The 121586-nt window shown below is 43.5% G+C and overlaps 3 protein-coding genes across 3 annotated transcripts in view; 1 reads left to right on the top strand and 2 right to left on the bottom strand.

Moving 5' to 3' along the window:
- Positions 1–20713: 20713 nt before the first annotated feature.
- Positions 20714–76375, bottom strand: LAS1L (LAS1 like ribosome biogenesis factor). The gene is made up of 13 exons (XM_040323951.1): positions 76171–76375; positions 65398–65523; positions 60686–60755; positions 55986–56067; positions 50603–50761; positions 48404–48450; positions 35022–35128; positions 27412–27500; positions 26702–26914; positions 25207–25354; positions 23608–23963; positions 23077–23227; positions 20714–21087 (listed from the first exon to the last, which is right to left on the bottom strand). The coding sequence occupies exons 1-13, from the start codon at positions 76299–76301 to the stop codon at positions 21003–21005; spliced, it is 1764 nt and encodes a 587-aa protein (XP_040179885.1). The 5' UTR covers positions 76302–76375; the 3' UTR covers positions 20714–21002.
- A 5169-nt stretch (positions 76376–81544) lies between these two features.
- Positions 81545–96909, top strand: C1GALT1C1 (C1GALT1 specific chaperone 1). The gene is made up of 2 exons (XM_040323950.1): positions 81545–81628; positions 95665–96909. Exon 2 carries the CDS (start codon positions 95670–95672, stop codon positions 96621–96623), a length of 954 nt encoding a protein of 317 aa, XP_040179884.1. The 5' UTR covers positions 81545–81628; positions 95665–95669; the 3' UTR covers positions 96624–96909.
- Positions 96910–120413: 23504 nt separating this feature from the next.
- The window catches only part of MCTS1 (MCTS1 re-initiation and release factor), a 17754-nt gene continuing 16581 nt past the window's right edge, over positions 120414–121586 (bottom strand). The window contains exon 6 of the mRNA XM_040323949.1: positions 120414–120617. Within this exon, the coding sequence (XP_040179883.1) occupies positions 120536–120617 (82 nt within the window). The 3' untranslated portion in view covers positions 120414–120535. The remainder of the gene's footprint in view (positions 120618–121586) is intronic.

The following is a 121586-nucleotide window of genomic DNA, read 5'->3' as shown; positions in this document are numbered from 1 at the left end:
TGACTTTTTTACATTTTAATTTATTTTTGTAACAGGGGAACCTGTGGTACATATATTGAGCCTCCTGGGTCGGTGTTTGTGAGACTTGTGTTGCCTATAGCCACACGTAATCTCCCTTTCATGTCTGTGAAACACGGCAAAAAAGGAACTGAGAAATGTATTGTGGGTAAGCACCATTTTTTCAGATGCTTTCAATCATGAGGCTCATTGAGAAGTGAAAGTGTCATTGATGTACTATACTGTTTGTGCATGAGCTTTGAACTTGCATACCTCTTATGAAAACTAATATTGAGCATTAAGGTGAACCTTTCAGAATGGCTCTAATGTCACAACTAACCTCCAATTTATTGTTTTGGCTTGGAAGCATATAGCTCAGGTTTGTGCCATCATGAAAATGGAACTACTACTAGGAGCAAGGCAGTGGCACCTTCAGTTCTAGATAGGAGCCGTGTTTGTGACATATAGAAGATGTTCTGAAATGTTCACTTTAACATGCTGAGGATTTGTATTGCTCCTCAGTGTTGTGCATCATACTTTTCATTTTCGCTTCTCTATTTATTTATGCAAGCTACCATTCCTGGGTAATGGTCACAAATCTTCAGTTAGCCATGGGCTGTGTTTCCACAAGCCTGTGTGGAGAAATCCGATCGTGAGAAACCATACTGGACAGTTGGACACAAGTGGTAAACTGCAATGAAAAGTTAGGCCAGATCCTATTGGATTTGTTCCTCTATTCATATCCAACTATGTTTTGCTGTTCTTTGATGGGAATAAAAATGTTTACACATTCAGAGCATGAAAAGATTTAAATCTAAAATCTCAAATATAAAATTACCAAACTATTCTTATGTAAAACACTCGATCCTATCTTTTAAGTTTAATGAAGCGTTTTAAAACTAATCAGTCATGCCTTTTCTTTAATGCTTCATGTACACTAGCAACTCTTAAACTTGATTTTTTGCCAAAGGTGAGCTTCAACCTCCCTCTACTGAACGTGGAGGAATCGTGTTTAGGATAGAAATGTTTTGTCTACCGGCTGTGGGAAAATAAAAACGGTGGCAAAATTGTGCCACGTTTTGTGTTTCCCCACAGCTGCGCTAAGGCTGGGTTCACACTAGTGCGATGCCAGACATCGCATGTGATTCACACTGCATTGCTGTTCACATCACCTGACATGTCTGTGCAATGTGATTTCAGTCATACAAACTGTATGGCTGAAATTGCATCTCATTCGCACCAAAATGGTGCAGGACCCTTTTTTTTTGGTCCACACTGGAATCGGATCGCATGGGTGTTCACACTTTTATGCGATCCAATTCTTGCACCATTTTACAGTTCGTACTGAAATCTGCAAACCAATCTGGGGGTGTCGTTAACTATACATTAACACCCACAGCGGTTCGCAGATCTCAGTGTGAACCACTGTGCGATTCAGGTGCGATGCGGGAACCCGGATTCGCAGGGTTCTCGCACTAGTGTGAACCGGGCCTTAAAGTGGTTATAAACCCCCCAAAAAAATCTGCAAGATGACTAGCATATTATGAATTGCTTACTTAGATCGAAGCCATCCTCGTGTCCCCCCTCCGGCCGCAGACATCTCTCCCGGTGGTTACTTCCGGGTATCGCCGCTCCGGCGCTGTGATTGTCCAGAGTGGCGATGACGTGACTACGTGCATGCGCGCGGGAGCCTTCCAAGCCAGCATTATCCATTCTAAAAACCGCCATTCTCAGTGCGCCTGCGGCGTAGACATTGGTGCATTTTTCTCTGCAAATATCTCCTTAACCGTGTAGGTTTAGGAGATATTTCTTGTACCTACAGGCAAGCCTAGATTAAGACTTACCTGTAGGTGCAAGTGATCAGAGAGGGGTTTACAACCACTTTAATGTAGGCCAAGTGTACATGAAGCCTAATGCCGCATACACACGATCGTTATTCATGTCATGAAAAAAAATATATATATATTTCTCGACGTGATTTGCCGTGATTGCTCTCAAGCCTGCCTTGCATACACACGTTCATGAAAAAAAATGCTCGAGCAAAGCGCGGTGACGTACAACACGTACGACGGCACTATAAAGGGGAAGTGCCATTCGAATGGCGCCACCCTTTGGGCTGCTTTTGCTAATTTCCCCATCTCGTAACTTGCTTCTGAGGATGCATGTTTTTTTTCCCCCTCGTTAAAGCGTACACACGACCATTTTTCACGACGTGAAAAACTACGAGAAAAAATAGAGCAGGTTCTTTGGAGCATACACACGACCGTTTTTCACAACCAATTTAAATTGGTATTTTTCTCGTCATGAAAAACGGTCGTGTGTACATGGCATTAGACTCTGTGGATTCTGAGCTTTACTATGAGAGAAAAGAGGAACTTCTTTGTAACCGCGTTGAATTATGAAAATATCCTAATGGATGATGAATATGAACTAAAGACCCAATTCTATCCTAAACTACTTCAGTAGAGACGGTAGAATATGTGGATATTTTTATTTTTTTTGCCCTCTGTGTTGGGAGGGGGGGGGGAGTTTGGGTTGTGATGGACTACATTTTTTAAATAAAGTTACTTTTTCTATAAAGTAACAATGAATGTTAAGATTTGTTGTACCACTTTTATCCAGGATTGGCCAAGGGCAGCCGAAATAACCATCTTGCATAGCCAGAATTGACCTTTTGTTTGTTGATACAAATTGTATCTTTTTTTCTTGATTGTATAAAAAAAACTGCGGACAATGTGTATGTAAATAAATAAATGTATATATTTATCCTTATTTAAAAAAAGAAAAAAAAGAAGTATACACAGACAAAAAAAGTGTAGAATAGTTACAGCAATGCATTTTCACTGCTATGTTTGTGACACTATGTGTCACTTTGTTGTAGTCCATGGTGTGGAAGCCACTTCACTGCCATTGTACCTGCAGCTCTCTGCCTGAAGTACAGAAGTGCAGGACTAGGCCTCAGTGAGGAGGTTAAATAATTCCTTAATGACTTTGGCAATGTAGTTTATAAAGAAACGAGACCTTTTTCGAATTCACTTTATTATATAAATATATATATAAATGTGTATATTAATGACTCAGATTATGTACAGATAATGCACAGGTAACCTGGGCATACATTACATAACTTGTCTTTTGGTATTTATTAAAGTGGACCCATCTCCTCCATACAGTGGAAGCAGCCATATTGCGGGTGTAGCCCTTAAATGTATTAATTACTTTAACATGCAGCTTCAGTCAGGTATAAAGTAGCCCTTTCACCTTGTTGAAACTTGCAATGCTAATTCAGAATGTAAAGCAAAAAGTGATGTAGCCAGTAGCAGCCAGTATGATTTCAGTTTACTCAAGGTGAATCTGAAAAATTAAGTGTGATTGGTTGCTGCGGGCTAAAGAGTTTGTGCTTTTCCTTTTTATTTATTTGCTTTTTCTTTATTGGGAAGTCCATTGGTACATCCCAGAAATGGCAGTCTCTACAGTTTACAGGTGACAGGTACACTTTTTATTGAATTTATGTTCCTAAATAGGAATTTTGGTACAGGCACTTGGAGTTTTTGTAGTATTTTTTTGTAAAATGTGCACTGCAGAAAAAAAAAAAGCATTATTAAATTCCACTTGAGTGCTTATGTAGAAGTATTTTGCAATTGTTTGTACTGTGATCTGTGCTGTGTGCGTTTATTTTATATTTTTTGATTTTGTTGCATGGAATCAACTTTAAAGTACAGTAAGTTACTGGGTTTTGTGTTAGCTCTGCATTGTCTATTTGCACAGAGCGAGTGAAAAGTGGGCAGTATACTTTCTGCCACATATATGTATGCCTATTGGTTCGACATTTCATACTAGTTTGGCCTGCGTTTGCTTTGTTGTGATTTCTCACTTGAGAATATTAGCATGTCTTAAAGTTTTGTTACTGTAACACAGTTCCCTTATTTTGTGGATTATAAGATATTATTCAGGTATATGATAAGTGGGTTTTCCCCTGGGGACAAATTATAAACACAGAATTATTCTTTAACTACTTCCCACCCAGCCACTGTACATATACTTTCAGGTGGCATCTCGGATCGGCAGGAGGGCTCTGTGATTGGCCCTCCTGATTACATGGCGGTCGTGTCCAATCACAGCCGTCATGTGATATAAACAGAGAGCCAGTTGCTAGGTGATCGGCTCTCCTCTCCTCACACAGAAGTTGTCGGTGAGGAGAGCGGATCACTGCAGATTTTACAGCTTTTTACTCACTGATCACCAGTCTAATGTCCCCACAATGTAAAACACACAAAGTAAACACACATGTCCCCATATATAACAGTAAAATCGCATGTACCAGTGATCATTTGCACACGTATGTCCGTGAACACCTGCGCACATCTGTACATGATCATCTGCGTACATATGTCTGTGATCACACAAACCAATTATTATACACGTAACAGGATTTATTTTTTTATTTTTTTACCAAAAACATGTAGCAAAATACATTTGGCTTAAATTTATGACATTTGATTGGATTTCTCTTAAAATAGAAAGAAGAAAATATTATTTTTCAAAATTTCCGCTCTTTTTTCGATTTATATCATAAAAAACAAAGCCGTGAATAAATATCACCAAAAGAAAGTTCTATTTGTGTGAACAAAATGATAAAAATGTCATTTGGGTACATCGTTACATGACCGCTTAATTGTCATTGAAAGTGCGAGAGCGCTGAAAGCTGAATATTGGCCTAAGAAGGAAAGGGGTGAAAGGAAAAAAACACATTCTTCATACATCTCTGAAATAAATGCATAAAAAATAACGGTTGATTTGCTACAAAAGATAGTATTCTTTTACCATCCTCTTTTTAAAATGATGGCAGAGTATGTTTGGCTTCCACAGCATTTGTTGTCAGGCCTGCATACTTAATTTCTAGTGCATTACAAAGAACACCGACCTCCTCTCATCCCTATAACTCCTCCTTGTGCACTGGCATAATTAACAAGGATTTCTTGCACTTGGTGAAAAGTTATGCCTCGTACACATGATCAGTTCTTCCGTTGGGAAAACTGCGATGACCGCTTTTGGCCGAGAAAACTGGCCGTGTGTATGCTCCATTGCAGTTTTCCCAACAGGAAAACCACCGGGAATGGCGGCAGGAAAAATGAGAACATGTTCTCTTTTTTTTTTTTTTTTTTCTGCCGTAATTCCCGGCAATCTTTTTCCCAGCAGTTTCCCTATGGCAAACACTGCGGTGGGGCATACACACAGCCGGGATTCCCGGCCAAAGCTCTCACCGCAGTTTTCCAGACGGGAAAACCTCTGGTGTGTACAGGGGGAAAGTTACCGAGCAGGTTCTCCGTTTTCCCCCCGAGATTCCCGGCGGACTTTTTACCACTGGGAATCCTGATCGTGTACGGGGCATTAGGATAAAAACACTCAATGGTAGGTTTGGCAGACCATCTAATAGAGGATGTAGGTTCTATCTGCAGTTCTGCATTCAGTGGTATATTTGGCTGACCAAAAAGGAGGAAATGGAGAAAGCTTCAATTGTTGGATTTACATGCACTTTAACTATAACTTTGTCCAACCCTTTCTTTCCTTATCCCACATAACACTGTAGGCAGACATAAAGGGAGATGTAGGCTCTAGCTGCAGTTCTCTTTTTTTTAGGCTTTTTACATGCTTCACCATGTATCCCAATGCAAGTGTGTTTTGCAACTGTGCCAAAGGTTCAGCAGGCAATTTTTTATCTAACACCCTAAAACACAGAGATGTAAAGGCACTCTTTGGATCTGGGGAATGCAGTGCAGCATTGATATACAGTGGGGCAAAAAAGTATTTAGTCAGCCACCAATTGTGCAAGTTCTCCCACTTAAAAAGATGAGAGAGGCCTGTAACTGTCATCATAGGTATACCTCAACGGTGAGAGACAAAATGTGGAAACAAATCCAGACAATCGCATGATTTGGAAAGAATTTATTTGCAAATTATGGTGGAAAATAAGTATTTGGTCAATATCAAAAGTTCATCTCAATACTTTGTTATATATCCTTTGTTGGCAATGGCAGAGGTCAAATGTTTTCTGTAAGTCCTCACAAGGTTGTCACACACTGGTGCTGGCATGTTGGCCCATTCCTCAATGCAGATCTCCTCTAGAGCAGTGATGTTCTGGGGCTGTCACTGGGCAACACAGACTTTCAACTCCCTCCAATGTTTTTTTATGGGGTTGAGATCTGGAGACTGGCTAGGCCACTCCAGGACCTTGAAATGCTTCTTAAGAAGCCACTCTTTCGTTGCCTGGGCGGTGTGTTTGGGATCATTGTCATGCACTCAAAATCTCACGATACATGGCCCCATTTGTTCTTTCATGTACACGGATCAGTCGTCCTGTTCCCTTTGCAGAGAAACAGCCCCAAAGCATGATCTTGCCAACCCAATGCTTCACAGTAGGTATGGAGTTCTTTGGTTGCAACTCGGCATTCTCTCTCTTCCAAACATGACGAATTGTGTTTCTACCAAACAGTTCTACTTTGGTTTCATCTGACCGTATGACATTCTCCCAGTCCTCTTCTGTCTCATCCAAATGCTCTCTAGCAAACCTCAGACGGGCCCAGACATGTACTGGCTTAAGCAGGGGGACACGTCTGGCACTGCAGGATCTGAGTCCCTGTCGGCATAGTGTGTTACTGATGGTAGCCTTTGTTACGTTGGTGCCAGCTCTCTGCAGGTCATTCACTAGGCCCCCCCGTATGGTTCTGGGATTTTTGCTCATGGTGATCATTTTGACCCCACGGGGTGAGATCTTGCATGGAGCCCCAGATCGAGGGAGATTATCAGTGGTCTTGTATGTCTTCCATTTTTTAATTATTGCTCCCACAGTTGATTTCTTCACACCAAGCTCCTTGCCTATTGAACATTCAGTCTTCCCAGCCTGGTGTAGGTCTACAATTTTGTTTTTGGTGTCCTTAATACAGGTAATGAGTGGAGGACATAGGAGCCTCTTAAAAAAGAAGATACAGGTCTGTGAGAGCCAAAAATCTTGCTTGTTTGTAGGTGACCAAATACTTATTTTCCACCATAATTTGCAAATAAATTCTTTCCGAATCAGACAATGTGATTATCTGTCTGGATTTGTTTCCACATTTTGTCTCTCATAGTTGGGGTATACCTATTGTAAGGGATTAGCTCGGTAGCGGGGTGTGTGACACCCTGGATGGGTTCACTACACACTGATTTATACAGAGAAACAGCCGAAGATGGTAGAAAGCAAAGATTTTGGTTTATTCTTCCATCTTGCTGGAAACAAGTGCAAACATCCAAACAGCATAAACAAAATCGAACATAAAATAAACCATGGCCACTTGGGGCGTCTATTATCTATGGAGTCTGGCACAGCCTACTGCTGGGCAGACACTGCTGGTCCTACAGAAAACAATAGTCTTTTTGATTTTTATCACACAGAAAAATCAACAGCACCTCACTTCTTCAGGAGTATTTCCGCTCACTGCTCTCCTTCACTCAGAAAGCCTCAGGATGCAGCAATCTGTAGTAATCCTCTGGATTACTTATAGAGGCCTTAATTGCCTCATTCTGAACAGCTGAAGTTTTCCAACGCCCTTAAATGTTTCTGGCTACTTCTGCAGCCGACACCTGATAATAATTGGTATATTGTTGTCTAAACAAGGCAGAAATGTATCTCCCGTCTGTGACAACACCCACAGATTTACCTGACTTCCTGTCACACTATGATGACAATTACAGGCCTCTCATCTTTTTAAGTGGGAGAACTTGCACAATTGGGGGCTGACTAAATACTTGTTTGCCCCACCGTAACTGGGTCAGTTATCTCAATACACTCATTGTTACACAGAGATTTGGGGAGCATGCTGTGCGCACATCACACATGCTAAGCTCTCTTTTGGAAACTTACAATTATGAAATCTTAAAGCTCAACTCCAAACAAATGTAAAAACACCAATCGTATCCAACTGTTCCTAAAAATATTACATGTATTTTATATGCAACTTGATAAGCACCTGAATTTCTTGATATCACTTTTTATGGTTCCCTGTACAGCAGTAATGAGAGCCAGTCAGGCTGCACTACAGGCACATGTGCTGACCAGGAGAGCACAGAGAAAACCAAGTGATGACCTTATCAGCTTCTGTTTATTGTTTAGTCAGCAAGCTGAGGGTAGGAAGGGGATACAACTCCCATGCATATGCAGGAGTTCAGTCACCCCAGCATAGGGGCACTGTGTTGAATGTCAACTGAGCTGCACATGCACAGCTCAGTGTACATTTTAAACAAGTCTGAGAGCAGACAGATACATTTAATTTATTGCAAAAGGGGCATTGCATGTCTCTTCTGCAATGCAGAGCCTGCCTGCTCACTTTTTTTTTTTTTTGCATTACAAAGTCTATTTTCTGACAGATTGGACAGCAGTTGCTTGTCTGTGGGCAGCATGGTATTTACAAATTACAGAAATGCACAAATTTACTTATTTTAATGGGAAACTACTATATTTTCCAGCGTATAAGACGACCCCCCCCCCCCTATTTTTTTAATAAAAACATTGTTTTGGGCTATACTCGCCGTATAAGACTACCCCCTACCTTACACAGGGATGCAGTCTCGTAGCTCCGATCCAAGCCCAATCTCTGAAGGCAGCTCTGGAAGACTTAGATGCAGGTCCATCCTCTCTTCATGGTAGAGGTGAGCAGGCACTGCAGCAGATCCTCTTAGCTTCTCTTCTGATGGCTCTGGTCCCGGCAGGCTGAGAGCTCAGACCCCATCTATAGGTCTGCACTCTCCTGGCTCAGTTTGCCCAGAAAACGGTGACCCTTCCTCCTCCTAGGTGCAGCCATGTTTGGTATTAATTGAAGTCAACAGTCTACTAGCCTCCATTGGCAAGTACAGTCTTGAAAACGGTGGCACTAATTGCAGTATACAGCACTGAGCCAATCACGGCAAGCGTTGTATTCTATGTAATGAATACAAAGCCTGCTCGGATTGGCAGAGGCTATGACTTCATCAGCCCGCCCTGCTCCAATCCGATCAGGCTTAACAAGCTCTGTATTCAGCAACAGAGTGCACCGCCCACCGGGATTGGCTGAGCAGCGCATACTGTATGTAACAGTATTGCCGAGCACCCGGTGGGCTTCACATCCATCTTGGTGGCCTCTGCACCCGGTGTATAAGGCCCCATACACACTATTAGCTAGATTCAAGTAGCTGGGCGCATCTTTGAGGCGGCGTAGCGTATCGTATTTACGCTACGCCGCCATAAGTCAGAGAGGCAAGGGCTGTATTCACAAAGCACTTGCCTCCTAAGTTACGGCGGCGTAGCGTGAATGGCCTGGCGTTAGCGCGCCTAATTCAAATGAGGATGAGGGGGGAGTGTTTTATGTAAATTACTCGTGACCCGACGTGATTGATGTTTTTTACGAACGGCGCATGCGCCGTCCGTGGACATATCCCAGTATGCATTGCTCCAAAGTACGCCGCAAGGACGTATTGGTTTCGACGTGAACGTAAATTACGTTCAGCTCCATTCACGGACGACTTAGGCAAACGACGTTAATTTTTCAAATTTCAACGCGGGAACGACAACCATACTTAACATTGACTAGTCCAGCTATTTGTTGGACTAACTTTACGCCAGGAATCGCCTTACGTAAACGGCGTATCTTTACTGCGACTGGCAAGTGTACGTTCGTGAATTGGCGTATCTTGCTGATTTTCGCATTCTAGGCGTAAATCAGCGTTCACGCCCCTAGCGGCCGGCGGAACTAGACAGCTAAGATACGACGGCGCAGGCCGTCGTATCTTAGCTAGGTTTAAGTGTTTCTCAGTTTGAGCATACACTTAAACATACGACGGCTTAGGTTCCGAGTTACGACGGCGTATCTACTGATACGAAGGCGTAACTCTTTGTGAATCTGGCTATATCGGTTTTCCTGCAGGTTTTTCTCTTCAGATTTACCAAAACAACATAGTGTAAGGGCCTACCTGATTGCATACAAATTGAAACTCTTAAGGTTTGACCTCATATTAGATGGCTTTGGTAAACCGGAAGAGAAAAACCTGCAGGAAAACTGATAGTGTGTATGGGGCTTCAGACGACCCCTGCTCTTTGCCAGTGTAATTAAGGTGTAAAAAGTCGTCTTGTACGTCGGAAAATACAGTATATTTTTTTCAGGGAGCACATATTTGACTTGCATCGGTTATTTACCTAAAGATTTTGATGTCCCTTCTCCCTGTTGTCCTAAACCTTTTTCCCTTAACAAGGCCACCATGGTGGTCAGAGTGCCAATCTGCTTTAACTTTTTTGATAGGTCAGTGCAAAGGAAGAAGGCGTTGACTGTTTTCACTTCTAGCCTTTTATACATTGCTGTTTGCATTATTAAAAAATAAATAAAAATTTAGGCCAGGAAAAAAACATGTTGTATACAGTATTCTACACATAGCAAATAATTACACCCAACATAAGGTTGGCATATTAGGCCAATTTTGTATGACTACCCTTTTGTTGATGAAGTAAGGGTATATACATTTTGACAATATGTAATAACCATAAGATAACATGTGGAGACTATTACATTGGAAAATATTGTGGCAAAATAATTTCACTTTTTATTTTCTAACCTTAGACATGCTTTTATTTTCAGCAATCCAAGTGAGCATGTGAGGTCAGGATGTTTCATTATTTTGACCACTGGGCACTTGAACCCCCTTAATAACCAGACCAATTTTCAGCTTTTGGTGCTCACATTTTGAATGACCATTACTCAGACATACAACACTGTATCCAAATGAAATTTGTCCCTTTTCCCCACAAATGGAGCTTTCTTTTGGTGGTATTTAATCACTGTTGGTTTTTTTTATTTTTTGCGCTATAAAAGAAAAAAGACTGAAAATTCTGTAAAAAAAATAATGAATTTTTCTTTGTTTCTGTTATAAAATTTAGCAAATTTTGTAATTTTTCTTCATAAATTTTGGCCAAAATTTATACTGCTACATATCTTTGGTAAAAATAAGTACAAATTGGTGAATATTATTTGGTCTTTGTGAAAGTTATAGCGTCCACAAGCTATGGTGCCAATATCTGAAAATTGTTCGGGGGTATTGTAGAGTACTGCGCGGGGGGTATTGTAGAGTACTGCGTGGGGGGGGGGTATTGCAGGGATGGCTGGATCTGTGACTACAATAGTCACAGATCCAGCCCACAGTGCTGCTGACACCCGCTCTCTCCTCTCACACCGATCGGTACAGAGAGAGGAGGGAGGAACCGGCGTCATCGACGCCGGTTTGTTTACATGTGATCGCTTCGTCATTGGATGGAGCGATCACATGGTAAACAGCCGCTATCAGCGGCAATTCACTGCGATCCGTGATGCGCCTGGTCCTCTGGACCCGGCGGTCACGGACATTCCCGTGTGTGCGCCCCAGGGGGCGCACGGGAGCGCGATTCTGGGAGGACGTCCATGGACGTCCTCCCAGAGTTAAGGAACCGCCTTGTAGCCGTAATTCGGCTATGAGGCGGTGATTAAGTGGTTAAATCTGTTAGGAGTTGTTTACATTTAGATTGTGTAAAGCAGTGGCGCACCACACGATGGCCAGATATGAGAATCAATTTTACCTTTTTGGTATAATGTGGTGCTCCCAAATTTTTGCTCTTGCGTTACATGCAGTGTTATTCAGATTGACCATTCAGTTTTCACTGCTCAGATGTGCTCATGCCCTGATGCACAAAATAATCACAACATAACTTTTGTGAGTGCAATTCATTGTTTATTATTATCATTATTAATAAATTGTTTTACCTGCACTATACAGCACGCTTCGTTTGTTCTTTTTGTTTTGTAGTCACATATTTGTAATCCAGCTTGGGAGAAAAACATGGCCTCCCTTCATAGATACAGCGGTGTGAGTGAGCTTTAGCCACCCCACCCATGCACACTGGGTATGTTGTTTACAGGATTACCAGGTAAAAGAAAAACTGCAAAAAAATAAATAAAAATAAAACGAATGCAGGAACCCGTTCTAAGAACTAGTAGGCTGCAATATAATATAATTGTTGTTTTGGTTTAGATTTGATTTAAAGCGGAACTAAACACAAATTGTTAGCGGCAAACGCTTTTATTGCAGCAGTGACATGCTGAGACTGATTTACTAAAACTGGAAAGTGCAAAATCTGGTGCAGCTCTGCATAGAAGCCAATCGGCTTCCAGTGCTTCTTTTTTTTTTCAATATTTAATTGAACAAGCTGAAGTTGGAAGCTGATTGGCTACCATGTACAGCTGCACCAGATGTTACACTCTACAGTTTTAGTAAATAACCCCGGTTGTGTCTGCTGCTGCAAAAAAAGCTAGTCTTCCAATGTGCATGCGCAACTCAGTGAACATTCTCTGCACAGCTTGGCTTAAGGAGTGAAACTACCTTGCACAAGCATGGAAGTGGCGTAATTTTCTGCTGGCCAATCAAGACTGCCAAAGACTTGGCAGAAGCCGAGAAAATGTCAGCGCCAGCAAGGCGATGAGTATTTACAGACTTTAAAGTGAATGTAAATCATTGGAGGAGACCAGGCTGAGTTCCTAGCATACCTAGAGAACTGACCACGCTGTGCTCTCCTGTTTAGTGTGGTCAGCTTATAATAGGAAAGCAGAGGGACTGGTAGGATCACCAGGAATTTTAAATAAAAGGAGGTGCAATACAAAGAGAACAGGATACTTTCTCGTACAAGTACATGGTACAGCAGGCATATATCAGGAACCTGACGTGTTGGGGTAACAAACGCTTAAAGTTACGCTTTGTCTTGAATCGCAATGATACTGGGTCCTAATGCCCTGCATAAATGTCGTATGGTTCCACTGTCTGTTTTGGCTTCAGTGGATTACCAAAAAATCAAATTTTGTGAAGAAGCTGGAGAGCAATATGCACTAACTGTTTATCTTGGTGTCTTTGTGGGTTGGCAAACCATATTCTGTAGTTTATCTAAAATTATAATAATGGTCACGGTTGTGTATCTCTCAACTTTTGGGTTTAGGGAACAAATGCTGACATTTTGAGCAACATATTTAAATAGTGTCACATAAACTAAATCACACAATTAAAAAATCATGTATTCATGTACACATTATTTATTTTTAGCCTATTCATATTAATCTGAATGATCTTGAAGTTTGTAAACTTTGAGAACATCCCCACATACAGTGGAACCTCGGATTACGAGCATAATTTGTTCCAGGAGAATGCTCGTAATCCAAAGTACTCTTGTATCAAATCGAGTTTCCCCATTGACGGTAATGGAAACGAAAATAATTTGTTTCGCATTAGCTTCAATGGGTTGCAATACCGCATGTGGCCAGAGGCGGGGGCGCCGGAGAGCCTCGGAAACGGCCGAAAAGACCCGAGGTCAGTCGTGCTGTCCTCAGGCCTTTGCGTGCATTTCCGAACGGCGTTGATCGGCGACGTTCGGCTATGCTCGGTTCCGGTGTCCCCCAACCTCAGGCCAAATGTGGTACTGCACATCGCTTTTGCCATGAATCGTGCTCGTTTTGCGAGGCAAACGAAGTCGATGTTTTAAAATGCAGTGCTCGTACTGCGAAACGCTCGTTAACCACGTTACTCGCAATCCGAGGTTCCGCTGTATTTACTGCCTTGAATTTTGTGACCTGTATTCGCCATGCCCTGTTGATAGGTATTGCTGTGTCATAGAATTCACAGAGCCTGCCTTCTGAACTACAGCAACTACAAAGGTGCTGAGAGGCAGAGTTTCAGGAGGCACAGTCACTGCTTGCAGGCAGCAAGGTACTATGTAGTCCTTAAAAATTCTAAGTTAAAGCAGAAGAGAAGCTGAAAAGCATGCAAGGAATCCAGGAAGGAAGACGTGGAAAGATGGCCAGCAGACTCGCCACATGAAAGGAGATTTTTCAAGTAAGTTTATATTGCATTGTTAACACAAAATATTGTTTGTATTTTTATTACACTGCTGATGTTCTAAAATGAAAGGGGATGGCTGTGACCATAGATTTCCTTTTTAGGTTTTTGGAACTAGAAGAATGTTTACAATGTTGTATTAGCACATTAATTATTCAGTGTTTTGGTTGCATGTTTCTGTGTTCACTCTTAAAATGTCTTTAGAGGATGACCTCAAGTCTTACATCAGTATGAACAGCAACTCGGTAACGGAATCATCCCTTGTTATTGTAATGGGAAGTTGCCTAAATATATTAAGCTTTGCCTTACATTTTAAAGTATTTCACTGTGGGTCTGCTTTAAGTAAACTGTAAGCGTGCCAATACTATTTCCATAAGGTATGCCAAATTTTTTTTTTTTCATGTATTTATTCTACCTGTAATTGATTATATTGAACAGGCTTGTTGCAGGGCACTGCTATCTTCTGTGTGACAGCAACAGCTACAGGGCTGTCATTAAAAGAGAAGTCTGTTTTTTTCATACTTGCCTCGGTGGATGGCCCATCAGACTGATGCTGCATCTGCCCCCCGGCGTCTCTGCACTGAGATCTGAGCCACCAAACACCGCCGATGGCTCAGTTCTCACTCCTCCCCAAGCAGAGACATGCTGTCTGTCGATCAGCATCGCTTCTGCTCTACTTCTCACTGCTTATTGGATCGCTGAGCAGTGGAGGGGCAGGGAGTGGCCATCTTAGCAGCTCGCTGAGACAGCCATCAATCAGGACAGTTGGCGGATCCAGACTTAGTAGTCGGGATGACACGCTGCCTCGACTGAAGGCAGAGAGCGGACTTTCCCCAATCGTGTGTGGTTTTTTTTTTGGTTTTTTTTTATCTCATTTTTACAGAGGACAAGCTATCCAAAATTGTGACCCAGTGCAACCTATATGCCTAACAATTTGGAACAATCCTACATCATAATATGCCTGTCCCTACGAGTGGAGAGACCCAACAGTGGAGGAGTTGAAGGTTTTTTTTAGGACTCACATTTTGTATGGGACTCAACCAAAAAAACACTTTGCGTTCCTTTTGGTCAAAATGCCCCATCTACCACATGCCAATATGCTCCAACGTAATGCCCAGAACCAGATACTTCATGATCATGAGATTCCTACATTTTAAAGATAATACCCAGTGCCATCCCTGAAATCACCCAAATTATGACAGGGAAAAGAAAGAAAGAAAGAAAGTTTACCGCTCAGAGGTCCCAGAGAACTGCAAAGTGGAGTCCAAACACTTGGGTTCAGGCACTGCAATAATATGCAAAAATGTATAAGAAGGAACCGGGACGGCCGCACTCCAAAAATAAAAATTTGTTCCTTTTAATAAAAACTAGTCACAACATGGATGTCACAGCAAAAAATCCGGAAAAAGGGCCAACGCGTTTCACACTCTCACACAGTGCTTATTCATAGCTGGTTATGTATAGCAAAAGAAGAAATTTATACTCTATTCAACATAGAAAGCAATTGTGTAAACGCCCTCAAAGCTAATTGTTTAATTGGCTAATCAGGGAAAAGGATAATCACAGGTGTATCACACAGATAGGGCTGAAAGTGTTTTCCACATGTCCACAAACGTGCATCCTATCCTCCATTAGCCATAAAAAAAGTCCTAGAAATGCAGAACTATAACATATAAAATGAATGAGTGAATGAATAGGTTAATACATGATTATTATGCAGACGAATGTAAATGCAAATGAGACCCAAAACTGAAGACACATGGAAAGGATGTGTAGACTGATTTGGGAAAATGAAAAAAAGTGATAGATTAGATGTGTGTGTGAAAGGGGTGAAAGGAGCAGAAAAATAAGAAAAGAAAGGAAAAGAAAAAATATATGTGAGTGAAAAAGCATATGAACTGAAGGTCCTATGGAAACGTATGTGAGACAAGAGTGTGGAGGAGTGAATAGTTGTGTGTGTGAAAGGAGTGAATGGAGCGGGGGGATGTATGTGAGACAAGAGAGTGTGGAGGAGATAAATTAGATGTGTGTGAAAGGGGTGACTGGGTGAAAGGAGCAGAAAGATGAGAAAAGTTTTTTACAGGCAGAATGTTATTATAACCAATTCAGGTGGCCTGAATTGGTTATAACATTCTGCCTGTAAAAAACTGTTAACTCCAGTTGGGTTCCATTCAGGCGCACATCCTAAATATTTGAAAACCCTCTTTTTATCCCTTCCAAGTCTCTGGTTATGATTCTTCATTCCAGCGTCTGTATGGGTTAATTTATAGCCGTATGCGATGGTCATATATGGTGTTGTGTATTCACTTCACCTTTAGTAACATTGCGGTTGTTGGTATTATCCCTGCGCTTTGTGCCATCCAATAAGGTGCATTGTTCTTTTTATATTGGTTGCCGTTAGTTCGGCACTGAATAATGGTAATAATAGTGTATTTTCCTTGTTTATTTTGTTTGCCCTTACTCCGCATGTTTTTATTAAAGTAGTTTGGCTTTTCCAGAAGCCAAGATGGCGGATGTGTGGCTGCTTTGGATCCATCTCGAGGCTAGCCCCTCCTCCATTATGTTCTTATGCGGTGACTCGGAGCGCCCCCTCATCCCGTGATCAAGTCCCTTTTGTGACGAAGCGTCGCTCTGACGTCACCGCGTTTACGCGCGAGGACCCGGAAGAAAGACGGGCACACGCTCCTACAGGCCGGCCGGCTGTTATACTTTTATGCTGTTTACTGCGAGATTGATGTAAGTGCACAATCTGTTTTATTTCATTAAAATCCCATACGTTTTTACACTATGAGTTCTCCCTGATTCCTTTGCATATTCTGGAGTATCCATACCTGGTGACCATTGGGATATTGTTTAACCACTTATTCTGACCTACTGGATGGAGGCTTGAATACGTTCCAGCTGTGGATATTGGATGTCTTTACATTTATGCTGTTTCTGATCTCGGAGATCTTAGACTCTGCTAAGGGTCAGTGTTTCTTGTTGGTGGAGGTCTTCTGTTCGTCAACAATCACAATGCATGTGGATTTGTTTCACACTTGGGACTCACTATTTCTTGTTGTGTCTATCAATGAACTGTTTATTTTTCACTTTTTTTCCAATCATTATATTTTGTGTTGATTCTCGACAGTTTTTACATGCTGAATAGATATCTCCATTAATATTGTGTCCACATCATATAGTGGGTAATATGCACCTTTTTTGTATTATTCAGCGCGACTCCTCTTTTTTATCTGTATGTTTGATGTTGTATGACATTTTTGAGATGCAGCTCTGTTTTATTTTCACATATGGTATGTGCAATATTATTTTCTGCATACTTAAGTAGTGCCTGCATATGAAAACGGTGTTCAAACCGCACAAGTGAGATATCGCCGCAAGCGTTAGAGCGAGAGCAATAATTCTAGCCCTAGACCTCATCTGTAACTTAAAACATGCAACCTGTAGCATTTTTTTTTAAACGTCACCTATGGAGATTAAGGGTATAAGTTTGATGCCATTCCACGTGCGGGCACAATTTTTAAGCGTGACATGTTGGGTATTATTTTACTCAGTGTACCATTATCTTTCACAATATAAAACAAATTGGGCTAACTTTACTGTTGTCTTATTTTATTTTTTTTTATTCAAAAGTGAATTTTTTCCTAAAAAAAAAAAAAAAAATTAAAAATTTTGCTTGTAAGACCGTGTGACAAAGTATTGCAATGACCGGCATTTTATTCTCAAAGGTGTTAGGGAAAAAAAAAGATAGAAAATTACTTGGAACCCCTAAACATTATTTGTCTGAAAAACAGGCTCAGTCCTTAAAGCGGAGATTGACGTTTTTTTTTTTTTTAAAGCCAGCAGCTACAAATACTGCAGCTGCTGACTTTAAAAAAAACAAACAAAAAAAAAAAAAACACACACTTACCTGTCCAGCGCGCCCGCGATGTCAGCAGCCGAGGCTGAGCAATCGCTCGGTCCTCGGCTGCTTCACTGCCCGATTCCTTACTGCGCATGTGCGAGGATCATGGCGCGCCATTACTGGTCCCTGCTCTCTCCTGGGAACAGCATTTCCCAGAAGACAGCGGGGGGGGGGGGGCGTGAAGGGGCTAGATTCCCTGCAGGAGTCAGAACCCGGAAGTGGTGCAAATAGCTGTCTCAGACAGGTATCTGCACCCCCCCCCTCCCCCCTGAAAGGTGCCAAATGTGACACTGGAGGGGAGAGGATCCAAAAAGTGGGGAGGCTCACTTTGTGTAAACCTCCGTTTTAAGTGGAGGAAAACTATGACCAGATGCACCACCAAACAGGGGCACTATTAACCACTTAAGGACTAAGCCTATTTCTAACATTTGTTGTTGTTTTTTTTGCTAAAAGTTTACTTGGAATCCCCAAATATATATATTTATTTTTTATATAAAATTGAGATTGTTGCATTTATTAATATAACACTGTTTGCACAGTGGTCTTAAAAACAATCTTTGTGAGTAAAATAAAGAAATAAATAAAGTTATACCAATTTTTTTCTACAATGTGAAAAATGTTACACAGAGTAAATTGATAGCTAACCTGTCAGGTTTTAAAATTACGCACGCACATGGCATAGCGTCAAACTTTGGTACGTAAAAATCTCCATAGACATCTTTTTTTTCCTTTTTACAGTGTTTAGAGTTAGGCGATTAGTGTGAGAATTATTGCTCTCGCTCTAATGATCGTGGTGATACTTACGTGTGTGGTATGAACACCGTTTACATATGTGGGGGTGACTTGCGTATGCTTTTGCACAAGCTCGGAGGGACAGGGCGCTTTAAAAAAAAAAAATTGTATTTAACTTTTTTTTTCCACTGTCCCTTTAACCAGTTGCTGTCAGTGCGGTTTTCCTGGGCAAATTGCTGTAGGTGTATGGGTGCGTGGCTGCCTAGGGGGCAGCCTCCATAACGTACACCACTTCAACCAACAACTCGCAGCCTTGTTTACTTCCCATCACGTTGTCCCTGATTTTTTTGACCACCTATCTTTTAAACAGTTTCTCCCCAACAAGCATGCCAAAAAATAGCATATATACCAGAAGTGGATTGCCCCTATTTTTATTGTATGCCCATCATTAGAAGTGGGTGGATGCAGGGTGGTATTCTAATGGTGGGCATACCACTGATCAATCGATTTGAATGGTGAAATATTAAGTTCTCCTTTTTCGTTTAGCCCACAGGCTGCATGAAAAAAAAAAAAAAAAAAAATTACAATATATGCCCAACAAGACACAGATTATATTAAACAAATCTCCCTACATAAGTTTAACGTGCATAGCTGCAGTCTTTAGCTTTCTACACGCTTTAGAAAGTGCAGCTCGTGTTACAAATCTAGTTTCCTCTTCCAACAGTGGGTGTGCAGTCTGGGCTTATATCGTCTGAGCTGAATGAGTTTCTTTGTTCCTCTGCCTTCACATAGGAACAAAGAAACTCACATAGCTGTAGTCTGAATAGACAAGCACTCTGCTTTTGTCCATCCCTAAGCTCCCCAACACAAATTTCCAGCTGCTTTCATCTCATGTGTCGGCAAGCGTGTCAGAAATTATCATGCTGGTAGAGGAATGAAGCAGCAGAAAGACACAGCACTTAGGGCTTTGGAGAGAGATAAGTAAACACTACAGATATGTGCCCAATTCAAATTTCATAAATGGGATTTACAAACCACCAAGTAGGGAGTGTACTGTAAATGTTTTTATGGTCTGACCATATCTCATGTTACACCTAAATTTATGGTGTAACAAAACATGGTTTTACAGTACATAAAGAATAAATGTTAGCGTGTAATTTGGGTGAAATATATCTTGTGCTGGGTGTATTGAACTCAGGTACAGCATTTCAGAGTGGGATGTCATCTACCATAGCTCCCAGGCCAGGAAGAGCGTTCCCAGCCACAGAGGAAGGTGAGCTGGAGCTTTGCGGTCACATGACCGCATCAAAAAAAAAAAAAAAAAAAGTATTCAGGAGCAAAATTATTACAAAATGTAAAATATAAAAACACAAGATATAAATTAGTAAAGCCATAAACTCAGTGTAATGTACGTGCATTCTGTAGAGGCTGACCTGTGTCCTGCAGGAGCTTAATTTTTTTTATAAAATGAATTCTTAACCACTTCATCCCCGGACCATTTGGCTGCCCAAAGACCAGAGCACTTTTTGCGATTCAGCACTGTCACTTTAACTGACAATTGTGTGGTCATGCAACGTGGCTCCCAAACAAAATTGACGTTCATTTTTCCCCCACAAATCACATTGGAAACTTGACGGTGCTATAAAAATGCACCGATTACTGTAAAAATTCCACTGGCAGTGAATGGGGTTAAGTGTGGGGATGTGTTCTACCTGGGGGGGGGCGGGGCTACGTGTGACACGACACTGATCCCGATTATAGGGAGCTGTGATGGGTCCTGTCACTAGGAAGAATGGGGAAATGCTTGTTTACATTAGCATTTCCCCGTTCTTCGTCTCCATGAGACGATCATGGGTGTCCCCGTGGACAGAGTCCGCGGGACCCACAATGCTGCATTTTAAAGGGGGACGTATGCCCAGCCGAGCCATTGTGACATATATCGTCGTGCACTGGTCAGCATGCAGTTAAAGTGCTGCAATATTTAAAATTCCACAATTTCTAACTATATTCCATTTAGCTACAGTTAAAACAATAGTAATCTATAAATTTGTTCTCATGTTTGTTACAGAATCAACACTGCTGTAGTTTACATTCCTAATTTTTATACTTAAAAACATAGAAAAACTACAGATCCCTCCCCCAAATACAGATAAAACCAACACAAGCACGGACTATTTATACATCGTATGTATTTAACAAAGTTTTAGAGCACAAACAAAAAACACAAGGTTTCACAGACATTTTCGTGAATAAGAATTAAGAAACCTATACAACTAAATTGCCATATTTATAAAAAAAAAAAAAAAAAAAAAAAAAAGGAAGAGCTTTAAACATAGTTCATGAAAGAAATTCTTCTTGCTGCTCATCCGTCAGCCAGCCAATGCCCAGGTTCATCTGCATTGAAAGGTCAGGCTATAAAAAGGATCTGGTTAGAAGCAGCAGGTCTGAATAAAAACCTTCAGAAGAGTCGAAGTCCAGCTTTGATATGATTCAATTCATTCTGAGTCCAGAATATATTTTCAGATGATGGCATATTCTGGGTGCTGCAAATAAACAATGTCATTTACATTTCTCTTAACAGAGTTAAAATAACACAACAATCTGCATAAAATCTGATATAGTTAATGCATTCGCACCACCTCTCGCAAGTGTCCTTTAGCTGGGCTTTAATGCCAGGAGGTAGAACAGCTATCTTGTGACCCCCTGGGACTGAATTCCACAGCGGTCACACGATGGGGAACCCATCTCATTGGCTCGTAAGACGAACATTTGACAGAGAACGATCATGAGCTAGGAGCACACAGTGACAACCTCAGCCGTGGGTGCAAATGTGTGGTGGCTGGGCTTTAAAGTGCTTGTTAAGCCACTATCTCATCTTTATATTATCCCTGTCAGATAAAAAAAGCAGTATCCTAGTGCATGTGCTTTAAAAAAAAAGATTTCTACCTGTTTTCACAGCATCTCCCAGCGATCGCATTACTCCAGGCTCTGTTCTCCCGGTCTGATAGTTTCAGCGGGCTGGGCCAAGATTTAGGGGTGATGATATAAGGGTCAGACAGTTTTGAAGCAGCAGGGAGAGAAGCGCTAGCGAGAGCCGACAGGTGGGGAGGGAGACAAAGTAGAGCTGCAGATAGCAGCGGAAGACTGAGGCTTGTACTCGGACCACAGTTTCAGGGCTCATCAGCCTGGATATATCATAGTCAGCAGAGGGCATAGCCAGGTATTTCAGGTGTCACAGGGAGCCAAATTACACAGCATAAGCACTGTGCTGTAGAAAATGCTAAAGGAGCAGGATCCATGTTTATTTTTAATTTTTTTGGGGGGGGGGGGGTTAACAAAGGCTTCAACTTTCCCTGCTGTTGCATACAAGGGTTAAGCATTGACACTCAATGCGAAACGCATCAGCTGTTTATCCCACTGTGTGCTGATACCTGTAGTGTATTTTTTCCTGTACCCAATAAAGGGCACGTCTTTTTCAAGTTACTGGAGTGCGGCTTTCCATATCCTTGTCGTTTTTTGTGCATACAAGGGTTACATGGACAGCAAGAAGTTAAAGGGGTTGTAAACCTTACCGTTTTTTTTCACCTCAATGCATCCTATGCTTTGAGGTGAAAAAACATCCAATAGTTACTGGCCCCACAGCCCCCCCACCATTTACTTGCCCACGAAAGTCCCGCGTCGAGAACGCACTGTTTTTTTGGCTATTCATTAGATAGATTGATAGCAGCGCAGCCATTGGCTCCCTCTGCCGTCAATCAAATCCAATGACGCAGGAGTGCACACGTCAGATAACGCCCTCTGGGAGGGGGTTATCTGATGCAGGGAGGAAACTAGCTTTGGAGCCACTCTGTGCAAAACGAGCTGCACAGCGGAGGCAAATACAACATGTTTGTTATTTTAACATAATTTTCGAACCTTTGCAATCACTTTAAGACCACATGCTGCTGATCAACAAGAAAAAACATCTATATACTAGCGATGGGCTAAGTATTTTAGCGACCCTTTTTTTCTGTGCACTCGTTGACCCGATTCAGCACAGCTTTTATTCTCAGTGGAAAACATAATCCCATCCATATTTATAAACTCACTTACAAAGCACTTTAGGAGGTAATGATGTACTACATACAGCACAGGGTATTGTTATCTGTCTCCATAAAGATACATAATGTAGTTTTATTTTACACATCAATTTTCTTTATTTTTAGAATCAACATGTACCCAAGGTGTCACAAAAAAAAATCAAATAGTGGTGTTGTGCTCCTCGTGAAATAACACCACTATTTGATTTTTTTTTTGCGATTCTTTCGTGGATAACGTTTGACTCTTACAGTGTTTGCGGCACCCTTGAGCAACTCTATTTACCCATAATAGCGCAGGAATACCCCAGTTTTACATATGTACCCAAGGTGAATTTGGGAGAAGTGGAGGGAAAAAAAAAAAAAATCGGGCAGGAGGAACAGCAAATGCATACAGATGGACAAGGGATGTCCAGAGTGCAAAAAAAATAAAATGGAAGCATGTTGGCTCCTTACCACATTGTAATGCTCTGTCCATTCTTCCTGGCCTCCGACTCCTGTTGTTCCAGGACAGACATCATAGAGTAGCTCTCAATCAGAAGGCAGCTGGGGTCCTGCATCTGCCCTGGCACCAGTCCTAGTGGGTACTCACTCCACTTAACAAATTCTGCAAAAAAGAAAAATAGCAATGCGCTCAGTCATATTTCCCATCCAGTGTCAAAGTGGTTTAACAATAAATCAAATCACAGTTCTCCATTTAAAAAAAAAAATAGATGACATTCGTTAAGTATGCAAACTTTAATTTTTAATTAAAGGGCAAGGAACAGATTTTCATTGGGTCTTGGTTAGCTGGTGGGGCCAATGTTAGGGAATTTTGTATTGTGCAAGCCAGTTTCTCTCCTAACAACCACTCAATGTCCCTCTTTCCTGTAGCGTGTGCCTTATACATCCAAGCAAGAGATAGATTGGTTGCTAGGGGGCAAAGACTATCCACAAGAACATGCGTGTCAGATTCTAGTTTTAGTTAAGGAACCAATGAATGAATACCTGAGCTGACACTCCACGCTGAACCCTCCAATGCAGCTCTTCTCTCGGGTGCAGTTTTGACATTGATCATCTCTACATATTCTTCCTCATACGATTCTGTGATCATATCCTCATCCTCCATGGGCTCACTCATATCTTCGTCTTCATCCTCAGGCGATGATCGATCCCAATGGTTGGAAACTTTGACCTTTGACTCCTGCTTTATCCTCCACTGCAGGCTCTCTACTGTGTATATAGGCTGGTTGCTGTAGTCTACAGAGACGTCTGTGTCTTCGTTCTGGGTGTATATGGAGCAGAGGCACAGAAGCTTCTCTTGGGTGGTTGAAGGCAAGCGAGGCTTCATATACAAAAAGATTCTGGTAGAGAGGAATAAAAAACACCACGTGTAAATTCCAAACAAACATGTTTTCCCTTTTATGCATAGAACGTGTCCCCACTGCTAGACTTTTTACCCAGGTATCATTTTTTGACATGCCTCTTCTCATCTGCTTAATGCAGCCAAAGATATGGGGCTTTTGCCATCACCTGCATCAAAGGAACCAATTCGAGCAACACAGCAATCAGGCTGGTAAACAAAACTGCCTTTTCTCAAAGTGGAGGTTCACCCGGAAATAAAATTTTTTACCTTAGATTCCTGCTCATTTTGTCTAGGGGAATCGGCTAGCTTTTTTTAAATCGAAGCTGTACTTACCGTTTTAGAGATGCATCTTCTCCGCCGCTTCCGGGTATGGGCTGCGGGACTGGGCGTTCCTATTTTGATTGACAGTCTTCCGACGGTCTAATCCAATGCGCCACAATTTTCCGAAAGTAGCCTAACGTCGGTGCGCAGGCGCAGTATAGAGCCGCACCGACGTTTGGCTTCTTTCGGCTACTCGTGACGCGATAGATGCGACCATCGGAAGACTGTCAATCAAAATAGGAACGCCCAGTCCCGAAGACCATACCCGGAAGCGGCGGAGAAGATCGCTCTCTAAAACGGTAAGTACAGCTTCGATTTTAAAACAACTAGCCGATTCCCCTAGACAAAATGAGCAGGAATCTAAGGGTAAAAAATTTTTATGGGTGAACTCCCGCTTTAAGCCCTGTACACACGATCGGTTTGCCCGATGAAAACAGACCGATGGACTGTTTTCATTGGACAAACCGATCTCGTGTGTGGACCCCATCGGTTTGTTTTCCATCGGTCATAGTGTTGTACGTCACCACGTTTTGGCACGGTTGGATTTTTGACTGATGGTGTGTAGGCAAGACCGATGAAGGTCAGCTTCAACGGATATCCGACGAAAAAATCCATCGGATTAGATTCCATCAGATATCCGATCGTGTGTAAGAGGCTTTAGAATGGCATTGCTGTTGTATACTCCAGCAATGGCTAAAACAGGAAGATCCTGGTTCAGGGAGGCTGCTTTATATTAGGTCTCACAGCAAGCAATCCAAATACATTTAGTTCTACAGTGGATATTAGAGGTTTCGGAAGGGAAAAAAAAACTAAAACAAACACAGAAAACCAGAAGTGGAATGATATGAAGCAATAGACGGTATTAGTTTCACATTTCACTAAACAGAAGCTCTACTACTATACATAACCAGCTCACTTACAGCCTCAGCAGCTGTGGGGTTGTCTGGCATGGAAACTCCAGGCACTTCTGCATCAGCTGTTTCCACTGTAAAAACACTCTGTGGTTAAAGAGCTTCCATTTGCTTTTCACGGTTGCCTGGGTGCGGGAAGGGACTGTGGTTTTTCCGTCTTTAAAAAAAAAAAAAAAAAAAGTTATGTGCAGGAATTCCATGTTCACAAAGGTTTCCAAAGCAAAAACAAAATGCTTAGGTTTTTATACATTACATGGACAGAGGTGTGTAAAAAAAATGTACATTTTGAAATGTGCAGCTAAGCATTTTTAACCACTTCCATACAGGGCACTTATACACCTTCCCGCCCAGACCAATTTTTTAGCTTTCAGCGCTGTTGTACTTTGAATGACAATTACGCAGTCATGCTACACTGTAGCCAAACAAAATGTTTTATCATTTTGTTCCCACAAATAGAGCCTTATTTTGGTGGTATTTGATCACCTCTGGGATTTTTATTTTCTAGAAATTTAGAAAAAACGTTTTTTTTTTTGTTTCAGTTATAAAACATTTTAATAAGTACGTTTTTCCCTTCACGGATGGGCACTGATGGTACTGCACTGAGGGGCACTGATGTGGTGGCATTGATGGGCACTAATATGCGGCACGGATAGGCGGCATAGACGGGCACCAACGTACTAATGGATGTGTTGTACTAATGGATGCCAAACAATAATGCCTGCCAATCAGTGATGCCCATTGTGGGCACTGATTGGCATCCATTTGTGATCTAGAGTGGCATACCTGTGGTGGGCATCCTCAGGGGGGGCTGTGCTAATAATCGATCAGCACAAACCCCCCGTCAGAGGAGCAGCCGATTGGCTCTACTCGCGTCTGACAGACGCAAGTGAGGAAAAGCCGATTACCGGCTTTTCCTGTTTACATCTTGATCAGCCATGATTGGACACAGCTGATCATGTGGTAAAGAGTCTCTATGGTCCTGCCGTGATTGTGGGCAATCGCGGGTGCCCGGCAGACATCGTGGCCGCCAGGCACGCACACCGGGTCCCAAGCAATGCGCTGGCGGCGCGTGCACCCCCTAGCCGCCTGGGAAGGCAAGGATGTCATATGACGTCCATCCGGAGGGTTCCCGCCAACGTCATTTTACAATGACTCGGTAGGAAAAGTGTTAAGGGTGTGCACACTTGCAACCATATACATTTTATTTTCTATTCTGTATACCTAAAAAAAGATTTCAGTTTGTTCAACCGAGTTGTACAGTTTATTAGGTCACACACATTAAAAGGTGGAAAAAGTTTTGAAATTATTTAGCCGTCTCATTTTTTTACATCACAGAAACCTGACATTTTAACAGGGGCGCGTACACTTATTTTTGTAGATCTTATAGTGTTTATATTAGTTAGCAGGGATACGGTGCAGTAAAAATCTGTCCATGGTAAAACAGAAACCAAAAAAAACACACACACACACACACACACACACACACACACTACTGTTCACTTACCTGCCCCTGCTCTATGGTTGGCAGTCAGAATTTCAGAGATCCAGCAGCTTAGGTAGTGAGCCTTGGCCTGTGCATTATTCTCCTTGCACCTGCTCAACTCAGAAAACATTTTTTCCAACATCACCTGCGTGAAAAGGTGGCTGTGCAAGACCTTCAGAAGTGGCTGCCAGAAACGAAGAAGTGTGCGAGGCAGGTATAGGTTGTCATCTGGGTCTGAAAGTAGCAATATATAATAAATTAGCGATATGTATATACAGATAAGTCCTAAAGCGGAGCTCCAATGAAAAAAAAATAAAAATATTAAAAGCCAGCAGCTACACAACACATGACATCACTTCCAAATTTTTTTTTCTGTCGTACGAGAATTTTTGTGACTTTAGTAACCCATTCAATTTCTACATGCGACTATTAAGCGAAAAAAACTGGACGGTCTGTCGTCCGATTTTCGGATCGTATGTATGGGGCATTAGACACAATCTGTCTGTATCCAGGGCCGGTCAACTGGCCTTAGCTGCAGGTAACCTCTAAATGTGCAGATATATGCGAAGATCGTCAGACCGCTGCAGCTCCTGTCAGTCTGACATTGCTTTGTACAACCTGAGAAGCCACAGCTGTCAGGAACCACCTGCAATTTTATCAACAAGAATCTGCAGGAATCCTATGCAAGACCTAATATCACAGTCATACTACCTTCAAGTCCCACTACCTACCTTCTTGTTCGATCCTCAGTGTCATCAGCTGCTTTGCAGTAGGTATCATTAAGCCATCATCCACAAGAATATCAACTGCTGTATGACAGCTAAAACAAAGAAGAACATGTTTGAGCAGAAATAAATCACACTGCCTTTTAGAAGATTTAACCATTAAGGCAAACTGCATTGGTTCAGTTACCCCAATATTCCCCCTGCAGCAACGAATTCTAGATTGGTTCCATCACCCCGACAATAAACAATTGGAAACTGGTTCTTCCCCATTGAATCCCAAAGCTGCTTTGTGGCCCTGTGTTAAAGATATAGGCTCACGGTTCTCTTGACCTTAGCTTACTTATATGGTTTTGGAGTGTTGGCATAATTTAAAATTATTGCTTCTATTCCAGCTCTACTGGCTCCTTTAATAGATAATCCTTCTCTATCTATTGGTGTTCACTCAAATACTATGCTAACCAAATTTTATTGGCTCCAGATTAGGCATACGATTTTGGAAGGAACCTTTATGCCATTTGTAAATTTTCAAGCCCTACATGATCAGAAAAAAGGTATTTGGTTTGTTTATTTGCAATTGCAGAGTTTTTACTCCTCTTTGACCCTGAAATATTCCATACATCGACTGCTTACAGATTTTGAGCAGCTATGTATATCTTTGGAACCAACACACACTATATCTAAGATGAGATTATATATTTTCAATAGTTTGTGACACACAAGAGCGCAATTTTAAACCACTATCTAGATGGTATCGTATCATGATTGAATAGGTTGTGGTTGGACAAAAAAATGTCAGGAGTACAGGACACTTCATCATTAGACCATAGAATATATGACATCATCTTTAGGTGACTGGACACATGTAAAAGCTTTTCTGAGAAAACCCCCAGTGCTACCTCATAACCCCACCCACTCGGAGATTACAGTTTTGTACCAAAAAGTTTAAAAAAAAGTCAAGGCACACCAACACTATAAGAAAAGTCCAATGAAGTATATTACCTTTCCTGGGCTTATCTCTATTATTTATATCTGTATATTGCTGTATTTCCAGAAGCGGATCCTTCTGGTCTCAGCATCTTCAACAGTAGAGTCAATGAAGCCGATATGCCCGCCTCTCCCATACTCCTGCCCAATCACAGAAGCCTAAGTATTATGTAAACCCATTCACAAAATACAAAGGCTTCTGTGAACAGGTAGCAGAGGGTAGGGACAGGCATCACAGCTGCAGTAACTCTACTGTTGAAGATCCTGGAGTGTCTCTTTGGCAGAGCTATAAACATGTCAGATGTAAATAAAAGAGAAGACAGGTCATGCATACTGTTGGTCTTACAGTACAGGACACAGCCAGACCATGGAATGTTACCAAGCAATAAACTGGTGGGCAACAACATAGCAAAACAGCAGCAAACAGGCCCATAGAAAACAAGGTTTAACAGATTCAAAGCATTCATAGGACAGCTTAATTCAGCATGTGGGCAAAGCCAACATTAGCAAGGCCTAGAGATCCACCCAGCAAAAAACTTTGGAGAACGTATGAATAGCGGACCATGTGGTGACTTACAAATTTGCAAAAACGGATGCTTAATGCTGAAAAGCCCGGGAGCCAAAAACACATCTGGTGAAATGGACCACGATAGTGAAAGGAGGAACCTTTTCCTTGAGGGCATAAGCACTGGAAATAAGGTGTTTGAGCCACCAAGCTATGGGTCCGGGGGCGGGGCGAGTCACACATTGAGTGACTATGAACGCTGAATGAATGACTCTGTAGTGCACCCGCAAGGTAACCCCCCCGGGAGAGCACTTCTTCTAGGGGGGTTATCTGATGCGAGGAGGAGCCGCAGAGGGACCCCAGAAGATGGTGTTCTGCAAAACGAACTGCACAGTGGAGGCAAGTATGACCCGTTTGTTTTTTTGATCAAAGGCTTACAACCCCTTTAAGGACACAGAGATGTCCGTTTGAGTAATTTCAAAATTAGGTGACTGCTTCGATTCGGATTTGGAACTGTGAATAGGTTTTGGTAAAACCGTTTAAACCTTTCCTCAACAGGATCTGGGATTAGCATGCATTGTGCCTGAGGATAATTTAAGGCTGCCCACAAACTTGCCTTTGGAGGTGAAGCTGGCAGGTTGGAGGCTATGAATCAAGGAGGGGCAGAGGATAAAGTCTTGCATGTCTGACTCCTACTGTCACAAATGTCAACTATGTCCACCACCTCCAGAGTGAGGATTTCCTTCCACTGTGAAGAGGGCTTCTGGGTAGGTGTGAAGAGTTTTGGGGTCCAAGCCTTGCAATTAAACATTTTGACTTTTGAATAGGGATTCCCTTAAAGAGGCCTAAACCATCAAAAAGGCATGCAGTGTCACCCTAGAGAGCTGGGGAATTACATTCTCCAGGGGCATCAACAGTACATACTACTACTGTACTACTTTCTGCAATTTCGGGCACACGATTTACATCTGTGCAGAATACTTTCCCAACGTCTCTGTAATCGCAGCCGAAATCGGGACTGCCAGCGGAAAGTGAAATCGCACAGCTTCATTCCCACAGCTCAAAATGGGTTTCTAAGCTTTAATCAGCAGAATCCTTAACCACTTACATACCACAGGACGCCATATATGACATCCCGGCCTCAGTCGTAATATCCAAATGATGCCTGCAGCAACAGGCATCATACATATATTGTTTCAATCATAGTGGCTGTTAAGCTGCTTGATTGTTCTTGTCAGCGAAGGGAGGAGATGCCCCTCCCCCCCTCCCGCCGGTGCTTCTCCGGGCTCTCCCGTGCGATCGGAGATCCAGAGAAGGAATCCAACGGCGCTGAAAGGAGGTCAGAGATTTCCGAGGGTCAGATGGCCCCAGGCAATCTCTATAACTCTGAGGCCTGAGCGTGACATTATGATGTCACGTCCAGGCCAACTGAAGTAAACAAAGCTGTTCACTTATCTGGAAAGCATCAGATCTGTCATTTTTTTTTTTTATCTGATACTTTCCAGCCTGGGAGGAGAGATGCAAGGTCTTATAGACCCCACGTCTCTCCATAAAGAGGATCACGCACTATCCTTCCAGGCTGAAGTGGTTAAAGGAGGAGCCATCCTTCGCAGAACGTTTGCCGAGAACAGAAATGGCAGGATCCAATACCAGGACAGACTATTGATAAATTCCTTTTCCTGGGATTCAACTCAGTTTTGGAGGAAGAAATGCCTTTAAAGATCTGGCCAATCCCCATGCAAAGCACAATTAACGCGCGTGCAAGTCAAAAGTTTCTAGATTTCGACAGCTATTTTATGCTCATAGGAGCTTGTCTGGGCTGAGTAAATTCCAGTGCTACTATGCAAAGGCTAGTATGCACCACATAAGTGAATACACATTAGAACAGTAGTAAAGAAAAATTAAGATTTGTGTAGAAACTTGATATAAAAGACAATCAGCACGCACAAAAATAAGTGAAAAAATGCAAGCTGAACACCAAAAGGCAAATCATAGAAAAAAACTCAAAATGCAAAAATTGATAAGAAGAAAAAGGTGCAGCGCAATGAATAAATACCACATACTGTGGTAAACAATGAAACAGTGATGGAACACCCCGTGATGTAGAAAATCCTCAAACGGTAATCTCAAGACAACAGGTCCTACACCGATAGAAGTGAACACTCTTACCAGATGAGATGGACCACTGAATTAAATGGTCAAAAACGCTTGTTCCCACAGAAGGGGTGAAGATGGTGATGATTCAGTCCAAAGAGGTAGCAAACAGGCATCAATCGGTGGTAAAACCGTATACAGGAATAAAAATATGGAAGCAAGCCAAGTGTAGACTGGTATTTTATTCCAAAGTGAAAAAGCTTGAATACCAGTAACAAGCCAAAGAGGCACAACAGCCTAGTATAAAACAGCGTGTAGAATAACAGTAAAAAAAAAAAAAAATGGTATGGTAACCGCGAGCAGCAACAGAAGGGGCGCGGGTGACGTCATGAGCGGTAACTCCTCCCCCTGTACACACGTTACGTCCAGAACAGACTTTGTCAGCAGTGGGTGGAGCTACCGCGTCACCCAGCGTCATTAAATAATAGCCCGGTAACCATGGAGAGCGTCGCGAGTGTGGGACATGCCGCGATCGGAAATCCGGAAGCTGAACTAGTCATTTCCGCACAAACACAACCTCCTATGGGGTCACCAATGGGCTTCCCTAGAATGCGAAACCACGCATATAAAAAAGGTAAACATGTAACCACATCATTATAAATAGTATACATAATAAAAGTACTTCTAGAATTAGATAAAAAAAACAATATAAGATTAATAATAATAAAGACGAACACCCGCAAACCGTCTAAAATAATGCTAATGAGGAAAGATGAAAAAAAATACACTATAAGTCACTAAAGGGGGGAGAGGACGTCATATGACCCATTTGTCTGAAATAAAACAATTGAGGTCGAAGTCTACATTCAACCCTCCTGGAACCCATGAATTTCATGAATCCAGAAGGATTCACATTGACCAAGTTGGCAAATAAAATACCCTCCTCTCCAGTGCTGGTTCACTCTTTCTAGGCCCCAAAATTTGAGGCATTTGGGGTCCCTATTGTGGAAGTTTCTAAAGGACTTGGGAGACGTTTTGGGTCCTCAGACCCTTTTTGATGTTGTTAACGTGTTCCACGATGCGCATACTAAGGGGTCTAGGAAGTCCTCCCTATGGACTGTAGCCCGCAATCGCACTCGGGCACATATACAATACCGGTCGTAATGCAGGTAATAAGATTTTGATGGAGTACGTCCTACCAGGGGTGGGGGACACAAAATCTTTTCTTCTCTTAACATTATGTTTGCACTGTTTACAAGGAAAACATTTGCCACATGCATAGAAACCAGTTAGAAAGGAAAAAATCCTATTTCCTTTCACAGTAGGGGGGTCAACCACAGTCGGAGCAAGAACATCTCTCAATGTGGGAGCCCTCCTATAAATCAACCTTGTTAAAGCTGTACCTAGAACAGATCTTTAAGATGTCCTAATGTTTCATGATTATTTTTTTTCGAATTTCTTATGCTGAATGTTATAATCAAGAATGATTCTGAATTCAGATCCATCCTTCTTCGTAGCTTTATTAGGCTTGGAGTCAGCCACCAAGATTGCTCGATCCACATTCCAGAATCTTTTGGATTTCTCTGGTGATATCTTTTTGGTACCCTTTTTGGTGAAAAATAGGATTATTGTACTCACCGTAAAATCCTTTTCTCTGAAGTCCATGGACGGACACAGCTTCCTTAAATCTTGACATTTGGGTTATGTTCCTCTCCTAATAGACGGAACATAACCCAAATGTCAAGATTTAAGGAAGCCGTGTCCATCCATGGACGAAAGAGAAAAAGGTGTAGAAACTTCTCCAGAGGAGAAGATGATCTCCATCGCCTAAGGACACTAGCAAAAAGCTGGAGTGCAACAGAATGAATGGGGTTATATATGAGGATAATGGCATATAAATCATGGCATAGGACTAGAAGTCCTGTACTGCAAAATTAAGATACATTTTATTTTAATTTTTCTTTAGTAAAAACGAAGTTTCACTGGAGGACAATGCTTTCCCAAATAACAGTACAAAACATCTTGCATATTAATTAAATTAGCTATTATATTGGTTTATAAAGTTTAGAGAACTTGAACTTAAAAAACTGGTTTAGTTTAACAAGTTTGGGTTGTTTACGTCAGATGATAGCTTAGAAATCTGATAACATTTCAACTTGATTTCTATCATGATAAACAATACTTTTACTTGCAGAAAATAGAATTAGCCTGAAAAGAAAACAAATGCAGCAGTCACATCTAAGTACTGCTAAACTGCAATATATTACATTTTTGCTCTTGGGTTTTAACAAATGTGTTTTTTGTGTTGCAATAATTTGCTAAATGTTGTACCTTCATTAAAGGGGTTGTAAAGGTTTGTTTTTTATTTTCTAAATAGGTTCCTTTAACCACTTAAAGACCTTAGGTGTTTTTCAGATTTGGTGTTTGCAAGACTAAAACAGTTCTTTCTGCTAGAAAATTACTTAAAACCCCCAAACATTATATATTTTTTTTTCTAACACCCTAGAGAATAAAATGGCGGTCATCGCAATACTTTTTGTCACACCGTATTTGCGCAGCAGTCTTACAAGCGCACTTTTTTTGGAAAAAATTCACTTTTTTGAATCAAAAAATAAGACAACAATAAATTTGGCCCAATTTTTTTATATATTGTGAAAGATAATGTTACGCCGAGTAAAATGATACCCAACATGTCACGCTTTAAAATTGCGCCCGCTCGTGGCATGGCGTCAAACTTTTACCCTTAAAAATCTAGATAGGCGACGTTTAAAAAATTCTATAAGTTGCATTTTTTGAGCTACAGAGTAGCTCTAGGGCTATAATTATTGCTCTCGCTCTAACGATCGCGGCGATACCTCACTTGTGTGATTTGAACACAGTTTTCATATGCGGGTGCTACTCGCGTATGCGTTCGCTTCTGCGCGCGAGCTCGTCAGGACGGGGCGCTTTAAAAAAAATTTTTTTTTGTTTTCTTATTTAATTTGATTGATTTTATTATTTTTTACACTAAAATATATAAAAAAAAAAAAAAAAAAAAGATCACTTTTATTCCTATTACAAGGAATGTAAACATCCCTTGTAATATAAAAAAGCATGACAGGTCCTCTTAAATATGAGATCTGGGGTCAAAAAGACCTCAGATCTCATATTTAGGCTTAAATGCAAAAAAAAAATTGTCTCTTTAAGAGGCTGGGCGGGACTGACGTTTTGACGTCACTTCCGCCCAGCAGAGCTATGAGGACGGGTGGGGGCCATCTTGCCCTCACTCAAGTCCTCACTCTCCAGGCGGCAACATCGGATCTCCTCCGCCGCTACCGACGGCTCCGGTAAGCGGCGGAGGGCGTGGAAAAGCGGCGGGAGGCCCCTCTCCCGCCACCGATAACGGCGATCTCGCGGCGAATCCGCCGCGGAGACCGCCGTTATCGTTTACACGGCCGCCCGCTAAAAACATGGATATCTCAGTTGTGGCAGCAGCTGCTGCCGTTACCGAGATATCCATGTTTAAAAAGAGGACGTACATTTACAATACGCGGGTCTTTAAGTGGTTAAGCTAGTGCATTGTTGGTTCACTTACCTTTTCCTTCGATTTCCCTTCTAAATGTTTTTTTTCTGTCTCTGAATTTTGCACTTCCTGTTCCTCAGTAAGCTGTTCAATAAACTGTTCTGTCTGACTAACCACCGCTCGGATGATGGTGGCAAGTTTACTGAGGAACAGGAAGTAAGAAATTCAGACAAAGAAAAAAAAACATTTAGAAGAGAAAATCGAAGGAAAAGGTAAGTGACCCAACAATGCACTAGCTTAAAGAAATCCATTTAGAAAATAAAAAAAACAAACCTTTACAACCCCCTTTAAATGTAACCATATTGCTACACTTAGAGGCTCCTCTCTTCTCTTTTATACTCAGTTGTGACATGATGCTACTCTTATATCAAGACATCGCATGTATATCAAGGCAAAATTTATTAAAACATTTTGTTCACCTTGCAAAACGCTCTCAAACCAAGTTACTCTCAAAACAAGGTTTTACTGTACCTGTTTTGTTGGATCAACTCTTTAATTTGTGCTATGATCCACTCCAAGTTAGAAGTTGCATGCCAAGACTTATTTGATTTATGATCATTCTGGAGTTCTTGAAAAATCTAATGAAGAAACAAAGAAAGATGTAAAATGACTAAGCAAACATTTTTTATGTAAATATGACTACTGACATCACAAATATGTCACATCTAAACGCTCCAGATATGGCACTACACACATTGGGGTTGATTTACTAAGACTGGCGAGTGTAGAATCTGGTGCAGATGTACATGGTAGCCAATCCGCTTCTAACTTCAGCTTGTTCAATTAAGCTTTGGCCAAAAAACCTGAAAGCTGATGGGTTTCTATGCAGAGCTAGACCAGGATTTTGCACTGTCCAATTTTAGTAAATGAACCTCAATGACTCACCTGATTGACAGGTACCTACTCCGACCGCCTAGGCGATAGGAGTGGAAGTTTTCCTCCCTCCCCTCCTACAGTCTTCTGGAACATGTGACAAGGTCCCAGAAAACGTCATCCACCAGCGGGCACCCAGCTGTGAAGCCGCAAGCTGTCACAGCCGGTTCCCATAGTGAAGAAGGCGGCATCAAGGAAAGAAGACAGTGGGTGAAACCAATTCGGGTGAGCACACTGCTGGACCGCGGGACAGGTGAGTGGCTTTTTCTTTTTTTTTGTTTTGTAAATGCTGACTTTTTTTGTCCACAGGAGACTGGAACTCCTCTCTAAGGCCCCTTTCACAGGCGTTTTTCATGCGGTACAGCGCTAAAAATAGCGCTGCTATACCGCATGAAAAATCATGCCCTGTAGTGTTCAATGTGAAAGCCCGAAGGCTTTCACACTGAATCGGTGCGCTAACAGGACCGCTCCAAAAGTCCTGCTAGCCGCATCTTTACTGCGGTATAGAAACGGTGTGTTCATTGCTCCTATACCGCGCCTTCCCATTGAAATCAATGGGAAACCGCGGTATTAACCCTTTTTCGACTGCTAGCGGGGGTTAAAACCTCACCGCTAGTGCCCGAATATCGCGGTAAATACGACGGTATAGCGGCGCTACAAATAGCACGGCTATACCGTCACCGCAGCTCCACGCCTCAATGTGAAAGAGGTCTAATAGTTCACTTTTACAAAGTGCCACTATTGCTGCACCCAATTCAAAAATAATTATCTCCAGTTGGTAAAGAATAAAAAACTGGAGGTAAAAGAAGATTAACTCTAAGTTGGTGTACAGAGACTTCCATCCCACCTGCCACTGGTTGTTAGGGACGCATACTTTTAGCATCCAGTGTGGCCGACAGTGGGTGGCGTTATGACACTACTTCTCTATCAGGTCTGCCCACTCCTTGAGATTGAGAGACAGCAGGCAGTGGGTGGATTCTATAGAAAATAGCAAGCCTTTATGTTAGCTATGTTACACTTGTAAAAACAAAACAAAACAAAAAAAAAACGCCCCTGTCCCCAAGTCCCGCCCACATATCTAAACGCCGCTCAAACCACACATGTGAGGAATCGCCGCGTGCATTAGAGCGCCAGCAATAATTCTAGCACTAGACCTCTATTGTAACTCTAAACTGGTAACCTGTAAAAAAAAAAAAAAAAAAACACACAGCGTCGCCTATGGAGATTTTTTTAAGTACTGGAGTTTGGCGCCATTCCATGAGTGTGTGCTATTTTAAAGCGTGACAAGTTAGGCATCGATTTATTCGGCGTAAAATAATCTCACACATTATACCAAAAAAATTGGGCTAACTTTACTGTTTTATAATTAATGAAACTGTCCCCCCCCCCCCCCCCAAAAAGGCATGGGTCTGCTAAAAAAAAAAAAACACACACAGTGTTTGGGGGTTCTGAGTAATTTTCTAGCAAAAAAAAAAATTTATGATTTTTGCATGTAGGAGAGGAGTGCCAGAATAGGCCCGGTATGGAAGTGGTTGACCACTTGCTTACTGGGCACTAAACCCCCCCCCAGACCAATTTTCAGCTTTCGATGCTCTCACACTTTGAATGACAACTACACTCAGTCATGCAACACTGTACCCAAATGATTTATTTTTCATACACAGAGAGCTTTCTTTTGGTGGTAATTGATCACCTCTGGGTTTTTTATTTTTTGCGGTATAAATGAAAAAAAAGAAAAAAAAAAAAAAAAAAAGACTGAACATTTCGAAAACATTTATTAATTATCTTTCTTAATTTCTATGATAAACTTTTGCCCACAATTTATACTGCTACATATCTTTGGTAAAAATAACCCAAAATTTGTGGAAATTATTTGGTTTGTGTGAAAGTTTTAGATTCTACAAGCTATGGTCCAAATCATAAAAAAAATGTATCACATCTGATGTACTGGCGGGACCATCTCATTTCCTGAGACTCCAACAAGCCAGGAAAGTACAAATGCCCCCCAAATAACCCCTTTTTGGAAAGTAGACATTCCAATGTATTTTAGTAAGAGGCACAGTGAGTTATTTGAAGTTGTAATTTTTTCCCACAATTCTTTGCAAAATTAAGATTTTATGCCACATCAGTGCCCCAAAAAAAGTGTAATAGCTAGTCAAATTAGATTTGAAGCTTATGTCCCTAGAACGCCTGCTGGTGCTACCTGCATGTTGGGCATCTGTATGTGGCCAGGCAGGAGTAGCAGAATATATTTTGGGGTGTCATTTTTGCTATGTACATGCTGTGTTAGAAATATCTTATGAATGAACAACTTTGTGTTAAAAAAATAAATAAAGCGTCTTTATTCTCTTTCCACGTTTTCCAAAAACTTGTGAAAAAAAAAATGACTCAATATGCCTTACAGATTATACGTCGGGGTGTTTACTTCCCGAAATAAGGTCATTTTGTGGGCGTTTCCATTGTCCTGGTGTTCCAGGGCCTTCAAAAGTGTAAGAGGTAATCCAGAAATGATATGTATAATTTATTAAGTTCCTAAAACTCCTGGATGGTGCTCCTTGCAGGTTGGGCTTCTGTATGTGGACAGCGTGTAAATCTCACATGTGGTATCGCCATACTCAGGAGTAGAAGAATGTGTTTCAGGGTGCAATTTGTGGTATGCATATGCATTGTGAGAGAAATAACAACCTGTTCATGACAATTTTGTGAAAAAATTAAATTAAAATAAATAAATCAATCTTAATTTTACAAAGAATGGTGGGAAAAAATTACAACTGCAAAAAGAAACTCACCATGCCTCTTACCAAATACCTCAAAATGTCTACTTTCCAAAAACGATAGAAAAAGGGTTTAAACCGCCCGCAAAGCACCACTGCAGCACTCAGGCTTTCAGAGGAGAGGCACTTTACAAGCACTATTTTTAGCGCTATAGCGTCTGTAAAGTACCTCAGTGTGAAAGTAGCCTTAGGCCCCTTTCACACTGGGGCGGGGGCTGCGTCGGCGGTAAAGCGCCGCTATTTTTAGCGGCACTTTACCACCAATTTTGCAGCGCTATTCGGCCGCTAGCAAGGTGGTTTTACCGCTATCGGCCGAGAAAGGGTTAAAACCCACCGTAAAACGCCTCTGCAAAGGCACATTGCCAAGGGTATAGCCGTGGTGTTCCATCGATTTCAATGGGAAGGAGCGGTGTACACACCGCTCCTTCACTGCTCCAAAGATGCGGCTAGCAGGACTTTTTTTACTGTCCCGCTAGCGCACCGCTCCAGTGTGAAAGCCCTTGGGGCTTTCACACTGTAAACATAGCAGCAGCTGTTTAGGGTCGGTTTGCATGTGCTAATTTTAGCGCAATAGCACCTCCAAAATGACCCAGTGTGAACGGGGTCTTAGTGTCTCAAGAAATTAGATTGATCACACCTGATGTACTGATGGCCTATTTTCAATAGCTTGTAGACTCTAATGGCCCATACACACGATCCGAATATCGGACGAAACCGATCGTCCGAGGAAGAATCGTACGATCTTCGGATCGTGTGTACACTACTTTCGAGAGCCGATCACGACAGTCCATCCGATATTATTCGATCGGACAAGCACGAAAATTTTCCTCGTACGATGTCAGATCGTACGATTTTCATTTAGTCAGTATAGTTGTCGTCAGAAAATACAATACAAATACATTACAACGCATGACATCACTTCCGATTATTTTTTTCTGTCGTACGAGAATTCGTGACTTTAATAACCTATTTAATTTTACTTGCGACCATCAAGCGAAAAAAGTTGTACGATCCGTCGTACGATATTCGGATCGTGTGTATGGGCCATTACTTTCAGAAAGACAAAATAATTTACACCGATTTGGGTTATGTTTACCAATGATATGTAGCAGTATAAATTTTGGCCAAAATTTATGGAGAAAATTAACCAATTTGCAAAATTTTATAACCGAAATGGAGAAAAATGCATTTTTCTACAAAATTTTCAGGTCTTTTTTCATTAATAGCGCAAAGAAATAAACCCAGTGGTGATCAAATACCATCAAAAAAAGCTACATTTGTGTGTGGGGGGGTGGAGTCTGACCCTTACCAAAAACGCATAGACGTGAACGTGCGTGCACCATAGGAAACCATGGTAAATGGACTGTAGTGCATTTCTGCAAACCGCAAAAAAAAAAAAAAACTCATAGGCGTAAACGTAGGGATAAGTTGTATACCTTCCTCGCCCACAGATCTGGTCAGATCACACCCCCCCCCCCTTTTCTCACTCTGGTGATCTCAAAGTCTTCTCCATTTGGAGAGTTGCTGGTTACCGATGTAGTAGTACGTGCAGAAATGACAACAAAATTTAATTTTGACAGCCCATGGTTTCCCCTCAGAGCCATAACCAGACATGCCAAGGGTGTCCCCCTTCTCCTCCTTATAAGTTTTAGCCATGGAACACCTGGCACAGACCATCCTAACAGTCAGGTAATAAAGATTAGAGATCACCCTCATAAAATGGAATTATATGCAGAAAAAAAAAATCACCCCCTTTATATACAGTATCGCACAAACGTGAGTACACCCCTCACATTTTTGTAAATATTTTATCTTTTCATGTGACAACACTGAAGAAATTACACTTTGCTACAATGTAAAGTAGTGAGTGTACAGCTTGTACAAGTGTAAATTTGCTGTTCCCTCAAAATAACTTGAAACAGTCAATGTCTAAACGGCTGGCAACAAACGTGAGTAAACCCATAAGTGAAAATGTCCAAATTGGGCCCAATTAGCCATTTTCCCTCCCCGGTGTCATGCGACTCGTTGGTGTTACAAGGTCTCAGGTGTGAATGGGGAGCAGGTGTGTTAAATTTGGTGTTATTGCTCTCACTCTCGTACTGATCACTGGAAGCTCAAAATGGCACCTCATAGTAAAGAACAGAGGATTAGAAAATAAAAATAAAGAATTTTTGCTCTACATAAAGATGGCCTAGGCTATAAGAAGATTGCCAAGACCCTGAAACTGAGCTGCAGCACGGTGGCCAAGACCATACAGCGGTTTAACAGGACAGGTTCCACTCAGAACAGGCCTTGCCATGGTCGACCCAAGAAGTTGCGTGCACGTGCTCAGCACCATATCCAGAGGTTGTCTTTGGGAACTAGACATACGAGTGTTGCAGAGGTTGAAGGGGTAGGGGTCAGCCTATCAGTGCTCAGACCATGCTCCGCACACTGCATCAAATTGGTCTTCATGGCTGTTGTCCCAAAAAGAAGCATCTTCTAAAGATGCACAAGAAAGCCTGTAAACAGTTTGCTGAAGACAAGTAGACTAAGGACATAGATTACTGGAACCATGTCCTGTGGTCCGATGAGACCAAGATAAACTTATTTGGTTCAGATGGTTTTGTGTGTATGTGGCGACAACCAGGTGAGGAGTACAAAGAAAAAAGTTTGTCTTGCCTACAGTCAAGCATGGTGGTGGGGGTGTCACGGTCTGGGGCTGCATGAGTACTACCAGCACTGGGGAGTTACAGTTCATTGAGGGAACCATGAATGCCAAAATGTACTGTGAAATACTGAAGCAGAGCATGATCCCTCCCTTCGGAGACTGGGCCGCAGGGCAGTATTCCAACATAACCCCAAACACACCTCCAAGATGACCACTGCCTTGCTAAAGAAGCTGAGGGTAAAGGTGATGAAGTGGCCAAGCATGTCTCCAGACCTAACCCCTATTGAGCATCTGTGAGGCATCCTTAAATGGATGGAGGGGAAGAGGACTCCAGTGGCAACCTGTGAAGCTCTGGTGAACTCCATGCCCAAGAAGGTTAATGTGGTAGTAAACCCTTTAACAACCATGTTTTCTTCTTCGGAGAGGACATGTTCCAATCTACATTAGCTTCTGGTATTTGTTTTATGAACCTACACCAACAATGAGGAGTATGCTGTACTAGCCGCAGGTAAACGTCATTTTTGTAGTGTTTAGTTCACAGTCCATGTCAATGCAAATTTAAAATCCTTTGAAAGATAAAAAATTGTAAAAGCTCAAACTTTTAGAACGGTGTGTACGATAACTAAAACAAACATAATCCAACTTAATACTTTTGTTTGGCATTTTGCTGCAGTACAATGCAATGCAAGCTTCCTAACCGATACAGAGGATTCAAATGCCTGCAACATAAGAATCTTTGCAGCGAGTCCTTGCAACAAAATAACTGTAGAATACCAAATTTAAAAACAGACAAAATTTGAAATATGGGCTGTAACTGACTTTTTCAAACATTTTATTCCTAATTTGCATATTACGGAATACTGTAAGATCAGTAACAGAGAAAAATGAGTTGACTATTGCAAACTACTTTGTATCCTCCTCCCACCCCACCTTCCTGGAAGACTGCAACAAGAACAATCACAAAGCAAAGACAGATAAATGCTCCCCCAGACTGACTCACGCAGCAATGGGGCACACTACAAATACAAAGCAATTTAAAACACATTGTCCCAATAGGTGTAAATGGCAACATATTGCTGATCTGACTTGCACTGCAATCTGAACTATAACCCCAGCACTGGCCCTTCATGGAAAAAACACAAATCATTAAGTTGCCAGGTTACAGTTTAGGTTCACAAGGGACTAAATGCAATGAGCACAAAAAAGCCTGCTCTGAAAAGCAGATGTGATATGGGATTAGTTGGTTTGCTGTAGTTGTGTTTGAGATGTGTAGATTGGGGAAGTGGTAAATGCATCATCAAATCTACCCCTTTACGTCAGCTGAAAGTGTGTGAGCTATGCAAGAAAATACCTTCTAAGTCTCATGCAGGTTGAAAAACATGAACAATATCATGTCAAAAATAAATAAAAAATCCTTTTTGAGGCTGGGTTCACACTACTACACTACTTTCATCCTACTTTGCTCTGTGTTCAATGTTTCCCTATGAGAGCGTCTTGTAGCGTCCTACACAAGTCGGTCCGACTTTGAAAATGCTCCCTGTACTACTTTTGGTCCTACATTGATCCTACTTCAGGCCCATTGAATATCATTGAAGTCGGACCAAAGTAGTATCCTGTTCATGAAAGTAGGATGGATGTAGGACCAATGTAGGATAAATGTAGGACCAATGTAGCAGAGCAAAGTAGGATGAAAGTAGTGTAGTAGTGTGAACCCAGCCTAAGGCCCCTGTTAGACTGGCTTAACGAACAGGTCCGTCTATCAGTTTTTCAGGTGTACCTGATCAGAATGTCCATGCATTCTTATGCACACCTCTGGGTCAGGTTGGATTGGAGAGCAGATTGGAGAAAGCTGGGTATAAAATGGACAGCAGAGTCAGATTACTCCAGTCTGCTCTGCAAAAATTGAGCAGGTAAAAAAAAAAAAAAAAAAAAAAAAACCAAAGCCCCCAGATATCGCATAGTCTTAAAAGAATATATATATTTTTTAAATATATAAAAATATAATAAATGTGTGTGCGTACACACGTACACACACACACTATATAGTATCTCACAAAAGTGAGAACACCCCTTACATTTTTGTAAATATTTTATTAGATCTTTTCATGTGACAACACTGAAGAAATGACACTTTTCTACAATGTAAAGTAGTGAGTGTACAGCTTGTATAACACTGTAAATTTGATGTCCTCTCAAAATAACTCAACACACAGCCATTAATGTCTAAACCACTGGCAACAAAATTAAGTGCACCCATAAGTGAAAATTTCCAAATTGGGCCCAATTAGCCATTTTCCCTCCCCAGTGTCATGCAACTTGTTAGTGTTACAAGGCTTCAGGTGTGAATGGGGAGCAGGCGTGTTAAATTTGGTGTTATCGCTTTCATTCTCTCATATACTGGTCACTGGAAGTTCAACATGGCACCTCATGGCAACGTACTCCCTGAGGATCTGAAAAAAAGGATTGTTGCTCTACATAAAGATGGCCTAGGCTAGAAGACGATTGCCAACACCCTGAATCTAAGCTGCAGTACAGTGTCCAAGACCATACAGTAATTTAATGGGACAGGTTCCACTCAAAACAGGCCTCGCCATAGTCAACCAAAGGAGTTGAGTGCACGTGCTCAGCGTCATATCCAGAGGGTGTCCTTGGGAAACAGATGCATGAGTACTGCCAGCATCGCTGCAGAGGTTAAAGGGGTGGTGGGGGGGGGGGGGGGGGGTATTAGCCTGTCAGTGCTCAGACCATACGCTGCACACTGCATCAAATTAATCTGCATGGCTGTTGTTCCAGAAGGAAGCCTCTTCTAAAGATGATGCACAAAAAAGCCTGCAAACAGTTTGCTGATAAGCAAATTAAGGACATGGATTGCTGGAACCATGCCCTGTGGTTTGAAGAGACCAACATAAACTTATTTGGTTCAGATGGTGTCAAGCATGTGTGGCGGCCACCAGGTGAGTACAAAGACAAGTGTGCCTTTCCTACAGTCAAGCATGAGGGGGGGGGGGGGGGGGGGTGTCATGGTCTGGGGCCGCTACTGGCACTAGGGAGCTACAGTACATTGAGGGAACCATGAATGCCAACATGTACTGCAACATACTGAAGCATAATCCCCTCCATTCTGAGACTGGGCCGCAGGGCAGTATTCCAACATGATAACGACCTCAAAACACATCTCCAAGACTACCACTGCCTTGTTAAAGAAGCTGAGGGTAAAGGTGATGGACTGGCCAAGCATGTCTCCAGACCTAAACCCTATTGAGCATCTACGGAGCATCCTTAAAACGGAAGGTGGAGGAGCACAAGGTCTCTAGTATCCACCAGCTCCGTGATGTCGTCATGGAGGAGTGGAAGAGGACTCAAGTGGCAACCTGTGAAGCTCTGGTGAACTCTATGCCCAAGAGGGTTAAGGCAGTGCTGGAAATATAATGGTAGTCACACAAAATATTGACACTTTTGGATATTTTCACTTTTGTTGCCAGCAATTTAGACATTAATGGCTGTGCGATGAGTAATTTTGAGGGGACAGCAAATTTACACTGTTATACATGCTGTACACACTCACCACTTTGCTACAATGTAAAGTGTAATTTCTTCAGTGTTGTCACATGAAAATATATAAAAATATTTTCAAAAATGTGAGGTGTGTACTCACTTTCGTGAGATATTGTATACAATCTCTAGTTATACTGCAATCTACAGGAGGCTGTGACACAAGGCAAAGAAAAAAAAAAAAAAAAGGGGGGGGGGGGTGTTTGACAGCCAGTCCCTGTATTACCCCCTCTAACCATAATTTCTCCTCAGTTTTGTGCACAAACAGTAAATAAGGACAACAGCACAGAGGTGCATAATCCATTGAGTGCAACAAGAATTTTATTACAGTCAGGACATCCAAAATCAGACCAGCCGAAGGGTGGGTAGCAACCACTGATAGCCCTTAAATTTGATTAGGTCTATCGCATGTTAAAAAGGTATTGAAGGAGCCGCTTCCGGAATCATCTAGATGGGATGAAAACCTCTGCAAGTGCAGATGGCCTGACACAACCATAAGGAGGATAAAGGATCAAATTGATGTTTTAGAGCACTGGTCTCCAAAGGTTCAGTGCACAGGCTGGATGTGGCTCTTTGCTTGCCTTTATCTGGCCCTAAAAGGCACCATTCCTTCCCTAAATACCAACGAGGCACCATTCCTCCCACTAAAACCAATGATGAGACATGGTTTACTCCCGACACCAGGTCATTTTGTAATCATACTGGCCAGTGTGCCCCCCACCCCCAAAGTCTGAAGGACAGTTCACTAGCCCTTCATTTAAAATGTTTGGAGACCCCTGCTTTAGAGCAAAAAATAAAACTATTAAGGAGGACTTATGAATGAAGTAAAATAGCCTCCTGCCAGTGAGACTAGAGAGCCAAAACAGCAATCTACCAAGATAACAGGTAGAGACAAGCACTCTGCTAAAATGGGAGTAAAACAGAAAAAGGAAAAAAAAAAAAAAAAAAACATCCCCAAAAAAGGAAGCTTGGACAACATACCATGTCAAGCTTGGCCTTCGCCACAATGCAAAGAAACATGCATTTACCATTTTTTGTTTTGGAAGCCTGTAAATAATTGCAACATTGATAAGCCGATCACCCGTGCCACGCAGGTTTCCTGCAGACGTCAGTGTATCGGCTTGCTCGTATCTCATACGAGCAAGCCAATACATTCTGACAAGACGACTCAAAACTACCACAGCGCCACGGTAGTTCAATAAAAACTACAAGCAGACAGCCGCAAAGGCTGTAGAGACTTGTAGTTTCCCATTCACAGAGGACTGTGAATGAGTGACTCAGTAGAGTCCTGCGCGACCACGTGTGTTTTTTTTTTTTTTTTTTACCAATTTTGTGCAAGATTTCTTTTTGGGGAAAAATTAAATAAAAAAATCAGAGAGATGGGATTACCATTTACCACCAAATTAAAGCCCAATTTGTCTTGGAAAAAAAAAAAGGTATAGTTAAAAAACGGTGTTCAGACGTTAGGATTTGTTTAACACTCCATCATGAAGGGGTTAAAGTAGAATTTCAGCATTTCTACCATCTTTAAATAGTTTGTTTCAGCTAAGCTGATCCAAATTGATTAAAAATTACATGTGTGTGCTGTAACATACTGCTGTAGCATTAGCATACACTAAGCAGAGTACTGCCAGAAGAGTCAGGCGGAGTGCGTTAGAGCCAGCCATTAAGGAGAAGATTTTGTTTTTGTCAATGAATATTTCCTCTGATTGGCTGAGGTGGAAAGGCGGGGCGATGACATGACAATTTCCACCTCAATCTGTCAGAGCTAAAGCTTGTACTCCTTGATAAAAATACTGGCCAAAAAAAATATTTAAGACATAACAAAACTATTATAAATGTATTATAATGATACTTCTAAGTAGGGTTGCAATGATAGCACTTGCTGACCGAATACAACTACTGTTATTTTTCCACCCACGTACTTGCTCATATGTCATGCGACAGTGGCACTAATAATATGCAGCACTGATGAGGTGTGGACTCTCAAGAGGCTTATTTTAAAATTTTACAGGTTTTTCCCCCCCCCCCCCCCCCCAACAATTTTTTTTTGGGGGGGGCAGGGGAGTGGACGGCGTCATTGTTTTGTTTTATTCAATTTCACTTTTAAATATTTATTACAATTTCTTTTGTTTTCACCCATATCAGCTCTGGTTGTTGGGTGGGTGCTTTGGTGAGATATCAAGGGGTCTAAAAGGACCCCTGACATCTCCCCTTTTAGACAGGGAAAGGGACTGAGGCCACATTCTCCAGTCCCTTTCTCTGCAGCCTTAGCTGCACTGAAGATGAATGGACAAGAGACAGCAGCTCCATTTCATAAAACTGAAGCTTCGCAAACACAGTTTAACCACTTAACCCCCGGACCATATTGCTGCCCAAAGACCAGAGCACTTTTTGCAATTCGGGACTGCGTCGCTTTAACAGACGATTGCGCGGTCGTGCGACGTGGCTCCCAAACAAAATTGGCGTCCTTTTTTCCCCCCACAAATAGAGCTTTCTTTTGGTGGTATTTGATCACCTCTGCGGTTTTTATTTTTTGCGCTATAAACAAAAATATAGCGACAATTTTGAAAAAAATGAATATTTTTTACTTTTTGCCATAATAAATATCCCCCAAAAATATATAAAAAAACATTTTTTTTCCTCAGTTTAGGACGATACGTATTTTTCTATATATTTTTCATAAAAAAAAAAAAATAAAAAAAAAATCGCAAAAAGCGTTGATTGGTTTGCGCAAAAGTTATAGCGTTTACAAAATAGGGGGTATTTTTATGGCATTTTTATTAATATTTTTTTTTACTAGTAATGGCGGCGATCAGCGATTTGTTTTCGGTACTGCGACATTATGGCGGACACTTCTGACACATTTTTGGGACCATTGGCATTTTTATAGCGATCAGTGCTATAAAAATGCATTGGATTACTATAAAAATGCCACTGGCAGTGAAGGGGTTAACACTAGGGGGTGGGGAAGGGGTTAAATATGTCCCTTGGTGTGTTCTTACTGTGGGGGGGGGGGGGTGGTCTCACTAGGGGAAACACTGATCTTCTGTTCATACATTGTATGAACAGAAGATCAGCATTTCCCCCGCTGACAGGACCGAGAGCTGTGTGTTAACACACACAGCTCCCGGTCCCCGCTCTGTAACGAGCAATCGCCGGGCACCCGCACGGGGTTCACGGACGAGCGGGGGGCGCGCACGCGCCCCTAGTGGCCGCAAAAAGAGCCGACGTCATTGTACGGGCTCTCGCCCAGGAGAGCAGACCTGCCGCCGTAGAATGACGGCGGCTGGTCGGCAAGCAGTTAAGATGCTCAGTTATGAATGGACAGAGTCAGTAATCACTGACTCTGTTCATTCAGAAAAGGAAGGGGCCAGTATGTTACACAATTACTGGCTCCTTCCTCCACCCTGACAGATCTAGGACAGAGAGGGACATGGAGGGGGATCCAGAGGAGGACACAGGGGAGAGTCGGGGGTGATCGGTGCGGGCAGTTACAAGCACCGATCTCCCTATAAAGCTTACAATAAATGTAGCCGAAAGCCACGGGAGGGAGAGGGTGCCGTTGGCTGCTTTATTGAAAGCGACACAGGGAGATTTGTGCTTGTAACTGCCCTACTGCCGCACCAATCACCTGTGAGCATGCCCAGGTATCGGATTAAGCATCGATGCATTTGCATAAAAACAAGCACTCGTGCAAAATGCTCAGTATTGGTATAACCCCAATTTTAATGGTAAAAACAAAGCTGTCAAGACCTATTTGGAATATATTTGTAGAACAAGCAAAAATGTATCTTCACACCTGTATGACACACCAAAGGCATGAAACAATTGCCCTAATTTCCTCACTTTTAAGGAAGAATGAAGCATTGTTTTATTAAGCTGCAACAGTACCAACAAATTTATCAATGGCTGTATAAAAAGCAATCATGATTTAAGACTATTAATCGCTCCATCACTTTAAACCTGATTTGGTGCTTAGAGAAGAAAATGTGTGGCAATACCTTGAACTGTTCACTTGAATAGGAGCGAAAAGCCTCTCGGAGTTTCCCTGTGGGGAAATAAAATATTATACATGACAAATGTTATCTAGAAGAGAATGGGCACGCAGAAATTATTTTCTTATAACCAATAGCTTCCTGATAATGCAATGCACACGGTGCAGAGTAAACAGCACAGAATTAGAGAAGTAATGAGCAGGGAAATTCCCCCAGAAATGCAATATTCAAAATCAACACCATACAATACATACTGAAAAACTTGTCATTGAGGGCTAGTCTTAACAGGTACAATCCATGTGTGCAGAGCACACTAGACAAACATTAAAAAATAAATGGAATATTTTTTTTTCACTGGGGTGAAAAGGAGTCTGCAAAAAGGATTTTCAAAGTTCTGCTGAGAATTAATCATGGAAAGCACCGGGACTTTATATAATGTTTTTTTTTTTTTGAGAATATATACTGTAACTAAAATCGGCATATAAAAACACACCATTTTAAGAGGGAAGTTTCAGGGAAAAAAAAAAAAAAAAAAGAAGTAAAAATTTTAAATAAAGGAAATTTGAAGCAAAATAAGGGTCAGTGCCCATCAATGCAGCTTGATCAATGCCCATCTACAGCCTCCCCATTGCCATGTATGCAGCCTGATCAATGCCCATCTCATGGAGGAGGGCGGGATGAGCGCCGTCAGATTACTTACAGCGAGAATCTCCTGTTTACTCGGCAGCTTCTTTAATACAAAGTCCTGCCTGCTGGACAGAACACTGGTCCAGAGCCGGCCCAAGAAAAGGGGACTTCCTATTACAGAGGCCAATGAGTAAACAGATTCTTGCTGTATGTAATCTGATGGCGCTCGTCTCGTCTCCCTCACCGTTCTCTCTGAGGCAGCCCAAATTGTGGCATCAGCGTATAAAACACACACACACACACACACACACACACACACACACACACACACACACACACAGCAACGTTTTTTTTTTCCCCTGCATTAAAGGTGAAAAACCACCCACGTTTTTTTTTTTCTGTCAGCATTTTTTCATCCGTTGTCAAGGACAAGGCGGTCAGCTTCCCAGTTCGCTCCTGAGCAATAAGCTCAATGTGGTAAATTACCTCATTAAGGCTACTTTCACTGCGGGGCGGTGAGGGTGCCGGTGGAAAAGCACCGCTAGTTTTAGCGGTGCTTTACCGTTGTTATAGCCGTGATTTTCGGCCGCTAGCGGGAGCTTTTAACCCCCGCTAGTGGCCAGTGAAGGGGTTGATGGCACCCGTGTATCGCCTCTGCCAAAGCGATTTGCAGGCATTTTGGGAGCGCTGCCCATTCATTTCAATGGGTAGGGGTGGTGGAGGAGCAGTGTATACACCGCTCCTCCACCGCCCCAAAGATGCTGCTTGCACGACTTTTTCTAACGTCCTGCAAACGCACCTCTCCAATGTGAAAGCACTCGGGCTGTCACACTGGAGTGACAGGAGAGGCGCTTTACAGGTGCTATTTTAGCACTAAAAACGCCTGTAAAGTGCTTCAGTGTAAAAGTGGGCTAAGCAATGCGGTAATTACAGCTAAAATCGAAAACCACATTCAGTATTTACCACAAAATTCTTAGCGAATTTAACTCTTAAAACCGATTTACCGCATGCATTATTTAACGCTTAGTGAATTGACCCCAAAGAAGGAAGAGGGTTCTGCAACAAAGGACTTCACCTGAGGAGGACACTAATTTCACAACTATAACCCAAGCAAAATAACTTTTTAATGTATCCATAAGCATAATGACCATTGTCAATTAACATATGAAAATAGTTTGTGCACGGGTACGTTTTATGCACATTTGTAATATTCTGTATGTTGTAGATCGTTTTCCTACAATTATAAATCGATTCCATGTACTACATTTGTGTTTGGTAAAAGCACATTAAACATAATTAAGAGGTTTCTGCTTGCTTTTTAACTGCAAAGTAACCTAAAAGATAGAAAGCAAAACAGCAACAGACTTCTGTAGTCATTACTGTACAATCATAAGTTTTCCACTCCCCACTATTTAACATATATGAGGGGATGTTGACAGGTAGAAGAACCACTTACTGGCCATACACAAGAGCAAATTTTTCAGACAACTACCTTGTGAAGATCTAGTTTTTGCCCTTCTATTTGCAGATAGAAAACAAGAATATAATCAGAACAATTATTCCCAGGAACTTACTAACCATGAATGGTTTCTTTTTGTTCTTTTACTGAAGGCGGGGGAAGCACTTCCTCCATGTCTTCTGAATCTTCATCTTCCGATACCCACTGAGAGTTTGAAGAGTTACCCAACTGGCGAGACCAATACTCACGCCTTAGCCATTCCATAACAAAGTCCCAGCCTGTTTCAAAACAGAACATGCATTTAGCGAAACAAAAAATATATATTAAAATTTCTACCATAAAGAAAATACTGCTTCTACTTTAACTACCGTACATTTGAACTAGTTTTCTGTAATCTTTGGTCATTTCATTATACTTTCCTGTCTCCAGTATGCTCTCAAAAAAAAAAAAAACACAACTGTTTGAAAACAAAAAGTTTCAAAATTACAAAATACCATACTTTTCATTCTATACAGCAGCGGGCAATTAATGGCCAAGTTACCAAAAAATGATGTGCCATTGACATCTGAGAGGTTTAGAACAGTGCCAATGAAACACTAATATAAGAATATAAACTGTAAACAAAATCATGCCTGCAATGGCACCTGCCTAAAGCCCTGTCCCTGGTGTGGTCTCATGGTGGAGAGCACATGTACTTACCATTTACTATTACAACTTTCCAACTGAACAAAGTACTGTGATGCTACTGAAAGGTCGATGCCTCTGGAGAACATGTCTATCCCCATTTATGGCTATCACTTTAAGTCTACTGTCCTGAGAGTTAGGGGACTCAATCCTGTCAAAAAAACTAGCAGTATACAAGTGGAACCTCGGATTACGAGCATAATCCGTTCCAGGAAAATGCTCGTAATCCAAAGTACTCGCATATAAAAAGCGAGTTTCCCCATTGAAGTCAATGGAAACTAAAATAATTTGTTCCGCATTGACTTCAGCGGCATGCAATACCGCATGTGGCCAGAGGTGGGGGCACCAGAGAGCCTCGGAAATAACCAGAAAGGCACAAGGACAGCTCGGGAACAGAGTATTTCTGTGTCTTTTCAAGCATTTCCAAACAGCTCCGATCGGCTCCACTGACATTTTAACATGGGTGTGTGGACTTTTTATATCCACAGTATGTCAAAACAACTGGCATTGCACTTGGCTGAAAAATCTGCATTATTCCTAGATCAAAAGCATTTTGAGGAAGGAGAAACCACAAGGTATATGCTAGCAATGTTAACGCGTAACCAACAATCTTCTGCATATATTACGACTATTATGGATGCTCAGGGTTCTCTTAATTTCCAGACCACGGATATTCTTAAGGTGTTTCATAGTTTTTATATAGATTTATACTCCTCCAAAAAGGTGTACAACCCTCCAAGTCAGAGATTGGCGATTTTGTTGCCTTGTTTGCCACGAGTGCTCGACCGTTGAATGCCCCATTAACAGAAGAGGAATTGCTCCTGGCTTTGGTGCAATCTCATAATTAAAAAACTCCTGGGGCTCACAGCCTTCCATCTGAAATCTATAAGAGATATGCAGATAAACGAATATGCTCTTTTACCCAACTCCTATAGACCCATGTCTTCTCACAACATATATCAAGCTATTGGCAAGAGCACTGGCAACTAGATTAGCAAAGGTCGTACATGAGATAGAACATAGGGACCAGTCAGCGTTTATCCCTACCCAGTCTTAAAACTTAAGGAGGCTCTTTCTGAACCTACGAACATCTGTAGACAACATTGGTGATGGAGCAATTTCCTCACTTGATGCAGCCAAGGCCTTGGACAGCGTTGAATGGCCTTATTTTTGGGCAGTTCAGTTATATTAAATGGATTCAGGTTTATATGCACACCCCTCTGCCAAGACTAGAGTGAATGAAGAGCTCTCAGAACCTCTTGTACTTCATAGGGGCACTAGACAGGGGTGCCCTCTTTTGCCTGTTTGCTCTTGCCCTAGAGCCTCTGGCGGCGAGAATACATCAGTCACCAGATATCGTTGGTTTTCAGTGGGGTGTTGGGGTTGACGTTGTCTTGCTTTATGTGGATGACATCTTGCAGTATTTTGTGTGTAAATGTACTACTTGGTGCAAACTACTGTTGTCCATGGACGGAAGGACAAATCTTATATAATAAAAAAAAAAAGTCTGGGCCCCTCAGTTGTTTTGTTTTATCTTTTTAAATAACCCTTCCTGTGTGGATCCCTCACAAATGGTTTATTTGCATAGACTCTCAATTCAGGGAACTAATAGGACACAAATGTGTGGCCCGAATAAGCTTATCAACCCTACAAAATGGCAAGAACCAGGGTGGTCCAAACATTCCCCACTCTAGAATATATTATCTGGTCTCCCAGCTACAGCAGGCAGATAAGAGGATTGGGCCATATAGATCCCTTATACCCTATGTAATCTTCTCCTTCCTAGAGGATCGGGTGGTTCCACTTTTTCCTACCTAAAAAAGCCAGGATTTACAAATTTGGAATCTATGGCTCCAAAGATAGCTTTGCTTAGAACTACGTGGTCTTCTGTTAAATCTATGCTAGGGATACAGGGTTTCTTCTCTCATACCCCACTTTGGCACAAATTCTAAAATTATAGGGAGGTACTTCAATGCAAAGTGTTTCAAGAATAGGAATTATGCCATGTACACACGATCGCAAATTTCGACAAAAAAAAACGTGGATTTTTTTCTGACAGAATTTTGGCTCAAACTTGTCTTGCATACACACAGTCACAACACTACAGCGAGCCGAGAAAAAAGTTCAATGATTTTGAGCATGCTTGTTTGCGCGTCGGAATTGCATACAGACGATTGGAATTTCCGACAAGAACTTTTCCCGTCTGAAAATGTGAGAACAAGCTCTCAAAATTTTCTCGGCGGAAATTACGACAGAAAAAATTCTGATGGAGCCTACACACGGTCGGAATTTCAACCCAAAAGCTCACATCGGACTTTTGTCGAAATTTCTGATCGTGTGTACGCTGCATTAGACATATACATCTCAGCTGTATGCCGGGTCAATTCTTAAATCTTTTTCAAATCTACAATTAGAGTTTGCTCTTCCCCAAACCCAATTTATAGATACTTACAATTGAGGCATGCTCTCTATTCCCAATCTTGTTGTTCTAAATTAATGTTAAAGGGGTTGTAAAAGGTAAACATTTTTTCCCCTAAATAGCTTCCTTTACCTTAGTGCAGTCCTCCTTCACTTACCTCATCCTTCGATTTTGCTTTTAAATGTACTAATTTCTTCTGAGAAATCCTCACTTCCTGTTCTTCTGTCTGTAACTCCACACAGTAATGCAAGGCTTTCTCCCTGGTGTGGAGAAAGCCTCTTGAGGGGGCGAGCAGGAGTGTCAGGACGCCCACTAACACACAGCTCCTTTATCTGCAAAGTAGAGATCTTCCTGACCCTCCTGCTTGCCCCCTCCCCCCCTCAAGAGGCTTTCTCCACACCAGGGAGAAAGCCTTGCATTACTGTGTGGAGTTACAGACAGAAGAACAGGAAGTGAGGATTTCTCAGAAGAAATAAGGACATTTAAAAGCAAAATCGCAGGATGAGGTAAGTGAAGGAGGACTGCACCAAGGTAAAGGAAGCTGTTTATGGGAAAAAAATGTTTACCTTTACAACTCCTTTAAACTGATCACCATGATACAGGATGTTCTTCTGGTGTAGGACAAAAAAAAAAAAAGAAAAAAAAGATTTCTAGAAGTTACTCTATTCTGTCTGCGCTTCAGGATGCCTCTGCTTTACCATGCAGAAAGGGATTGAAGAAGGACTTGGGTGTAATTGATGGTGAAAACTCGCTCATCTCTATTACATATGTAATTGGACTGGAGTCCTATATACCTTAAGTGGAATTATACAAGAGGTGTCCAAAATGTGAGCAAGATCATGGAGATCTCACTCACATGTCCCAAGCATAACCATTATTAAAGTGAGGTTATTGACACAATATCACAACTATTTATGTCTAAACTTTCCAGGGATCCTTCCATCACCCCACATATTGTGATCTTACATTTATTTTGAGGCCCACAAGCTTTTTGCTTGCTACTGGATTGCTCCTCAGGTGCCCACCAGGAGACAGTGGGTAGAACAGGTGAACAAAATGCCAAAAAATAAATTCTTCAGGTATAGGTCCATTCCAGGGTTCCTATGGAGTATGGTAGTCCTTATAGGTCTGTGTTAATGGAGATCATGCAAGTTTTAATTTTTTTGGAGATGTTCCAGAGTCCTGGGACTCTCTACATAACTTTTATAGATACCTTGAACATGTTTCTAGTTGTATATATAGATTTGTCTGAATATTCTTTTGATTGATTCCCATTCTGGGGAATATACATATTGTAGCAGAGCCGGGAAAACTCATGTTGGGGGTTTATACGTCACTAAGGCTCCTCTCATACACATTCAGAGATCTCTGATCCATGATCCAGTTTGGGTCTTGGTCCTCTTCCCCAGGCTAATTTAAGCCGAGTAGACAGCCTTTGCTCTCTGCCTGGGAAACACAGAGAACACTGATCTGTGAGAGCAAAAGGTTGGTAAAAAGCTGCATCTGTGGAAGCTGATAAGCTGTAGACTTGCTCAGCCTGGTAGTTAGGGCCTGGATATATTGTGTAGTTAGTACAGAGGCACAGCTAGGTTTTGTTGTTCGGCTATTTTGTTCGGTTTGTTTTTCTGAAACACTGTACAGCACCTGTCTATAGACTTTTATATATCACCAATAAACACTGCACTGTCACTACCTCACTGGGTTTGGAGTATCTGTGCCATCCCAGGGAGCTTTGTACCAGCTACCTGTCCCCCAGGTTACAATATATACCGTATTTTTCGCTCCATATAATGCACTTTTCACATATGGAGAATATTCATAGTTATATCCATGCGTAAGAGGTTATACAGAATATTACTTAAAGCGGAGTTACACCCAAAAGTGGAGCCCCCTTACATGCCACATTTGACATGTCATTTTTTTTTTGGGGGGGGGGGGGGGTACTTTTGAAGGTGACCTCCCGTCCCACTTCTTCCCACAGGCCGCCTAGGCAACTCCTTTTAGGCAGTACCCTCTCTGCAATCTTCTGGGACACATGACAGGTCCTAGAAGATTGCCTGTGCACTGCGCATGCACAGTGAGTGCCTGGCCATGAAGCCAAAAGCTATCACAGCCAGGTGCCCACAGTGGCTAGGACGGTGCCGGCATAGAGGCGGAGGAGAGGAGCATTGCTCTGGGCAGCCGCATCACTGGACTGTGGGGTAGATAAGTGCCTGTTTATTAAAAAAGTCAGCAGCTAAACTTTTTGTAGCTGCTGACTTAACAAAAAAAAGCCTGGAACTCTGCTTTAACCATTACTTAGGCCTCATTCACATAGTCGTGTGAAATGTTTTTTTTTTTCAGTCCGTGTGCATAGCTACCCATAACAAACCAGCAACCTAAACAAAGACAATCCTCACCTTTCCGACACATGCTTAATTTGGGCATCTTTCCATGAGTAGCACTGTGCCGAATGTTTACCACCCACTCAGGAATATTCAGCTGAAAGAAAGATACACATCGTCAGACACAATATAGAACCAGTGATACACAGCATAAAAAGCTTAAAAGCATATGTCCGGTGAAAAAAAAAAAAATATATATATTAAAAGCCAGCAGCTGCTGACTTTTAATATTAGGACACTTACCTGTCCTGGAGTCCAGCACCGTCCACAGCAGAGGATGAGCGATCGCTGGTCACTCTGCTGCCCCGCCATCCTCGGTGAGGGAACCAGGAAGTGAAGCGCTCCGGCTTCACTGCCCGGTTCCCTACGGCGAATGCGCGAGTCGCGCTACGCCTGCCGATTGGCTCCCGCTGTGTACTGGGAGCCGAGTGTTCCCAGAACACAACGGGGGGGGGGGGGGGGGGGGGGGGAGTTGACATCATACTGAGACTGTGTGGCCGGAAGTGGGTGCAAATAATACCTTTAGACAGGTATCTGCAGCCCCCACCCCCCTGAAAGGTGTCAAATGTGACACCAGAGGGGGGGGGAGGGTTCCGATCAGCGGGAGTTTAGGGTGGAGCTCCACTTTAAAAACTTTAAGTCAACGTTTTTATTTTAGAATTCAGGAAGGAAGGAAGGAAGGAAGGATGGATGGATGGAAGCAAGGAATGTCCAAGCAACACACACTTTGTTTTGGACAGTTGTAAAAATTAAGCACAAATACCAATTTATAACAGCTTTTGAAGTAAGGTGCACATGAAAACAGCATTACACAGTACAAAAAAAATAAATAAAAAGATTTCCCAGCACACTTACCAGCAGGCCTGCAAAAAAACGAAAACGCACCCCACTGGATTTTTGCGTGGGGACACATTAAATGACTTCACCTGCCACTGTGCTCCTGCTGGGCTTCTTCAAGGTGCAGGAACCCAGGAGTAATGGGCTCCCTTCAAAACAAACCTGCCCTCAATTTATCCACAGCTATATTCTCCAACTTGGAGACTCAAATATAGGAGATGGGACCGCACTTTACAGGAGCTTTGGCAAGGCAGGGCAGCCTCCACATATATTTGCATATGTGTGCAAAATAAACCTCTGTTTTTATGCAAATTGTTCATGCAAATTGTTCAGGTCTTTTTAAAACAGCGGAGAGGATGTTCGGGGTGAGGGGCTCCAAGTGCCTTTTCCAGGGAGGAAAGAATATGGTTGCAGCCCCGATGCAATGCATCCCCAGTTTGTTTCCATGCAGATCCGACTTCCTCCAGCCATTTGGTATCAAACTACTTACGGGGCACCTTGTTCCTACAGTTCCTTGTGACAAAGGACTGGGTTGGTTTGGAGACCCCACTGGACTGATTCAATCAGCCACTAGTAAATAGGTGGTTCATTTAATGAAAGTATAAATACATACAGATCAAGCTAAAGAATTTGGGGGGGTTGGGTAGAGAATTGCCTCCCCCTTCTACAAGGCCAACGTACAAACGTATACAATCATTGTTTGCGATGGGTTGCTTAGTATGTGTACTTGTAATCAAGAGTTGCGACATTGCGGTGTTTAAGCAGCTGCTTCCCGAGAATACTTGCCGATTTGGACCTTGGTCACAAAAATCAGAAAGCTTTCCCTTGCCCATCCTTATTACGGAGAAGGGACCACTGAAGAATGAGGTGGGAAGCCTCTATTCCAGTAGAAGAGAACGCAAAAGTATCTTCAGAGGAATATACTCCTGAAGAACCCTAGGGTCCGAGTTCTCAGACCTGAAAAAAAAAAAAAAAAAAAAAAAAAAGGAAGACCTGTGTATATGTTCTTGTGAAAGTAGTGTTAAATACTTTCTGCTTTCCGAGTCTTTTACTTAAAAGGTTACAGTATTGGGATCACGGCACACGCTAGTAACCAATTCTTCCCTTCACATCCTCATTTAAAGCATTTTTTTTTCCTTCATCCAAAAAGTGAGTAAAAGTATTAGGTTACCGCTTTAAAAGAAGGCTAGGCCCACGGTTCAATAACCTGCAGCTCCTAATTTGAAAAGCAATCCTTTTGACAATGTCAGGCCTTGTGCTCCAAGCCTGAAACCCAGTTGCTGTTCTTTAAAAAAACATGGACTCCAAAGTCCACTGAGCCTGGGAACAAGTTTACTTCACAGTAAAAGGGCGCTCCCATTCACTCAGGTAAAAGGGGATGTGTGCAGGCTTTTGCAGAAGGTTTGGGATACTGTGGACGCATGGGTCTACAATATGGTAGCTTGTGACTACTAGCTGTAATGCAGACCTTCCATCTCCCTCCACGTTGTATGCATTATGCAAGTATCATTTGAAACCACAAAAGAAGAAGATTTGCATTCTTGCAAATTATCAGTCATTTTAAAACTGAAGAATTGATTCCACTCCAAGAAAAGATTTTAAAGTTTCTACTCAAGCCTTTTCACAGTTCTGAAACCAAAAGGGCAATGTTCATACCATCTTGGATCTCTAGACACTCAACAAGCTTTCTGACAGTGTGGAAGCTCCGAATGGAATCGGTCCAGACCGTAGTGACCACTTTCTAACAGGGAGTCTTCTGACATTGATGGATTTCAAACATGCCTTTCTGCATGTTCTGACATTTACACCTTCCCCATAATTTTTGCAGTTGCAGGGTAGAATCGCCTCTGCGGTTTATGACCTGGATGTTCAACCTGTCCTCTGTTCACAGAGCAATTCATCAGGATACCTGCACAACTTGCTTTGAAAAAAGCAACCCGCTTGAGTTGGCTTATTCCCAATCCAAATGACTGGAATATTTAGACCTTACCCTCGATACAGTACTTCCAGGCAACAGTTTGCCTCCATAGGGTATAAAGTTTTGCAGTTAGGGCTCTGGTGGTCCAGCTCAAGGTTCTGAAAATTACCCCAATTACATTAGCAGGAGAGTTCTGGAAAAGTTGGTAGCGTCTTTGGAGACACTGGCTTTTTTTTCTCCCCTCTGCCTCTAGAGCCAATGCTCACTGCAGCTCAAAGAAGCTGCTCCTACAGGTTTTTGAGCTTTTTTTTCTGGAAAACATGGAGGGGCATACCAGGAAATGTGTTTATGTACACTATAGGCGGTTTCAGGAATATGAGCTTACAGGCAGAAAACCCCCAAAGGAGTTTCTTTGAGCTGCAGTGTGCATGAGTAACAAGGCTGTGGCTGTTTTTACGTTATTTATTTTGCTTGGTTTCTTGTGCTGTTTGCCCAGTTAGGATTTTTTTTCTATGGTGGCTCCTACATGTGATCATGTTGTTCATTTGGTATGAACAGTATTGCTAGGGTCCACAAAAAAAAAAACCCACACAAAAACGTGAAACAAAACTAAATAAAATGAAACAATCAAAAACCCATGTGCATTCACACAACTCCCAGCTCAAATAAATCCGTAAACATTGTATTCAAAAGTGTAATATAAATCAGTCACTCTAAAATCAGGGGTAAGCAACCTTTGAGAGGTGAAGATCAAGAGATCAAATAAAATTACCTAGCGAGGTCTCAATAAAAAACGATGGCATGAAGAAAACTTTTAAAAATATAAAGAGGTTGTCAAAAAAAATTAATTGTTTTCATCCTGCTCTGGTCCAGTCATGTGGTCTTCCCTGTGTCAGCCAGCAGCGGCTGCAGAGGAGAAGCCGCTTGACAACAGCTGGTAAAACTTGGGGAGCAGTGATGTCACCCATAGGCTCCCTTGCATCAGCTGTTGCTGGCACTCCCTCCTCTCCCCTACATACGCTTATGGCTGGAGCTGCAAACCCGGTAGACACGCAAGAGGGGAAAATGTCAGCTCCCTCGGCAGTGACCAGGATCCAAAGCCTCGATCGAAGGCATTTCGTATTGAGCTAGTATGCGGTGGGGGAGGGAGCCTCTGGCTGGGCACGGTGTACACCATCCATGCCGGAAGGGGGTGGGGGCTCTGTCCTTGTGCTCATCTTTTACTTAGGACACCGGTAATTACTTTTTACTCTTCACCAGGTAGCCTTTAGGCATGTCTGTGGTGGAAGCAGTGTAGAGTAAAACGCGTTGCACTAAAAGCTCTGGAAAAAAACTTTCGAAGAAGAATAAGTGCACAAAAAGGGATAATTAATATATAATGAAAGTTCCTGGTTCCACCAAAGTCTAAACAGCACAATTGTTCCTAAAATATCTGGTGTGATATGGAGGCTGAAAAATGTCAGTACACATATCCATTGCTGTGTCCTGGGAAAAGGGCCATAGATGAGCCAAGGGAAAGAGGAAATACAGTGACCGCTGCCAAGCTTGAAAAGCAGCAGTGGCAGGAAATCCTTTAAAGAAATGGGCATCCTATGTGTGCAGAGGATGCTGGAAGTAATGTCGGCGGCTGGGCTGTGAGCCAGAAGTGATGGTCTCGGCAACAAGGCCGGAGCGGGCCAGGAACCTTCGCTAACTAGGGATAACGCGTTTCAAAGCAAAACGCTTCTTTCAAAAAGGAAGTATTGGCAAAAGCAATGCAGCATCAAAGCAGCCCAGGAGGCAATTGCCTCCCTGCCCAGTCCACCCCTGGCGATTAGACATTGGGTTTAGATAGCTCGTATATTCCTGCTGCAAATTATATCATGTGAATCACAATGCAACTTTTTTTTGGCCTCAACATTCTAATATTTTTACAAACATATGATCAATATTTTACTATGGAATGTAAGAATGACCTCACCTCATTAGCTAGTCGTCTTAAAGGAATAATTATTGTCTTCTGTTTATTTTCTGTGATAATATTTACAAACCTGAAAAACAGAAGAAACAAAAAAAAAACAAATTACAAATTGCACACACACACACACAGTGCCTTTAAAAAGTATTCATACACTTTGAAATTGTCCACATTTTGTCATGTTACAACCAAAAACGTAAATGTATTTATCATTTGGACTTTATGTGATAGACCAACACAAAGTGGCACATAATTGTGAAGTGGAAGGAAAATGAAAGGTTTTTCAGACTTTTTTTTTTTTACAAATAAATATCTGAAAAGTGTGGCATGTGATAGACTCACCCAGGACAAAGGCTTTTGGAGGAGACTGAATCCTTTTGCCTACTGATTACGGGCCCTGGATTTTAAAGGGAACAATACTCTTTGTGAGGTGTATGCCTGGGGACCCTTGAAGTAACGTTACGCTGGATTCAAGTCCATGTCTCCAAGACACACAGACTATGGAATTCCTGTATAGGGCCAAACTGTCATATTAAAAATAGTGATTGCTTCATACTGTTGGGACTCATAGCAGATGCTGATATCAGCAAGTCACTTGTCAGTTGTCTGCTATAATGTGTGCATTGCAAGTATGTCTAGTGAACCTACTAAGGGTCTTCCACTCATTGTTTATTGTGCCAATTACCTCCACTATTGTCTACTAGAACACTACCCTTGTTTATACTTCTGATAATGGAGAATGTGTCTTCTGAGCTAGGAGACAAGTCCGATCTGTAAGGTCGAGTCACCTAGGGTGGTTAAATGACTAGTTAAAGGTTAGCATTGTTAGGGCAATATGATGGGGGGGGGGTCTTTCTCAAGTGTATACGAGCCTGTATTCCTGTTCCGATAAACTGTTCTATTTCTGGTGTACTCCAAAACTGGTGTTGCCTGGTTCTTGGATTTACTACAGCCAGATCATTGGTCTCGTGTTCCAGCACCTGGGAAGCAGCTTCTTGGCAGAAATAACCAACAGGGTGTCTGGAGTCCGTCACAGTGTGCATTTGTATTCAGTCTTTGTAGAACCAACTTTCCCTGCAATTACAACTACAAGTCTTTTTGGGGACATCTCTACCAGCTTTGCACATCTAGAGATTGACATGTTTGGCCATTCTTCCCTGCAAAAAAGCTCAAGCTCTGTCAGATTGGATGGATAGTGTCTGGGAACAGCAATTTTCAAGTCTTGCCACAGATTCTCAATTGGATTTAGGTCGGGACTTTGATTGGGCCATGCAAACACATAAATATGCTTTGATCTAAACCCTTCCATTGTAGCTCTGGCTGTGTGTTTAGGGCAGTTGTTCTGCTGGGAGGTGAACCCCCTTCCCAATCTCAAGTCTTTTGCAGACTCTAACAGGTTTTCAGTTAGAGTCTGGGAGGGGATCATGTTCTGCTTCAGTACATCACAGTACATGTTGGGGCAATTAAGGTTCCTTCAGTGAACTGTAGCTCCCTAGTGCCGGAAGCACTCATGCAGCCCCAGACCATGACACTCCCACCACCATGCTTGACTGTAGGCAAGACACACTTGTCTTTGTACTTGTTACCTGGTTGTCGCAACACGCTTGAACCCATCTGAACAAAATAAGTTTAATCTTGATCTCATCAGACCACAGGACATGGTTCCAGTAATGCATGTCCTGAGTCGGCTTGTCTTCAGCAAACTGTTTGCGTGCTTTCTTGTGCATCATCTTTAGAAGAGGCTTCCTTCTGGGACGACAGCCATGCAGGACCAATGCAGTGTGCGGCGTATGGTCTGAGCACTGACAGGCTGCCCCCCCCCCCCCAATCCCTTCAATCTCTGCAGCAATGCTGGCAGCACTCATACATCCATTTCCCAAAGAAAACCTCTGGATATGATGCCGAGCACGTGCACTCAACTTCTTTGGTCGACCATGGTGAGGCCTGCTCTGAGTGGAACCTGTCCCGTTAAACCGCTCTATGGTCTTGGCCACTGAAAGAATGCTGCAAGCTCAGTCTCAGGGTCTTGGCAATCTTCTTATAGCCTAGGCCATTCTTTTTTTTCAGATCCCCAGAGAGTTCTTTTCCATTAGGTGCCATGTTGAACTTCCAGTTACCAGTATGAGAAAGATAACAAATGTAACACACCTGCTACCCATTCACACCTGAGACCTTGTAACACAACAAGGCACATGACACCGGGGAGGGAAAATGGCTTATTGGGCCCAAATTGGACATTTTCGCTTTGGGGTGTACTCACTTTTGTTTCCAGCGGTTTAGACATTAATGGCTGTGTGTCGAGTTATTTTGAGGGAACAGAAAATGTACACCGTTATACAAGCTGTACACTCACTACTTTACATTGTAGCAAAGTGTCATTCCTTCAGTGTTGTCACATCAAAAGATATAATAAAATATTTACAAAAATGTGAGGGGTGTACTCCCTTTGAGATACTGTACATACACACAAAACATTTATAAGTTGTGTGCCTGATACAGAGCTAAAATCTGATGCAGACAGGTAGTAAAATAGGGTCTTGCTCAGAAGCAAGAGAAGTTTTGTTGCTGTTGTCAGAACGAATGTTCACCTGAATTTTTGCACATTTCCCTGTACTTGGTTTCCCCCATTGACATAATGAGGATAGTCCCCTCTGGAGGTAGTCATGCAGTATGGTGTGGAAAAGAGAAAACAACAACCCAGGTGGAGACCATCCTGTAATGAAGTCCTTGTGCAAAAAAGGCAGAGGAAGCTCCCAAGTACCTTATAAATGTGGTAGTAAAGTGTGTGACCTATTGGTGTGATCTCACATCTGGTGGAGACCAAGCGCTGCATGGTTGAATTTTAGTGCCAAGTTTGAAAAGTTTACACTGTATAAGGGAATATATTCCAAAAGACATTTCCAGTTTTCCAAAAGTTTTAACATCCAAGTTCAAATAATGGCAATATTCTGCCTCATACTTGCTGTGGGACTACATGAATGGACTGATAACATGTGACCATCAGGTGCAGGCTTCACTCAGCACAGCCAAGCGCACGCATTGTACCAAGTGCCAAGGTGAGTGCCTATGCAGGATGCAGCACCCAAAGCAGCATTACAGGCCGCCCCCACAACATGGGTTTGGTTATTGTTTCCAAGGTTCTACTGAGTTTGTACTGATCCATGTGCACAGCTTCTGTGGTTGCATTAGAAGATGGTGAATTCTTGATTGAAGAAACCCAAATTTAAATAATAAAACTAGTGAAACTATGAATGGTTTCTCTGTTAGGGATATAAGGTCCATTGCCTTTGAGCAGTATAATAAAAAAACTCCCCTTAGTACACTAACAAAAATCTGAGAACTCACAGAAAAGTTTGCCAGTGTCCAATTAGCTGAAGGTACCAGCCTATGACCCAGGGTAAAGGATCATCAAGCCTGTTTCCGGTACTACTGGCCAATGAAGATATTGTATAGGGATTTTAGCGTATTGATAATATATATATATATATTATATATATATATATATATATATATATATATATATATATATATATATATATATATAATAAAAAAAAAAGGAAGAAGAGTAAATACAGTTGATTGATAATAAATGGCTTCAGCCAAACACTAACCAAGAGTGAAAGAAACTTTGTGTTATTCACATTCTCTGGAAAATGGCCAGCATCTTGTCTTCCTTTACCACCATGTCTCCCTTTCTGTCAGTTTCCTGCTTCTCTGCACCAGTGTTTCCCTGTGAGTTCCAAACAGTCTCATGAACGACACTTGTGCCTGTATGTGCTCTCCTGCACTACCTCAGAGCAGCACAAGGGGTCTCACCTGCAGTGTAATTTCTTTACCTCTCTTCTGGTGAGGATTAGTTAGTACCTTAGAGTTAGCGACTCTGCCCTTTCTGAGGGCTCCAACCACAGAAGGCGTATGTGTCAGCAAACAGTTACATGCAGCTACTGACCTGCTGCTAAAATAAAATATTGAAAGTACAATTACTGTATACAGTTTGAAGCTGAAGCTTATATTTTGCCTTTCCTATTTCCACCTTGTCACCAGCTTTAAATAAATTTGGATTTATTTACATACCATATTTTTGACATAGTGACATCATTCTGTCTATGTGTCCTTCTATGGGATGCAGGCAGATCACAGCCGAAAGGATGGGCCAGCAGGGTGCTGAACAGATCTGCCTGAAAACATGACAGCACCCGCCCTAGTACTTCTCTGCCTGATGTAAACAGTGCCTTTGCTTTTGGGAAGAACTGTGCAGATGTGTAGGCGTCCATCGGGAGTAGGCGTCCATCGGGAGTAGGCGTCCATCGGGAGTAGGCGTCCATCGGGAGTAGGCGTCCATCGGGAGTAGGCGTCCATCGGGAGTAGGCGTCCATCGGGAGTAGGCGTCCATCGGGAGTAGGCGTCCATCGGGAGTAGGCGTCCATCGGGAGTAGGCGTCCATCGGGAGTAGGCGTCAGGCAACACCCAGATGTGTTCTCTACTCAGAAAAGGAGGTGAGTCCTATCTGACTTGCTGCAGTTTCTAATGCACAAGGTGGAAAGATCACAGTGTGCAGCAAAATTTGACTAAGCCATTTCAGTACAGAAAAATAATCTGTACAACTGTGCATGAAAGCAGGGAAGGCAGAAGTTCAGATTTATTCTTAACAATACAAAGTATTAAAAGTACAAAGTATAAAGTACATACTCAAAAGGTGTCAATTATATACCAACCTGACAAGTGCCAACCCATAAAGTGAGGCAAGTTCTTGTTCCCCCATCCCTCCATTCACATCAAGAATTTTGCAGCGAACGAGGTCAGCAGTGCATTCCACAGCAAGCGGTATACTGTTTCCATATCTATAAATAATGAAAAAATATATATATATATAGAATACCTCACAGAGAACACTACATCAGGATATCAAGGTGAACATACATACACACTTAGTCACAAGTTCACAGCTAACCGAAAGATTTATGGTCCATGAAAGCTTTAAGATTCAAACTTCCCAGATCTGCATAATAATCAAGTAATTACTGCACACTAATCAAGGTTTGATACGTTCTCTTTTTGTGCAGCCTTATGTTCCACGCTAGCTACCATTTTTAGGCTTTATTAGGCTTAAAGTGATTCTAAAGGCTTTTTTTATCTTCATGTGTTAACATGAGAAGGAAGGACCATGGCTTTTGCTGTAGGATGTGACTAAGGCTTCATTTCCATGGAAGTTTTTACAGCCACTTTTTTTAGCCTTTTTTACAGCTTAAAAACGCCTGTCCATGTTTTTTTTTTTTTTTTTGAGCTGGAGCTCAAAAACGCTGCGGTAGTGTTTTTGAGCATCTGGCGTTTTTACAGCTCTAACACTGGAGCTTCAGAACGCACTGGTCCTGTTTTTATTTTTTTTGCAGCTTAAAAACGGCTCAGCCATCTACAGCTCAAAAACGTCATGGTGGGCATGAGGCCATAGACTAACATGGAGAGCTGTTTTTAAGCTGCAAAAAATGCTCAGAAAAGTGGCTGTAAAAACGTCCATGGGAATGAAGCCTAAAAATATCAGGAAAGACCTACTAGAACAGCTGAACTTTATTTGGGGTTAATCAGAGGCACTTTAAATGATGGCAGGTGTGTACGGACTCCTATTTACAACTCGTTTGAATGCGATTGCTTAATTCTGAACACCCCCAGTTATAAGAGGGTGTGCACACTTATGCAACCACGTTATTTTATTTTTACCTCCCTCCCCTAAAAGATTTCAGTTTGTTTCTCAACTGAGTTGTACAGTTTATAGGTCACATTAAAAATGTAGAAAAAATTCTGAAATTATTTATCTGTCTTTTTTTTTTACATCACAGAAACCTGACATTTTAATAGGAGCGTGTAGACTTTTTATATCCACTGCAAGTCCACCCCAAGGCCCCTTTCACACTGGGGCGGGAGGTGCGGTGGCAGTAAAGCACCGCTATTTTTAGCGGCGCTTTACCGTCGGAATTGCGGCGGTATTCGGCTGATAGCGGTGCGGTTTTACCCCCCTGCTAGCGTCCGAAAAAACCGACGTTAGACCTACCGGTAACGGTATTTCTATGAACCTTCCAGGACGGCACCCGAGAGATGATGGCTCCTCCTGCAGGAAACACAATCATATGACAGTTTAAAAGGCCCCGCCCTTCCCCTTGCTCCTCAGTATGCAATATAGTAATCCTGAACTGGTTCACAAGGGACGTAGTCCTTATCGGTACTTACCTTTTTTCACCTTCCACATAGGGTGGGAAGTAGGCCTGCCGTCCTGGAAGGTTCATAGAAATACCGTTACCGGTAGGTCTAACGTCGGTTTTCTCTTACCACCTTCCAGGACGGCACCCGAGAGGATAATTGAGTAATAAACACAGGCCTACCTTCAGGGTAGGACCACAGCTTGTAGAACCTTTCGACCAAAGGCTAAGTCTTGCTGTGACAACATTTCCACACGATAGTGCTTCAGGAATGTATGACGGCTGGACCAGGTGGCTGCACTGCGGATTTGTTCCCAGGAGGCCCCTGCTTTCTCAGCCCAGGAAGTTGCTATGACTCTGGTGATCTTTATGGGAGCTGTTGCTCCAGTGCATATATAGGATTTGGATATTGCTTCTCTAATCCATCTTGAGACTGAGGCTTTTGATGCCTGCAGTCCCTTCCTGGGCCCAGCGTGTAGAACTAGTAGGTGATTAGATCTCCTAAAAAACTCTTAGTTCTCTCTAGATAAATGAGAAGACACCTTCTTACGTCTAACAAATGAAATTTATTTTCTTTTTCGTTCTTTGGTTCAGAACAGAAGGACGGCAATATTATGTCTTGCGTCCTATGAAATAGGGATGCCACCTTAGGCAGGTACAGGGGGTCTGCTCTCAGGGTGATCCTATCTGGCTGCACCCTCAGGAAGGGTTCTTTCATGGATAGCTCCTGCAAATCCCCTACCCTTCTGGCCGAAGTAATGGCTAACAAAAAGGTCAATTTTAAGGTTAGAAATTTAAGGGGAACCTCTTCCAGAGGTTTGAATGGGTGTATAGATAACACCTCTAACACCCTAGTTAAGTCCCAAGGCGGACAACTATATTTTTGGACTGGAGAAACTCTCTCTCTCTCTAGCTAACAAAAAACGTTTTATAAGGTCCTCTTTCGCCAATCTTTTATCAAGATAGACTGAGAGAGCCGTTATTTGGACCCGAAGGGTACTAACTTTTAATCCTAAATCTACCCCATCCTGGAGGAAGTCCAGGATAACCGGGATAGAAGTTGAAGATACCTGTCTTTCCTTACGCCAGGAACAGAAGGTCTTCCATACTTTCTGGTAAATCTTTTGAGTTACTGGTTTCCTGCTCATGAGGAGAGTATCTATAACCTTCTCTGAGCAGCCTTTGCGTTCTAGAATCTGGCGCTCATTAACCAGGCCGTAAGCTGAAAGAATTCCGGCTTTGGGTGGAGTACTGGGCCCTGCCTGAGGAGATCTGCCCTGTACGGGAGCTTCAGAGGTTCCGCCATCGCCATGGCTCTTAGGTTTGCGAACCAAGTTCTTTTTGGCCACCATGGTGCTATCAGAAGAATCTGGCTGGGAGACCTGCTGAGTTTCTGAAGAACTCGCGGAATGAGCGCCACCGGCGGGAAGGCATAAGCCAGTCCGACGCGCCAGGTCTGGGATAGCGCATCCAGACCTTCCGACTGTAGTTCCCAGGAAATCGAGAAATACCTTTCTACCTTCCTGTTTTGTCTGTTGGCAAACAAGTCTATTTCCGGTTTTCCGAAATACTGGACCAGGTGTTGAAAAACCTCTGGGTTCAGTTCCCATTCCTCCTCCCTCAACCTGTGACGGCTGAGGAAGTCTGCTTCTGTATTGCTCGTCCCCTTTATGTATATGGCTGAGATAGAGAGTACTCTTTCTTCTGCCCATATCAGGATTTCCTTGGAAAGTTCTAGTAGGGGACTGGACCTGGTCCCTCCCTGGTGACCTAGGTACGCTACTACTGTAGAGTTGTCTGAGCTTACTTGGACTTCTCTGCCTCTGATGTCTTCCTGGAAGGCTATTAGGGCTTCCCCCACTGCTCTGAGTTCCCTGTAGTTGGATGACCTGCAAGCTAGTGAGCTGTCCCATTGCCCCTGAGCTTTTTTCCCTTCCAGGTGGGCGCCCCACCCCCAGGAACTGGCATCCGTGGTAACCTTCACTGGGTTCCACTGAGCCCATGGTCGCCCTTCCCTCAGGTTTTGGGGAGATGTCCACCATACCAGGGAGGTCAGAACCTGGGGGGTGAGTAGTATTTCCTGATCTAGGGACTCTTTCTTTTTGTCCCATGAGGACAGGAAGAAGAAGTGTAATGTCCTGGCATGAAGCTGGGCCCAAACTACCGCTGGGATGCTTGCTGACATCAGGCCTAGGACTCTCAGAACATTTCTTCTGGAGAGTCTGGGGTTTTTGATAAGGTTCCCAACTGCTGAGGCTAGCTTTAAAACTTTTTCTTCTGGTAAGAAAAGTCTCTGCTGCCTGGTGTCCACTATGTATCCCAGGAAGGTCTTGACCTGTTCTGGTTTGAGGGAGGATTTTTCTTTGTTGACTATCCACCCTAGGCTCTCCAGGAGTGCTATTGCTTTGTTGGCATCCAGCGTGACTTGGGCGGCTGATTTTCCTGAAATCAGCAAGTCGTCTAAATAGGGTGTAAGGGATATGCCCTGAAGGTGCAGGTATGCCACCACTTCTGCTAGGATTTTTGTAAAAATCCTTGGGCTGGAGGTTAGCCCGAATGGTAGTGCTCTGAACTGCCAGTGGAAGGTTTCTCCTTCCACTACGACCGCAAACCTCAGATATACCTGGTGATCCACGTGGATTGGCACGTGAAGATAGGCATCTTTGAGATCTAGGGTCACCAAGAAGGCTTCCTTCATGAGGTTCTTTCTTACCGAATAAATACTTTCCATGGTAAACTTTTTGTATTCCAGAAACTTGTTCAGGTTTCTCAAGTTTACTATTAGACGGTATTTCCCGGAGGGTTTTCGCACTACGAAAATATGGGAATAAAATCCCTGGTACTGCTGAGCTTTTGGTACTGGTACTACCACTAGTTGTTTGGCTAACTCCTGTATGCCCTCCAAGAGGGCAGACCTTTTCAGGGTATCCCTGGGAAGGTGAGTAATGGTGATCATGGTGGGGGGTGTAGCCAGAAATTCTAGGCGATAGCCTTTTTGAATTATTTGGCGGATGTAATGACTGTTCGAAATTCTCTCCCATAGAGGGAGGAATTGAGACAGTCGACCCCCCCACTCTGACTTCGGCGTCACTTGGACGGTTTGTCGCTGGGTTTTGGAGGAGGGAAAAGGAGGTTGTTCTTCCTGTTCCCTTTGCCAAAGTTCCAACGCCTGAAAGGTTCCTTTTTGGCTTTCTGTCTACCCTGCCCCTGGGGGCCTCGAAAAGTTTTCTCGAAACCTTCTTTTTTGGGTTTAACTGGGAATTTTTTACCTTTTTCTGATGACCTGGCAAGGACATCATCCAGGTCTTTACCAAACAACAGGGAACCTTGGAAGGGGATGCCACAGAGTTTTCCCTTGGATGTAGCATCTCCCTCCCAAGCCTTGATCCAAACTGCCCTCCTAGCAGAGTTAATGAGGGCTGCTGTCTTGGCTGCTGCTCTTGCAGATTCCGTAGCTGCATCTGCCAGGTAAGCAATCGCCTTCCTTACCACTGTAAGTGACTCAACTACCTCCTCAGGCTCCGAATTCTGGGCGAGGTGGTCGGTGAGTGTCTCTACCCAAACATCTGTATTCCTAGCCACACATGCTGCTGCTAAAGCTGGACTTAGTGATGCCGCATTGGCCTCCCAGGCTTTTCTAAAGGAGAGATTCTGCTCTACGGTCCATCACATCCTTGATGTTACCCGCATCCTCAAAGAGGAGATCAGATAATTTAGTGACTTGCGACAAAGCCGCATCAAGTCTAGGAAGCTTAAAGAAGACTTCCTCATCTTCCTGGGAGAAGGGGAATCTTCTTTTCCAGGTTTTTTGTTTGATTATTCTCCTTTCAGGGTCTCTCCACTCCTGAAGGACTAACTCCTTGAGGGATTTGTGCAGGGGGAATACTTTAGATTGAGAGTCGCTCAGGCCCCTATAAACTTTATCCTGTGCTGAGGTAGGTTTAGGGGTCTCAGGAATTTCCTCTGTGGCGTAGATTGCCTGGAGGAGACTCTCTAGATCTTCTACAGCAAAGAGGTGTTTTCTTGGACGTGTGTCTTCCTGAGACTGACTAATGGAGTCTCCATCTACCTCTCCTGAGCTGTGCCTAGACCTAGGTAGACTGACTACCTCACTTTCTTCACCGTCTGCTTCCCCCAGAGGGGGAATTTGTGGAGGTGTAAAGAAAACACTTGGGCCCCTAGAAAAGGGGGTCTCCTGAGAGGAAGTGCCTTCCTTAGGGGTAAGTTCCTCCGTTTCGGTCTGTGCCGACTGCCCGGCTGCCTCCCGGAAGGCCTTAACTGTTGCTAACATTTCTGTTTGCATGGATGAGAGAAAACTCTTCATCATGGCAGCAGCCTCCTTTCCTGCCAGCATATTAATACATTTATAGCAGAAAGGTTTTGTGTAGGATTTGGGGAGCTTCTCTCTACAATTCCCACACTTTTTAGAGGAACTATGCCCTGTAGCGGAAGGAGACTGAACTGAGGCCTCCTGGGGTCCGCTGGGGGTTTCTGAAAGACATGAAATGACCATTTAAATTGTCTTTCCCCAAGACTGCTGGCTGTACTGGGGAGGGGAGGAAGTGGACGAGAAGGGACCAGATCCTGCTCCGGTCGTTCCCTAAAAGTTTGGGAACTCTCACCGCTTCCTTCCTCCCTTTCCAGGGGGATTGGTACTTACCGCCCCCCGACCTGGATCTGCCAGCAGTCGTGTCGGTCTTTCCGTCCTCTTCCATGAGGAGGGTGACTCGGTCCTGGCTGTCGGTACTCCTGTACTGGTTCACCGCAAGCCGACCCGTCCACCGCCCACGCCGTCTCCACGTTCCGCTGGGAACTTCCGGGTTACACCGTCTGGAACCGCCCACTTCCTGTGATGCAGTTCCTGTCTCAGAATGAGGCCTGGAGCGCGGCGTTTTGAGTCTTGGAGACCCGGGAAACGGCGATTCGAATGGTGGTGGATTCGATAGTACACAGTGATGGCTCACCTCCCCGCAGCTCACAGCACTGGTACTTGCATAGGGCGACCTGTGAGTTTGGACCGAAGTCTACAGGTAAGTTCAGCCCTCCCCGGCCTCCCTTAGACCTGTCTCACAGGGGTACCTTCGACCCTCCCCGGTCTCTAGGTTTCCACTAACAAAACAAACGTGTCGCTGTGTTGGAGAAACACAATCAATACTGAGGAGCAAGGGGAAGGGCGGGGCCTTTTAAACTGTCATATGATTGTGTTTCCTGCAGGAGGAGCCATCATCTCTCGGGTGCCGTCCTGGAAGGTGGTAAGAGAAAAGGGTTAATACCGCTGGCAATGCACCTCTGCAGAGGCGCATTGCCAGCGGTATAGCCGCGGTTTCCCATGGCTTTCAATGGGAAGCAGAGGTGGAGGAGCAGTAAACACACCGCTCCAAAGATGCGGCTAGCAGGACTTTTGGAGCAGTCCTGCTAGCGCACCACTCCAGTGTGAAAGCCAGAGGGATTTCACACTGGAGAAACAGCAGCTGCTGTTTCAGGTCGGTTTGCAGGTGCTATTTTTAGCGCAATAATGCCTGAAAAACGCCCCAGTGTGAAAACTAAAATCCCTGCATCTACAGACATGCACATTCTAACACTAACCCACCCAGCCCGTAAAGATGAAACCGCTACACATACCTTTTTTGAAGCCGATCCGACCTGATCTCCAGCGGCGGAAGCTCTGCAGAGGACACAGCTGACAAAGGCTGAGAAATGAATGACGAGTGACGTCACCCATAGTTACTATGGGGCTTCCGTTGTGTCCTCTGCACCCACCTCCACAGCGAAGCCACAGATGACAGCTCATGTGAGTTCGAGACAGAGCGGCTGCAGATGCATGCCTAATTTTTTCTTTACAGGGCTAGATAAGTTACTGTGAGATCATTGATGTCTGTAGATGCAGAGATTTTTAGTGTTAGGGTGGACTTCTACTTTAACCACTTCCTGCCCAAGGACGTCATATGACGTCTGACTTTCAGTGGTTATATCTGAATGATGCCTGAAACTACAGACACCATTCAGATATCTTTTACAGCCGGCAATTCTGCGCACCATAAGAACAATCATAGGGGCAGTTCAGCCGATTGATCGTTAAAGGCGGTGGGAGGGGACATCCACCTCATCACTCCGGTGCTACTACCATCTTGCCCATGTGATCAGCGAGCCGGAGAAAGAATCTGCCGCCGCCGGGCGTTGATCATAGAGATTTCCGGAGACCATATGGTCCCCAGTCATCTCTATGACCTTCGGAGGAACGGGCACGGCTTTATGACGTCATGCCAAGCCAGCAGAAGTAAACAATGCCAAGGACTCGGAAAGAAAGAACGTGCTTTATTTTTTCTCTCAGCTTTCCAAGCCTGGAGGAGAGATCTGGGGTCTAATAGACCCCAGATCTCTCCATAACAAAGGACCTGTCACGCAGCATTCCTATTACAAGGCATTCCTTGTAAAAGAAATAAAAAAAAAATCTAATTTTTTTTTTTATTTATTTAAAGAGAACATGTAAAAACAAAATGTAAGTAAAATAAACAATAAAAAAAAGCGCCAACTTCACTCCGTGCGTGCGTACATAAGCAAATGCAAACGTAAGTCGGGCACACATACGTAAACAGCGTTTAAATCACACGTGAGGTATCACCGCATGCGTTAGAGTGAGAGCAATAATTCTAGCCCAAGACCTCCTTCTCCAGCCTACCTTGCATGGAACAGAGTTTCCCTCCCCCAGAAAAGACTACCTTACATGGAACATAGCCCCCCCCCCTTCTCCAGCCTAACTTACATAAAATAGAGCGCCTCCAGCACAACCCCCCACTAAGAGGCTAACCCCCCCCTTCTCCAGCCTACCTTACATAGAACAGAGGGCCCCCCCCTCCTCTTCTCCAGCCTACCTTACATAGAACAGAGGGCCGCCCCCCTCCTCTTCTCCAGCCTACCTTACATAGAACAGAGGGCCGCCCCCCCCCCCCTCCTCTTCAGCATACCTTACATAGAACAGAGCACCCCCCCCCCCCTTCTCCAGCCTGCCTTACATGGAACAGAGTTCCCCCAGAAGAGGCTACTTCCCCTTCTCCAGCCTACCTTACATGGAACAGAATGCCCCCCCCCCTTCTCCAGCCTACCTTACATGGAACAGAATGCCCCCCCCCCCCTTCTCCAGCCTACCTTACATGGAACAGAATGCCCCCCCCCCCTTCTCCAGCCTACCTTACATGGAACAGAATGCCCCCCCCCCTTCTCCAGCCTACCTTACATGGAACAGAATGCCCCCCCCCCTTCTCCAGCCTACCTTACATGGAACAGAATGCCCCCCCCCCTTCTCCAGCCTACCTTACATGGAACAGAATGCCCCCCCCCCTTCTCCAGCCTACCTTACATGGAACAGAATGCACCCCCCCCCTTCTCCAGCCTACCTTACATGGAACAGAATGCACCCCCCCCCTTCTCCAGCCTACCTTACATGGAACAGAATGCCCCCCCCCCTTCTCCAGCCTACCTTACATGGAACAGAATGCCCCCCCCCCCTTCTCCAGCCTACCTTACATGGAACAGAATGCCCCCCCCCTTCTCCAGCCTACCTTACATGGAACAGAATGCCCCCCCCCCTTCTCCAGCCTACCTTACATGGAACAGAATGCCCCCCCCCCTTCTCCAGCCTACCTTACATGGAACAGAATGCCCCCCCCCCTTCTCCAGCCTACCTTACATGGAACAGAATGCCCCCCCCCTTCTCCAGCCTACCTTACATGGAACAGAATGCCCCCCCCCCTTCTCCAGCCTACCTTACATGGAACAGAATCCCCCCCCCCCTTCTCCAGCCTACCTTACATGGAACAGAATGCCCCCCCCCTTCTCCAGCCTACCTTACATGGAACAGAATGCCCCCCCCCCTTCTCCAGCCTACCTTACATGGAACAGAATGCCCCCCCCCCTCTCCAGCCTACCTTACATGGAAGAGACCCCCCTTCTCCAGCCTACCTTACATGGAACAGAGACCCCCCTTCTCCAGCCTACCTTACATAGAATAGAGCGCCTTCAGCGCCCCCCCAGAAGAGGCTACCCCCCCTTCTCCAGCCTACCTGACATAGAACAGAGCACCCCCTTCTCCAGCCTACCTTACATGGAACAGAGATCCCCCTTCTCCAGCATACCTTACATAGAATAGAGCGCCTTCAGCACCCCCCCCCCCCCCCAGAAGAGGCTACCCCCCCCCAGAAGAGGCTACCCCCCCTTCTCCAGCCTACCTTACATAGAACAGAGCACCCCCCCCCCAAGAAGAGGCTACCCCCCCTTCTCCAGCCTACCTTGCATAGAATAGAGCACCCCCCTTCTCCAGCCTACCTTACATGGAACAGAGATCCCCCTTCTCCAGCATACCTTACATAGAATAGAGCGCCTTCAGCACCCCCCCCCCCCCAGAAGAGGCTACCCCCCCTTCTCCAGCCTACCTTACATAGAACAGAGCACCCCCCCAAGAAGAGGCTACCCCCCCTTCTCCAGCCTACCTTGCATAGAATAGAGCACCCCCCTTCTCCAGCCTACCTTACATGGAACAGAGATCCCCCTTCTCCAGCATACCTTACATAGAATAGAGCGCCTTCAGCACCCCCCCCCCCCCCAGAAGAGGCTACCCCCCCTTCTCCAGCCTACCTTACATAGAACAGAGCACCCCCCCAAGAAGAGGCTACCCCCCCTTCTCCAGCCTACCTTGCATAGAATAGAGCACCCCCCTTCTCCAGCCTACCTTACATGGAACAGAGATCCCCCTTCTCCAGCATACCTTACATAGAATAGAGCGCCTTCAGCAACCCCCCCCCCCCAGAAGAGGCTACCCCCCCCCCAGAAGATGCTACCCCCCCCCCCTTCTCCAGCCTACCTTACATAGAACAGAGCGCCCCCCACCCCCAAGAAGAGGCAACAACCCCCCCCTTCTCCAGCCTACCTTGCAAATAACATAGCCCCCCAAAAGAGGATACCCCCTCCACCACCAGCCTACTTCACACAGAACAGAATCCCCTTCTCACCCTCCCCCCCAGCCTACCTTACATAGAACAGAGTCCCCCCCAAACACTTTCTCCTTACACAGAAGAGAAACTTCGTTCATGACACCCCAAAAGCCCCCACCTCCGTTTTTTAAACGCACAAAACAAAGGCTCCCCCAACTGTTTCCTTACAGAGAACTGAGGTAACCCCTCCTCTTTGGACAAAACGGAGGTCCCCCCTTTTAATCAGTGCCGAGATGTGTTTCTCATCCAATCCCCTCTTCATTACACAGAACACAAGCTACTCTTTCTCCCCTTTGAACAAAGGCCTGACCTGCTTTTCCAGGCAGATAGCTGGTGTAGAGCATCCCGCTGAAGCTTGCTGTCCCGGCTGTATAGATATTCCAAAACCTGTTCCCATTCCGCCTTACTGATCCATGCTACTACTTGACGCTTCCCCGCCATCTTCAAGCAGCTACACAGGCAGGCCAAACCTGCCAATCAGCGACCTCCTTTCCTTTAGAGTGGTGTAACACTAAACAGCGCCGCCCGGGTACAAACCGGATATCATTTGGTTCCGATGAAGTATTAGGACTCATTCATTTTCTGGTGTCATAGTTCATACATTCTCCCTCACATAAATCGCCCAGCACTTATCACCTGATATAGATTCTGATTTAATACCGATCAACAAAATCGTTATCCACAGTCATTTTATTGTACGGTTATAAAAGATAAAAAAAAAAAAAACAATACGTGTATATTATTTGGTTTATGCAAAAGTTATGTAGTCTACCAACTATAGTATACAGTATATACTGGAATTTATACAGCTATGACACTAGACTGGCAATCAACGACTAATAGGGGGACTGTGATAGTGTGGTGTTCAATCTGGAGCTAGCTGACACTGGCTGGCTGTCGCACTTTGAATGACAATTGCGCAGTCGTGTGACGTGGCTCCCAAACAAAATTGGCGTCCTTTTTTTCCCACAAATAGAGCTTTCTTTTGGTGGTATTTAATCACCTCTGCGATTTTTATTTTTTGCGCTATAAACAAAAGAAGAGCGACAATTTTGAAAAAAAACACAACATCTTTTACTTTTTGATTTAATAAATGTCATATTTTTTTTTTTTTATATTTTTTTCCTCAGTTTAGACCGATACGTACTCTTCTACATATTTTTGGTAAAAAAATAAATAAATAAATAATAATAATAATAATAATAAGCGAATAGGGAATAGAATTATGGCATTTTTATTTATTTTTTTACTAGTAATGGTGGCGATCTGCGATTTTTATTGTGACCTGACATTGCGGCAGACATATCGGACACTTTTGACACATTTTTGGGACCATTCAAATTTATACAGCGATTAGTGCTAAAAAACTGCACTGATTACTGTGTAAATGTGACTGGCAGGGAAGGGGTTAACACTAGGGGGCGAGGAAGGGGTTAATATGTTCCCTAAAGTGTGTTCTAACTGTAGGGGGAGGGGGACTCACAAGGGGAGGAGACCGATGTGTGTTCCTCTGTACTGGGAACACACATCTGTCTCCTCACCGCTGACAGGACATGGATCTGTGTGTTTACACACACAGATCCATGGTCCTGCCGTGAATGCGGTCAATCGCGGGTGCCTGGCGGACATCACGGCCGCCAGGCACGTGCACCCCCTAGCCGCCCAGGGAAAGCAAAGACGTCATATGACGTCCAGTCTGAAGGAGGAAGGGTTCCCGCCGACGTCATTTTACAATGACTCGGTAGGGAAGGTGTTAAAGAGGTGGAGATCTACCTGAACAACATGGGAGCTGTCAAAGATCACCGACACAGTGTCGCCTCCTCACACCTGATTTAAACCTCTAATTGCCGTACTACTAAAACACAACTTAACTATGGGGTTTTACCGCCTCCCCAACAACAAATATAAATGAACCCTTATTATTCTAAGCCCCCTATAAGCGTAGGTTCACATTGGAGCGATTTGTCATGCGATTTGAGAGATCAAATTGCGTGACAAGTGGCAGCCTATTGGCGGCAATGGCACTGTTCCAATCGACAAAAACAATAGCTGCTGACTTTTAATAAACAGCCACTCACCTGTCCCACGGTCCAGCGATGCGGCCGCACGGAAGCCCACTCCTCTCCTCGGCGCCTCCATTGGAACTGTGGGCACCCGGCCAGTACAGGTTGTGGCTTCACGGCTGGGCGCACACTGCGCATGCATGAGTGGCGCTGCTCTCTCGGAGTGGATAGGCGATCTTCTGGGACCTGTCACGTGTCCCAGGAGATTGCTTAGTGGAAGGGACCGCCTGGGGGAGAGGAGAAGTCACCTATGTGGCCCTCTAGGCAGAAGAAGGAAGTGAGACATGAAGTCCCCTTCAAAACAAAGAACCCACCCCCCCCCCCCCAAAAAAAAGAAATTACATGTCAAATGTGGAATGTTAGGGGGCGAGGAGTACTTAAAGTAGAAGTTCCATTTTTGGGTAGAAGGCCACTTAAACCTTTCAGTTTATTGTCCGTTCGGCTGAAGTTTTCCAAACTTTTCCTTCGATTTTCCGGTTCAAAAACATCACAACCGATTTTCAATCTGTGCCCATTACCTAGACGATAAACGAACGAACTGTCCAAATCACAGATTTCAAACTATTTTTTGTCCAGTGTATAATGGCCACCATTACTCTCTGGGAACGCAGCAGATGTACGGACACTAATCTGACAGATGTGTGGGTAAGTGGCATCAAATGCACACTTTCTGTGTTCGGGGCTGTACACCTGCACCCACATGCCTGTGCCAGCTACAGTGCTCATGTGAATGAGCCCCAAAACCTCATTTACATACAAGTCTTTATTTATTAACTCAGTACAATTTTAGCTTTTATATTTAGCAGAAATTGTGTAAATTATATTCTATTTGCATCCGCTAATAATGATCAGTTTATTTTTTGGGAAAATATCATTTTGAACTTCTTTGTGGGAAGGGGCCCTGTCAAGTGGGTAGTATGGGGCCCCCGTGATTTCTGACAGCAGCCCTGTGTACATATGGCAGTTTCCTGGCAGGCTGGCCACGTGGGTTTGGACCCTGGTCTGAACAGGACAACTCATCACTATTAGCAGCATACATTGCAGATCCTGTACTTTTTACACTTACATACCTTCCAACATTTTGATATGGGAATGAGGGGCACCTACTAACAAACGTGCTGTATGTAGGCATAGGACACGCCCTGCCACACCCAGTGTCATCTTAAGAGCATTATAGGCCCCCGGGCAATACAGTGCACTGGGGCCCTGTCTACACAATCACGCACGAGAATTTACTGACAAAAATTATAAAATTTACTGGCAGAACCACATTTTTTACTGCCACTGCAAAAAAAGTACCTAAAATTACAGTTTTCAGTGCCGAACAATGCAAATGTCAGTATTTAAACTATAAACATATAGCTAGTGCTATTAGCAATGTGTTTAAGTTAAACAAAAGTAAAACAAAAAAAATGTCTTCATTGACATGAAGGTCAGGTTACTATAACCCAGCCAGCACAGAGTTTCCTCTTACATCAGAGTCTGCAGGATTCCCCCTTACAGTGAAAGAGAACTCTTATGTAAAGGGGAACGGTGCAGATCATGATCTAAGGGGGGAACTCTGATGTGGAGGGGGGCTCTGGTGACCAGAGACCACCTTATATCAGAGTCCACTGCTTTCTCTTTCCCACTTACATCAGGGTCCGCAGACTGAGTTCCCCCTTGCATTTTAAAGGGGGAATCCTGTAGACTCTGATGTAAAGGGGAACTCTGATGTGGGGGGCACTCTGGTGACCAGAGACCACCTTCCGTAGAGTAAATACACTAAGGTAAGGGGGGTCACTAATATAGGAGGGGGAACCTTTATATCAGTGCCCCCTTACATTTTTGCATTCACTCCCCCTTACATCAGCAACCCCCCGCATTCGTGGAGGACCTGATCTTCTCTGTGATTTTTGCAAACTGGGCATGAACCAGTTCTAACCCGTCACTCTCCACAATTTTTTACTGGGGTTGCTGGGCAGCCGGTGGGGCCCCCCAGGCAATCGGGGCCCCCGGGCAACTTCCCAGCGTGCCCAATGGAAAAGATGGCCCTGGCCACACCCCCTTAAAGGAGAATTAACCAAAAAAAAAAAGTTAATTACATACACAGGGACTTTTTTTTTTTTTAACCACTACTGGATTTTAAAATGTACAAATGCAGTCATTTAGAGATTGAATGAAAAGTTTAGCACTGGGAAAACACTTTTTGAAAGATAAAAAGTGCATTTTATATAAACTATATAGATCAGACCAAAATGAGGGACAAATGAGGGGGAAGAGGGACAGAGGGACATTGCTCCAAATCAGGGACAGTTGGGAACTATGCACTTAATTCATGTCGATTTACCCAAAGCCTTGTGCACACGATTGGACTTCCATCAGACTTTTCCATGGATTTTGGTCTGAATTGGTGTTGGTCGTGAACTTGTTCTGCATACACACGGCAGAACATTTTCAGCCAACTTTCACTAAATCACGTGATTTTTCAGCTCTTTACCGCCACACTTTGGGCAACTTCTGCTATTGTTGGCTGATGTTTGGCATTGGTTCTGAGTAGGGAAGAGCTCTGGCGTGTTCGCACACTCCATGTGCAGAACCCGCCAGGAAGTAGGCACGGCGCTGCGCTAATCACAGGCAGGGAGACATTTCCTGATCTCTGCAGCCACGCATCGGGACAATGTCCCCCTGTCTGTGATTAGCGCAGCGCAGCGCCGTGCTGACTTCCTGGAAAACTCAGCTTTGCAATAATTACCTATGATGTATGCTTATAATAAAGCTTACCTGTAGGTAAAATGGATATCTCCTAAACATGCACCGTTTAAGAGATATTCACATGTTTTGCAGCAGGTGATGTCACTCTGAAGCCCTTCTAGACGCTGTGCCACGTTTTTAGCTTCTGTGTGCATGGAGGGCTTTGTTTTAGAGGTAAGTCTTTCATAGTGTGCTAGTATGCACCGCTATACTTACAAGTACACATATCTCTGAGATGGGAATGAGGGACACCTATTAGCAAAAGTATGTAGGCCTAGGACACGCCCCCTGCCACGCCCTTCTTAAAGGAGAATTATCCCCCCCAAGAAAGGTTAAACCCACAAGTGTGTTTTTCTTTTCCATCACTCTTCCATTTTATTGACTTTTGGTATTTAGAAAGGTTTAGCATTGTAAAACACTTTTGGATAAATCGAGCATTTTATATACAACTATGTAAATCAGACCAAAAATGGGGGACAAATGAGGAGGAAAGAGGGACTTTGTTCAAAATGAGGGACAATCCCTTGAAACCAAGGACAGTTTGGAGCTATGTAGCACATTACGCAATTACCTGGGGGCTCAGAATTATTATTATTTTTTTAATTTACTACCGCTTTAAATTAACATGTTTAGCTCCACTTTAGGATAGAACGATTTAGAGCCTGAAGAATGACAGTGTGTATTTGTAAGAACAAGGACATCTAGGTTATAATCAAACAAGCGTCTCCTCCTTCGCAAACAGATAATTGCTATGTAAATTCTGACACAGAAAAGGTAAATATTGACATCTAAACCATACGAGATGCAGAAGCAATAATGCCCAAATCCAACATGGCCGCCGCGCCAGCACAGTGACACGTCAGGACTGCACACGTGACCATGTGTCATCCGCACATGAAGGCGGAAGTAATAGATCCGGGAGACGTTGGTGGTGAGCTGCAGACGTTGCTAGGCTCGGCGGTGAGGTGTAAGGTGGGTGAATTGCTGATATGTCTTTTGTTGTGTATTCTATCGTAGTAGATAGGAGAGTGTACATCTCCTCTTGTATAGTGTGATCGCTGGCCGATCCTGCTTATGGCAGCTCTTCATCCCACAGGTGATGCATGACAAGACAGGTGATTGTCACTAGGCTCATCAGCGGGCGTTGTGGCTAAAAGTTTCTTAGTCGTGCTGCAATTGTTGGATAGGTGAACACTCCATCCAATATGGGGACGGTGCAGTCTTCTGAGATGTGGGATCATGGGGATTGAATCCTGATCTGTTGCTATCTATTCCCCCCCCCCCCCCCGCTCTTAAAGGGGAGCTCCACACAAAAGGGGGAGCACCGCTTGTTCTCCAACACCCCCGCCACATTTGGCACTTTTTTTGAGGGGGGAGCAGATACCTGTCAAAACCAGGAACTCGCTTCTGGGTATGATCGCCACACAACGATCTTGGCAATCTCCGAAATTTTAACACACAGGAATAGGCCACAAGCAACTTCAGAATGAATAATGCAAAAATACGGAGGAAAACTTGGACAGCCGCACTCCAAAAAACTTTCCTTTTATTAAAGCTTGCAATCATCGGTCCTTATCTCGCATGGGCGGTTGAGACAGGAGCCAATTTGGAGTTTGGAGGAAATCTGCACAAGAATGTGCAAACTCCATGCAGATAATGGCCACACTGCAAGGGAATTTTTGTGTTTCAGCCCTGAGTTTCTCTACATATGTGTATTATAGGAATGTGCATGGATGTATGTGCATTGCCAGATATTTTGTATGACAGCCCAGTTTAAAGCCTTGTACACAGGCTTAGATTTTCGTACGAACGTCTGTTTTTTGTGGCATGCTAGTCTCGTATTGAAAGTGAAGAGGTTACTCACAATTTGAAAATTTTCGTACGACAGAATACTTCAGAAGTGACGTAATGTGTTGAATAGTTTTGTATGTATTCTTTCTGCGCATGCGTAGTCTTGCTCTTACAATTTATTTTTTTCGTACGAAAATCAGACGTTGAGTTCACATCCAACGAAAAATGTATACTCTGCACATCCAGTTTTTGTCTGACGAAAAAGCGAAATCGGCTGTCAAAAGCACCGTACTAACAATCCGAAAATCAGCAGACGGCTCTTCGTACAAATTTTTTCATCCGATTTTCGTATTGTGTGTACGGGCCTTAAGACACAAGTTGTTAGAAAAAAGTTTAAGAAAAACAAAATACAGTACAGGTCAAATATTTGGAGCTTATTATCTAGATGCCTGTGTCTATATCCGATATGAACAGCATTTTATGGATGGTAGTGTACACTGGCCTTTATAGTCCATCTCTTTTGGTGAGTGCACCTTCTGAAGGCGGAGGTGTGTGAACACAGTGGAAGCACATCCCATAAAGAGATATTATATATATATATATATATATATATATATATATATATATATATATATATATATATATATATATATATATATATATATATATATTCTCATTTGAAAGCACTGTTCTGTTTTAAAGCGGAGCCAGCTCATCGCTCTGGAGTCCAGCTCATCGCTCTGCTGCACCCGACCGCTATCCTCGGTGAGGGAACCAGTAAGTGAAGCATTGCGGCTTCACTGCCCGGTTCCCTACGGCGCATGCGCGAGTCGCTTTGCGCCGTGCTAACTGGTCCCCGCTGTGTTCTGGGAGCCGAGTGTTTCGGGATCAGACGTTCTGCCCACAGTCTACCTGCAGTCTGTGTGGCCGGAAGTGGGTGCAAATACCTGTCTTAGCCAGGTATCTGGACCCCCCCCCCTCTAAGGTGTCAAATGTGACACCGGAGGGGGGAGGGTTCCGATGAGCGGAAGTTCCACTTTAGGGAGGAGCTCCGCTTTAAAGTGATACTAAAGTTTGTATTTTGTTTTTTGTTAAACATGTCATACACTCCTGCTTTTCTCTTTTTTTTTTTTTTTTTTTTCTTTTATGCTGTACCTCAAAATATGGTTTTGTATTTTCGTGTACTGTAATAAACCAGTGTTGGGGTGCAAAGTCAGCTTAAGGCCCATGCTAAACTCTATTTGGATTCTAAAGCTTTTACATGTCTTATAAACACTCGCAAATGTCCCTGCTGTACCATGTATTTAATTGGTTACAGCGCCTTGAGGCGATTTAGTTCACATTTGTAGCGCTATATAAGTTACTCGCTCACTCACTCACTCATTGAGAAAGTACCCTGTTCTCTTTGTATTGCTTCTTTATGTGAAATCCCTGGTGTTTCTGCTAGTCCCCTTGCTTTCCTATTAAAAACTGACCACACTAAGCAGGAGAGCACACTGTGGTCAGTTCTCTAGCTATGCTGGGAACTCGGTGTGCTCTTTTCCAATGATCATACGTGTCTTGACACCCACCCCCCCTCCCTGCACTGCCTTGCACGGGAAGCTCAGTGTCCTGCTGTCTCTCCTCCCCCCAGCTGATAACAGAGGAGATGTAATCACTTCTAAAAATGGGGAAAAAAATGTGTGTATTATTATTATTTTTTTTCCCCTATACAAAAATGTTTTGGCTTTCATTTCTATTTTAAACTGAATGTGTTGTTTTACAACATGATTGTTTACAATTGCTTGAGAGCCGGTTCACACAGGAGTGACTCATCAGGCGACTTAGCCGCCTGACAAGTCGCGCTCCGTTCTGTACAATGGAACCTGTTCTAATAGGAGCGACTCAAGTCCCTCCGACCTAGAAAAAGGTTCCTGTACAACTTTGGGATGACTTCAGGGCGACTTGCATTGACTTCAATACAGAAGTCATTTTGCAAGTCGCCTCTGAAGTCGTGGGCCGATCGTTCTGACCATAGCAGCAGGCATTAAGAACCGGTTCACACAGGGGATGTGAACCGGTTCTTAATGCCTGCTGCTATGGTCAGTTTAAACTAATTGTCATCTCAAGCTCTGCTGCCATTCACCATATGTCTTTAACCACTTGCTCACTGTGCACATGTACCCCCTTCCTGCCCAGGCGAAATTTCAGCTTCCGGCACTGCGTCGCTTTAACTGACAATTGCGCGGTCGTGCGACGTGGCTCCCAAACAAAATTTACGTCCCTTTTTTTTTTTTTTTCACAAATAGAGCTTTCTTTTGGTGGTATTTGATCGCCTGTGCGGTTTTTATTTTTTGTGCTATAAACAAAAAAAGAGCGTAAATTTTGAAAAAAACAATATTTTTTACTTTTTGCTATAATAAATATCCAATTAAAAAAAAAAGAAATTCTCAGTTTAGGCGATACGTATTCTTCTACATATTTTTGGTAAAAAAAAAAAATCGCAATAAGCGTATAGTGACTGGTTTGCACAAAACTTATAGCGCCTACAAAATAGGGGACATAATTATGATTTTTTTATTATAATTTTTTTTTTTTTTACTAGGAATGGCGGCGATCTGCGATGTTTTTTTTTTTTTGGGGGGATTGCGACATTATAGCGGACACTTTTGACACATTTTTGGGACCTTTTCTGAAGTCGGAGCGACTTCAGTAGTGTACATTAAGACGGCTCTCATTGACTAACATGGGATTACTGATGTCAAACGACTTGGGGTGACTTGAGGTCTGACAAGCCCTGGATAAATGAATAAAGTTTTACCAATACAACCGGCCCTTTGAGGGCAACCATAATGCTTATGTGACCTGTGATGAAATAGAGTTTGACACCGCTGTTGTACATTGTCAGCATGCAATATTGTCAGCCCCTTTATGCCTATACAGTATGCTATAGTAGGCAAATAGAGTATGCAAAGATTCTGCTAACAAATGACAAAGAAACTGATTTGTTGGCAACTAGTTTGAAGAAGAAAAAAGTGGGTTTGGGCTTTAAATGAGGTATAGAACGTGTGAGTCCAATGCCTCCATGTCTATTTTTAAGACAAAAAAAGTCCCAAAAGCCCCAGTATTGGCAAATGGGTTTAGAAAAAGTCTGAAAAGTGTGTGGGTTTGCAGCATCACATGACGGGAGATTTTTATTTTTGGTAAAGAAAATAATGGTTTGCTACTGATTGAAGGGAGTTTCAGTTTTTTCCATTTATCCACCAAAACCATGTGTTAAGAAAAGATTACACTTGCTTATTGGAAGAATTTTAAAAGGCCTTGTCATATCATAGCTCGCGCTTTAAAGACAAGGTAAACGCTGCATTAAAGTTTTATTTTATTTTTTTCACCTTAATGCATCCTATGTGCCATGTGCGAGTCGTGCGGCACTTCCTGAATGGCTCAGTCGTCTTCTGGGAGGCACAGGCCAAAAGTAAGAAGTAGAAAGGGGGGGGGGGGGATATCAATAGCCAAAAATTAGTGTGGGGTGTAGTCCTTTCTTTTAAGATCTAGTTGAAAAAGTGGGTGGAACTTCACTTTAAAGTGGTAGTAAAGTCTTTACTACCACTTTATACCTACAGGTAAGCCTTATTATAGGCTTACCTGTAGGTAAAAGAATATCTCCTAAACCTGTACGGTTTAGGAGATATTCCCCTCGCAATGCGCCACTGACTGCAGCGGCGCATGCGCAGCGGGGATCCTCAGCTAGAGGCCTGGCAGCCGCCGGACCTTGCAGAAATGAAGTCTCCCGCGCGCATGCGCAGGAGTGACAACTTCGCCGCTCCAGCCAATCACAGCGCTGGAGCGGCGATACACGGATGACACGCCGAGGCAAGATGACATCTCGCTCGGCGTGGACCAGGTAAGTTCTACACACCTCGTTCCAAGGTAAGTATTTCATAATGAGCTACTATGCGGTGCATACTAGCTCATTATGCCTTTTTGCCTTTCAGGTGTAAAAAAAAAAAAAACCTTAGTTAGACTTACCGGTAACGGTATTTCTATGAGTCTTTCAGGACAGCACCTGGAGAGAGCGCAGCTCCACCCACTTCCCAGGAAACACTGCAGTCAATGCTATAACTTCCGCCCCCTTCCACCATGGCCTCAGTTGTTCACGAGTACCTCCGGCCACGCTGAAATGAGATAAGCAGAACATAGAAACTACACGCATTAGCATATATATATATATATATATATATATATATATATATATATATATATATATATATATATATATATATATATATATATATATATATATATATATATATTATCTTTAATAATAAAAGGGCGGGTTATCGGTGCTGTCCTGAAAGACTCATAGAAATACCGTTACCGGTAAGTCTAACTAAGGTTTTCTCACCTCGTCTTTCAGGACAGCACCTGGAGATGATAACCGAGTACTTACTCTAGGGTGGGACCACCGCTTGCAGGACCTTCCTGCCAAAAGACTGCTCTGACACAGAGAGCAAATCCATCCTATAATGACGAGCAAAGGTGGAAAAGCTCGTCCACGTTGCCGCTTTACAGATGTGTTCTGGTGAAGCTCCAGCCCGTTCTGCCCAGGAAGTTGCCACCGCCCTAGTAGAATGGGCCATTACTCCCGGAGGAGGATCCAAACCTTTAGCTTTGTATGCCTTATGGATAGCCATACGTAACCATCTAGCCAGAGTATTCTTGGAAGCCCCATGCCCCTTGCGGGATCCTGAAAACAGAACGAAAAGCGAATTTGCCTTTCTGAACTCACTAGAGACCTCTAGATAGCGTCTAATGCATCTCCTGACATCTAAGGAATGGAATTCTCTCTCCTTCGGACAAGAAGGAGTTGGACAAAAGGTAGGTAACACTATTTCCTGCGTCCTATGAAATACTGACACTACCTTCGGAAGAAAACTCGGATCAGTTCTTAATACTACCCTATCAGGGAAGATTGACAAAAAAGGCTCCAAAATGGAGAGCGCCTGAAGCTTGCTAACCCTCCTCGCTGAGGTGACCGCTACCAAAAGCACCAATTTCAAAGTCAGAAATTTTATAGAGGCGTCTACCAGTGGTTCGAAGGGTTTTTTAGTCAAACCCCCCAGAACCACTGATAAATCCCACTTGGGGAAAAATTTAAACGGGGAAGGCCTAGCCCTGGCTAAGGCCTTAAAAAATCTGATGACGTAGGGCTCTAGAGATAAACGTCTCTCTAGAAAGACTGACAAAGCCGCCACCTGCGCCTTCAAGGTGCTGGCTGCCAGACCCTTATCCATACCGTCTTGTAAAAACTCCAAGACGGAACAAGTATTCAAAGGAGAATAATTTTTACCTTCACACCAAGAATTGAAAACCTTCCAAGTCTTGAAATAGATGGCCCTCGTGACCTCTTTCCTGCTACTAAGTAGCGTATCTACCAAACGTTTGGATAAACCCTTCCTGCTAAGAATTGGCTCTTCAGTAACCAGGCCGTGAGTCTTAACCGACTCACGTCTGGATGAAGTAGAGGGCCCTGAAAAAGTAAATCTTTTCTGACTGGCAGTACCCAGGGATCTTCTACTGCCAGCTCCAACAGACTCGAAAACCAAGGCCTCTTGGGTCAGTACGGGGCTATCAGGATCAGAGTAGTCTTCTCCTCCTGAAGCTTCCGTAATACTAAAGGGATGATCTGAACTGGGGGGAAGGCATAGCGCAGGCGGAAGGGCCAGCGTTGGACTAACGCATCTAGACCCTCTGCCTGGTCCATTCTGTTGAGAGAAAAATAAGCCGGAACCTTGGCATTGGACTGGGACGCGAACAGGTCTATCTGAGGGGTTCCCCACCTGTTTACTAGCTCTTGGAAGACCTCCGGGCATAAACACCATTCCGATTCCAGAACCCTCGTTCGACTTAAAAAGTCTGCCAGAAGGTTTAAGCTGCCTTTTAGGTGTACTGCCGATAGGGAAGCCAAGTTCACCTCTGCCCAGGACAGAGTCTGTAAGGCCAGATTGAGGAGTACCTTGCTTCTCGTGCCCCCCTGTCTGGAAACATACGCCACTGCTGTGGCGTTGTCTGACAGAATCTGGACATGTTGGTCCAGAATCAGCTCCTGGAAGGCCCTTAGCCCTAACCAAATGGCCCTGAGTTCCCTCCAATTGGAGGACCTTCTGGACTCTTCCCTCGTCCAGGATCCCTGTGCCATCTGCCCGTTTAGGTGAGCACCCCATCCCCACGAACTCGCGTCCGTAGTTAGGACCCTTGTAGTGGGGAAGGACCAAGACAGGCCTAGGCGCAGATTTGCCTGGCCTCTCCACCACCAAAGTTTCCTTCTCACTGAAGACGGAACTCTGAATCTTTTCTCTAGGGATTCCCCATGGGTCCAATTCTGAAGGATAGCCTGTTGTAGGTCCCTTGAATGAAGACGAGCCCACTGCACCGCCGGCATGGCAGCCGTGAGTAAGCCCATTGTGGACATGGCTGAGCGAACAGAAATCGGCACATTTGTCTGAATTGTCTTCACCGCAGCCTGAACTTTCTCTATCTTTTCTTCTGGTAGAAAAATCTTCCCCTGAACAGAGTCTATAGTGTATCCTAGAAAGACTATCCTCTGGGAGGGCACTAGATTTGACTTTTCTCTGTTCAGAATCCACCCGAGCCCTTCCAAATGAGCCTGGGTCCTCCTCAGGTCCAGGAGAAGCTGCTTCTCCGACTTGGCGAACACCAGGAGGTCGTCCAAGTATGGAATTATGGAAATTCCCCTGAGCCTTAGGGGTGCCAAGGCCTCTGCCACCACCTTTGAAAAGACTCTGGGAGAGGAGGAAAGGCCGAATGGGAGGGCTCTGAATTGGAAATGTCTCACTCCGCTCTCTGTTCTGATGGCTAGGCGCAGATAGCGCTGAGAGGAAGTCCTGATCGGGACGTGCAAATATGCATCCCTTAAATCTATCGATGCTAGAAAGCATCCCCGAGGAAGAAGCTTTCTCACCGAGTATATAGAATCCATGCGGAATCTCTTGTACCGGATAGCTAGATTCAAGACTTTTAGGTTTAAAATTAACCTGAATTTGCCCGACGGCTTCCTTACTAGAAATATATGGGAATAACAGCCCTCCCCCTGTTCTCTCTGGGGCACTGGCGTAATCACCCTCTGTTGGAGAAAATCTTCCACTAATGCCAGCATTGCCCGAGATTTCTCTTGCTCCCTGGGCAATTGGGTCACATAAAACCGCGACGGTGGTCTTCCCGAGAACTCCAGTGCGTAGCCCTCTGCAATCAGTTTGAGGACATACGGACTGGACGTCGCCTCTGCCCACTGTGGAAGGAAGGCTTGGAGCCGACCTCCCACAGCTGGGAGACCGTCACTGGGGCTTAGCAGGCTGGCTGGGGGAGCGAAATAACACCCCAGGCTTCCCGCGGCCCCTCTGGGACCGCCAGGGTCTACCACCCTGGCCTCTTTGCGCATCCTTAGGACCCTTGTCTTGGGAAAAAAGGACGAAAAATTTTCTTGGGCCCTGAATCTACCTTTTTTAAAGGAAGAGCCTTCTTTCTATCCGCCGTCCTATCCAGAACGGCGTCTAGCCCTGTGCCAAACACCAAGTCTCCTTCAAAAGGTAATCCACACAGTTTCAGCTTAGAGGCTGTGTCCCCCTGCCAGGTCTTAACCCATAAGGCCCTTCTGGTTGAATTTATCAACGCCGAAGATCTGGCGGAGAGCTTCACGGATTCAGCAGATGCATCTGCTATATAGCCTACCGCTTTCATAAGGACTGGAAAGGACTCCAAAAGCTCTCTACGAGAGGTACCAGCCTCGATGTGACCTTTAAGCTGATCCAGCCAATGTTCAAGGTTTCTAGCCACCACAGTGGATGCCATAGCTGGCTTGATATTAATCAAGCTGGTATCCCAGGCTTTCTTGAGCAGGGTATCTGCTCTTTTATCCAGGGGATCTTTAAGGGTACCTGTATCCTCAAAAGCTAGGTCCGTATTGCGAGAAACTTTTGAGAATGCTGCATCCAGTTTAGGCCTTTTATTCCATGCCTGCGTTGGATCTTCATCGAAAGGAAATCTCCTTTTCAGAGATTTAGAAAAGAAGGGTGCCTTTTCTGGGTCCTTCCATTCTCTTTTAATTGTCTCGGACAATACTTTATGTACTGGGAAGGTACGATGTTTCACCTCATCCAAGCCCTGGTACATCCTGTCATGCAAGGACAGCTGAGTCGCATCTTCCTTAATGTTTAGGGTAGAATGAATAGTCCTTAATAGGTCATCAACCTCTTCTAAGGACAGTTTATAGCGCGAGGAAGAAGTATCCCTTTCTTCTTCTTCCTCCGCCTCTGATCCTGAAACAACCTTTTCAGGTTCCTCCTCCTCGGACTCACTGTCTAACCTTCTAGATGTGGAGGGGGGTACTGGCCCTGGCCTTAGATCCCTTAGTCGGACCCTTGTCCAGGAAGGAGCGAAAAGACTGGAAAGTCTGGTGCAACTCCTCCCTAAATGAAGAGAGCAACTCCCCCGTACCCTTGACGGTGGGCTGCTCAGAGGCCGAACTAGTAGAGGCCTCCCCCCTGACAATCTCCGCAATACAAGTTTTGCATAAAGGTTTGGTCCAGTTCCCTTTAAGGGAAGCTTTACAAGTAGCACACCGCTTCTTGGAAGGAGGAGGTTCTACCACTTTAAGTTTTTCTTTAACTTTCTGAAACGACACAAAGGACAACAACGCTATGTTTAACCTTTGTATGCCAGCCAACAAATCGCACAAGTGCACACAGCTAGTGAACAATTAACACCAGAACCCATCACCGCTGTACCAGAAAACACTACACACACCCAAAGAAGTGACTAGGGTGAGTGAGGTAGGCTCCCCTCCCCCGAAGGGGCAGAAAAGAGGGACATAACAATACCCTGGCACATTGACCACCGCTGGGTCTCCTACCTGGGCTGGGCTGGTGCTTGTGGCTCCTGCTCCCGCCACCTCCGCTGCGTCTTCTGGCTCCATGGTCCCAGAACGCTGCGGGCGTGCGACAGCTTTTTGAATTTCCCGGCTCTTTCTCGCCGCTGCGAGACCCAGGAAATAGCACCGCCGAGGCCACTCCTCCTCCTGCGTTCCAGGCGGCCGGAACCGGAAGCCGCCACGCGCCGCCGGAAGTCCCGCCTCCACCCGGAAAGGACGTCACTACGCCCTCCGCTCCGGGACCTCGTATGCCGGAAGAACGGCACCTGACCGCCCCCCCGCAAGCTACGATGCCCGGACTCAGGGAGCGGGACCTCCAGCAGCCTCTGTCCTCGCCGGACCGAAGAGGAGAAGCACCCGACCTTCACCCGCGCGTCAGGGGAGAAGTCGAGTCCGCCTCCTGGAGGATCACCTCCTAATACATCAAACACTGGTATGCCTCAAAAAAAAACACCTTCCCCGCCTGGGGAGAGAACAGCACACCCCTGGTTCCCTGCAGCGCTTCCACCATGGCCGGAGGAAACACTACAACTGAGGCCATGGTGGAAGGGGGCGGAAGTTATAGCATTGACTGCAGTGTTTCCTGGGAAGTGGGTGGAGCTGCGCTCTCTCCAGGTGCTGTCCTGAAAGACGAGGTGAGAAAATAGTTGCGGGTATACAACCGCTTTAATTCCAGCGTTTGAGTACAGCCATGCTGCACTCTGTGTATTAGCGTACGTCTGTGCAGTGGTCAGAGTTTCTCTTAATAATCACTACACCAAATTCCCTTTACATGCAGACAAATTCATGTTCTCACTGCTTGGCCTGCTCTGGACTGCGACAGTGTTTATGTCCCCTACAATGTCCTCCTAAAATTGTGTACTTCGTCTTAACATAGAAGTTCATCCAATAACTAATTAAAGGGGTTGTAAAGGTACAATTTGTTTCCCTAAATAGCTTCCTTTACCTTAGTGCAGTCCTCCTTCACTTACCTCATCCTTCCATTTTGCTTTTAAATGTCCTTATTTCTTCTGAGAAATCCTCCCTTCCTGTTCTTCTGTCTGTAACTACACACAGTCATGCAAGGCTTTCTCCCTGGTGTGGAGTGTCGTGCTTGCCCCCTCCCTTGGACTACAGGAGAGTCAGGACGCCCACTAACGCACAGCTCCTTTCTCTATCTGCAACGTATAGAGAGCGTCCTGACTCTCCTGTACCCCAAGGGAGGGGGTGAGCACGACTTTCCACACCAGGGAGAAAGCCTTGCATACTGTGTGTAGTTACAGACAGAAGAACAGGAAGTGAGGATTTCTCAGAAATAAGGACATTTAAAAGCAAAATCGAAGGTAAAGGAAGCCATTTAGGAAAACAAAATTGTTGTACCTTTACAACCCCTTTAACGCTTTCAGCCAAATTCTAAAACAAACCTATCTAGCCCTGTTAGGCCCCATTCACACTAGTGCAACTTAAGACCCCAAAGTTGCATGACAAGTCGCGCTCCATTTTACCCAGTGAGTACTGTTCATATCTGTGCGACTTAGTCATTCCTATTCTAGGCTATAGACTTCAATGAAACCCCTCAAAAGTCACACCTGCATCATATGCAACTTGTGTGTGACTTTGTAGGGCAAAAATGATCACATTGGTCAAAGCCAGAGTCGCAACAATGTCTTTTTAGTCTCACATGTGAAGTGTGAATGGGCTCTTAAGCAAAAATCGCTGTACTTACTTTTATGCAGCTGGTCCGGTACCATGCTGAGCTTCTCTGTGTGAGGGTGGGTGCGGAAGAGGCAGCCGACAACAAAAGCCTCATAATAACTCTATGGGTAACGTCACTTCCCAGGCATTTTGCATTCTGTTTTTATCCTGTACAGAGCTTCCGCCGCTGGAGGCTGGACTGTATCGGTTTCAAAAAAGGTAAGTATAGTGTTTTTTTGCTTTACAGGGTTAGATAACTTTGTTTTGGCAACAAATAGATTTAGAGTTAGTTTTTGGCTTTAACTTCTACTTTAATAGCCAGATTCAGGTAGAGCGCCGCATCTTTAAGGCGGCGTAGCGTATCGTATTTACGCCACGCCGGCTTAAGTCAGAGAGGCAAGTACTGTATTCACAAAGCACTTGCCTCCTAACTTACGGCGGCGTAGCGTAAATGGGGCCGGCGTAAGCGCGCCTAATTCAAATGAGGATGGGGGCGTGTTTTATATAAATTACTCGTGACCCGACGTGATTGGCGTTTTTTATGAACGGCGCATGCGCCGTCCGTGTACATATCCCAGTGTGCATTGCTCCAAAGTACGCCGCAAGGACGTATTGGTTTCGACGTGAACGTAAATTACGTCCAGCCCCATTCACGGACGACTTACGCAAACTACATAAAATTTTCAAATTTCGACACGGGAACGACGGCCATACTTAACATTGGCTACGCCACCTAGGGGGCAGCTTTATCTTTACGCGGCGTATCTCTTACAGAAACGGCGTATCTTTACTGCGACTGGGGGGAATTACGTTCGTTTTTTTTAAAGCGCTAGAGTGCCCCCCCCCCCCCCCCATGGGTAGGGCCTCATTTAGGGCCAGTTCACACCAGTGCAGTCAGTATCGGTAAAAAAAAAGTAGAACATGCTGCATTTTTCCTGCACTGGAAGGGGTAAACTGCATCAAACGCACTGGAATGCACATGTCCTTTTTTGAAGTTAAGGACAAAAAGGAGAAAAATGCACTGGATTGCATAAAAAACCGTACCAAAAAAATGTCAAACGCGCATATGCTTTTAAGGTGGGTTCTAAAGCTAAAACGTTTTCTTGCGTTAATGCATTCCCTGTGTTTATGTAATGCCTGGCCACTTTGATGACCCCACCCCCAAAAGTCCTGTATGTCTCCAACACAGGCTCATTTGCAGTATTCTCCTATCTTTCTCCAATCGCAAATATAATTATTTTTTTTTATTTTACTTGGGTGACCTGAATACCTTTTTGTATACAGAGTTCTGTATGTAACGTAGCAATAAAACTTATCCTAAAATCTATTGTAATTCTATATTGGCGTAATCCTGTTCCATTCAGAAGATGCAGCATATTCTAGTTTTGAACTTTGCGAAGTATTTATTTGTTTCCCATGGTAACCAATCTGATTGAATAAAATGTGTAAAGGAAACCTTTCCTGAGAGAAGTGTGGAGTCTGCCATTCCTGACTTCTCATTCTACAAATGCTACTTGTGTGGCTGCCAATAATCTGAGTCACTAAAGCCAGCCAAGGACGGTTCAAATCTCAACCGGTTCAGCAGGGATCCGAACCATGTATGGGCAGGCTGTTTGTACCAAAGATCATCCATCAATCAACTTGGATACAAACGGCCTGTTGCATGTAGATATTTTGCATGCCATCGCTGTGTTCTGCTGGCAGGGATGGGTCCTCGCTTCCCCCTGATGGGAGAACACAACAGCTCCGTGGAAGGAATCCCCCCCCCCCCCCCCCCATCAACGCTGACTGTGTTGATGGGACAATACAGTGATTTTCTTTCTTGCAACCTGTGGTAATTACAGGTTACTGATATCTGGCCTGGTCAATTTTAGGCTTATGATCTAATAATACAATTATATAACATTCCACATAAATCGGCCAACATATTACAACATATATTACAACAGTTTTGTTGTGATTAACTGTTGATTGCTCAGAGCTAATCACATGGTACAGATGAGCTGTGATTTGGCCCAGTCTGTATCATGTGATCACACTGACCAATCGCAGCTAGCAACACAATTGTATACATTGGATGTCTTGAAAGAAAGCCATCCATTTTTTACAACTGTCATGTGATCTGTTTTGATTGGTTACAGCGGTCACATGGTACTGGTAGCAAGCCGGTACACTGATTAGTCATCGGCTGTGGACGCAGCCGGTGACTGATCGCACCGCAATCCGGGAGGACATTATATGACGTCTGCCCCGATTGATGAGAGGTTCCCGCCAGCGTTATTGTGTTTATAGGCCAATTTTTCGCAACTCCAGTCTTAAGAACCCCCCCCCAACAGGTCATGTTTTCAATATTTCCCTCAGATGAAACGGCTGTGGTAATTACTAAGGGAGTGAAACTGATCGAATTGCATGTCCAAAATGGTAAGCCTGAAATGGGAGTACTTGAGGACTGGAGTTGAGAAATATTGGTATGGGCCATGCGGAGCCTGTTAAGAAGGTAACAATTGGGAGTCCCCAAAGTTCAAGAAGAAAACTTTTTTTTTTACCTCCTAATTTCAAAACATTGTGTCTTATCTTCCTTGACAATTTATTGATAATGAGTTTTTATTTTTTGTAGGAAAGATGATTTCCGAAGGAGGATCGTTTATGCGGGGAATGCTGATAGGAAGTGCATTCTGCATAGTGGTAACCCTTCTAGGACACATTAAATTGAGCCACGAACCCGCTACCCCTCATGAACACCATCACATTCAGGCCCCTAATAAAGAGGAGGTTCTCAAATTGATGGGAACAGAGAAGATGGAATTAAGTAAAGGCATCCGAGTGTATTGTATTATCCTTGTCAAACCAAAAGACTTGAGCCTTTGGGCTGCTGCGAAGACCACCTGGAGCAAGCACTGCGACAAGGTCGACTTCTACAGTTCTGAGCACATGAAGGTCTTTGACTCCATTGTCCTTGACAGTAACGACATGTGGGTTATGATGAGAAAAGCTATCCAAATGGCATACGAGAACCACAAAGATGAGTACAACTGGTTTTTCATCAGCCAGCCCTCCACCTTTGCCATTATTGAAAACCTGAAATATTTCCTTCTGAAGAAAGATCCTTCAGAGCCATTCTATATTGGTCACACTGTGAAAGAGGGAGACTTGGATTATGTGGATATTGCAGGCGGTATAGTGCTAAGCCTTGAATGTGCAAATCGTTTTGTTGATGTGATGAGTAAGCCAGACAAGTGTCCAGAAACGGGCAGCATCTTATGGAAGGTCTCTGAAGACAAGCAGTTGGCAATGTGCCTCAAGCACAAGGGTGTGCTGGCAGAAAATGCAGAAGATTCTGAAGGTAAAAATGTCTTCAACACAAAATCAGTGGGTACCCTAATTAAAGAAGCAATGGCAAATGACCCACAAAAAGTAGTTGAGGGTTGCTGTTCAGATATGGCAATCACGTTCAGTGGACTATCTCCTAACAACATGCAAGTCATGATGTACGGTGTTTACAGGTTAAGAGCATATGGACACAGCTTTAATGATGCATTGGTATTTTTACCACCCCCAAACTCTGATAATGATTGAACAGACCAGTCTTTATCCTTAATTGTTACCACCAAGAAAACTGTACAACTTCTAAAATATCAACATCTTGCAACATGGGACTGGTGAAGGGGGGGACGCTTGATCTTTTGTATATGTGTAATTTACTTTCTTGTTTTGTGTACAGTGTAGGAGTTCTGTTTTTTTTTGTTTTTTTTTTCTTGCAACCATATCGGGACTGCAAATTTTGTCTTATAACAAAAACTGCAATGGATTTTACACAGTAATGACTTTTGCACTCAAAATCTATTTTTCTAAATCTTTGAAAGGTGGGTTGATCTTTTCCACTTCAGCAGTAAGTAAGTTTGTACAATTCTACTGGCATGCTCCCTGTGGGAGAGTGTAAATGATTTGAAAGCTAAGAGTATGTCACCTATATGATGAATAGGTTTCACGAAATTATTTTCGCAAGTGAAACACAGGCTGATATATTGGGGCAAAGGGAAAGTGGAAGTGTTGGCCATTCCAACCAATCAAATATTGGGTTTTATTTTGTAGCTTAAAAAAAAAAATCCAAAACTGTCCGTGGTCACTAATAGGCTGTTGTGGACAGTCCATTTTCTATTTCAGAATAGAAAGTTAAAACTAATATTGAGATAAAATGGGCATCATTTCCAGTTTTTCCTTTTCCTTCAGCTTTCAAGCATGAAGCTGATTGGACCGTTTTACAAAGTGCATTTATTAGTACTTCTCTTTTTTTACCACCAACCTCCAACTTCATTACCTCACATACATGTTAAACTGGATAGACGAGCATGTAAACGGAAATATACATTTGGGCATCTTTCTAATCATAGTCTAGGAAGCACCTCCAGTATTTTTTTTTTTTTAAAGAAAAATGTGTATCAATGTGCCAAAACCCGTTTGGGAAAACTAACTGAGGTGTGTGTGTGTGTCTCTCCCCCCTCCTTTTTTTTTCTTCCTCCTCTTCTATAAGTGGAACTTAATGGTCCATGTTAATAGCAGGATACTTGGTCAGTTGAATAATATCCTACTTAACGTACAATAGGCTTCAGAAACAGCGGTACTTGGATGGTTCTATGTAGGAAGAACAGAACGCTGCTTACAGCCTTTTATTGCTCATTAAATTTGTGTGTAACCTCCCCCCCTTTTTTTTGCTGCTTCTGTGTGAAGCAATCAGATTCCGTTTCATAGCTGTTGGTGATTCCAAATCTGCATTCATTTAGAAGTGCTTTGAGCCTCATGCACCATGAGATTAATGCCGCGTACACACGATCGGTCAAACCGATGAGAACGGTCTGATGGACCGTTTTCATCGGACAAAACCGATCGTGTGTGGGCCCCATCGGTTATTTATCCATAGGTTAAAAAAAAACAATCTTGTTTTAAATCTAACCGATGGATACCTAACCGATAGAAAAAAAAACGATCGTTTGTAGGCACGTCCATCGGTTAAAAATTCACGCATGCTCAGAATCAAGTCGACGCATGCTTGGAAGCATTGAACTTCGTTTTTTTTTTTCAGCACGTCGTGTTTTACTTCACCGCGTTCTGACACGATCGTTTTTTTAACCGATGGTGTGTAGGCACGACTGACCATCAGTCAGCTTCATCGGTTAACCGATAAACGGGCCATCAGACCGTTTTCATCGGATGGACCGATCGTGTGTACAGGGCATTAGGCAAGCCATAAATTATGCAATTTTCTTTCATATTTTCCTTTTTCTTTTTTTCCTAAATTTTTGTTTGATTTTCCCCATCAACACAGTTAGTGTTGATGAGGGAATCCCTCCTAAAGAGCTAGAGCTAGGGGAGGGCTGCTGGGAGAACAGTGATTCTTGCTAGCAGCTATAGTCACTAGCAATAATCGCATGCTAGAAATCCAACATGTTGGTTGTAACTAAGTCGATCGCTAAATCTACTTGGATACAGAGCATGGATCGAGTCTCGGCTGGTCCCTGTTGAACCGGCCAAGATTCAAACCCTCCATGGTCGGCTTTAAAAATGCTGAATTTAGGGTTGCCTAGCTCTTATTCCTTCCTTTTTTTTTTTTTCCTGCCTTGACACACCCCTTAATATTAGCTTATGTGTCCTTGCACACTTGGGCATTTCAACGTCTTTAGAGACAGAAAAACACACCCAAGCACTTGACTTGTTGTGCATTTTATTTAATTTTTCTACCAAAATGCTGCTGCTGGCAGGAAAGGCATTTATGAGAGCTGGGCAAACGCCTCGTTATGGTACTCCTTAACCTGAGATGATTTGATTTGACCAATTTTGCATGGATTAGGAAAAGATGCATTAGGCACCAGTTGACATCCCTAACCCCTATTGGAAGGTGAATAGCAACTGGCTGTGTTGGATTTCATCTGATTGCTGCTGTTTTGATGCCAGGGATAACATGCTGTACCTTCTCCGTAGACGTGAACATAAATGCCCAGACAATCCGAGCAAGCATACTTATGGAAAGATCTTCCAGTTGTATTGTGCCTGCTGCATGTCCGACTGAACTTTTGATGTTTATGGCCTATGCTCACTACCATTTGCTGTTTTACGTGCGGTGTAGCTGTCATGACAACACTTCTTGAATCCTCAAGAGGAAAAGGTGATAATCTCTGGTGTTAGATGTCATTGAGACCTAGTTCAACCCTGAAGAAAACTGTAATGTCTAAGTTGCACTGAACAAAGTATTCATGCCCATTTTGGACAAATGTGTCAACAGTTGTTACAGAACAGAACACATTCACACAATACCTGTAAGTGCAGGCCCCAGGGGGTTGTTTCATCTTTCATAAACAGTGGACTCCTACTACAGGGCCATCTACCTGATATTTTGGTGGACCAAGCATGCTCTTTCTGATGATAGACATTTTTCATTAAGGTAGAAATCTCCTTTCAGCATGGTTTCCAGAATATCTGAAGCCTATAATTTGCCAAGTTTCTCCTATAAAACAGAGTATATAATTAGAATATAACTTAAAATGGAACTAAACCCATCGATTTTTAACTGTTTGAAAAAAACTGTTGCATTCCTGGCACGTGCCGGGAATGTAACTGTCACTTTGGTTGTGCTCTCAATGAAACTGTCTAACCATCAAAGGGCTGGTGTCACAACTGATCACATGTGCAGCATCATGGCAGTTTGAGATCAAACAAAAGCCAAGATGGCAGCTTCCTTGGCTGAAAATTATAGAAGGGTTTAGTTCTCCATTAAACTGAACCTGTCTGCAAATTTAAATTTGTAAACATTCTTTCTCAAGAAGGTGCCTGCTAATAACTTTTTTTACTCTGAATAAAATCTTCTGTGTACTCTAACCCCGATTTTAATTTTGTCATAAGGACTTGACTTTCGAGACTAAATGTCACCACCTCCCCTAACTCACTGTCACCCTAACAGGAGAGGCACTCTCCCTGGACAACGTTACAGTGAAGTGGGCAGAACTTGGTTCCAGTGGCAGTTGAGGAAGTGAAGCCATTCGTAACAAAGTAAGGCTGGGTTCACACTATTGCGATGTCGGGCATTGAATGCGATTCCCACCGCATTTATGTGCAGATTACATGCAATGTCTGTGCATTGTAAATTCAGACATACAGATTGTATGGCTAAATTTGCATCATGATGGTTCAGGGCCCTTTTTTTGGTCCACAATAAAATTGTATCACATGGTTGTTCACAGCTATGCAATTTGATTCCTGCACCATTTGACAGTTTGCGCTGCGATCTGGGGGGTGTCATTGACTTCTTTGTATCGACATCCACAGTGATTCGCATAGGGCAGTGTGAACTGCCAGCGAAAGACATGCAATGCGGGAACTCGCACCGGAATCGCGATGGTTCCCGCATTGCAATAGTGTGAACCAAGCAGTATCTGAATGAAGCACAGAATAGGCTTCTCTGGCTATCAGTTGTACATGGGACTTTGCAGTACTTGTTAGGCAGGACTTTCTTGTTCTGCGTCTCAAACTGTTGTCATGTTTACTTAATGGGTATACACCCTCTGGCCAGTATACAGCATGAATATGTATAAAACCACTTATTTTCTGATTGTTACATTTCTGGATTGCCTGCTATTTTAATTTGTAAATTGTATCTCACAATTGTCACTGCAGTCAGCATTCTGGTCAAGCATTTATTAAACGTATCGAAATGTTTTGGGTAAAAAGTTACTTGCCATTAGTTCAAACACTAAGTAAGGAACTCGATTATAGCTAATATTTGGGATAGTGACAGAGTTTTTGTAAAAGGCACTTTAGTGATGTCAACCAATAACCACTTAATCAAAAACTAAAACCACTACCAAGCATCTCTGCATTATGTTCTCTAGTATACTTTGCAGTAAATGATAAAATCCACTTGTACAAAACAATGGTATTATGTCAAAGGAATACTTGCATCTGACGTCTTGTAGAGGAAATTCATGGATTTATCTCACATTTATAAACCATCACTTGCTCAAAGAACATTTTTTAAATATAGTCAGGAAAGCTTGTGTTTTTGCTTCATTTGTTCCTAGTTAAAGCGGATGTGCCACTAAAAATATATATTAAAAGCCAGCAGTTACAAATACTGCAGCTGCTGACTTTTAATATAAGGACACTTACCTGTCCTGGAGTCCAGCGCCGATCGCAGCAGATGACGAGCCTATCGCTCGTCACCCTGCTGCTCCCCCCTCCATCCACGGTGAGGGAACCAGGAAGTGAAGCGCTCCGGCTTCACTGCCCGGTTCCCTACGGCGCATGCGCGAGTCGCGCTGCGCCCGCCGATTGGCTCCCGCTGTGTGCTGGGAGCCGAGTGTTCCCAGCATACAACGGGGGACGGACGGGAAGCAAGGGAAAAACCCGTCTTTTGCCCGCATCGTAGGGCCGGAAGTGGGTGCAGATACCTGTCTGTAGACAGGTATCTGCACCCCCCTCCCCCCTGAAAGGTGTCAAATGTGACACCGGAGGGGGGGAGGGTGCCGATCAGCGGGACTCCACTTTAGAGTGGAGATCCGCTTTAAGAAGTTAGAGTAATCAACTCCACTTTTGTTGGGGGGGGGGGGGACATTCCCCTTTGGGTGATCTATGTACATTGCAAGGATTTAAAAAATCTTTGCAGATTTCTACTTTTTTTTTTTGAAGGTGTGTGTGTGTTTTCATAATTATCAATCAGCTGCTGCACCTGCATGGCTCCAATGAGGAAAATTGCTTTAGACTTGATTTCCTACTGGGAGGGATGCCTGAAATCTGACTTGTATCTTAGTGCAAACTTCTGGAAAAATAAGTGAGCCAATCACACAAGCAGGAAATGACATGGGGGGCGTTTTGTGTACATACCTCCAGGTAGCCATATTGTATTTTACAGAAAATTACAAAGCTGCAGACTGAAAAGGACAGGTCATTTTTTAATAACATTCAATTACAATATGACTTGTGTCGCAATTTGTGTGTGTATATAGATGGAGATATATCATTTTTTAATTTGCTATTTCCCCCCCCCCCCCCCCCCATTCACCACAAAAGTGGAGTTACCCTTTAAAGTAGATCTCTCCCAAAAACAACATGATTAAACATCTTAGCCGGTATACCTGCTAAAGATGTTTTTAGAATGTTGGTCAACTTAGTAAATATATATATTACAGAAGCATGTGGTAATCCATACACCGCTATGCATGCATCAAGGTGCCTTTTTTATTTTATTTTTTATTTTTTATGACATCCCAAGTCTGTTTCAATAGTGGTTATGCTGTGCATTGCATTGTTCTACATTAACGGAAGTCGTGTCTGATTTATTTTTTATTTTCATGTGTTACAAATTTTGTTGAAATGCAGAATAACATTGTGTTTTCTTATGCAGTAGACACAAATGTCACCCAGAATATCCAATAATTTTTGATGTGACTCTAGGATATATATATTTTTTTTTAAATACTTTGGTAGCAAGAGCAGACTAACCTCCTCCTACTTCCACCCCCCCCCCCCCCCAAAGATATTTACTCCTTAACCAAGACATCTACATTGCTGCTTGTATCTTACATTGCAGCTATCTAGCATGGTCATCCTTGGCCTGCCTTTTTAGAGTGCCATGTCAAGAGGATGTTGCAAAGATATCCTGGAAGTGCTCTTTGTGCACTGGGTTCCACGTAGGGCACTTTACAGATTGGTAAAATTAACTGCTGATCACTTACCTAGTCCAGAGCTCCTGACATTGCCTCAGTGCTTGCCCTGGCTCTGAAGATTCACTTTGGCTCAACACAAGGAGCTTCCACCATGAGCTGACACTGTGGGTCTGAGCACTGATGCGATTCCCTGCATAAAGTTTTGCACGCATGTACAGCCTGATGCTACTCCTGTTTGCAAACACCCATGCACAATCTCTGGTGATGTCTGCAACCTGTTACCCCCTGTTCCCATTTAGCTTGTCATAAGAGACCTCTTCACCTCTGTCTGCTGTTTCTTCTGCCACTTTGCACTTCAATACCTTCCACAGATTCTGTATCTGATCTACCTATGGCTTATTGGCCTTCAGCAACTCTGATTCTGAGTCATTCCAGTCCTTGCCTTTTCCCAGAGGAGTAGCGTTCACTGCTTTTTGTTCCCAAGTGAGTCAGTCAATCTTGGCTCATTTTGATGTGGTGTGCACCGCTCTGCATCTAGAGGATGAGCCTATTGCTTCTAAAGGTGCTGTGTCCAGTCTTGGGTCCTTTTTAAGCTCCATTCACACTAATGCTTTTTTTGATGCATTTTGCAGAAATACAGGGATTTTTTTAACATGGTTTCCTATGGAACATGTTCACATCAATGCTTTTTTGTGTCTCTGCATTTTTGGAAAGGGTCAGGGACTTTTTTTTCCTGCAAAAAGCAGCGTTTTGCATGTAATAGAATTTGCATTTGGACCCGCATCCAAAACGCAAGTACCGCGATTTTGCAGCGATTTGCGTTTTTTTATACCTGTTTATAGCTGGTTGTTAAAGGAAATGTAAAAAAATTAAAATTGATGTAAAAATAAATAAAAATCGCGGTAAGAACGCAGCAAGCACCGCAAAAAGCACTGCAAAAACGCTAAAAAGCAACATGCATAGGTGTGAATCGAGCCTTAGAGCCCATAAGGCTGCAAAGACTTCCAACGATTCTCTATGGGGCCTGATAACACCCTGACATGCTGTTTGCTTTGTCACAGCTGAAGGATGCCAGATATGGGTCTTCTTGCCTCCAGGTTAAATGGTAAATTAGGCTGGTCTCCAGGTGCCCCTAGGAGAAGCATTGGAATCTCTGGTGGCTCAGTGGGATTAGTACATTTTTGATCTGTGGCTTTTCTCCTCTGAAGCTTCTTCCTTGTCTGTGTTGCAAGATTAATATGGGTGTCATTTCAGTAATTCCCATTGCTTCCGCCTGGACCAGATGGATGTGGTACTCTAACATGGCAAGACTCCTGGAGGACCAGGAGGTTCCCAAGGACCAATTGTTGGCTTTTGATTGGTGTTGCTCACCCCCTCAGACTGCTTTTAAACCTCCTGAAGGGGAAAAACTTGCTGTGTCCCTCAATGGCTTAAACAAAAAACAATAAAATGGGCAAAGTGTCAGTCTGCACAGCAAGCGCCATACCTTCAGAGCCCTCCCTAGCTCCCCAGTGCACTGCTGGTACCTTAGGCCTCATGCACACTGGACGTTATCAAAAAGCCAGTAGCGTTGGCTGTAGAACGAGTTTTGCAGTAGCAGTTTTCACCTTTTTGCCAAAAAAAACAATCCTTTCACAAAAGCTTATGGCTCAAAAACACAGATAAACACTAAATAGCTGTGTTTTTAGCATTTTTCAGCTTTTATCAGAGTTCAAACACAATAGTTTTTTTTTTCTTTTTTCAGCCAAAAAAACGCTGATAACCGCCTATGGGGGTTATTTACAAAAGGTAAATCTACTTTGCACTATAAGTGCACTTGGAGGTGCAGTCGCTGTAAATCTGAGGGGTGGATCTGAAATGAGGGGAAGCTCTGCTGATTTTATTATCCATTCATGTGCAAGCTAAAATGCTATTTATTTTCCTTGCATGTCCCCCTCGGATGTACAGCGACTGCACTTTCAGTGTAATTTCAAGTGCACTTTGCACTTATAGTGCAAAGTGGATTTTACCTATAGAAAATGACCCCCTTTGTGTGCATGGACACATAGGATAACGTGCTGAGGATTTTACTGGTTGAAGAAAAAAAAAACGCCTGAAGCCAAAAACAGCCGATGTAAAACCGTCCAGCGTGCATGACTTTCAGAAAGTTAGTATCCACATAGGTTTTTAAGCAGTTTTTTTTTTTGGATCACTTTGCGTAGAAGAGTGGCTCTGTGGATGGCTGCAGCAGATGTCTTATTGTGCCTGCTGTACGATGTTTGCACTAGTGTGTGTGTGTGTGTGTGCGTTTTTTATCGTTCAGATTTTCTGATGTAGCTGTTAGGGAAATGTCTTGAGTTTAGAGATAAATAGAATGGACTTAAAGTGGATGTAAACCATCACATATACCCAGTGAAGTGAACAGCCTCAGATGATACACAGAGATAAAAATAAAAAAAATCTCCCTACAAAAGTTTTTACGTATATCTGCTGTCTTCAGCAGTGGGAGGACAGTCTGGGCATACACTGTATGTGTGTAGTACAGCGAATAGACAAGCTCTCTGCTTAGCTCCCTCCCAACACAAATTTCCAGCTGCTTTTATCTCATGTGTTGTAGAACTTGTCAGAAGGTATTGTGCTGATAACCACAGAGGAAAAGAGCAGCCAAAAGACAGGGGACTTGCAGCTTTGGCGAGAGATAAGTCAACACTACAGATATGTGCCCAGGTCAGATTTCATGAATTGGGTTTACGAACACTTTAAACACAATTTTACCTTTTAAAACCTGTAACACATTTTTGCCTACTAATGCTCCATTTAAATGATCTCATATGTGGGGTTTTCTTGTATCTCTCGCTTTCTCCCCCCCCCCCCCCCCTTATAAACTGGAATACAATCCTGACTTGACATATAATTTTGTAGCTATACACAAGAACACTTGTAATTTATTTCTACGCTTAAAATGACTTCCAAAGCCAATGATCTGCATACAAATTTCTGTAATATGCTTGGTATCTAATAAATTAAACATGTGGGTTTCTCTGGGGGTATATATATATTTTTGCTATATTTTTTCATTTGGTGTGTGTGAAAATTTATCAGCTTTTCTTGTAAAAATTAAATATTTGTAATTTTATACTGTCTGAAAAATTTGAAATGTACTTCAATATAAAGACTATTTTATATTAACAAATGTGTGCGTGTGGCTTTTTTCCCCCCCCTACAAGTAGGGGGGTTCCGAAACTGAAAATACAGGATGCACTTGGCCGAAAAACGAAAATGCCAGTTTTTTTAAAATGTTTTTATATTTTATATAATTGTATTATGTTGCACTTTTTAATTACTATCTTCAATTTAAAATTACTATGACGCTTTATTGTTGACCATTATTGCCACCTTTTTCGTTCAAGAAAAGCTCAAGAAAAAAAATGCAGTCTCTTGAACGTAAAGGAATTGCTAATAGTATTGGCAAAATTTCTATTTGCACCTCTAGTAGACGTGATATCAGAGACTGCATACATGGTACAAGAGATCAATGCAGCCTGCCAGTGCCCATGAGATACAGCCTGGTAGTGTGATCTCACCCTGTGTCACAGAGCTGGATCACCAGGCAGCTGCTGTAACAATGTCCCGCCTCTTATGACACGTGGCACAATGATTTCTGGCATTGGATCAGTGTACCGTCTATCACAAGAGGCGGTCTAGGAGGCGGCACATTGTTACAGTGCTGCCTGGCAATTCAATCCAGCTCCGTGACACAGCGTGAGATGGATGCAGCCTCACCAGTGCCTGGTAGCACAAACACTTGCAGCGCGAGGAGGACTCTTGACGGGGTGTGCCAGGATGACACAAGTGTGGCGCCCACGACCCCTTTTACGGCTTCATTAGCTGCATTTTATTTTCTTTTGTCCACATGCCGATAACACAATTTATGGCTGATATGTTTCGGTGCACCACTATCTACAAGGGTTTCTTTAATCGGTTGCAATAGCAGTGTGGCTAAAAGGAACAGTTAAACGGTATCCAAAAATAACTAATATACAGGTGTCAAACACGAGGCCCGCGGGCCGAATCTGGCCCTCTAGGCCATTTCATTTGTCCCTTTTGCACCTCTCCTGCAGCTGAGCTGCAGCCCTCCTCTGGTACTACTCCAGACTCTTACTTTCTGCTTTCAAGCAATGCATCCAGCTTCTTCCCAGCAGCAGCATAAGGAAAGGGGGGTGCTCTGTGGTGTAAGGCTCCATTCACACCTAGGCGTTTTTACGCCTGTAGCGCGACGCGCACAAACGCCAGAGGGACGAAAAGTAATGAAAGGCAATGGGGATGGTTCACATCTGAACGCCTAAACGCCTGTAGCCTGTAGCTCAAAAAAGTTCCGGACCCTTTTTTGTCGCTCCTAGCGCGCGATATGCGCGTATTTGAGCGGTTTTTTTACATTGAAGTCAATGTAAAACGCCTGATACGCGCGTATTGCGCGTAAAGACGCGCTTGTACAAGCGTTTTGACGCCTGTGTTGCTGAAATCCCAGGAAGAGGAATAAAAAATTCCTAGGAGAGCAACAAGTGATGTCAGGGATGATCATTTTTCTTATTGGCTAATATGGAAAAAGACAAAGTACAAAAACGTCGAACGCCACTGTGCGAAAACGCGCGCAAACGCGCATATACGCACGACAAAAACGTCGGTAAAAATCGCCTGTAAAAACGCCTGTACGCCCTACGCCTAGGTGTGAATTGAGCCTAAGGCAGAGTGGGGGACTCAACTTCTGATGCGCTGGACATCTAATTTTACAGATACAACCGGCCCTTTTGAGAACAAGTGTAATGCTGATGCGGCCCATGATGAAATTGAGTTTGACACCCCTAATCTACTACCTAATGGCCCTGTAATTGACAGCAAATTTTCTATTTCGTTTTAGTCTTGAGACTAAAATGGCGGTTTAGTCTTCTGCAAGTGTTTGATTTAGTCGACTAAAATCTCCAGTACATCTTAACTTGACTAAAATCTAATAGGTGTAGTGTAGTTAAATTGTAATACAATATTTAAACATTTCTCTACAATAACCAAACTCGCATACTTCCACTGGAGTGAAAAATCAAATGTTATTATTTATGGTATGAAGGTTTGAATATGCACTACACACTCAGATTTAGTTGTAATATAACGTCTTTATTTAATCACTACCGCATGATTATATACGTCCTGACTTTGAATAGGGATATCTCGGTAAAGGCAGCGGCGAGCTGTCCGGTTAACGATAATGGTGGTCTCTGCGTCGGATTCGCCGTGGGATCACCGCTATTGGCCGTGGGAGAGCAGTGTAAAAATAAATAAAATAAGTCCAATAAGAAAATATATATATATATATATATATATATTTTTTTTTTAAAGCACCTAGTCCTGATGTGCTCGCGCGCAGAAGCGAACACATACGTGAGTAGCGCCGCATATGAAAACAGTGTTCAAACCAAACGTGAGGTATCGCCCCGATCGTTGGAGCGAGAGCAATAATTTTAGCCCTAGATTACCTCTAACTCAAAACATGTAGCCTGTAGTATTTATTTTTTAAACGTCACCTATGGAGATTTTTAAGGGTAAAAGTTTGACGCCATTCCATGAGCGGGCGCAATTCTGAAGCGTGACATGTTGGGTATCAATTTACTCTGCGTAACATTATCTTTCATGCAAATACAGTGTGACAAAGTATTGCAATGACTGCCATTTTATTTTCTAGGGTGTTAGAACCCCCAAACATTATACATTTTTTTTTTCTAAGTAATTTTCGAGCAAAAAAAACAGGCTCTGACCTTATATGGTTAAGTAAAACTGTTTTGTCAAGAATACTGTTTTTTTTTCTTCTTCAAAAGGTGAACGTAAAAAAATAAAAAAAAACTCTTAGCGTGATCGTGATGATGCCATCAACCATGCACTGCACAATCAATCACTTACATAAACGTAACCGTTCAAGAAACTCAAACTGAACAGCAGAGCACAACAAAACATTTCCGCGGCTTGGAGGACATCAAAAGAGGCCAGGCCACTATCTCACGCCAGGTAAAACAGCAGGGACAGTCTGATATTCTGCAAAAGGTACCGGGATTGGACTGCTAAGGACCGGGGGAAAAGTAACTTTCTCTGATGAATGACCTTTCTGATTGTCTGGGGCAGTGTTTCTCAACTCCAGTCCTCAAGGCGCCCCAACAGGTCATCTTTTCAGGCTTACGATTATTTTGCGCAGGTGATTTGATCAGTTTCACTGCCTTAGTAATTACCATAGCCATTTCATCTGAGGGAAATTCTGAAAACATGACCTGTTGGGGTGCCTTGAGGACTGGAGTTGAGAAACCCTGGTCTGGGGCATCCGGAAAAAAACATGCTTCTATCTATAATTCAACACCGTAATGGGAGGCTTTCTCCCTGGTGTGGAGAAAGCCTCTTGAGGGGGGAGGGGGCGAGCAGGCAAGTCAGGACACTCTCTACTTTGCAGATGGAGAAATGAGCTGTGTGTTAGTGGGAGTCCTGACACTCCTGCTTGCTCCCTCCCCACTCGAGGCTTTCTCCACACCAGGAAGAAAGCCTTGCATTATGGTGTGTAGTTACAGACAGAAGAACAGGAAGTGAGCATTTCTCAGAAGAAATAAGGACATTTAAAAGCAAAATCGAAGGATGAGGTAAGTGAAGGAGGACTACACTAAGGTAAAGGAAGCTATTTAGGGGGGGGGGGGGGAATCCTTTACAACCCCTTTAAGAGCACAGCCATGAATAAAAGGTACAACAACTTTCTCAGGCTCCAAGAACAACATCTCCTAACCATCCAAGAACAGTTTGGTGATGAACAATGCCTTTTCCAGCATGATGGAGCACCTTGCCATGATGCCAAAGTGATAACTGAGTGGCTTGGGAAACAAAACATGGACATTTTGGGTCTATGGCCAGGAAACTCCCCAGACCTTAAACCCATTGAGGAATTTGTGTTTAACCCCCCCCCCCCCACAGAAAAATTCTGATAAACTCTAAGCTTTGATTATTCAAGAATGGCTGCCAGCGCCATCAGTCAGGAATCCAGATGTGGCGCAGAAGTTTATTGACAAAAAAGGGTCAACTCAACACTGCAAAATATTGACTCTTAATGTAATTGTCAATAAAAGCCCTTGAGACTTATGAATTGCTTGTAATTATACTTCAGTATACCATAGTAACTTCTGACAGAAATATCTATAAACACTGATGCAGCAGACTTTGTGAAAATTAATATTGGTGACAGTCTCAAAACTTTTGGCCACAGCTGTACATGTACAAGGCCAAGCACCTCTCACACAGACAGCACACTGCCCAGTGCCCAGGCACTATCACTGCCAGTCTCGCACCGCATAATAAACCAATATTTGAGGGTAATGCTTATTTCTACAATAAGAATTAGTTTACAGTCAGTTTATTATTTCTATGGTTCTAATTCTCAGATACATTCAAAGAAAAAGTGCACGGTCTACAATAATTCAATTTGTGTGTCGATTATTTATAACAGTCACCACTTTTTATCAACTCCTCTCTCTCAGCATTCACAATGAGAATAGAGGTAAAGATCACACAAACAAAAAAATACTGGGGCATTTAAAAAGCAGTTCTACTTACCTTTTGGGCTGGTCTTTGATAACCTCACAATGCAGGACTGCTGGTTGTGCCGTTTACATGGTGACGTCAGGATGCAACCGTTGAACCAAGCACTAAAAATAAGCTGCTTAGGAGGACCGGATGCACCAAGAGGAGGAAGCCTGTGGGAATAAGGTAACCAAAAATGCTTTTTAATGGTACCCTATTACCAGTATGGGTAATCTTGACACCTACTTGGAGTTCAGCTTTAAATAAAAAAAAAAAAAAAAACACTGGTGCCTTTAAAGCATCCCAAACCCAAACAGCTTCATGTGTTCCAACCTCTCACTTTTGCTGGACATTTGTATCTGCTTGTAAATGTGAAAAACAAAACATTATTGTAACGGTCACCACCGTTTACGACCTTCCATCCCATCCAAGACAGCTTATCGACACTCCAACCAACAGGACCCGATCCATAAGAATTCCCCCCAGACACGAGACACACAGCTCTGTGCTTCTGGTTTCAAATGTAATCATACTTTAATAGTTTCTTCTCAGCTTTTTATGCAGTTACAATCATGTGACAGTATTCAAAGGGACAATGAGATATCCACCCCCCTAATCACACACCAAGGCTAATTACTAAACATTCTAGACGTGTCGGCACCGGCCCATAATTATCATGACTAATCACTGCACATTCCTTCATTAACAGCATAACAAACAAAACACCATCACACACTGAGTTCCCTAGGCAGACGTTCTGTCTCCGCATACAGCTTGACACCTATTCACACCTCTGAGCATCAATAGGCTTTAGACAGTGTTATCACACAATTAAAGGCTATACAGAGAGATGAGTCACTATTGACTGGTTGGGTCACAATTAACCAACAACTTGCAATCTCTCAAGATCCTGCAATATGAACTATTATTAATGTCCCATCTCATGTAATACATTAATTATGATTCACTTGCCACCCCATGCCCAAAGGGCACAGGGTGGACTCAGACCCAAGAGTTATCAGTGACGCTGACACAGGAGTATCCCCCATCCTCACAAAGTCTCTGGGTGTCACGGGTCATCCTGTTACAATTATTATGACATAAAAATGGGAATTCATATGTTGAATGCTGTTTTTATATGTTCTAACATCATGCAGTTATCAAAATACCCTATTTTTTCTTTCATAGTGGTCCTTTAACCTCCTGAGACCCGCGCTATAGCCGAATGACGGCTAAAGCGCGGATCTGAAAATCCAACTAGACGTCAGGCGTTCCCCGCATGCGCTCCAGAGCACGCAGCGGGGAAACTCTGTGTTGGCCGTGTCCCTTGGACACAGCCAATTACAGATCGCCGCGAACGGCCAATCAGAGTGGTCGTTTGCGATGCGATCTGTGTGGCCAATGAGAGATGATCTCATATGTAAACATATGAGATCATCTCTCATTGCCGGCTCACACAGAGACAGCGTCCTGTCTCTGGAGAGGAGACCGATCTGTGTCCCTTGTACATTCTCCTTAAATGTGACTCACCGCCTAACGCAGCTATATAACCTTCTGATAGTCTATTACACACCTCATAGGCTACATAGTATGGGTCTGCTTCTCACACCAACATGCACTAGATGCAAGCGAGACCACGGGGACTTGATACATATGCTGTGGTGTTGCCCTAAATTGCATGTATACTGGACAGGGGTGACAGATACTCTGAACACAGTGTTCCAGGTGTCTGTCTGTTGGACCCCAAGCACTGTCTGCTGAATCTTTTAGAGGGATTTGAATGGGAAAAATCACACCACTATAGCTCTTATGAGGACCATAGGGGTCCTGTGCCGCAGGGGGGCACTTTTTACCCCCCTTACGCCCGCACGCCGCTTCCACCCTGGCAACAAATTACTCCAGGACTGCAGACAGCGTATACATGGGAACCGCAGGTGCAGGGGCACCGGTTGTTGCCTTAGGAATGTTTGGGAAAGCAAGGTCAGCCACTGACTCCATGTTGCCCACTGACAGCCCTCAGGGATGTAGCCAAGACAAAAATGTCCACCCTCCTATGCTGTACTGACTGGGGGGGGGGGTTACCCAGGGGTTTTACCACCCAGTCAGAATCCCTTTAGCGCCGCTGCCCGCTCTCCTTCTACACACAGCGTGTGTTCGAGGAAACCCTGTGAGGTGAATTGCGCCGTCCAGGAAGCTAATCCAGCACTAGAGGCCAAAATCCACTCCAAAAATGGTCGCGGAAACACCTCAGAGAAAAGGGCGCAGACCACAAGAAAATGGCCACCCGCAATGCCGACCTGCGTCACAGCACGGCCACAGCAAAATGTCCGCCAATGTGAAATACAATAGTAAGCACAGGCCACAGAAAAATGGTGCCAGCGCTACCAAAATGGCACCCAAATACAGGGAGGTGGAGGCTTCCCACAAAAAAGGCTACCCCCCACAGAGAGCGGGCCTGGACACCCCCACAGACCATAACCCGAATCTCGAGACCCCAAAGGTATACCCCGGTCGCAGCGAGCCCCGCAAGGGAAGGAGGGAAAAAGAGTGACAGAGGGAGAGGAAGGGGAGGAGGACAGGAGAACCCCCTTCCCGTGAATGCCCAGCTGTTCCATCATGCCAAGGCAGAAGAAACTGTACTTACCCGTCCCCGCGAGGACCTGATGGTGCGTTCCTGACAGACCTTTAACTGAGTAGTACGGAGTAGCTGTCAGCCTGGTCCACTGTGACTAAGACAGTAAGCAGCCCGGTCATATGTGAACCCTGGAGCATATAGCTCACCGGCCACCCCTGGAGCCATGGGGCATGTCGTGGCCGACCCAGCGCATAGCTTAGGCCTGCTTACGCTCGATGGCCGGACTAGGGGGGACTACAAGGATCCAAATTATCCAGCCTGTCACCCAGCTGGCAGTTGATAGAAGATTCATAAAAATAAAATCATAAAAATAAATAAAATAATAAAACATTTCCTTAGGACCCTGAGTTCAAAGGGAGCCAGGTCCTCTTCCTCTACTAGGCAGAAAAAACTGAGCTGCTGACAGCAGGGCTGAGGGTTAATACTGGAGGGACCGCCCCCTGGGCGGGGCTGTTCAACTCTTTTAAAGTAACATGTATTTAAATATCTAACATGTTCTGCCTAGTCCTCTCCTATAGAACAGGAACATAGCCCACAAGTCAAGATTTACAGAGGCTGTGTCCATCCATGGACGAAAAGAGAATTTTTTTTTAATACAGAAATGTTGGCTTACTGAAAAGCATTGAGAAAAATATAAATCGCGCTACCTCTAAACCGTGTGAAACAAATGTTTGAATCACAAAACTATGTGATATATATTGATATAAATCACTAATATACCAAAAAAAAAAAAGAAGAGAGGTTGATAGCCACTAGAGGGCACTATATAGCACTCTCAAGTCCCTCAATAACAGTGAAACAGTGATAATATTGATAATGAACATCAAAAAAATTTGGATCATACCAATAGATCAATAAATATTAACCAAATAAAAATATATATAGACATATAAATAAAACAAATATTGTAGCAAGTCCATAAATGTTTAACACATGAAATGCCAGACATCTTGCTCTGTGCCAAGTTCCAAAATCAGTTGAAAACGTGTCCAAAGCAAAGTGATGTATCCTCCACCAAACTATAGATTGGCTCCTTACCAAATCGCCATGATCCCTTATGACAAGGAATCATAAACAGCATATAATCACATATAATGTAGTCACTCCCAGTCTTGCAGTTCAGACAGATACGATCCTTAACATTGGGTCTCATCCTGGAAGAAGTAATATTTTACTAAACGGACGTAGGGCGGAGCGGCGCGCTGTCGTCACCCAAGAGCTCCAAACGTTCCCCCAGTGGACGGGTGTCTGGGAATTTGTGTACCGGCCGGCACATCAGATTCGAGGAATTTTTTACTGCATGTTTGTAAGTGCAATACAACTTTTAATAAATCTTTTTTACTCATTTAATGTGCTATGTGGAGCTGTTATTGTTTTTTACATGGTGGGCATTGATGTTGGTGAAGTTTAATCACTTGTGGATGAGACCCAAAGTTAAGGATCGTATCTGTCTGAACTGCAAGACTGGGAGTGACTACCTATTATATGCTGTTCATGTTGGTGAGGACGTAGAAGAGGTTTTCTTCTGATGACTATTCCATGAAGACCATATTTGTACAAGTACCTCTTTATAGTGGAATAGTGTACCACAACTCCAGTGTCTGCCAGATCTTTCTGGAGGGATCGTGCAGTCAAACGTGGGTTTTGAATTGCTTTTCTCACAATCCTGCGAGCTGTTCTGTCTGAAATTTTTCGTGGTCATCCAGATCTTGCTTTAACTTCCACTGTTCCTGATGACTGCTATTTCTTAATTACATTCTGAACAGAGTATATTGACTTCTGAAAACGCTTTGCTATCTTCTTATAGCCTTCTCCAGCTTTGTGAGCGTCGACTATTTTCAGTCTTCTAGACAACTGCTTAAAAGAACCCATGGTGCTGATTGTTGGGGCAAGGTCAGATGAGTCTGGGCATTTAAAACCTTTGAGATTGACATCACCTGGTCTTCCCAGACGATGATTGAGAACAATCCATGACACTGGCAGGTCTCAGCTTTGCAAAGGGGGCAATGCATGCTATAAATTCTGCAGGGTGCCCAAACTTTTGCAGACGCCATTTTTTTTGTTTTCTGTAATTTTGAAAGTGTAAATGATGGAAATAAAATCTAACTTTTTTTTTTACATATTATAAGAATGTCTAATCTGTAATTTGATGTCTTTTGGAAATTTTTCCATCTTTCCTTGGCTTCGTTATGCACATTAATACAAATTTTTACCTGGGGTACCCAAACTTTCGATCCCCACTGTAGTAGACATATTAGGACCCTTTTGCATGATTACTGCACCAATGCAGTGTTTCACAGAGGCGATTAGGGTGTGGCACTGCTAAGGTGCTATGGAAGCCCAGGTTGCTTTGATAGTGGCCTTCAGCTCATCTGCATTGTTGGGTCTGATGTTTCATCTTCCTCTTGACAATACCCCGCAGATTCTCTATGGGGTTTAGGTAAGGCGAGTTTGCTGGCCAACCAAGCACGGTGATACCATGATCATTAAACCAGGTATTGGAACTTTTGGCAGTTTAGGCAGGTGCCAAGTCCAAGTCAAATCAGCATCTCCTTAAAGCTGGTCAGCAGAGGGAAGCATGACATGCTCTAGAATTTCTTGATAGAGGGGGCTGCACTGACTTTGTGGACCAACACAGGAGATGACATTGCTCACAAAATCATCACTGAATGTGGAAACTTCACACTGGACCCCATGCAACTTAGATTATGTGCCTCTCAAGGCTGCCTCCAGACTCTGAGACCTTGATTTCCAAATTAAATGCAAAATGTTCCAGTCCGTGATGATTCAGGGAGCCATGTCATCTGCTGGTGTTGGTCCAATGTGTTTTATCAAGTCCAAAGTCAGCACAGCCCTCTACCAAGAAATTCTAGAGCACTTAATGCTTCCCTCTGCTGGCTGGCTTCCCGGTGTGGGTGGGTTACCATGGGTGGCTGGCACCCTGCCTTTGCTGTCAGTGGGTCACCGTAGGTGGCTGGCTCCCTGTCCCTGCTGTGGGTCACTCTGAGTGGGTAGCTGGTTCCCTAGCCCTGCTATGGGTCCCCGTGGGTGGTTGGCTTGCACCCTGGCCCTGCTGTGGGCCGCTGTGGGTGGCTGGCAACCCGGCCCTACAGTGAGTCACCACACGGCTGGCCGGTACCCTAGCCCTGCTATGGGGTCACCGTGGGTGGTTGGCTGGCACCCTGGTCCTTCTGGTCTCTAAACTACACCATTGCTGAGAGGAGTAGTACAGGAATCACTGTTTGCAGGCAGCAAGGTACCATGGGACATGTAGCCCTTGGAATTGGAAGTAAACAGCAGAGGAGAAGCTGTTAAATAATCCAGGAAGTTGTGGAAAGAGATGGCCAGCACTCTGAACATAAAAGATTTGTCAAGCAAGCTTATACTTGTCAAAAATAACTATTGTTATTATAATGCCAATGTTGTAAAATGAAGGTGTATGCTGTGACCATAGAACTCCAAATCCAGGGCTGCCATCAGGGGGTTATAACCCACACACTTGTAAGGGGCCAGAGCGTCTAGAAGGGCCTGACTGTCTGGCAGAGATGAGAGAAGGCAGGGGTGGTTGAATGAGAGCTCCGTGGTTCCGCTGGCTTTCAGAACATGTGCGAGCCAGCAGCTCCTGCCATTTCATTGAGCTGACATTGGGCTCTTTGCTGCCACCTCTGGTAAATTCCAGCATGTGCACCCATCACGTGTGCTGCACAAAAGCTTGGACCAGGAACACCCCCTAACAAGTTGTACAAATGAAGGAGGGTGGTGTGCCCGTGTACCCTATTATACACGTGTGAGGTGGCTGCGAGCGTACAAGTGTGGGGCGGGGGCTGCGAGCGTACAGGTCTGAAGAGGGGGGGGTGCGAGCGTACAGGTGTCGAGGGGGGCTGCGAGCGTACAGGTGTGACGAGGGGGGCTGCGAGCGTACAGGTGTGACGAGGGGGGCTGCGAGCGTACAGGTGTGACGAGGGGGGGGGCTGCGAGCGTACAAGTGTGACGAGGGGGGGGGCTGCGAGCGTACAAGTGTGACGAGGGGGGGGGCTGCGAGCGTACAGGTGTGACGAGGGGGGGGGGGGGGCTGCGAGCGTACAGGTGTGACGAGGGGGGGGCTGCGAGCGTACAGGTGTGACGAGGGGGGGGGGCTGCGAGCGTACAGGTGTGACTAGGGCTGAGAGAGAACCTGTGAGAGGGGCCGAGAGCATACAGCTGCAGGTTTGGGATGTCTCTTTTGGGCAAAATATAATTTCCTACTGTTAAACCTTGAAAGCAATGATGACTAATAATACACCATTCATTTTCATATATGACATTGTAAGAGTGTTAAAATAAAAGTGTGTGCACTGAAGGACTTGGCAGGATGGCTAGTGGGCAGGCCCTGGGAAATGTTAGTGGTCACGCCAGGGGGCGACAGGCCTAAAGCCGTCTAAGGGGCCCCACAATTTCTGATGGTGGGCCTGTCCAAATCTAAGTTCATGTTCCAGGTCAGTTTCCCAAAAAGCATTAAATAAAACCGGCAAGTCAAGCTCAAAGGAAACCGTAGCCCAAATTAGAATAGATTTGCAAACAGTCATTTAAAGAAGATGTAAAGCCAATTTATTTTATTTCTTTTTTAAAAAGGCTTGCACCTTGTACAATATATGATTTCATGTCCTATGTGCCCAGTCTTGCCACAAAGAGTTAATCCAGCTCTGAGTAGTCCTCTTTTTTCAGTGAGATAAATACAGACAGAGATATAAGAGTCTGTTTCTTCCCCTTACTGTGAGGGACAGGTGATTTACATATCTCATGCACTCACCCCTTTTGGGTGGAGCTCAACTTTAAAGCGGAGCTCCGCTGAAAAAAAAAAAAAATATTAAAAGCCAGCAGCTACAAATGCTGCAGCTGATGACTTTTAATATTAGGACACTTACCTGTCCTGGAGTTCAGCGCCGTCCGCAGCAGAGGACGAGCGATCGCTCGTCACTCTGCTGCCCCCCCCGCCATCCTCTGTGAGGGAACCAGGAAGTGAAGCGCTCCGGCTTCACTGCCCGGTTCCCTAAGGTGCATGCGCGAGTTGCGCTGCGCCTGCTGACTGGCTTCCGCTGTGCTCTGGGAGCCGAGTGTTCCCAGAACACAAGGGGGGGGGGCAGGAGGTGACATCCTGCCCACAGACTGTGGCCGGAAGTGGGTGCAAATACCTGTCTTTAGACAGGTATCTGCACCCCCTTGAAAGGTGTCAATTGTGACAACGGAGGGGGGGGGGGGGTTTCCAATCAGCAGGAGTTCCACTTTAGGGTGGAGCTCCGCTTTAAGTTTAAATTGCTAAAATGGCTGAGGGCTGCAAGGAAGGAGCATGTGGGCCACATATGGCCCAAAAAATACCAGTTTGTTAAGCCTTTACTAAACTTTAATAGCAGTAGCCATGCAACAACCATTTTCAAAGGGAAACATCTTCAATGGTAGTCACATATTTTACAGAAAATTTTAAAAACGTAAGCAGACCTTCAACTGAAAATTATTTACCTGCTTACATTATCTCTCCCCTCCAGCCTCTTCAGAAACGGCAGATTTTTTCTCTTTTTAAAGTAGCAGGGGAGCCCGCTGTTAAACATCAGGACGTCACAGTTGGCTCCCAAAACCAAGATGACGGCACAGAGGAGCAGAAGCCCTGGGGAGAATGTACTTCTCTACAAGCAACCTGCAGGACCAAAACCATAGCCAATTGGATAGTTTAGATAATACACAAGGCATTTCAGGCTAGTAGCCTTCCAGTACCTCATGCGATTAATGTTCACTCAACTCGAGGGATTGCTACTTCTTGGGTGGCTTTGGCCAAGGTTTCACCTACACAGCACCAAAATGCATTGAGAATGCATAAAAGAAAAAAAAAAAAAAAAAAAACTTATGCAGAAACAACTTGAACACAGAAATTGTGGTGATCTGGCCATCAGGCTTGCACAGAATCTATACAGTGACAGATTTTTGCCTGCCAACCAGCAATACGTTGGATATATAAACTTTAGAAATGGCATTACATTCAACACTGGAAATTGCACGATTTGGCAGTTTCTGGAAAGATTGGAACCTGGCAAATGACTTTTGGTTGATGCTTTTGATAGACCTAGTACAAGCGCTAGGGTACCCAGTCACTGCTATGTGAGCATTGTGGTTATGCCACGGGAGGGCAGGTAGAATGTCTACACAAGCCTTTAACATTTCCTATAATGGGAGATTATTGTTTGGCCAAACACTGAACAAAGCAAATAAGCGAATGACAGGAGGAAAACAGTCCACAGGCCACAGACTAGCAAGAGTAAGCCACCATCCTTCACTCAAGCCTACTGAACATTCAGAGGATGCAGTTGGCCAAATCTTAAAAAGGACAGGCTACAGATTTAATAGATCACAATGGAGTGGTCTTAAAATTACTTTTAACATGAAATCAAGTCCAGAGCAAGCTGCCAAGATGGCTGGAAGGTCTTTTTTGAAGGTGCGGCCAACCAGTCTCTTCCAGTTGGGGCCAGGGGGCCTGAGTGAAGTTGATGATTGTAGCCTCCTTCCGGAGGGTTTCGATGACAATCAAAGACCAGTGGGTCCAAAAGACAGGTGGAAGTACAATGGAAAATTCCAAAGCTTACCACTGAATCCATTTGTCCAACAGATCTCAAAAGAGAAAATGTTAAGATTTCAATTCTGCTACAAGGCCATCATGCCAGTGATGCAGAAAACACAGAATCATTTGGGGGCCTTTCTCCACAGTTTTTTTAGCATCTAAGGCAGGAGCCTTCTGGCCTGTTTTAGTTTGAAGGACTTAAATGTGTATATAATATACGCCAATCAGTTTAAGATAGTCCATGCAGACGGTCACAGGGACAATTCAGCAGGAGGACCAGTTGGTATCAATCGACCGGCTGACTCACACTTCCATGTACTGATCAATGTCGAGCACCAGAGGCATGTGAGATTGTCAAAGGCCAGATGTCACTTCCAGTTCAGGTGCCTTTTACAGAATTGGCAGTCCCAGGAATCTTTTTGAAAGATCTCGTTGGCAGTACCTTTGGCCAGGTGGCACATGAGGGCATTTTGATTTGCCTTCTTTAGCCTATAAGCTGGGCTGTCTATGGATCAGAAAATCTTTGTGCCTATACAAATTCAACAAGAACTGGAATTTTTGACATTGCCACTGTGCTTCTTTCAGAAGCATGCCTCTCTGCCCAGGAGATAGGATGATTGACGCCAGATGCCAGTCTCTGGGGGTGTCCAAAATCAGAAGAAACAAGTGCAAGGCCATTGGAGAACTGCGAAGCATAGACTAAAAGTATCTTGAATGGAAGGAATAAAAAAAACAAAAATGTGCACTATTGTTTCTGGTCCCTACTACAATTACAAACATATACATACATGTTATCACTGCAATCGTTGAGTAGGAGAATTTGTTTGGGGTTATTCTTGCATTGGTTGTGTTAATTCTTATTTTAGCATATTTTCAAAATAATGTAATACAAGAAGAAGAAAAAAAAAAAAAAAAAGTGTGTCACATTTGCTTTATTAAGCATATCAGAAAGCAAAAATCACATTCAACCACAACAATAACAGGTTACTTTCAAGTCCACATTAGCTCCAAGTGCTCTCAAGCAGGATCCAGTGCTTCATTTGTAAGTCTTCATGTGCCACAATCCATCATTTAAATAGTGAATATTTTCAATGCCAATGCCTTTATTGACCTTTTCACTGTAAAAGAACAAACGGTATTACGTTTCCTTATATTACAGAATAGAGGGTTGCTTACTATAGTTGAAACATAGTGTATATGTAAGCAGCAGCGAAATTTTGCATATTGTCATGTTACAGACAAAAACAAATGTATTTTATTGGGATTTTATGCGATAGACCAACACAAAGATAGACCAACACACAATTGTTAAGTGAAGGAAAATGACAAATGGTTTTCATTTTTTACAAATATGTGAAAGTGTGGCGTGTATTTGTATTCAGCCCAATACTTTGTAGAACCACTTTTCACTGCAATTACAGCTGCAAGTCTTTTGGGATGTGTCTACCAGCTTTGCTCATCCAGAGAGTGACATTTTTGCCTATTCTTCTTTGCAAATTGCTCAAGCTCTGTCAGATTAAATGGAGAGCATCTGAACAGCAACTTTCAAGTCTTGCCACGGATTTTCAATTGGATTTAGGTCAGGACTTTGACTGGGCCATTCTAAAACATGAATATGCTTTGATCTAAACCATTCCATTGTTGCTCTGGCTGTATATTTAGGGTTGTTGTCCTGCTGGAAGGTGAACCTCCACCCCAGTCTCAAGTCTTTTGCAAACTAACAGGTTTTCTTGCAAGATTGCACTGTATTTGGCTCCATCCATCTTCCCATCAACTCTGACAGGCTTCCCTGCTGAAGAAAAGCATCCCACAACATGATGCTGCCATCACCATGGTTCAGGGTAATGTGCAGTGTTAGTTTTTTTGCCACGCATAGCATTTTGCTTTTATGCAAAAAAGTTATGTTAATCTCATGACCAGAGCATCTTCTTCCACATGTTTGCTGTGTCCCCCACAAGGCTTCTCACAAACTGCAAACAGGACTTCTTATGGCTTGCTTTCAACAATGGCCTTCTTGCCACTCTTCCATAAAGGCCAGATTTGTGGAGTGCACGACTAATAGTTGTCTTGAGGACAGATTCTCACAC

The sequence above is a fragment of the Rana temporaria genome, chromosome 9 (genome assembly GCF_905171775.1).
Source record: "Rana temporaria chromosome 9, aRanTem1.1, whole genome shotgun sequence".
Classification (NCBI taxonomy): domain Eukaryota; kingdom Metazoa; phylum Chordata; class Amphibia; order Anura; family Ranidae; genus Rana; species Rana temporaria.
Note: the sequence above shows the minus strand (reverse complement) of the source record. Positions and strands in the feature narration are given on the sequence as shown.

Bases quoted from the DNA above. Each gene is read 5' to 3' on its own strand.
- LAS1L (XM_040323951.1), bottom strand. From the start codon at position 76,301: ATGGCGGGGAAGCGTCAAGTAGTAGCATGGATCAGTAAGGCGGAATGG. The intron at 27,501-35,021 runs GTACAGTAAAAC...TCTTTGTTTTAG, and splicing joins GAGTTGATCCAACAAAACAG to CTGTCATACAGCAGTTGATA. The intron at 26,915-27,411 runs GTAGGTAGTGGG...TGCTACTTTCAG, and splicing joins ACTGAGGATCGAACAAGAAG to ACCCAGATGACAACCTATAC.
- C1GALT1C1 (XM_040323950.1), top strand. From the start codon at position 95,670: ATGATTTCCGAAGGAGGATCGTTTATGCGGGGAATGCTGATAGGAAGT.